A 144,179-nucleotide genomic window follows, 5' to 3' on the forward strand; every position below is an offset into this window, starting at 1 on the left:
AGAATATCATTGAACAGAAATATAGAAACAATCTACAGACAGAAAGACTTCAAAGGTAACACGATGTCAATCAAAACGTATCTATCAATAATCACTCTCAATGTGAATGGCCTAAATGCACCCATAAAATGACACAGGGTTGCAGATTGGATAAAACGACAGGACCCATCCATATGTTGTCTACAAGAGACCCATTTTGAACCTAAGGATACACCCAGACTGAAAGTGAAGGGATGGAGAAGCATCTTTCATGCCAGTGGGCCTCAAAAGAAGGCCGGGGTAGAGATTCTCATATCAGATAAATTAGATTTTAAACTAATACTGTAGTCAGAGATACAGAAGGACAATACATAATTCTTAAAGGGACTATCCACCAAGATGATCTAACAATTGTAAATATCTATGCCCCCAATATGGGAGCAGCCAATTACATAAGAAAATTATTAATCAAGATAAAGAGTCTTATTGATATGAATCCATTAATAGTAGGAGATCTTAATATGCCTCTCTCAGTAATAGGCAGATCATCGAAGCAGAAAATTAATAAAGAAATAAGAGCATTGAATGAAACATTGGACCAGATGGACCTCATCGACATATACAGAACATTCCACCCTAAAACAACAGAATACTCATTCTTCTCAAGTGCACATGGAACCTTCTCCAGAACAGACCACATACCGGGTCACAAAGCAGGACTCAACCGATACCAAAAGACTGACATTATTCCCTGCATATTCTCTGATCACAATGCTTTGAAACTGGAGCTCAATCACAAGGAAAAGTTCAGAAGGAACTCAAACACCTGGAAGCTAAAGACCACCTTGCTTAAGAATGCTTGGATCAACCAGGAGATCAAAGATGAACTTAAACAATTCATGGAAACCAATGAGAATGAAGACACTTCGGTCCAAAACTTATGGGATACAGCAAAGGTGGTTCTAAGGGGGAAATACATAGCCATCCAAGCCTCCCTCAAAAAAACTGAAAATTCCAGAATACACCAGCTGTCTCTACACCTTAAAGAACTGGAGAATCAACAACAAATCAAACCAACTCCACACACAAGAAGGGAAATAATCAAGATTAGAGCAGAGATCAATGAGGTAGAAACCAGAGATACAGTAGAAAGTATCAAAGAAACTAGAAGCTGGTTTTTTGAAAGAATCAATAAGATCGATAAACCATTGGCCACACTAATCCAAAAGAAAAGAGAGAAAGCCCAAATTAATAAAATTATGAATGAAAAGGGAGAGATCACAACTAACACCAAGGAAATAGAAACAATCATCAGAAATTATTACCAACAGTTATATGCCAATAAGCTAAGCAACCTAGATGAAATGGATGCATTCCTGGAAAACTACAAACTCCCAAAATTGAACCAGGAAGAAATTGACAACCTGAATAGACCGATATCTAGTAATGAGATTGAAGCAGTGATCAAAAACCTCCCAAAAAACAAGAGCCCAGGATGTGACGGATTCCCTGGGAATTCTGCCAAACTTTCAAAGAAGAAATAACACCAATTCTCCTGAAGCTGTTCCAAAAAATTGAAGCAGAAGGAAAACTTCCAGACTCTTTATGAAGCCAGCATTACCCTGATCCCCAAACCAGGCAAAGACCCTACCAAAAAGGAGAATTTTAGACCAGTATCAATGATGAATATGGATGCGAAGATTCTCAACAAGATCCTAGCAAACAGGATCCAGTAGCACATTAAAAAGGTTATCCACCATGACCAGGTGGGATTCATCTCTGTGTTACAAGGTTGGATCAATGTTCACAAATCAATCAATGTGATAGAACAAATCAATAAGAAAGGAGAGAAGAACCACATGGTCCTCTCAATTGATTCAGCATTTGACAGAATCCACCATCCATTTTAATCCTGATTAAAACGGTTCAAAGTATAGGGATAGAGGGAACATTCCTGAACTTCATAATATCTATCTATGAAAGACCCACAGCAAATATCATCCTCAATGGGAAAAAGCTTGCAGCCTTCTCATTGAGATCAGGAATATGACAAGGATGCCCACTCTCACCACTCTTGTTCAACATAGGATTAAAAGTCCTAGCAACAGCAATCAGACAACAAAAAGAAATAAAAGGTATCCAAATTGGCAAGGAAGAAATCAAACTCTCTCTCTTCGCAGATGACATGATTCTTTATATGGAAAACCCCAAAGACTCCACCCTGAAACTAATAGAACTCATACAGCAATTCAGTAACGTGGCAGGATACAAAGTCAATGTACAGAAATCAGTGGCTTTCTTATACACTAACAATGAAAATACAGAAAGGGAAATTAGAGAATCGATTCCACTTACTATAGCACCAAGAACCATAAGATACCTGGGAATAAACCTAACCAAAGAGGTAAAGGACCTGTACTCGAGGAACTACAGAAAACTCATGAAAGAAATTGAAGAAGACACAAAAAGATGGAAGACCGTTCCATGCTCTTGGATTTGAAAAATAACCATTGTTAAAATGTCTATACTGCCTAGAGCAATCTATACTTTTAATGCCATTCCGATCAAAATTCCACCGGTATTTTTCAAAGAATTGGAGGAAATAATCCTGAAATTTGTATGGAATTAGAAGAGACTCCGAATTGCTAAGAAAATCTTGAAAAAAAACAAAAACAAAACTGGAGGCATCACTTTACCGATTTCAAGCTTTACTACAAAGCTTTGATCACCAAGACAGCATGGTACTGGCATAAAAACAGACACATGGGGGCACCTGGGTGGCTCAGTGGGTTAAGCCTCTACCTTTGGCTCAGGTCATGATCTCAGGGTCCTGGGATCAAGCCCCGCATCGGGCTCTCTGCTCAGTGGGGAGCCTGCTTCCCCTTCTCTCTCTACTTGCCTCTCTGTCTATTTGTGATCTCTCTATATATATCAAATAAATAAAATCTTAAAAAAAAAAAAGACACATAGACCAGTGGAACAGAGTGGAGAGCCCAGATATGGACCCTCAACTCTATGGTCTAATAATCTTCGACAAAACAGGAAAAAATATACAATAGAAAAAAGACAGTCTCTTCAATAAATGGTGCTGGGAAAACTGGACAGCTATATGTAGAAGAATGAAACTCGACCATTCTCTTACACCGTACACAAAGATAAACTCGAAATGGATAAAAGACCTCAATGTGAGACAGGAATCCATCAGAATCCTAGAGGAGAACATAGGCAGTAACCTCTTCGATATCAGCCACAGCAACTTCTTTCAAGATATGTCTACAAAGGCAAAGGAAAAAAAATGAAAATGAACTTTTGGGACTTCATCAAGATCAAAAGCTTCTGCACAGCAAAGGAAATAGTCAACAAAATAAAAAGGCAACCCACGGGATGGGAGAAGATATTTGCAAATGACAGTACAGACAAAAGGTTGATATCCAGGATCTATAAAGAACTCCTCAAACTCAACACACACAAACAGATAATCATATCAAAAAATGGGCAGAAGATATGAACAGACACTTCTCCAATGAAGACATACAAATGGCTATCAGACACATGAAAAAATGTTCATCATCACTAGCCATCAGGGAGATTCAAATTAAAACCACATTGAGATACCACCTTACACCAGTTAGAATGGCCAAAATTACCAAGACAGGAAACAACGTGTGTTGGAGAGGATGTGGACAAAGGGGAACCCTCTTACACTGTTGGTGGGAATGCAAGTTGGTGCAGCCACTCTGGAGAACAATGTGGAGATTCCTCAAGAAATTAAAAATAGAGCTTCTCTATGACCCTGCAATTTCACTGCTGGGTATTTACCCCAAAGATACAGATGTAGTGAAAAGAAGGGCTATCTGTACCCCAATGTTTATTGCAGCAATGGCTATGGTCGCCAAACTGTGGAAAGAACCAATATGCCCTTCAACGGATGAATGGATAAGGAAGATGTGGTACATATACACAATGGACTATTATGCCTCCATCAGAAAGGATGAATACCCAACTTTTGTAGCAACATGGACGGGACTGGAAGAGATTATGCTGAGCGAAATAAGTCAAGCAGAGAGAGTCAAGTATCATATGGTCTCACTTATTTGTGGAGCATAACATAGAACATGGAGGACATGGGGAGATGGAGAGGAGAAGGGAGTTGAGGGAAATTGGAAGGGGAGGTGAACCATGAGAGACTATGGACTCTGAAAAACAACCAGAGGGTTTTGATGGGGCGGGGGGTGGGAGGTTGGGGAATCAGGTGGTGGGTAATAGGGAGGTCACGTATTGCATGGAGCACTGGGTGTGGTGCAAAAACAATGAATACTGTTATGCTGAAAATAAAAAAAAAAATGCAAATTTAAATGGAAATGTCACAAATTCTAATGTTCCATTAAGAAAATTTCTATATATTTTGAAACTGAATTTAAACAGTTTTATTATGTCCAGTTTTATTATGTCCAATATCCTTGGAAAAGATTAATGGTCAAAACTGATATTAAACTGCATATCTTTCTTTTTCTTTTTTTTTTTTAACTGGGTATCTTTCAAGAAAGAAATCAATTTCACATAAACTGTCCCTTCCTTTAACTATCATTCTTTTTACAATATCTGTAAAAGTTAATAATACCTAAAGGATAATAATTAACTGCCGGGTTTGGTACCATTATTCTTTATCTACCAAAACCTCTTCGATTGGCACTGCCATGGAAACAGGTTTAAGTTCATGACCAGGTAATTGACTGGCACACAGAGATTTGAGAGTGTTTTTCTATGGTAAGCTCATGGGCAAATAATACATGAGTAGCCATTTCAAAAGTTGAAATATGGCTGTAGAATCTTCTTAATGGTTTTAGAAGCCAACCCTGACATTTTTGTACTATCATCTATAAAATGAGAATAATATAATAACTGAAAGATGGAAATAAATGAGTTAATGTATGAAGAATGTTTAGACTGGTAATTGATATATAATAAGTGTTTAATAACTGATAATATTAGTACTATTAGTAAATGGCAATATTTTTCTTACACACAGTACTTGACTTACGTGTACTTTTACTTTCTCTGTAAAATAGAGATATTGTGTTACTCATTTGCAGGTTTGTTATTAGCATTAAGTGAAGCAATGCATATAGAGCATTTAGTACATTGCCTGACATACGTAATCAATAAATGTTAGCTTTACTGCCATTACAATCAGCCCATAAATTCTTCTCTATCATACTGCCTCCCCTCCTCAAGTTATGAGCTGCTTTTTAAGGCTCTGTTTGTGTGTGTGTGTGTGTGTGTGTGTGTGTGTGTGTGTGTGTGTGTGTTTTCTTTTGTGGGAAGAGGTTGGTCTATTCAATCCAAGTTCAGCTGTATAAAAATGATGCGGGAGGGAATCCACTTTGTGATTGATTTGTCCAGCTCTCCAGATCCCTCGGGGTAAAGACCTGTGCATGGGCATTTTCTCACAAAGAGCATATGTTCCTAATTCCCCAGTCTTCTTTTTCACTCACAGTCCTCTCCCAAATGTTGGTACTATTTGGCCCATGTTCAAAATAAACAAACATTGTTATTGATTCAGAAGCCTCCTTCTGATATTTGCAAAGACCAAAAAAAGTGTCTAGATCTTGGTGTGTCAGTTTATTATCTAAAAAAAAAAAAAAAATACTTTGCACCTTGTACCTCCTCATCTATTTGTTTTGAATATTCAATTTCTTTCTTTCTTAGACAATAATTACTCCCCACTCATATACACCATCATTGACAGACAGGATACTGATTTATTCCCCATTACACCTAAGGGTTCTGCTGCTTTATTTTTCTTTCTTTATTTTAAATACAAGAGAATGTCTATGCTTTAATCTTCTTTGAACTAATTGCGTCCTATGCTTATTTCCTTCCATGGAAAGTAATTTGTTCTCTATGTGCCCCTGTTTCCTGGGGTTCTTCACTCTAAGTTTTTTTTTTTTTTTTTTTTGCTTTGTTTTGTTTTCCTTTTGTTGTTATAATTGGGCTGTTTTAACCCTTTTGCGGTGTAGATAATCTTGTTTTGATTCCTTGATTACATACTTCAAGCAAATCCTAAAGTCACCATATTATTTCAAATTCTTGAATTTATTCCTTATTTGTCCCCCTTTTCTTATTCTTAAACCTCAGAAGCATATTTCAGCTCATCCCACACCCACCCTACCACCTTGATGATGCCAATTTGAAACAGAGCTCTGCTCTTTTTTTGCTTCCAAAAGCCTCCATCAAATGCAGATTTACCATGATTTACTAAAGATATGACATTAATTGGGCAGGGACATCACACTGAAATGCACGTGTCTCTCAGTCATCTCGCACACCCACACTTCGTGTTAGTGCTTCAAACCACCCTTTCTCCCACTTGTCAAAAGCCATCATTCCCCAAGTGAAGCTCATCAACTCTACATAGTCACCTAGGATGTCTAATAAATTCTAGTCCATCCCTCAATTTGCTCTACTATAATCTAGAAAGGTCAAATAATCCTCTATCCAGACACAGTGAAAGTTGTATGCTCCACAGTTAAAACTGCCATTAACCAGCAAGCCAGGTAACCAACAAACCTTGAGTGGCACATATATTCACATGATGATCTGTCCTGTGTTATTTGATTGTAAGAACAGACTCTTGTCCCTCTTTAATTACACATTCATGGAAGCACAACCAGCAACTGCAACTTGTTCATCGTTTGTATTTTTCAGGCATTTCCTAGTGAATGCCAAAGAGATCCAGCATAAACACAGGTAGTACGTCTCTATCACCTATCCTGTGTCACTAACTCTCACACCTCACAGTTTCTAGCAGCCTGTCGAGTTTCCTTGCTTCACTCCATCTGTTCATCATACATTCTATACAAACATCCAGCACGGGCTGTTCTTATACCTCCCTCAATTCTTTCAATAGAGAAATCAATAAAAGTCTTCCTTCTCTGATTTTTTCTCTATATTTATCCTCACCTTCCCAGGCTGTCTAAGAATGAGGTTCAACTTACCCATACGCTAAGTAGAAGAAACTCTTTTCCTATCCCAGTCTGAGTCATATCTAATTTCCTGCTTGAGAATGACAGAAAGAATCCTCATTCAAATGACATCTCATCCTCACCACAAGAGTGCATCATGGTCCCCAAGATAGGGGACAATTGTACCTTTAGGAAATCGAGGTTATTCATTGTTAAGTGGCATTGGTGCTGAGATACTTGTGCTGTAGCCCAGGTCGCAACACGAGCCAGAGATTTCATTTACATATTTACGTTCTTTTCTTCAACAGGAAATAGAAAAACCAGACCTGCATCTTTCTAAAACTATCACTATAGTTCTGGAATGTCTTGCAGCAAATGCCTGCATAAGAAAATAAGGATATTTATCTTGTGAAAAATAATGTTTGGATAGAAAAAAGAAGAAAGCTAGATCTAGAAAAAGATTATTTAACTTACATGAGCAAGAAACCAAAATTAACCCATTTTATATTTCTATGTAGAATACCATGTCATAATTAAAACAGCTTATTATGCTGAGTGAAATAAGTCAAGCAGAGAGAGTCAATTATCATATGGTTTCACTTACTTGTGGAGCATAAGGAATAATACAGAGGACATTGGGAGATGAAGAGGAGAAGTGAGTTGGGGGAAATTGGAGGGGGAGACAAACAATGAGAGACTGCGGACTCTGAGAAACAAACTGAGGGCTTTGGAGGGGAGGACAATAGAGGGCTGGGTGGTGGTATTGGGTAGAGGCCTGGTGGTGGATATTATGGAGAGCACGTACTACATGGAGCACTGGGTGTGGTGCATAAACAATGAATTTTGGAATATTGAAAATAAATAAAATAATAAATAAAAAGAAAGAAAAATAATTTTTTTAAAGACAGCTTATTTTAGATTTCTTCATTGTTCTTAGGCAAAAAACAAACAGACAAACAAATGAAAAACCATAGCAGTAAATACTTGCCTTCATTTTCATCTTTGGGTCCTGTTAAAACAATATCCCAAAGAACAACAAAACTGTCAAGAATTATGTCAATTGGTTAGGATACCCTGTGCCTTGAATGTTCAGATGATGCTATGAATTTCATCAGACATCAGTGCTTTTTATTGACTCTTTTATCCAAACAATCTCATTAACAGTTAAGTTCTGACTTCTTCTTCTTTTTTTCTTTTTCTAAATGTATTTATTTATTTTTAGGGGGAGATCGAGTTGGGGAGAGGGAGATGGAGAGAGAATCCCATGTAGACTCCACACTGAGCCCCGAGTCTGATATGGGTCTGGATCTCACCATCCTGAGATCACAGACGGAAATGAAATGAAGAGCTGGACGCCTAACTTACTGAGCCACCAGGGGTCCCAACGTGTCATCTTCGTTACAACCTATTATAAAGCCTTCAGTTATGCTTCAGTTATCTCTTACACCTGATCAGTAACAAAGGAATATCTCTTAGGTTGAATTTCCTTTTAAAATGATTTCTAAAGAGGAAAATTAAAAATGTTTTATATTCACTATTAATAATTTCAATTACGATGGGTACTCCCTAGTGTTGCCTCCAAATTCTAGGGTGGACCCCCCCACCCCTTACAGTAACAACATGAAAAGATGGCATTTCTGCCTCCTTTTCTCCTCACCCAACAACCAGCCAGAAAGCCAAATGTCTTTCCACCCTCTTAATCACAGACCCATGGAGAAGGCAGCCATCCAAACTGCCTGATTCCTTTGTCTAGAATTCTGGGTGCTGGTCCAGCACTTCCCTTTGGCCCATGGCTATCTTTTGTTTTTCTCCATCTGCAGGATTGCTGGCTTATGGTTACACAGATGCCCACAGTGGCACCACAAGTCCAGTCTGAGCTCTTACTATCTCTGAAGCACTGTAATGATTATTGAACCCTCAATGTGTTTCTTCCCTTAAAGGGGCTTCCACAGAAGGAGCCAAAGCTCAGGATGTGAGAAGAAGGCATGCCACTATCTTTTGATACTATCCCAACCTCTATGTTCCTAGACAGCCAGCAGGACACACTCTGGGTATTCTAAGTTACTTAATCATATTTCCCTTGACTTCCTCTAATTTTTGGCAAGGATTCAATTTTATGAAGTCATATAAAAATCAGTAAAAAGAGAATATGGCTGAATGGATTATCTTCATCGAGCGAGATCAGTTATGTATAACAGCTTCTGCTTAACATGGTAGTGACTATTTGCATACACTGGTGTTTTTGAAAGCTGACTTGACTCTTGTAGGCAAATCTCTAGACTAGTTATCAATTCACTGACATATGGCATATTTTAAGGAATAGTTTTGGAAAATAAGGAATTATGTGTGGGTGGAATTAATCCTTATTTTACCAAAAGCATCCACTTGACTGTCTGCAAAGATCATCCAGTAACTAAAAAGCTTTCCTGTCCCTTTTGAATAAAACAGGACTCCACACCAGCAAAATATAAAAGTTCTCATAATCTACTGTCCCTTTCTCCTAGAGTCTCATTTTCCCATAACTGAGTTAAAATTCCGGACCAGGACACAATTTTTCCATAAGGGAGTCTAGTAAGAGAGAGAGTGTTCCCTAACAGCTATGTCTAACTGAAAACTAAATGTGGCTTTATTTAGGAAAAAATGGTCTTTGCAGATGTGATTAAGGTCAGAGCCTTAAGATGAGGTCATACTGGATTATCCCCAAATCCAATAGCAAGTGCCTGTTTTAGAGGTGAGGAATACCCAGAGGACGGGCCATGTGAAAACCAAGGCAGAGGCTAGAGCGATGCATTCACAAACCACTAAACGCATGGCACCACCAAAAGCTGAAAGAGGCAGAGGATGGAATCTGAGAGTCTCTGGAAGTTCCATAGTTCTGACAGAAAGCTTGATTTTGGATTTTCAGCCTCTAGAACAGCAGGAGAATAATTCTGTTCTTTCATGTCACTAAGTTTATGATAATATGTTATGGCAGGGCTAGGAACCTAATAGAAGGTCTAAATTGTACATATTTTAGATTTTATGAGCCTTACAGTCTCTCTAGCAACTATTCAACTCTGCTTCATAATGTGAAAATAGTCATAGACAATATGCAGACAGATGAGCATAACTGTGATCCAATAAAATTTTATCTATGGAAATTGCATTTTCCTATGTCACAACAAATATTCTTTTTGAGCTTTTTTAAATACTAAAAATGTAAAGACTTTTTTGGCTTATGGGCCATGCAAAAAGAGGCAGCAGGCCATGTGAGGCCTGCAGGCTTATTGTTTGTAGACCCCTGTTCTGGAGTGTAGTAGATTAATGGCAGTGTGGGCGGGAGAGCATTGGGAATGCCGATGATACTCACTGCAGAGTCTGGTCTCAATACCTGGTCTTCTTCTTTGGAGATGCCTTGACTCTCCAAACCCAGTTTCTCAGTGGATCATCTCAAGGAACAATATGTGGATCCTGCCAAGAGTCCAAATAATACCCACTAGACAGAACTCAATGTTGGGTTGATAAACCTTGAGCTAAGCTCCCAGTCTCCTTCGAGTCATATCAAATACAGTATCTTTTCCTTTCTAGTATCTTGGAGCAATCATTCTAAGACTTACTTATATGTTAAAACCAAATGTGATTTCACATACTAAGACCAAATATTCTTTAAATATATCTGTGCATGTGTGTACCCAGGTATCATTTCTGAGATTCTTATTTTACTATTCTAGGATGGACCTCAAGCATGTGAAATTTTAAACTCTTTCTACTGAAGAATGGTTAGAACAATCTGATACCAAGAAGCATTTTTTCCCAGAAATCCTAAACCTGGGATCCTAAACTTTAACTACCAGCCTTGGATGTGGAGCTGCAGAGGAATTTACTCTCCTGCCTCTCAGAATTCTTATATGGCCCAGTAATTTATCAAAATAATAGTCTAACACAGTGTCTTTCCAGTGTTCCAGATAAGAAAAGTTACAGCTGCCAGAAGTTTGACAGACTGTTGAAAACATGAAATCAGCTATGGAAATTGGGCATTACAAAATGCCATGGGGAATTTTCTTGTGACAGAAATTGCAAACTTTTTATCAGGGCTGAAATTCAAATAAAGAAAAACTTTAAGTGCCAAATGATGTAGAGATTTATAATACTTCATTCAAGAATCGTCCCCTCCCCCACAGTTAGTCACAGTGGGCTTGCTCCCTCATGCACCCCTCCTACCAACTCACTCACATTTCCTACAAGGAAAGCCTAACAAGAATCAGACAGGAGATTTGACTCCATTAGGAAGGAGACACAGCTTCAGAGACTGTTCTCTTTCATTTTTTTTAACAGATTTTATTTATTTATTTGACAGAGATCACAAGTAGGCAGAGAGGCAGGAGGAGAGAGAGGGGGAAGCAGGCTCCCTGCTGAGCAGAGAGCCCGATGTGGAACTCGATCTCAGGACCCTGAGATCATGACCTGAGCCAAAGGCAGAGGCTTTAACCCACTGAGCCACCCAGTTGCCCCTCTGTTTCATTTTTAATGACCATTTCTTCCTGCTCTCTTCTTTCAGATTCTATCTTTCTCCTGACATATATTGTTAATTTTTGTTAACCTGCTCTTGGGAGCTCTTTTGACAAGCATGGTTTTGAAGAATGTCTTTGAATAAAATATTTATTCTATATCTAATATTGTCTTGGAATATGGGTCTAAGGCCTTCAAGTCCCCTATTTCTCACACATCTATAGGAAGGAAATTAAAATTAAAAATTAAAAATTAAAATTAAAAATAAAGAATCTAGGTAAGGCGTGCCTGGGTGGCTCAGTGGGTTAAAGCCTCTGTCTTTGGCTCAGGTCATAATCTCAGGGTCCTGGGATCGAGCTCCGCATTGGGGTCTCTGCTTAGCAGGGAGCCTGCTTCCTCCTCTCTGCCTGCCTCTCTGCCTACTTGTGATTTCTCTCTATAAAATAAATAAATAAAATCTTTTTAAAAAAAAGAATCTAGGTAAGCCATTGATAATTTATGCAAAGATTTACACAAATGAAAATTAATCATAATCATTTCTTATTATCAGAAGTCTTTCTTGAATCCATACTCTTTGTGCTAGATGTGTATTCTGCCTTCTTCAAATTTATCTAAGAGCTTTTTGCTAAAAAAGCCACCCAAACCTGTATCTGCTGAAAGAACTGCTATTCTAGGAGTGATTTCAAAGGATGTATCTATGGGAACCTGGGTGGTTCTGTCAGTTAAGCCTCTGACTTGGGTCATGATCTCAGGGTCCTGGGAAAGAGACCCACATGGAGCCCTGTATAGGCTCCCCAGTCAGTGGGGAGTCTTCCCTCCCTTTCCCTCTGCCTCTCCCCAACCCTTCCCCCTGCTTGTGATCTTTCTTTCAGTTAAATAAATAAAAATAATCCTTAAAAAAATAAAATGATGTATCAGATAATCACTAATATTGTAGATGTCTTAAGCCAAAATAATAATAATAATATAATAATAAATGCAACAATAAAAAGCATGACTAGATATCTGGTCTCCCTCTCTGTGATTGATTTATAATCACTGGCTTTATTAATGACATGAAATAGCACATATCTAGGAATAATTCTAAACATATCAGTAACATATTTTATCAAACATATCAAATATATTTGTTTATTGATTTCTTTATGACATATGCTAATTTTGGTAATAATGAGTTATTCTTTTCAATAAGCATTGTAAATGTATTCACAATTGATTGATTTTGTATTCACCAAAATTTTTGCCCTAGGAGTAGTCACAAGTATTAAAACAACTTAATAGGTAGGTAATTAACAATATTTCCCATAATATGAAATATGTCATCTGTTTTATATTATGCTAAAAAACAAAGATAATTTTACTTCTTCCCTACCCCCCAGGATTCAGAGCTCAGAACAATAGAGGTTGAATCATCTTAGGAGGCAAAGAAGGGCAGGGGCACATAGGTGGTTCAGTTGGTTAAGTGTTGCCTTTGACTTGGATCTTGGTCTCAGGGTCCCAGGATGGAGCCCCATGTCAGACTCCCTGCTCAATGGGGAGTCTGATTCTCCCTCTCCCTCACTACCCTTCTAAACTTATGTACACCCTTTTTCTCTCAAATAAATAAATAAGTAAATAAAATCTTCAAAAACCTGGTAGCTAATATGATTCTCATTTCTATATGGTGCCCACCTGGGTTTATTAACAGTTATTAGGTTCCTTCCCATTTATTGTACATATTGTTCATTAATCAAGACAAAATGATTGCTCTTCCATAACATGTATTTTGATTCCTTTCAAAAATGGTGAAAAAAAATATATGTCACTGGTCTGAAAAAAGAAAAAAAAAGACCAGAAGATAAAATGAGCATCTAACCAAGAAAGAAAGAGAAGACAAATTACTCATAGCAGAAAGGAGAGAGGACCCACCACTACTTATCCAATAGATATTAAAAAGATAATAAAGAAATATGAAAAACACTATGACTCTAAATTTGATAGCTTAAATAAAGTGAGCCAATTTCATGAAAGATACAATCTACCAAAGCTCATACAAAGAGTAATGGACAATTTGAACAAGGCCACATCTACTAGAAAAATTGAATCAATAGTTGATGAGGTTCTAAAACAGAAAGTACTAGGCCCAACTGCATTCGCTGGTGAATTCTTTAAAACATTTAGGGGAGGGAGGAGTCAAGATGGCAGAGAAGTAGCCGGCTGAGACTACATCAGGTAGCAGATCAGCTCGATAGCTTATCTAAACATTGCAAACACCTACAAATCCAACGGGAGATCGAAGAGAAGAAGAACAGTAATTCTAGAAACAGAAAATCAACCACTCTCTGAAAGGTAAGACTGGCGGAGAAGTGAATCTAAAAAGATGGGAAGATAGACTGCAGGGGGAGGGGCCAGCTCCCAGCAAGTGGCGGAGCAACGGAGCACAAAATCAAGACTTTTAAATGTTTGTTCCACTGAGGTACATTGCTCCAGAGGCTAAACTGAGGTCAAGCCCATGAGGGGTCAGCGTGGCCCCAGGTCCCACAGGGTCACAGAAGGATCAGGGGTGTCAAAATGTCGCAAAGCTCGCAGGTGTTAGAACGGAGAAGCTGGCTACAGAGACAGAGCCGAGGACTGAACTCTCACCTCAGGGTTACCTTGAACTAGTCGCGGGCTGGGTGAGCTCGGAGTGCAGCTAGAGGCTGGGGATACAGGAGTGATTGGGTGCTGTCCTCTGGGGGTGCACTGAGGAGTGGGGCCCCGGTTCTCGGCTCCTCTGGGCCAGAGACTAGGAGGCCACCATTTTCATTCATTTCATTTCATTCCCGTCCTCCAGAACTCTATGGAAAGCGTTCAGGGAACAGAAGCTCCCAAAAGCGAACCCGAGCGGATTACTTAGTCCAGCCCCCTGTAAGGGCGGTGTAATTCCGCCTCGGGCAAAGACACTTGAAAGTCACTACAACAGGCCCCTCCCCCATGTGTAATTCCGCCTCGGGCAAAGACACTTGAAAGTCACTACAACAGGCCCCTCCCCCATTAGATCAACAAAATATCCAGCCAGGATGAAGTTCATCTATCAAGAAAAGCAGGTTCAATACCTACGACAGCAGCGGAATTCCAGAGGAGGAGAAAGCAAAGCACGGAATTCATGGCTTTCTCCCCATGATTCTTTAGTCTTGTGGTTAATTCAATTTTTTGTTCAATTTTTTTTCTTTCTTTTTATTTCTTCTGCTAAATTTTTTAAAACTTTTACCCTTTACTTTTTTAACGTTTTTTGACTAGTTTATCTAAAATATATATTTTTTCTTTCTTTTTTATATTTTTTCTTGATTTGTTTTATTTTTTAAATTTTTTTCTTTTATTTTCTGAACCTCATTTTATCCCCTTTCTCCCCTCCCCCCCCCAATTTGGGGTCTCTTCTGATTTGGTTACAGCACATTTTTCTGGGGTCTTTGACACCCTTTTAGTATTTTATTTGATCCTTCATATCCTCTTATCTGGACAAAATGACAAGGCGGAAAAAATCACCACAAACAAAAGAACAAGAGGCAGTACTGAAGGCTAGGGACCTAATCAACACAGACATTGGTAATATGTCAGATCAAGAGTTCAGAATGATTCTGAACATTCTAGCCAGGCTCGAAAAAGGCATGGAAGATATTAGAGAAACCCTCTCTGGAGATATAAAAGCCCTTTCTGGAGAAATTAAACAACTAAAATCTAACCAAGTTGAAATCAAAAAAGCTATTAATGAGGTGCAATCAAAAATGGAGGCTCTCACTGCTAGGATCAATGAGGCAGAAGAAAGAAATAGTGATATAGAAGACCAAATGACAGAGAATAAAGAAGCTGAACAAAAGAGGGACAAACAGCTACTGGACAATGAGGGGAGAATTCGAGAGAAAAGTGACACCATAAGATGAAACAACATTAGAATAATTGGGATTCCAGAAGAAGAAGAAAGAGAGAGGGGAGCAGAAGGTCTATTGGAGAGAATTATTGGAGAGAATTTTCCTAATATGGCAAAGGGAACAAGCATCAAAATCCGGGAGGTGCAGAGAACCCCTCTCAAAGTCAACAAGAATAGGTCCACACCCAGTCACCTAGTAGTAAAATTTACAAGTCTTAATGACAAAGAGAAAATCCTGAAAGCAGCCCGGGAAAAGAAGTCTGTAACATACAATGGTAAAAATATGAGACTTGCAGCAGACTTATCCACAGAGACCTGGCAGGCCAGAAAGAGCTGGCATGATATATTCAGAGCACTAAACGAGAAAAACATGCAGCCAAGAATACTCTATCCAGCTAGGCTATCGTTGAAAATAGAAGGAGAGATCAAAAGCTTCCAGGACAAACAAAAACTGAAAGAATTTGCAAACACCAAACCAGCTCTACAGGAAATATTGAAAGGGGTCCTCTAAGCAAAGAGAGACCCTAAAAGTAGTAGATCAGAAAGGTACAGAGACAATATACAGTAACAGTCACCTTACAGACTAATAATGGCACTAAATTCATATCTCTCAGTAGTTACCCTGAATGTTAATGGGCTAAATGCCCCAATCAAAAGACACAGGGAATCAGAATGGATGAAAAACAAAACCTATCTGTATGTTGCCTACAAGAAATTCATTTTAGATGCAAAGACACCTCCAGATTTAAAGTAAGGGGGTGGAAAAAAATTTACCATGCTAATGGGCATCAGAAGGAAGCTGGGTGGCAATCCTTATATCAGATCAATTAGATTTTAAGCCAAAGACTATAATAAGAGATGAGGAAGGACACTATATCATACTCAAAGGGTCTGTCCAACAAGAAGATCTAACAATTTTAAATATCTATGCCCCTAACGTGGGAGCAGCCAACTATATAAACCAATTAATAACAAAATCAAAGAAACACATCAATAATAATACAATAATAGTAGGGGACTTGAACACTCCCCTCACTGAAATGGACAGATCATCCAAGCAAAAGATCAAAAAGGAAATAAAGGCCTTAAATGACACACTGGACCTGATGGACATCTCAGATATATTCAGAACATTTCATCCCAAAGCAACAGAATACACATTCTTCTCTAGTGCACATGGAACATTCTCCAGAATAGATCACATCCTGGGTCCTAAATCATGTCTCAACCGCTATCAAAAGATTGGGATCCTTCCCTGCATATTTTCAGACCACAATGCTCTGAAGCTACAACTCAATCACAAGAGGAAAGCTGGAAAGAACCCAAATACATGGAGACTAAACAGCATCTTTCTAAAGAATGAATGGGTCAACCAGGAAATTAAAGAAGAATTGAAAAAATTCATGGAAACAAATGATAATGAAAACACAACGGTTCAAAATCTGTGGGACACAGCAAAGGCCGTCCTGAGAGGAAAATATATAGTGGTACAAGCCTTTCTCAAGAAACAAGAAAGGTCTCAAGTACACAACCTAACCCTACATGTAAAGGGGCTGGAGAAAGAACAAGAAAGAAACCCTAAACCCAGCAGGAGAAGAGAAATCATAAAGATCAGAGTAGAAATCAATGAAATAGAAACCAAAAAAAAAAAAAGAAAAAAATCAATGAAACTAGGAGCTGGTTCTTTGAAAGAATCAATAAGATTGATAAACCCCTGGCCAGACTTATCAAAAAGAAAAGAGAAAGGACCCAAATAAATAAAATCATGAATGAAAGAGGAGAGATCACAACTAACACCAAAGAAATACAGACAAATATAAGAACATACTATAAGCAACTCTACGCCAACAAATTTGACAATCTGGAAGAAATGGATGCATTCCTAATGACATATAAACTACCACAACTGAACCAGAAAGAAATAGAAAACCTGAACAGGCCCATAACCAGTAAGGAGATTGAAACAGTCATCAAAAATCTCCAAACAAGGGGCGCCTGGGTGGCTCAGTGGATTAAGCCGCTGCCTTCGGCTCAGGTCATGATCTCAGGGTCCTGAGATCGAGCCCCGCGTCGGGCTCTCTGCTCCGCAGGGAGCCTGCTTCCTCCTCTCTCTCTGCCTGCCTCTCTGCCTACTTGTGATCTCTCTCTCTGTCAAATAAATAAAATAAAATCCTTAAAAAAAAAAAATCTCCAAACAACATTTTGAGGAACCTCTATGCTGTTTTCCAGAGTGGTTGCACCAGCTTGCATTCCCACCAACAGTGGAGGAGGGTTCCCCTTTCTCCGCATCCTCGCCAGCATCTGTCATTTCCTGACTTGTTAATTTTAGCCATTCTGACTGGTGTGAGGTGATATCTCATTGTGGTTTTGATTTGTATTTCCCTGATGCCGAGTGACGTGGAGCACTTTTTCATGTCTCTGTTGGCCATCTGGATGTCTTCTTTGCAGAAATGTTTGTTCATGTCCTCTGCCCATTTCTTGATTGGGTTGAAAATAGAACTACCCTATGACCCAGCAATTGCACTACTGGGTATTTACCCTAAAGATACAGACGTAGTGATCCAAAGGGGCACGTGTACCCGAATGTTTATAGCAGCAATGTCTACAATAGCCAAACTATGGAAAGAACCTAGATGTCCATCAACAGATGAATGGATAAAGAAGATGTGGTATATATACACAATGGAATACTATGCAGCCATCAAAAGAAATGAAATCTTGCCATTTGCGATGATGTGGATGGAACTAGAGTGTATCATGCTTAGTGAAATAAGTCAATCGGAGAAAGACAACTGTCATATGATCTCCCTGATATGAGGACATGGAGAAGCAACATGGGGGGTTAGGGGGATAGGAGAAGAATAAATGAAACAAGATGGGATTGGGAGGGAGACAAACCATAAATGACTCTTAATCTCACAAAACAAACTGGGGGTTGCTGGGGGGAGGTGGGATTTTGAGAGGGGGATGGGGCTATGGACATTGGGGAGGTGAGGCGAACCATAAGAGACTATGGACTCTGAAAAACAACCTGAGGGTTTTGAAGGGTCAGGGGTGGGAGGTTGGGGGAACAGGTGGTGGGTAATGGGGAGGGCACGTTTTGCATGGAGCACTGGGTGTTGTGCAAAAAGAATGAATACTGTTATGCTGAAAAAAATAAATAAAATGGGAAAAAAAATCTCCAAACAAACAAAAGCCCAGGACCAGATGGCTTCCCAGAGGAATTCTACCAAACATTTAAAGAAGAACTAATTCCTATTCTCCTGAAACTGTTCCAAAAAATAGGAATGGAAGGAAAACTTCCAAACTCATTTAATGAGGCCAGCATCACCTTGATCCTAAAATCAGACAAGGATCCCTCCAAAAAATAGAACTACAGACCAATATCCTTGATGAATACAGATGCAAAAATTCTCACCAAAATACTAGCCAATAGGATTCAACAGTACATTAAAAGGATTATTCACCACGACCAAGTGGGATTTATTCCAGGGCTGCAGGGTTGGTTCAACATCCGCAAATCAATCAATGTGATAGAACACATGAATAAAAGAAAGAACAAGAACCATATGATACTCTCAATAGATGCTGAGAAAGCATTTGACAAAGTACAGCATCCCTTCCTGATCAAAACTCTTCAAAGTGTAGGGATAGAGGGCACATCCTCAATATTATCAAAGCCATCTATGAAAAACCCACCGCAAATATCATTCTCAATGGAGAAAAACTGAAAGCTTTTCCGCTAAGGTCAGGAACACGGCAGGGATGTCCATTATCACCACTGCTATTCAACATAGTACTAGAAGTCCTAACTTCAGCAATCAGACAACAAAAAGAAATTAAAGGCATCCAAATTGGCAAAGAAGAAGTCAAACTATCACTCTTCGCAGATGATATGATATTATATGTGGAAAACCCAAAAGACTCCACTCCAAAACTGTAGAACTTGTACAGGAATTCAGTAAATTGTCAGGATATAAAATCAATGCACAAAAAACAGTTGCATTTCTCTACACCAACAATAAGACAGAAGAAAGAGAAATTAAGGAGTCGATCCCATTTACAATTGAACCCAAAACTTTAAGATACCTAGGAATAAACCTAAACAAAGAGGCAAAGGATCTATATGCACAAAACTATAAAGTACTCATGAAAGAAATTGAGGAAAACACAAAGAAATGGAAAAATGTTCCATGCTCCTGGATTGGAAGAATAAAAATTGTGAAAATGTCTATGCTACCTAAAGCAATCTACACATTTCATGCAATCCCTATCAACATACCATCCATTTTTTCAAAGAAATGGAACAAATAATCCTAAAATTTATATGGAACCAGAAAAGACCTCCAATAGCCAAAGGAATCTTGAAAAAGAAAGCCAAAGTTGGTGGCATCACAATTCTGGACTTCAAGCTCTATTACAAAGCTGTCATCATCAAGACAGCATGGTACTGGCACAAAAACAGAGACATAAATCAATGGAATAGAATAGAGAGCCCAGAAATAGACCCTCAACTCTATGGTCAACTAATCTTCGACAAAGCAGGAAAGAATGTCCAGTGGAAAAAAGACAGCCTCTTCAATAAATGACGCTGGGAAAATTGGACAGCCACATGCAGAAAAATGAAATCGGACCACTTCCTTACACCACACCCGAAAATAGACTCCAAATGGATGAAGGACCTTAATGTGAGAAAGGAATCCATCAAAATCCGTGAGGAGAACGCAGGCAGCAACCTCTTCGACCTCAGCCACAGCAAAATCTTCCTAGGAACATGGGCCAAGGCAAGGGAAGCAAGGGCAAAAATGAACTATTGGGATTTCATCAAGATCAAAAGCTTTTGCAAAGCAAAGGAAACAGTTAACAAAACCAAAAGACAACTGACAGAATGGGAGAAGATATTTGGAAATGACATATCAGATAAAGGGCTAGTGTCCAAAATCTATAAGGAACTTAGCAAACTCAACACCCAAAGGACAAACAATCCAATCAAGAAATGGTCTGATGACATGTACAGACATTTCTGCAAAGAAGACATACAGATGGCCAACAGACACATGAAAATGCTCCACATCACTCGGCATCAGGGAAATACAAATCAAAACCACAATGAGATATCACCTCACACCAGTCAGAATGGCTAAAATTAACAAGTCAGGAAATGTCAGATGCTGGCGAGGATGCAGAGAAAGGGGAACCCTCCTCCACTGTTGGTGGGAATGCAAGCTGGTGCAACCACTCTCGAAAACAGCATGGAGGTTCCTCAAAATGTTAAAAATAGAACTACCCTATGACCCAGCAATTGCACTACTGGGTATTTACCCTAAAGATACAAACATAGTGATCCGAAGGGGCACGTGTACCCGAATGTTTATAGCAGCAATGTCTACAATAGCCAAACTATGGAAAGAACCTAGATGGCCATCAAGAGATGAATGGATAAAGAAGATGTGGTATATATACACAATGGAATACTATGCAGCCATCAAAAGAAATGAAATCTTGCCATTTGCGACGACGTGGATGGAACTAGAGGTTATCATGCTTAGTGAAATAAGTCAATCGGAGAAAGACAACTATCATATGATCTCCCTGATATGAGGACGTGGAGATGCAACATGGGCGGTTAGAGGGATAGGAGAAGAATAAATGAAACAAGATGGGATTGGGAGGGAGACAAACCATAAATGACTCTTAATCTCACAAAACAGACTGGGGGTTGTTGGGGGAAGTGGGGTTGGAAGAGGGTGAGGGGGTTATGGACATTGGGGAGGGTATGTGCTATGGTGAGTTCTGTGAAGTGTGTAAACCTGGTGATTCACAGACCTGTATCCCTGGGGATAAAAATACATTATATGTTTATTAAAAAAAAAAAGAAAGGATGAATACCCATGTTTTGTAGCAACATGGACGGGACTGGAAGTGATTATGCTGAGTGAAATAAGTCAAGCAGAGAGAGTCAAGTATCATATGGTTTCACTTATTTGTGGAGTATCACAAATGACATGGAGGACATTGGGAGATGGAGAGGAGAAGGAAGTTGAGGGAAATTGGAAGGGGAGGTGAACCATAAGAGACTATGGACTCTGAAAAGCAACCTGAGGGTTTTGAAGGGTAGGGGGGTGGGAGGTTGGGGAAACCAGGTGGTGGGTAATAGGGAAAGCATGTATTGCATGGAGTACTGGGTGTTGTGCAAAAACAATGAATACTGTTATGCTGAAAAAATAAATTAATTAATTAAATGGAGCACTGGGTGTTGTACAAAAACAATGAATACTGTTATGCTGAAAAACTAAATTAATTAATTAACAAAAACATTTAGGGGAAAAAATGCTACCAGTTCTCCATAATCTCCTACAGAGAATGGAAGTAGAAGGAATATTTCTTAAACCATACTGTGAGACCAGCATTACCGTAAAATCTGCAGACAGGAAATGTAATTTAGCTCATAAACATAGGTGCAAAAACCCTCCACAAAATTATAACATATCAAATACAACAATGTATAAAAATAATTAATATACCATGGCCATGTGGTATCAAGATAATATACTTTTGGTAAGCTAAGGGAAAAAAAATAGACTAATGAAACAGAATGAGAGCCCAGAAATAAACCCACAAATACAATCAACCAACATTTTCAAAGAAGCAAAGAAAATTCAATGGAGAAAGAGTGGTCTTTTTAACAGATAATGCTGGAACAACTTTTCATTCACATGCAAAGAAAATGAATCTATACACAGACTTCCTTACACCTTTCATAAAAATTAGCTCAAAATAGATCATAAACCTAAGTGTAAAACACAAAACCACAAAACTTCCAGGGGACAAAAGTTTTTACTTTTTAGGAAAAAATCTAGGTAACCTTAGGTTTTGCAGTGATGTTTTAATATAAGACCTAAAATGATCCATAAAAAAAGTACTTGGTAAATTACACTTCAATAAAATTAGAACTTCTACTTTGCAAAATAACATGGTTTAGAGAATGAAAAGACAAGCCAAAAAATGGGAGAAAATACATGGGTAACAATCTCGTATCCAAAATATACAAAGAAATCTTAAAATTGAGGAATAAGAAAACTAACACCTCAGTTAAAAAATGAGTATAAGATCTGAACAGACATGTAGTCAAAGAATATATACAGATGGAAAATAAGAATATTAAAAGATGTTCAACATCATACTTCACTAGGGAATTGCAAACTTGGAAAAAATACAAGAAGTTACCATTATACACCTTTTTGAATGGAAAATCCAAAAATAATCTAACAATGCAAAATCCTAATAAAGATGTGGAATGACAGAAACTCTCATTCCCTGATGTTGGGGATACAAAATGGTAAAGCCATTTGGATGACAGGTTGGCAGTTTCTTATAGAGCTAAACATAGGCTTATACAATCCAGCACTTATGTTCCTAGGTATTTACCTAAATGAGCTGAAGAACTTATCCACACAAAAACCTGCACATGAGTGTTTATAGCAGTTTTAGTCATAGTTTCCAAAAACTGTAAGCAACCAAGAGCTCTTTCAAAAGCGGAAATGAATAAACAAACTGGTATATTCATTCAATGGAATATTATTGAGCAATAAAAAGAAGTCAATTAAAGCCATGAAAAAACAGGGAGGAAACTTAAATGCATATTGCTTAATTAAAAAAAACAGTAAAAACACTACATATTTTGTGATTCCAACTATAGAACATTCAGGAAGAGACAAAAACATAAAGATGATAAAGAGAGCAGTGGTTGTCGGGGTTTAGAGGAGAACAGAGATGAAGAGTTGAAATGCAGAGGGTTTTCACAGCAGTGAAACTATTCTGTATAATACTGTAATGGTAGATATGTGACATGATGCATTTGTCAAGACCCGTAGAACTAGACAACACAAAAATTGAATCCCTATGGACATTCTGGACTTCAGTTAATTCAGTTAATTAATTAATTAAGTTAATTCAATTAATTAGTACTGTATTAGTATCGGTTCATGGGTTATAATAAATGTACCACACTAATGCATGATATTAGTATATGTGCTGCCGAAGCGAGCACCTAATGCATGATATTAATAAGGGAAAACCTGAGAGGGAAGAGAAAGAGTATATGGGAATCCTTTGCACTATCAGTTCCATTTCTGTAAATACAAAACTTCTCTAAAAATTAATACTATTGATTTTTAAAAATAAAACAGAATAAAAACATGGGGTTCAATGGAAAACCCATGTTGTTAGCATATGTTTCATTTCTTCTAAAGAACATGGCTTCCTTATCATGACACCGAAATACCACAGTTAATCAATACTCTAATGCTACACTCATCAGAAAAACATCATTTACCAGGAGACCAATAATTTGAAGTCTATAGAGCATGCAAGGACTCAGACAAAAATAAATAAATAAGAAAGAAAAGAAAATAAATTATAAAATTTTATTTTTTGTGAGATTCCTGCCATGAAAAAATTTTCATTTTAAGAGATTTAAAGTATAATAAGCAAGGAAATAACTTGAAGTCCACTTTAGCTTGAAATCAGTGCAAAATTAGTAGTGCTAATTCATGATTCAAAGGTAATGATTCAAAGGTAAGGATTCAAAGGTAAACTCCTTTCATAGACCCAAAGTGAATCACAACATTGCGCTGGAATTCTTGGAGATCCCACGTGAGAGAGATGCAGTGTACATTTTTAGTTTCTTTTTTCTAATAATCACCAGAACATTCCTATTACTCAATAGAAAATTTATTAGATGAGTAGGATTACAAGATTCAAACAGGTATGTGTGCATATGAAAAATGCACGTGCCTATAGAGACTACTTCCTTTTCGAAGTGACTCAATCTAGGAAACATGTTTCTGGAAAACAGTAGCAATCTGATATGCAATTCATGCACTGCCTTTCATCGTTCCCTATGTCATAAGAACAGTTGTCAGGTTAGAGACCTTGCAACAATGCCCTTAGTGACATTACTGTCTGACATATGTCCATCAGTGATAACAAGTGAGATTCTTTTTTTATTTCATTCCAGAAGAGTTGGATGATGTTATTTAGTAGGCCAGTTGCATATCCTGAGAGAAGAGCCTTCTTAGGTATGGCTCTACATGTGCTCTCAAGACTCACAAATACTGCTATTACCTGTAGAAAAAGGGTGAGACCTAAAATGAAGCTGATTAATTATTTGTTTTTTTTCCTGACCCCTAATTTATAAACTATTATTTGCTTGAAGTTGTCCTAGTTTTTAGAGAGGTAACATTGGTTAAAAATACCATATACACCTAACTTAGTTTAATAGAAATTGTCTGCAACAGTGTTGACATTTGATCTCTTTAGTCTTTAAACTTCTGTAGTCTGTAAACCCAACTACATTTTCCTCAAGAAGAACATAAAATGCACTTTGAGAACTGATAAAGCACACAGGAATAGGAGGCAAATATTTTGGGATTCTGTGTTATGTACACTAAAAATGGAAACTAACAACAACTAAAATTATCTACTTTTTTTTAAAAAGAACAATAAGAAAATATCTAAGATTTAATGTACTCCTACAAGGTATTAGGCACCTTCACATAATTTGCCTATCTAGATCCTCACAAGATTCCTGTGGGAAAGTATTGTCACTATTTTACTGTTGAAGAAACTTAAGTTAAGAGACATTAAATAGCATGGAAAAAGCAAATAAAAAGAAGAAGGAAAAAGGGGAGGAGGAGATGAAGATGGAGAAAAAAGAGAAGAAAGAGAAAAAGAAGACAAGAAGATGAATAAGAAGGAAGAGGAGGGGGGGTGAGGAGAGGGGAAGGGGAGGAAAGTTGGGGGAGGGGGAGAAGAAGGAAAAGAAGAAGAACAACAGCAAGAATAAGAACCATCACCATTGCCACCTAAATATGAAGTCCAGGTATTATTGCTTGAAAACAAACCACACTGCCACTGAATGCCAATGAATTCCCAGTCTTCTATCCTTAATGTTTATTCAAAATCTATTCGTCATTCCTCTTAGCCATTCCCTTTGAATTTATTTTTCAACACCCATTCTTACACCTCTTACTCACCAGGTGAGTGGGGTTAAGCCAGTTAACCTCAATCCATTCATTCTCTTTAGAGAGGTGACAGGTGAGAGGGACAAAAAGAAGGCAGGTGACCAAGTCTAATCTCCTTGTCATCTGGGGATTCAGGTAAATTGACCAATGATATTCACTAGGAAGAAGGGAGTCATGTGGGAAATGCCCTTACTTAGACCTCTCCGGGAATGCCTGGGTGGCTCAGTTGATTAAGCATCCAACTCTTGATTCTGGCTTAGGTCATGATCTCAGCGTCATGAGTTTGAGGCCTCCACTGAGCTCCGCACTGGGGTGGAGTCTGCTTAAGATTCTCTCTTCTTCTTCCTTTGCCCCTCCCTATCTAAAAATAAAACAAAACAAAAAAGAGAATAAACCAGAAACACAAGGATCTCTCTGTCGTAAAGAGGATCCTCTCTCTTCGGTACAGAGGATGCAGGAACTATGAGGCATGGCTTTGAAGAGAATGTTGTATAAGTTCTACAACTCTCTTTAAATTCTTCCTGCTGTCTGAAGAACATCATGAACATGACTTAGAAACCTCATATTTTCTGGGTCTGAAGCACATTTCTGATACAGAAAGGGACTATGTGGGAATCTGCCTTTGAAATTCAAGATTTCTTTCTGCTTTGTGAGACCCTCTTTGTAGCTAATATTCTGGCAGTTTTTAAGTAAAACGTAACATATATTTCAAATTTGTATTTGAGTTGATAATCTGAACCCATGTGTTAGCTTACTCACCAAACTGACTACTGTTTACATATACCAAAGTTGATAAAGAATAATTGGGAAAAAGTTGTGGATTGGGAACTCTTGAGTAGTTGTACAGATTCCATAGTTATGGTTGACTGGTGTGTCTGCATCTCTGTTTCTATGTCATCTCTTGACACGAAGGTTAGGTCTCTGGAAACTCACTTCATAAAATTCTGTGAGGCAGCAACCATTGGATTGCAGGCTGGTAACCTAAGAAATTGGTGGCCTGTCCCTATTAACAGATGGTGGAATAAAATGAACATTGTGGCGTTAAGGCCCAAGAAAATTTCAGTCAGACACCTTAGAGCTGCTCAATTTTATAGTAGTGGGAATTGAATTCTGCCAAATATGATGTGAATAGACTGCTCACTGCATTGCTCACTGTTCTGGGTCAGTCTCAGCCTATCAATAACTAATGTTGTACTTAGATCAGTGTTCTTGGTCTTATTTTGATTGAAAGACACCCTTCAGCACCAACCAGCAGGAAACCTTGAAAAAAATAAAAATATATTAGTTACAAAACCTGAAAATTAGATAGCATACCTGAGGTCACACAGTGAAGTTACTCAGAGAGAGAGAGTGAGAGAGAGAGAGAGAGAGAGAGTACACAGGCCTGCAAGTTACTCTTTTATTGGGGTAGAGAGTGGGGACCTAGAGTTTTGAGGGCTCATTCTTCATTGGTGAATTTAAATTATAAGAGTGGGAATTTAAGATCCAGAAAAGAGAGGAAAACAACAACAAAAGCAAATACAAAACCAGTGGTCCAAATGGTCAGTTATCAAAAATAACCAAGATCTCTAAACCAAAGAATCCTTGGTAGGGACCTGGCTTTCTGCTTAGTTATGTGGCTGGCAATGCATTCATTTGAGATAGCAGTTTTTGAAATGGTATATTTGAGATTCTGTGTTATGTACACTAAAAATGGAAACTAACAACAACAAAAATTATCTACTTTTTTTTAAAAGAACAATAAGAAAATATCTAAGATTTAATGTACTCCTACAAGGTATTAGGCACCTTCACATAATTTGCCTATCTAGATCCTCACAAGAGGATCTTGTGAGGAGGATCTTCTTCCTCTTTGAAAAAGATGCCTCAAAAAAGGAAAAAGACTGGCAGGATTAACACTACACTGACCTCACCTCACCTTCAACAAGTCATTTCCCAAGATTTGGTCTTCACATTTATTGCTGAAAGCTTTCCAATTTCTAGCCACAGAGGGTTTTAATGGCTTTGAAAATCAGAAATAGCCACTACATTATATATAAAGAATGAAACCAGCTTAACTGATAGTTCATTTAGATGTTTATTACATGGTCTGAGTCATTTGGATCCTCTGAGGAGGAGATGCCAAGATGGAATTCGATGGGCAAGATATTTACTGGGGGAGATTTCTGTGGAAGAAGCAGATGTAAACAGGGAGTAGCTTTATTTTTTTTTAAAGATTTTATTTATTTATTTGACAGAGATCACAAGTAGGCATAGAGGCAGACAGAGAGAGAGGGAGGAAGCAGGCTCCTGCTGAGCAGAGAGCTGGATGCAGGGCTCGATCCCAGGACCCTGAGATCATGACCTGAGCCGAAGGCAGAGGCTTTAACCTGCTGAGCCACCCAGGCGCCCCCAGGGAGTACCTTGCGACTGCGACAGAACTCGAACTCCTGAGACGGGAGAAAGGGAAGGAGGGGTCACTGCTGTGACCTGAATAATGTCCCCTTAAAAGTTATGTGGGAGCCCTACTCCGCAATGTGACTGTTTTTGAACGTGGGTCCTTTGGGACCTAGGTTTAGAGAGGTCACGAATGTGTGTCCCCATGATAGGACGAATGTCCTTAGAAGAAGGAGAAGAGACCAGAGCTTCCTCTATCATATGAGGACACATACAGAAAGCAACCATCTGTAAGAGGAAGAGTCTCAGCTGGACACCAAACTGGCTGGCACCTTGACCTTCAATTTCTCAGCCCCCAGAAATATAAGAAATAGATTTCTGTTGTTAAAGCCAACCTGTCTCTGGTATCCTGGTAGAGCAGCATGGTATGACCAGACACGAAGAAATTCAGGCTACAGCAAGTTCTGAGAAAACGTCACTCACTGTGATAGTAAAGCAGCAAGCAAAATATGTCAGTTAGAACTTTTCATTGGGTGGTAATGGACCCAGTGTTGTAACCCTGCTGGGCCCGGTTTGGCTAGGACAAGTATTGGAAAAAGGTGGAAATTATTTCTATTGTTTAATTATAATCATCATTTATAATCTCCTGTCACCACATTTCAAATTTTTAATTATATGTCAGAGATGTGTGTAAGAGAATTGGAGATCCTGCAGTAATATTTTCCATGGAAAAGTGATTCCTGGGGCACCTGGGTGACTCAGTTGGTTAATCGTCTACCTTAGGCTCAGGTCACGATCTCAGGGTCCTAGGATTGAGCCCCACATCAGACTCCCTGTTCAATGGGGAGTCTGCTTCTCCCTCTCCCTTGTGCTCCTGTTCTCTCTCGTTCATGTTCTCTTTTTCAAATAAAACAAATAATTATTTTAAAGGAAAGTGGTTCCTTTGCCTCTGTGAGGCAAATAAGGTGATATGATGGCAAACTTAGCCAATCAGGAATTGAACTTAGCTTGGGTTGTTGCAGTTTTAGTAAGATTCTGTCTACTTAGGTGTTTCCCTATTTCTCAACAATGGCCTTCTGGGTTTTTTAATTATTGAGTGCAATGGTTTTTATCTACTTAGCTGGGAATATTTCCAGATTTGGTTTTGCCTTTTGGAAGTTTACAGTTTAGCTCCTTGGCCTTCACCCACAAGGCTTTAGAATCTAGCACATGTCTTAAGGAGACTTTTGTACTTGATTCAATTCCCCTTGTCTAGTGGGGCTTTGATTCCTAAGCACAAAAGACCATGGGAGATTTTACTTTGTCCATTTAGATGTCTCAGGCCTAGCCTTCCAGCTGTCTACTATACCACAGATCTCAAGAAATCTCTTATGGAAAGAGCCAGATATGAACTTGGGGCTGCTCTAATGATATAATCATTATGCTCTAATCATATGCTGATATGGCAGCTCTCATAACCACCACAGATCCCATCATTTCTCTGTTTCCTAGCAGACTTTCACTACTTAGGTCATGCCTGATCCTTAGTCCCTGCCCAGAACTGACAAATGCCTCCAGTGAAGAAAGTGGTTGTCTGTTGTCATTGACCAAAACAAGTCGAACTTTAATTTATCTAGTCCTTTCCCTAGATGTGTTTTCAAACAGGTTTAAAATATGATTTTGGTGACATACCCATTTTTCTAATTGTTGCAGAAAATCATGATCTCAGTAAATTTATCAATTTATTATGTTATGCTTTCTGGGTGCTGAGACATAATTAGAAATACATCTCTGTCTGTCTCTCTCTCTCTCTGAGATCATAGAGGAATTTCCCCAAGTTTCCTGCTCATATTTAAAAAGATTTATTGTTTTTTGCACTTAGATGTTTAGTCTAATTGGAATTTGTCCTTCTGTGCAATGTGAGACATAGATCAAAATTAGTTTTCAAATGCCTATTTCAGTTGTCAACACTATTTATTGGTTAATTATAGCATTTTCCTACCTGAGTTGAGATGCTGATTTTCCATTACAGTAAATACCTATATATGTTTTGGTCTATATTTGGACTCTCTATACATTTACATTGACTTTTCTGTTTGCTAATAAAAGTACACACTGTGCCTTGATATGCATCAATATCTGGAAGGTGCATTCTCTCCCATTTCTCCTCTACTTCAAAATTTCCAAAGTTTTTCTTATTAGTCTATGTAAAACAGCATTTTATTGTGGTCTCATTAAATTATAAGATAACTTGGAGAAAATTGAAGCCTTTATGATGGTGAATCTTTTCATCTAAAATATTATATTTATTTCCATTTGTTCTATAATTTTTTTCATGTCGTTCAGTAGTTCTTTACAATATTCCACATATGTATCTTTCACTTTTCTTATTTACTGTATTTCTAAGAATTTGATTTTTGTTAGTGCTGTTATGATAACTATTACTTTCATTTTTCCTTCTCAATGATATCTAAACAAGCTATTGATGTTTGTGCTAATTCCATTGTTGAGTAACCATCTTGTTAGGTTTTTAGGTTCTTCTCTTGGATGTTGCACCTGTGTAATTATAGAATCCATTAAAATAGTAACATTTTAATTATTTATGCACCTATTTTTAACTTTTAACTTTATTCTCCTAAGTGCTTTGCGTAGCACCATTAGTAACAGTTTATAAAATTATAGTGTTAGGGTTCTACTTTTCTTGTTTTTTACTTGGGAAATATTTTGCTGTTTTCTCATTAAGTATGCTGGTTTGGCAAGTGAGATAAATATATTTTATAGATTTGGAAGGATTTATCTATTTCTATTTCTTGAAAATTTTATCTTTTTATTATTGAGTATTACAAATATATAAGAAGGTACAAAAACATAAATATATGTGCTGGTAAATGAATTGCCACAAAATAAAACCTATATAACTATCAGCAAGGTCACAGGAAAAGTAACTGCCAACTTTTAAAAGCATTGCCGGCATAGTCTCTCAATCACTACCCCTCTTTTATTACTGAAGTTGAATACTATTCTCACTTCTAACTGTGTGGTTTAGTATTGCTTGTAAGTAATTTTTAGGGTTTACTTCTTTTCCTTGACGTTAAATTTGTAGGATTCATCCATGTGGTTGAGTTCATTTTTATTGCTCTGTAATATTGACTGTATAAATTTACTAGAGTTCGTATACCTCACTTACTGTTGATGGATATTTGGGATGCTTTCAATTCGGGGGTATTATAAAAATGCCACTGTGAATATTCTTATATGCATTGTCTAGGTAGACATTTACGTGTTGAGTATATGTCTGGGAGTAGAATCACCAGATAGTAGGGAATACATACACTCTGGTGTTAGTTGGTCCATTCAAATAGATAGTTTCCTTAGATGGTCATAAATTTTTACTCCCACCAGCAATTTTGAGAATTCCAGCTGCTCATGTCCATAGCAAAACTTGCACTTGTTGAGTTAAGGACATTTTAAAGCTAAACACTGGAGATGAAAAAAGATCATTCAATAATGATGAAAAGAACAAATGGTCAAGATTACATATTTGTTCTATACATGCAGTACCCAACCATGTAGTCTTCTTAATCACATGAAATAAACATTGACAGAATTATTGGAATTAATATAGTGCCACAATAAGGTGATATTTTAACATATTCCTCATAAACTAAGAAGTTCATAGAGCCAAAACATGAGTAGGAGTAGAGAAAATGTTGATAACATGATTAATGAGGTTGTTTCAATAGAAGTATAAAACCCCATTACTAAAATATTGGCATGCACATTTTTCTCAAACCCATTTGGAATATGAACAAGTGAATTTGAGGTATCATATATACATACTTCTAATGTAAATACTAATTAATAGTAATAATGAAGAAAGAAAAACAAATTTTAAGTTCTAAAGTTAAGTTTTAAATATTAAACTATATTAAATATTAAATTATATTAAATATATTATTTAATATATAATATATATTTATAAATTTATATTTATATTTATATATTAAATAATTAAATTAAATTAAATATTTCCTATCTATGAAAATATAAAATGACATGCAAAAGAGTGAAATGTCAGCAGTAAATATTTTCTGAGTCTCAAATTCTGACCCTTCATTGCCACTCCTTGGTGGTTATTAATAGTTCTTACTGTGTTTTTTCAAAAATGCATAATTTTGGATGCTAAGAAATGATGTAGCACACTGTAAGGTTTTTTTTTAATTTATTTACTTTTTTTTATTTTAGAGAGAGTTTGGTGGGGAGGGGCAGAGGGAAAGAATCTCCACTGAGTGTGGAGACCCATGCGGGGCTCAATCTCATAACCCATGAGATCCTGACCTGAGCTGAAACCAAGAGCTAGATGCGCAACCAACTGAGCCACCCAGGAGCCCCAACACATTGCAAGTTCTTAATGGTTTTCTTTGTTTTTACAAAAATGGGTCATATTATACAAATGATTAATCAGCTTTATATTTTTTTACCTAAGAGATATCTACTGTAACTTTGTATGTATGTATTACATGTATACATATATAATTCCTTCATGTACACATGTTGATATTTCAATATATGTTAGATTAAAAAAGATAATTTGCACAATATGTTTGTGTGTGTGTGTGTGTCTGTGAACACACACATTATTGTTTTTATAGCTGAGTAGATTTTCATTACATATGATGCCATAATCATCTACTATACAGTAAAGGGTGGGAGGATCTAAATTAAGCTATTTAGAGAGCAGTACATCCATTTTGTCACTTGAAATATTTCTCCCAAACGTCAGAAAATAAATATAGTAAGGCAGAAAATCAGGGGGGATGTGTTTACAAATGACTTCAGCTTAAGTGCTTAGACAAGCTACTTATCTATGAATATATGTGAAGTAGTATTTATGTGACACATGAGACAGGACAAAACCACTATTTGCTTATTAATCCCCTGCTTAAAATTTCCATTGACTTTCTGACACAACTTGATAAAACACAAACTTCGCATAGATTTTTCAGAATTGCATCTGACATAGCTTTCCATCTGAGTTTGTGTAATTCCACAACCACAGCCCTCCTACACTAGTGCTATTCCCTGGGGCTCAACATTCTCCTCTGTGGCTCCTAGACACCACAGGATTTTTCTCCTCACTGCCTGTAAAGCCTGTGGGAAAACTTTCTTCTTGACACATTCTATAAACCTTTCAAGTGACCCCTGTAATGTCACCTGCATTGATTCTGACGTCTCCTCAAAAAACTTTTATGTTTTTTGATTTGCTCCAATCTGAGACCTCCATTGTTATTTCTCTATGACTTACATGGTTATATCTCATTATTATCATTATTATAATAAAACAATAAATAATAAAAATAAAATAAATAAATATAAAATAAAAAATAAAAAACAAAAAAATAATAAGCTTTGTAAATAATTGCTTCTCCTTCCAATTGACCCTAAATCCTTACAGCATGGGAATTGCCTCTTGTTAGTCTTTGTGTCTGTATTGTCTAGCACAGCACCTCGCTAAAACATTGACAAGACATGTGGAATCGGAATGAATAATTGAACACATTTATAGTTCTGGAGTACTATTTGATGTTCCCCGATATTCTGCTTTTTCCTTATCCAGTATTGATTGGGCCGTCTTATGATCAAAAAAAAAAAAAATCCCATTTCTTAAAAATGCTTCTTAAACTTTATACTTCAATCATATTAGAACCCTAAACACTTCTGCAGTATTTTTTATTCTTAAGAATATCTTCAATAATTTCCTTCACTAAAATGTGAATTGATTTTCACATCCTATAAATCAGAGTTGCTTTTCTCACCTTACCGTCGAAGTTCCTCACTGTGTCTTCTAGAAGAAATACATTCCCAGCCTAAAAGCATTTGCTGCTCCTGAGTGTGCATACTCCCTGCTCCATTATTCCCTGCTGTGTCTGTAGCAGCTGCTGATGGAAGAAGTGCCTTGAGTTTCTCCATTCAGTGAGATTCTTCTTCCTCCACAAAACTTTCTTTATAAATCCAAGTATTCATTGTGCAATACCAATAAACAAAATGCTATGAACAATGTACATCGTTCTGTAGCGTAAAAGAATGAAAACATCATTTTGATTATTTTATACAATGCCACTGCCATTTGGCAATACTTACTAAGAGTCAAAAACAACAATTTAGGGCAAAAATATAGCTCAGGAAACAAACAGGATATATGGATAAAGACGCGTATTTAGATGTTTAGTGCAGTGTTTGTTACAATGGTGAAGAATTTAGATATAGCTCAAGCATCCAGAGTAAGAACCATTAAATACCATTGTGGATGTCTATGTGTTTGTGTATATCATAAAGCCACTAAAAAGCATGTTTGGTAGCCATGCATCATATACCAGACATACACAGTATGATGTGAATTTTGACATATTGATAAATTCTCAGGAATAAAATCAGAAGTGAACAAATCAAAACATTCATTCTTGAAATATTTATTTATAGCTTTTATTTTTTTCCCCTGGCATTTCTTTATTTTTCAAATATCCTGTAGTAAACATGTAATTTTTTATAACCAAAAGAAAATCCAAGTGTAATTTTAAAATAACGTGAGAAAGAAAAATAGGTTTTTAGTAAAAACACACAAAAACAATCTCTTGCATAATCTTTTGGGCTTTAACAGACGCACAATGCTTTTTTATTCATATTACATAAAGCATATTTTCATAGACACATGCATATCATCTGGGCTGTTTTCTGCAGTTATCCACAAATTGTTTCATCTCTCATTTTCATTGTGACTTCTTGGGGTGTGTAGTGCCAGTGACAAAACATCTTTGTAGTGAATTCACTTTGGGGCAAGTGCTGTGATGAGCACTGGGTGTTATATGCAACTAATGAATCATTGAACACTACCTCAAAAACTAATGATGTACTATATGTTGGCTAACTGAGCATAATAATAATAATAATACAAAATTCCGAACAAATCACTATCACCAAAGAGACCAAACAAGCGTTTCCTGGTTTTCTTTCTTTTCTTTACCCTTCAAATATTGTTCAGTTATTTTGCGATGGTCTTTGTCCAATCTTTATTATTTTAGAAGATTCCAAATGTTTAGAGATAATCAATTTGTGGGTTGTCTTTATTTGAAAGTTAAAAAAGCAGCAAAAGAAAGCCCAGTTTGATGTCTAGACATCATTGTTCAACGTTGAAGCCCCACAGTCTTTGAGATTTCAGAAATCTATTCTTGTGACTTTAACAAATCTACTTTAAAAAATGTTAAGTGCCCAACCATAAATGACTCTTAATCTCACAAATAAACTGGGGGTTGCTGGGGGGAGGTGGGATTGGGAGAGGGGGAGCGGGCTATGGACATTGGGGAGGGGAGGCGAACCATAAGAGACTATGTACTCTGAAAAACAACCTGAGGGTTTTGAAGGGTCAGGGGTGGGAGGTTGGGGCAACCTGAGGGTTTTGAAGGGTCAGGGGTGGGAGGTTGGGGGAACAGGTGGTGGGTAATGGGGAGGGCACGTTTTGCATGGAGCACTGGGTGTTGTGCAAAAAGAATGAATAATGTTACACTGAAAAAATAAATAAAATGAAAAAAAAAAATGTTAAGTGCCTATGCAGAGCTTGCCAGCAAGGTATTTCTTTAGCAACTAAAGCTCTTATACTTAGAAATATTACTATTTAGTGATAGCTGAGTGTTAATGGAGGTTAATTAATTATTGAGTTATTATTTACTAAAAAAAAATCCCATGATGCACAATTATAAAAGCATTGATACTTTTTGCATACTTATTAGGAAGGAGGATAATATGTTTCTTGTCATTAAACATAAGCTCATTTGTATTTGTGTACTCTTCTCATTCTAAATAAGTTAACTTCTGCTGATATGTTCCAGCTACGAATTTCTTTGTTAGGATTTTAGTGTTTGCTATAAAATTTTGTAAGATACAGTATCGCCAGGCTGGGATTTGGCCTCCTTGAAGTGGTAGAATCCAGATGGCACATAGAGGAATTGATACTCAATTATTGAGGAGAAATAGAAATTTGGTAGTCACTGAATGTCCTTACAACTAGAGTGGAGCCATGTGATTACTCTTGGCCAACGAACTGTGAGCAGAATTAATGTGTCACTTCTTGGCAGGTGTAGTTAAGAATCTCTTACATCTCTCCTTCTTCCCGGCTGCCATAACCCTGGAGGCGGCATACCTCAGAAGGCAAAGTTAAAAGATGGGGAAAGACTGGCTAACTTATTTGAGATTTTAGAGATTTGTTTGACTCCATAGTAGACCAAACCTGACCTGATACACCCATGCTTTAGGATTAATATGATCTCACTATTACTAAAGTGGTACCGATTAAGGTAATGATGCAATCATTAAATTTAGCTAAGGTATTTGACTAGAAAAGCACATGTTAGGATAAGATGGAGTCATTTCTCAAAATATGATGCAAATATACATATTCCACCAAAAATACTCAGCTATTTTTCTTCATTTTCAATACTTAAGTCTGTAAGAGTCTTGAATGAAGGAAATGCAATATAAGACAGCTGCTGTGATGAGCACTGGGTGTTACACATAACTAATGAATCATTGAACACTACATCAAAAACTAATGATGTACTTAAACAGTGGCCAAATGAACATAATAATAATAATAATAATAATAATAATAATAAAAAGGCAAGCAAGCAGGCAATCCAGTGCACGGATTTGAGTACCAATGGAAATAGAAGAAAACAATAATCTATTACTAATCTGAAGTACAACCAAAGGAAAATACCAAGGAAGGACATGGTCCAACCCAAAGGGAAGAAAAAGCTTTTGCAGAGTAAAGAAACATACACCCCTGCAACGCAGAAACGACTGTTTCCTTTACACAGATGAAGATCTTCAGGATCAGAAGAGTCTAGACATTGGCAAAGATCATACAACTATAAATATATCCGTTTGTCCTACGTGTTTAAGCTAATTATACTCAGTGCAGATAAGGATCTGGTTGAATCAGAGCAACAAAGCTCCCTCCAAATAGTAGGTAAAACCTCTGGCAAAGCAATAATATAAAACTCAGAGGGAGAACAGATGTGCTGTGGGTGAACATGCTGTTTTTACAGGCACTAAAGTTTTTCTTAAAATAAATACCGTCATTTAAAGTCTTTGAGTCATGGCTGGAGAAGCACCACATGGCGGTGCTAGAACAATTAAGGGTCCTGTGGGAAAAGAAAAGAACGGGAGAGATTCTCTGTGGAGCAAATCTTGAATACACAAATTAAATTGTCTGTGAATAGCAGATTGAAACTTCTCTGAAGCTGGTTCCTTGATAATGCCGAGTTTTCTAATATCCAAAGCCCAATCTGTAAGCCTGGAATAAGGAAGAGAAGAGTCCCATTTTCACTCCCACTCAATACCATAAATCTTTCTCAATTTACTGTGAGTGGTTGGTTTATGTCTAACTCTGTGTGGTTAGTTTCATCATTCTGTAGGCAGCCAAATGAGAAAGGTTTTAGTAGTGTAGTTTCAAAAATTATAATAAAAAATAAATTAAATATATTATAAGGGCCAGCCCTTGGATTTGAATCTTAACTCTGTTATCTGTGTCTCTTTGGATAAGCTTCTTAATTTGTAAATGTTCCCTTAACTTTCAAATGGAAAGAGTAATTTCTTACTCATACAGTTCTTATGAAAATCAAAAAGCTGTCACCTTCATAAACTTTCAGCCACAGAGTAGGAGCTCAATGTTAGTTGTCTTTCTTCTCTTATGCAAGAAGGCAGGTTGTATGGTCAAGGTAAAAGGTCCCTGAAGTTAAGCCCTGCATTAATTTTACAAATTTAATACTTAAGTCCTATACATTTCTATACTGGATGGGTTGTAGAGCTCCTAATAAGAAATGCTTTGGAGATTTCAGTTTTCTTAAGATACTTAAGCATTTTATCAAAAATTTAAAACAGTATCTAAAAACAACATTGTTGGCATTACAATGTGAATTTTCTTTCTAATGCAAAGAATGTTGTTTTTAGAGACTACTGCAATTTTTACTTCTTAAGTGGACATATAGCCTTTCAGAACAAAGTCAATACACAGTTTTTGTATCTTCACTTGGATGTCTAATATCTTATATCTTAAATGTCCCTACTACTCAAGTAAAAACATTATAACCCTCAGTCTTTGTAAATGTGAACTTCTACCCTCTAGTTACTAGGAGCAAATTTTACTTTTCTTTTTATCTCATATTCCAAAATCAAACCAAAAGCTTATTCTTTAATAATTGCCTTCAAAATATGTGGAATCTTACTACTTTCACCAAATCTTCTGCCCCCACTGAAGTATAAGTCATCACTGATGTTTGCAATTGTCTGCTGAGTGGTCTTGCTCCCACTTAGAGTCCCCCTATGGTCTATTTTCAAAAGACAAATCAGGGAGATAGTTAAAAACATGTCAGATTACATCAGGTCACTGCACTGCACAGAAGACTTCTTAGCCTCCTACTTTGTTCTGAATAAAAACTGTAGACATTGCAAAGGCCTGTGGGACCTCCACGGATCTGGCTCGTCATTAACTCCAGACCTCATCTACCAAACTCTTTTCCTCACTCAGTCCAGCCATCTGGCCTTTCTTATGAAGCTCAAAAAGAACAATCTCTTCATCTATAAGTTCCAGAATGCGCTTTCCCTGGTTTTCCTACAGTTCACCCTCTTACACTTCAACTCAAATATTGTTGTCTCAGTGAAGACTTCCCATCTACACTTTACAAAAAAGCAGCAGAAATAACCTATCCCTATAGACCCTATTTTATTTTTCTCCATAGCATTTATTACTATTTATAATTTATAATTCTAATTGCTCACTGCCTGATTCCCCTATATCACTGCCCATCTATTTTGTGTCTTACTGTATCTTCAGTGTAGAACAGTATTGAGTACATATATTTTCAAAATTGTTGGTTAAAAGAAGGAAGGAAGAAAGGAAGGGAAGGAAGGAGGGAGGAAGGAAAGAAAAAAAAGATTTTGTTGATTTTATGAGTCTTTGGATTTCAAAAGAGAAACATGCTTTGGAGGTCATGATCTCTTTCTAACATAGTCTTTCTAAGATTTCTCGGGTCTTGCAAAAAGAATACATTCACTGTTCTAATGAAGCATCAGGATGTTTTTCCCCAAAACATTTAGAGCAAACTGAGCCTTGAAAGAATAATGTAATCTTAACAGTTTTCCAAGTTATTTTCTGATTATACAAAGCACAACCCCTCCCATGAAGGGGACACTGAAGGTTGTAAGTCTGGATTACCTCATTGGGCAATAAATAACATGCTGGGTACACTAGGCATCTTGTGTCTCTAGAAACATGCGGACCAGTAGTTATTTTCTGTCCTGCAGAAATTTTACAGAATCCTAAGGGACTTATTTATCTTGCCAACAATAATCAATATTTGTAGCAAATTAGTGGATACACAAATATAGATGTGATATTCAGCAAAACAATATTGGGAAGAAGGAGCATTGAAAAGTAGCTAGGAAGTATCTGTCTTCCATGGCCTAAGAGGAGAACTAGCATTGTTGAGAGCCTGCGGTAGTATAGACAATTTGCAAATATTAATTTTACAAAGACCCTACGAGGTAAGTCCTAGCTGTCCTACTTAACAAGTAAGGAAAGAAACTGGATAAAGCACAGTGTTTGATCCATGAGTGTACATAAAGTGTGCATTAGAGCTGGGAATCAGTCCAGCATCAATCTGTGTTCACAGCCCGTGAATGCTCTTGAACATGCTCTCTTATTTGGGAAGTCTTGCCTGTAGCATCCCTTTAAACCCAATGAAATAATTGGCCTAACTTTGCAGGAGTCATTCTGAAAGTGTATTAGAAAATACATTGTTATGTTGGTAAAATGAGGGATCATTCCACTGGCATAAAACAAAATAATCCAGAATAAGATTTCCCTATGTGGCAAATAAGTTTCAAAAGAATTCAATCTGCTGTCAAAGTGATATTTTAACCATCACTTCCATCACTCCTGAAATGTAAGATTATGTAAATAAGCTAGGAATTACCTCTCATTTTATAGAATGAGGTTCTGCAGAGTTCACGCTGAATCAGAGAAGGAACTCTACGTCGCACTCATTAATTTCAAGGGTGATTGCAATCATTAGTTTCTGTCAATTCACAATTGCTTTAAGTGAGTCTAAGGTATTTGAGTTTTTCAGGTGGTGTTACATTTACATTTGTCTTAAAAATGTAGAGCTTTATCATTCTACCTAGCATTTACTTGGCTTTGCCGGCACACAGCCTTTGACAGTTGCATGGGTTAGTAAGATTTTTCTTTCAAAACAGTCGATTAGCTCCTGATCTTTTCAGTAGGATACTTTTTTCCCTGTGGAAACTTAAGAAACCTTTTATAACCAACATGGTTAAAAATTGTAATAGATAACAGGTTGTGATTTGCTCAGAGTCACATTGCGAACCGGCAGAACTCGTCTTTCAGTTCCAAGGCTCTAAACTTGAATTCGCTGTCCTTCACTCTGTTCTTTCTGTGGCTCAGTTTTATTTTGTATCCATCCAAAGAAAAATCATGTTTGTTTCCTTTAATACACAAAACGGTAGCGAGGCTCCAGTAAAAGGAAACGGACCTCTACATGTTTTTGTTTATTTGTGTTTTACAAATAAAAGATGCTTTCAGTCACATGGAAACCCAGCAGATTAAAGGAGGAAGCACCAAACTGATCAGGCAGCTTATAGGACTGCGTGAAACGGAGAGGAAAGTCTGTCTGCCCCCGTGCAAAACATTTCATAGCGAAAACTGTATGATTGTGCGGCAGTGTCTTCACAGAGCATGCCCGTGGGAGTCCACATTTGGCAAATGAAACTCCAAGTCAAAAGCCTTACTTTTTCTGAGAACAAACTCCCATTACATAATAATGCTCCCAGAGCAGGCCCCTTCCCCAAACTTACTAAATCCTGCCTTTTTTCAAATTACCATTTTTATGGCTTTCACATACATAGCAGAAGGAAGGCTTCAGGTGATGGGATTTGGTCTGATCCTTGTGGCTCTGAATGGTAATTGCATGTTGTCAGTGAATATCCATTACTAGCATATTGCTACTTCATTTCCCCAGTGAAGTGGGGAAGCTAAACCCGGGCAGAGTCACATATTGGAAGCTGCGGAAATAAATTTCTTAGCGTAGCAGAAGTGTTGAGAGAAAATAACTTGACTAGTGCGCATTCATGCTTCTCACCTGAGCTAGTCATAATTTGAGGCCAAAGATGAGGAAGTTCTGTGGATAATGTATTGTGTCTTTCTAGTGTCGAGACTGGGTAAAGGCATGGAAAGAAGAGTAAAAGTGCAAGAGATAGAAACCCTCCACAAGGAAGTATCAAGGAAAACAAAATTCTGAGGGAACTTCAATGAGGTATGATTTCTAAGCAGTGTGCTTCTTTCATTTAAAGGGCACAGTTTAGCGCGCCCGGGTGGCTCAGTTGGTTGAGCTACTGCTTTCAGCTCCAGTCATGGTCCCAGAGTCCCAGGATGGAGTCCCACACAGGGCTCCAGCTCCAAGAGGAGTCTGCTTCTCCCTCTGACCTTCTCACTCATGCTCTCTCCCACTGTCTCTCTCTCAAATAAATCTAAAAATCATAAAAAAAAATAAAGGGCACAGCTTAGTGAGTTCTAGGAGATCTGTTTACTCATGGAACTATCAAGACATATAATAGTTTAAATTATCCCAAAAGTTTCCTCACACCCCTTTGCAGTCCGTATGTCCTTCTGCTTTCCATTTATTTATTTGATTCCATTTATTTATTTGAGAGAGAGAGAAAGAGAAAGAGAGAGAATGAGCATGTGAGGAGCAGAAGGGGAAGGATGAGCAGACTCCCTACTGAGCTGGACCCCTGATGTGGGGCTCAATCCCAGGACCCTGAGATCGGGACCTGAGCTGAAGTCAGATGGTGGTGTTACATTTAATTACATTTAATTACATTTAATTCTCCCACTGAGAGACCCAGGTGTCCCTTTTATTGAACTCCTAATAGATATTCACCTTTTGATTAATTATTTCCAGTTTTTAGCTATCCTGAGGGAAGCTTCAAAGCATATGAGTATATGTTTTAATTCATTGGGGAAAATGCCTACATACTGAAAAGTTTTCAGTTATAAGAGACTGCCAGTTAATTTTCAAATGCTCCTGACAGTCTTAAATCTTGAATGAGAATTCCAGTTGTTCTATATCTATATCACTACTTGGTAAACTCAGTGTTTATGATTTTAGCCATTCTAGTGACTTTATGGTGGTGTCTCACTGTGTTTTAATTTTATTTTTAAAACATTTTATTGTTGTGTAACATGCACATAGAATATGTAAAAATGATAAGTGCACATCTGGATGAATTTTCATAAAGTGAACACATAGTATACTCCTGGCCAGGTGGAAAAAAAAAAAATGGAGGGGAGAATGTTAAGTCACATATAAGATAATTTGTTGAAGTGACAAGTGATGTAAAATAAAAGAGAGTAAAAATTTGGAGATTATATGGGATGTTATTTTAATTCAGATATGGAAAGTCTCCCTAAGGAAATGATGATAGAACAAAGAATACCTGCAAGGAGGAATGGAACAATTCATGCTTATATCTGGGAAAGAAGGTAAGAGAGTTCCCAAGCAGGGGGAATGGCAAGTGCAAAGGCCCAGAGGCTGGAGTGCACTTGGCATATTCCATGAACAGCAAAAATAACGATCCTCTGTTTTCATCCGATTTCAGGATGGGAGTAGATCATGCAGTTACCATTTCTTGCACTCGTCCTTCCTTTATGTATGCCTATTGTTCTATGTAGTAACATTTTTCTTCTGTCTGAAGGACTTCCTTTAATAGTTTTTGTTGTGTGACTCTGGAAAAGATTATGGAGGTTCCTCAAGAAGTTGGAAATAGAGCTACTCTATGGCTCAGAAAGTTGCACTACTAGGTATTTACCCTAAAGATGCAAATTCAAAGGGGCACCTGTACCCCTATGTGAATAGCAGCAATGTCTATAATAGCCAAACTATGGAAAGAGCTCAGATGTCCACTGATAGATGAACAGATAAAGAAAATGTGGTATATATATACAATGAACTATTACTCAGCCATCAAAAAATGAAATCTTGTCATTTGCATGAGGTAGATGGAACTAGAAGGCATTATGCCAAGCAAAATAAGTTAGTCAGAGAAAGTCAATTATATGATTTCCCTTGTATGTGGAATGTAAGAAACAAAACAGAGGAGCATGGGGAAAGGGAGGGAAAAGTAAAATAAGATGAAATCAGAGATGTAACCATAAGAGACTCTTAATCATAGGAAACAAACTGAGGGTTGCTGGCGGGGAAGGGGGTATACCGGAGGATAGGGTAACTGGGTGACGACCATTAAGGAAGGTATGTGATATAATGAGCACTGTCTGTTATATAAGACTGATGAATCACTGAACTCTATCTCTGAAACTAATAATATACTATACATTAGTTTAAAAAATAAAAACAAACTAAAACAAACAAACAAAAATAGTTTTTCTTATATGAGTCTGTTGCTGATGAATGAATTCTTTTAACTTTTATCTTTAGAAGTGTTCTTACTTTTATTTTTTAAATATATTTTTGCTGGAAAAAAATAAATAAATATATTTTTGTTGGGTTAGGAATTACAGGTTGATAATTTTCATTTGTTGATGCCTTTAAGATCTTCCTCAATGCTTTCTACTTGCATGGTTTGCTACAAGAAATCTGATGTCATACTAAATTTTCTGTAACTAATGAGTTTATTTCGTTTGTTTTTTTGTTGTTATTGTTATTGCCAATACTATTCTTTTTTTTAAATTAATTAATTTATTTTTTATTATTTATAAACATATAATGTATTTATATCCCCAGGGATACAGGTCTGTGAATCGCCAGGTTTACACACTTCACAGCACTCACCATAGCACATACCCTCCCTAATGTCCATAACCCCCTTCCCCTCTCCCAACCCTACCTCCCCCCAGCAGCCCCCAGTTTGTTTTGTGAGATTAAGAGTCACTTATGGTTTGTCTCCCTCCTGATCCCATCTTGTCTCATTTATTCTTCTCCTACCTCCCTAATCCCCCATGTTGCATCTCCACTTCTTCATATAAGGGAGATTAAATAATAGTTGTCTTTCTCTGATTGACTTATTTCACTAAACATGATACCCTCTAGTTCCATCCACGTTGTCGCAAATGGCAAGATTTCATTTCTTTTGGTGGCTGCCTAGTATTACATTGTGTATATATACCACTTCTTCTTTATCCATTCATCTGTTGATGGACATCTAGGTTCTCTCCATAGTTTGGATATTGTGGACATTGCTGCTATAAACATTCGGGTGCATGTGCCCTTCGGATCACTACATTTATATCTTTGGGGTAAATACCCAGAAGTGCTATTGCTGTGTCATAGGGTAGTTCTATTTTCAGCTTTTTGAGGAACCTCCATGCTGTTTTCCAGAGTGGTTGCACCAGCTTGCATTCCCACCAGCAATGTAGGAAGGATCCCCTTTCTCCGCATCCTCACCAGCATCTCTCATTTCCTGACTTGTTAATTTTAGCCATTCTGACTGGTATGAGGTGATATCTCATTGTGGTTTTGATTTGTATTTCCCTGATGCCGAGTGATGTGGAGCACTTTTTCATGTGTCTGTTAGCCATCTGGATGTCTTCTTTGCAGAAATGTCTGTTCATGTCATCTGCCCATTTCTTGATTGGATTGTTTGTCCTTTGGGTGTTGAGTTTGCTAAGTTCCTTATAGATTTTGGACACTAGCCCTTTATCTGATATGTCGTTTGCAAATATCTTCCCTCATTCTGTCAGTTGTCTTTTGGTTTTGTTAACTGTTTCCTTTGCTGTGCAAAAGCTTTTGATCTTGATGAAATCCCAATAGTTCATTTTTGCCCTTGCTTCCCTTGCCTTTGCTGATGTTCCTAGGAAGATGTTGATGCGGCTGAGGTCAAAGAGGTTGCTGCCTGTGTCTCCTCAAGGATTTTGATGAATTCCTTTCTCACATTGAGGTCCTTAATCCATTTTGAGTCTATTTTTGTGTGTGGTGTAAGGAAATGATCCAATTTCATTTTTTTGCATGTGGCCGTCCAATTTTCCCAGTACCATTTATTGAAGAGGCTGTCTTTTTTCCATTGGACATTCTTTCCTGCTTTGTTGAAGATTAGTTGACTATAGAGTTAAGGGTCGATTTCTGGGCTCTCAATTCTGTTCCATTGATCTATGTGTCTGTTTTTGTGACAGTACCATGCTGTCTTGATGATGACAGCTTTGTAATAGAGCTTGAAGTCTGGAATTGTGATGCCACCAACTTTGGCTTTCTTTTTCAATATTCCTTTGGCTATTGGAGGTCTTTTCTGGTTCCATATAAATTTTAGGATTATTTGTTCCATTTCTTTGAAAAAAATGGGTGATATTTTGATAGGGATTGCATGAAATGTGTAGATTGCTTTAGGTAGCATAGACATTTTCACAATATTTGTTCTTCCAATACAGGAGCATGGAACATTTTTCCATTTCTTTGTGTTTTCCTCAATTTCTTTCATGAGTACTTTATAGTTTTCTGCATATAGATTCTTAGCCTCTTTGGTTAGGTTTATTCCTAGGTATCTTATAGTTTTGGGTGCAATTGTAAATGGGATTGACTCCTTAATTTCTCTTTCTTCTGTCTTGTTGTTGGTGTAGAGAAATGCAACTGTTTTTTGTGCATTGATTTTATATCCTGACACTTTACTGAATTCCTGGACAAGTTCTAGCAGTTTTGGAGTGGAGTCTTTTGGGTTTTCCACATATAGTATCATATCATCTGTGAAGAGTGAGAGTTTGACTTCTTCTTTACCAGTTTGGATGCCTTTAATTTCCTTTTGTTGTCTGATTGCTGAGGTTAGGACTTCTAGTACTATGTTAAATAGCAGTGGTGATAATGGACATCACTGCTGGGTTCCTGACCCTAACGGAAAAGCTTTCAGTTTTTCTCCATTGAGAATGATATTTGCGGTGGGTTTTTCATAGATGGCTTTGATAATATTGAGTTATGTGCCCTCTATCCCTACACTTTGAAGAGTTTTGATCAGGAAGGGATGCTGTACTTTGTCAAATGCTTTTTCAGCATCTACTCAGAGTATCATATGGTTCTTGTTCTTTCTTTTATCAATGTGTTCTATCACATTGATTGATTTGCGGATGTTGAACCAAACTTGCAGCCCTGGAATAAATCTCACTTGGTCGTGGTGAATAATCCTTTTAATGTACTGTTGAATCCTATTGGCGAGTATTTTGGTGAGTTTTTTCGCATCTGTGTTCATCAAGGATATTGGTCTATAATTCTCTTTTTTGATGGGATCCTTGACTAGTTTTAGGATCAAGGTGATGCTGGCCTCATTAAATGAGTTTGGAAGTTTTCCTTCCATTTCTATTTTTTTGGAACAGTTTCAGGAGAATAGGAATTAGTTCTTCTTTAAATGTTTGGTAGAATTCCCCTGGGAAGCTGCTGGTCCTGGGCTTTTGTTTGTTTGGAGATTTTTGATGACTATTTCAATCTTCTTAGTAGTTATGGGTCTGTTCAGGTTTTCTGTTTCTTCCAGGTTCAGTTGTGGTAGTTTATATGTCTCTAGGAATGTATCCATTTCTTCCAGATTATCAAATTTGTTGGTGTAGAGTTGTTCATAGTATGTTCTTATAATTGTTTGTATTTCTTTGGTGTTAGTTGTGATCTCTCCTCTTTCATTCATGATTTTATTTATTTGGGTGCTTTCTCTTTTCTTTTTGATAAGTCTGGCCAGGGATTTATCAATCCTATTAAATCTTTCAAAGAACCAGCTCCTAGTTTTGTTGATTTGTTCTATTGTTTTTTTTTTGTTTGTTTGTTTTGTTTTATTTTTTTGGTTTCTATTGCATTGATTTCTGCTCAGATCTTTATGATTTCTCTTCTCCTGCTGGGTTTAGGCTTTTTTTGTTGTTCTTTTTTCAGCTCCTTTAGGTGTAGGGTTAGGTTTTGTATTTGAGACCTTTCTTGTTTCTTGAGAAAGGCTTGTACCGCTATATATTTTCCTCTCAGGACTGCCTTTGCTGTGTCCCACAGATTTTGAACCGTTGTGTTTTCATTATCATTTGTTTCCATGAATTTTTTCAATTCTTCTTTAATTTCCTGGTTGACCCATTCATTCTTTAAAAGGATGCTGTTTAGTCTCCATGTATATGTGTTCTTTCCAAATTTCCTCTTGGGATTGAGTTCTAGCTTCAGAGCATTGTGGTCTGAAAATACGCAGGGAATGATCCCAATCATCTGATACCGGTTGAGACGTGATTTAGGACCCAGGATGTGATCTATTCTGGAGAAGGTTCCATGTGCACTAGAGAAGAATGTGTATTCTGTTGCTTTGGGATGAAATGTTCTGAATATATTTGTGATGTCCATCTGGCCCAGTGTCATTTAAGGCCTTTATTTCCTTGTTGATCTTTTGCTTGGATGATCTGTCCATTTCAGTGAGGGGAGTGTTAAAGTCCCCTACTATTATTGTATTATTGTTGATGTGTTTCTTTGATTTTGTTATTAATTGGTTTGTATAGTTGGCTGCTCCCACGTTAGGGGCATAGATATTTAAAATTGTTAGATCTTCTTGTTGGACAGACCCTTTGAGTAGGATATAGTGTCCTTCCTCATCTCTTGTTATAGTCTTTGGCTTAAAATCTAATTGATCTGATATAAGGATTGCTACCCCAGCTTTCTTCTGATGTCCATTATCATGGTAAATTGTTTTCCACCCCTCACTTTAAATCTCAAGGTGTCTTCAGGTCTAAAGTGAGTTTCTTGTAGGCAACATATTGATGTGGTTTTTTGTTTTGTTTTGTTTTGTTTTGTTTTTGATGCGTTTGTGTTTTTTTTGTTGTTTTTTTTTTTTTTTTTTTTTTTTTTTTTTTTTTTTTTTTTTTCCATTCTGATACCCTGTGTCTTTTGATTGGGGCATTTAGCCCATTAACATTCAGGGTAACTATTGAGAGATACGAATTTAGTGCCATTATTAGCCTCTAAGGTGACTGTTACTGTATATTGTCTTTGTTGCTTTCTGATCTACTACTTTTAGGCTCTCTCTGCTTAGAGGACCCCTTTCAATATTTCCTGTAGAGCTGGTTTGGTGTTTGCAAATTCTTTCAGTTTTTGTTTGTCCTGGAAGCTTTTTAATCTCTCCTTCTATTTTCAATGATAGCCTAGCTGGATAGAGTATTCTTGGCTGCATGTTTTTCTCGTTTAGTGCTCTGAATATATCATGCCAGTTCTTTCTGGCCTGCCAGGTCTCTGTGGATAAGTCTGCTGCAAGTCTCATATTTTTACCATTGTATGTTACAGACTTCTTTTCCCGGACTGCTTTCAGGATTTTCTCTTTGGCACTAAGACTTGTAAATTTCACTATTAGGTGATGGGGTGTGGACCTATTCTTGTTGATTTTGAGGGGGGTTCTCTGTACCTCCTGAATTTTGATGCTTGTTCCCTTTGCCATATTAGGCAAATTCTCTCCAATAATTCTCTCCAATATACCTTCTGCTCCCTTCTCTCTTTCTTCTTCTGGAATCCCAATTATTCTAATGTTGTTTGGTCTTATGGTGTCACTTATCTCTTGAATTCTCCCCTTGTCGTCCACTAGCTGTTTGTCCCTCTTTTGCTCAGTTTCTTTATTCTCTGGTTTTTTTGGTCTTCTATACCACTAATTCATTCTTCTGCCTCATCTATCCTAGCAGTAAGAGCCTCCATTTTTTATTGCACCTCATTAATATCTTTTTTGGTTTCAACTTGGTTAGATTTTAGTTCTTTTATTTCTCCAGAAAGGGCTTTTATCTCTCCAGAGAGGGTTTCTCTAATATCTTCCATGCCTTTTTTAAGCCTGGCTAGAACCTTGAGAATCATCATTCTGAATTCTAGATTTGACATATTACCAATGTCTGTATTGATTAGGTCTCTAGTCTTTGGTACTGCCTTTTGTTCTTTTTTTTTGTGGTGAGTTTTTTTGCCTTGTCATTTTGTCCAGATAAGAGTATATGAAGGAGCAAATAAAATACTAAAAGGGTGGCAAAGACCCCAGGAAAATTCACTTTAACCAAATCAGAAGAGACCCCAAAACGTTGGGGGGAGAAAGGGGATAAAAATAAGTTCAGGAAAAAAAAAATTAAAAAAGGAAAACAAATAAATAAAAATATAAAAAAGAAATATATATATATTAGATAAATTAGTTAAAAATTTTTATAAATAAAAGGGCAAAAGTTACAAAATATTTAGCAGAAGAAAAAAAATTAAATTAAAAACAAATTAAATTAACTACAAGACTAAAGAATCATGGGGAGAAAGCCATGAGTTCTGTGCTTCGCTTTTTCCTCCTCTGAAATTCCGCTGCTCTCCTTGGTAGGGGCACTTGGTCTTGGCTGGATTTCTTGTTGATCTTTTGGGGGAGGGTCCTGTTGTAGTGATTCTCAAGTGTCTTTGCCCGAGGTGGAATTACACCACCTTTACCAGGGGCCAGGCTAAGTAATCCACTCAGGTTTGCTTTCAGGAGCTTTTGTTCTTTGAATGCTTTCCATAGAGTTCTGGAGGACGGGAATGAAAATGGTGGCCTCCCAGTCTCCGACCCGGAGGAGCCGAGAGCTCAGGGCTCCACTCCTCAGTGCACCCTCAGAGAAAAGAGCCCAATCACTCCCGTCTCCCTGGTCTCCATCCGCGCTCCGAGTTCACCCAGCCTGCAACCGGTTCAAGGTACCCCCGAACTGAGAGCTCACTCCTCGGCTCTGTCTCTGTAGCAGCTTCCCTGCTCTAATACCTGCTAGCTCTGTGACACTCAGACACCCCAGATCCTTCTGTGACCCTGTGGGACCTGGGGCCATGCTGACCCCCTTGGGTTTCAACTCATAACATGTAACACACTGACATCGTATATTGTATTAAATAAAATTTAAAAATAGTTATATGGAGTAAAATTTATTTTCTAATATACTTTAAAATAACTCTAAACATTTACTAATCTTTAATATACAAGTTTTCTTTTAGTAATTTGGAGCCCTTTTTTTTTTTTACTCTAAATAGTTTTAAGCCTTTGGAGGCATTTAGGTCCTACCTATATGATTAGTGGATAAAATAGACTTATCGTGTGATATATGAGTTTAACTCACTATTCTTAAGCAAAAAAACATACCAGTAGAATACAAGACATAATATAATACAGTACCTAAGTAACTGGTAGAGAATATAAATCAGGTATAAGTTGGGGATTGCAGACTAATGGGGTCATTTTATACTAACGTGGCTTCAAAAGAAAAGAAAAACATTGAGTAGAGTTTTTATAGAAAGTTATGAATGGTAAATTTAAAAGATAGTTAGAAGAAGGAGGTTTTTGTATGGGTTGTTGTAAGAACGATTGGGGTTGTGGTGATGGGGTAGATTGGACATAATAATAGGAAAACACTGGATAAATAAATAAATAAATAAAATGAGTGAATGCTTATCCTATATTAATATATTACATAACATAAAAATACTGTTATAAATAAATAATGCCCTTGGTAGTGTGGTCTAAATGATTTAACAACCTAAGAAGACAAGATAGCACAGGATAGCTAGAGATAAAGACACATAGAAATTTGGATTCTTTTTTTTTTTTTTTTTGGGGGGGGAGTCATTTGGTTCAACTTCACATTCAGTGCAAAATTCCCCACATCACCACCCCAGGAAATGGGTCAGCATTATTCTTTGTCCAATGGTAGGGTGTTTACTACCTCAGATAGACTGTTCATGTCTCTGCATGTCCCATTCCTTACAAAATTCATTAACATAGAGACCCATCCTTGTAGCCTCTCTCTGTTGGTTCTATATCTGACCACTTACTATGGGATGTTTCTTCTCTCTCATTGTCCCTCTGTTTTTGTTTGTTTGTTTTTTAACAACTATCATAACTCTAAATGTCTTCTACTTGTCAGATAACTAGTCATATAGCTGGTTTCAAACCTTGATGTTAACAGTCTACATTTTTATGCCTCTCTTAACATGTAACACAGACCTTACACATAACTCTAGGTAGAGCCAGATCACTGCAGAGCACAATGGAATAATCGCCTCCATTAATCTAGTCACTAAATGCCTATTAATGTAGCAGAAGCCAGCAATAATTTTTATGATGATCACATTCTGCAGTTGATCTTTATTTTGAGATAGCATAATACAGTGGTAAGGCCATAAACGTTGGAATTATGCAAACCTATTTCATTGTTCTGCTATGCACAAGCTATGGGGCAAGTATTTTAACTGAATTTCATTTCCTTCCCAGCAAAATGGGGATAATACCCCATACCTTGTAGAGCTGTTGTAAAAATAAATTTAGATAAGGTATTTGTTATGACAATCCTATGCTGAATAAATTTTAGTGAGTTTCTCTTCTGCATTAATGTGCTACAAACAGCTGCAGTGAGAACTCAAGCAGATATTGATGAATAGGTTGAACAAAACAAGGCCAAGCACAGAGCATTGGAACATGGCACTCGATGGTTTCCACCTGTCTGACACTGATCTATAAATCATCACCCTGGGTATAGACAAAGAAGCAGGCTCACGTCCGTCCAATGCACTATCAGCTGGCCCACATTGCTCTGGCTTGTCCTCAAAGACAGCTGAGAAAGTTGTCAAATGGTTTTCTAAAATCCAGATGCATCATGCCTAGGGCATTTTTTCTCATCTAGCAGTCTGGTAGCTGTATCAAAAAAGAAAATAAATTCAGTTTGTCATGTTTCATTTACTGAGATCATGCTGAGCCCAAATGTTAAGTTCTTCCTTTTGCAAGTGTTCACATACCATCTGTTTTGTAATCTGGACTAGACATTTTGGGGAGTTTACATTAGGTGCCATAATTTTGGCCATCCTTAGTGTTTACCTTTTTAGAAACCAAGGAATCCATCCATCTGTAGTTTCCTGGTTTTCTTCTCTTATTTTCTTTCTAGGGACTTCAGACATTCTTCTTTATATAACTTCTGCAGTTAGTAGGAACTTTGAGATTAAAGGTTATTTTCCTTGCAAAGGAAAATGAGAGCAAAAGAGCATCTCCATCCCTCTGGTTGATATCTGTGGGCTATTAACCTTATACTTCAAGCTCTGGATTTATTCCCTTCTTGTTCATTTTACTCTAAACACAGCCTCCTAAACCTTTTTATTGTTCTTAGTGTTTTGTCTTAGTCCACTCTGGGATTTGGAACTCTCTTTGCCTAGTTTTATGGCTCTATAACACGATTTTGTATTTTTTTTCCCTAGCTGTTTGATATCCCTTCCTTTTGAAGTCAAATCTCACTGGAATTCTTTTTTTTTTTTTTTTAATTTTATGACCAAAATGATTCCCTGAAGCTCTACCTCTTCATACCGTGATCAGTAGTGATTACGGCACCTGCTTTTTATTTTTTCTCCCCTAGAGTGCAATACATTTCCCTTGAGTCGTAGTCCCTTATAAAGCCTCTACCCAGAGGATTACGCCTTCCTTTTCTTCAAGAATCTTGACATTTGTTTTTCTAAATTCACAGATACTGCCCCTGAATAGGAGTAGTATTCTCTGCGTTGGATGTTAAAAATTCTCAAATAGCACTGTTTTTCTAAAACCAAGGTTACCTTGAGTGCATTTGTTCAAGGGATCCATGTATCCATTTTACACCTGAAAATAATATAACATAACTCCTTATTTTGCCTCTTCTCCAGTCTGTAATTTTGGAAAATTTTGCCCATATTCTTTTCCCACCTTACTCTGTGTATGTGTGTGACACCTTTTTCTAAGTCTTATCATATACAAAAAAATGTACATTACATTTTCATCCACGTATCACTTTGGTTCTAGTTGTCTGACATAAGTTGTCTTATGTAGATAATCATATAACTTGTTTCCAAATTTGGTTCTAGATAGCTCCTGTCTGATATGCATCCCACTGAGTTTTATGATGCTTAATGTAGCAGAAGAAAATATCTTTAACTATTGCTTTAGAAAATTAAAAAAAAGTTGTTCTCATATTTTCCCACATCTCCTCCTAGATAGTTATACATGGATGACATCTTTATTAAATTTTTAAATCATCCTGGTCAATTAAATTTATATTATTATACAGTGACCACATTATCTCTAGTATTGCTTCTGTTTTAATATATTTTTTGTCTGATATTAATATAGCTAATACAACTTTATTTTGGTATATATTTTCCTATTTATAGTCTCAATATTTTATGTATGTTTCTTAAATATAATATACAGAAGAATTTTGCAAAGTCACCCTCAGTTCACCACACTTTTGCAGAATTCTCCTGTATACTGTGTTTAAGAGATATATATAAAAGACTAAAAATATAAATAGGAAAATATGTACCAAAACAAAGTTTGTATAGTTATACTAGTAACAGACATTAAAACATTTTAAAGAAATTTTAGATTTCTAAAAGAGTTACAAAATATTATAGATAAGTCCTATATGCTCTTTAAGAATCTCCTAACGGTGGGGCACCTGGGTGGCTCAGTGGGTTAAAGCCTATGCCTTCGGCTCAGTTCATGATCCCAGGGGCCTGGGATCGAGTCCCGCATCGGGCTCTCTGCTCCTCAGGGAGTCTGCTTTCTCCTCTCTCTCTGCCTGCCTCTCTGCCTTGTTGTGATCTCTGTCTGTCAACTAAATAAAATGTTAAAAAAAAAAAAAAGAATCTCCTAACGGAAATCTTCTATAAACATAGTATAATTAGATCATTATCAAAAGGATGACATTAACATTAAAATAATAATAGTTAAAATAGTCTGACAACTTCTCAATCTCTCCTTATGTTTCCTGACTTTATCCTTTGGAGAGCAGTAGGCAGGCATTTTGTAAAATGTTCTTCAATATGGGTTTCTCTCTTTCTGTCTCATGATTAAATTCAAGTTTTGTATTTCTGGGACAAAGACCAGGAAGGTGAAAACCATACTACCTCAGAGTGTCATGCCTGGAGGTATATGATTTCATTATGTCTTATCACTGATGATGTTCACCTTGATCACTTAGAGTGACATCTGCCTGTTTTTTTCACTCTAAATATACTTATTTCATGGTTGCATTGCTACTAAAATTCCTTTGTGCTGCCCCTTTGGGGTCAAATCCTACTCTCACCTCTAGTCAAATTCTTAGCAATCACAGATCTTTTCCTTTCCCTATAATTATACCTTTTCCAGAATGTCACACATATATAATTATTGGTCATTCTCTCTCTAGATTTCTTTTCCTTTTTTTTTTTTTTTTTTTAGATTTTATTTATTTATTTAACAGAGAGCTAGAGAGCACAAGTAGGCAGAGCAGCAGGCAGAGGGAGAGGAAGAAGCAGGCTTTCCAATGAGCAGGGAGTCTGATGTGGGACTCAATTCCAAGACGCTGGGATCATGACCCCAAGATCATGACCCCAGCGGTAGGCAGCTGCTTAACCCACTGAGCCACCCAGGTGCCCTCTCTCTGTCTTCCTTTCTTTCTTTTTTCTTCTTCTTTCTTTCTTTGCCGTTGTTCACATTTGTTAATGTGTTCATGTTTCTTTAGTTTCTGAGCTTCTGCTTATTTATCTGTGAAAAGATTTTGGACTGATTTTAGGAATAATATTTTGTGTTTGGAAATCTGGCTTTAGCAATGATATGACTCTAAACCATGAAGTGCAGAACATTTTGACAATATCATTATAATAAAAAGTTTGTTCCTTTATTCAACTATTTAATGAATGTATAGTGAATATTAAACTTCTCCTTTTTAGCAGATAATATTCTTGGCAAAGAGAATTCAGAAGTGACAAAGACAGGCAATCCCACTGGACTGATAGAGCTTCCATTTCAATTACACAGAATGATTAAAGAAAACAGCAAATTGAGGGACACCTGGGTAGCTCAGTCAGTTAAGTGTCTGCCTTTGGCTCAGGTTGTGATCTCAGGGTCCTGGGATTGAACCCTGCTTCAGGCTTCCTGTTCAGTGGGGAATCTACTTCTCCCTCTCTCTCTTTCCCTCCCCACCCCTCTTGTGCATGCTCTCTCTCTCTTTCTCTCTCAAATAAATAAATAAGATCTTAAAGAAAAAGAAAAAAGCAAATACATACGACTTTAAAAAAAGGTTTAGCATAATTAACAAAAAAATTGTGTAATAATTAATCTAGGGGATTACTATTTGAATTAGTCACAGGAGGACTCTTGGATAAAATATTTGGCTATAGATGGGTATATATATATATATATATATACACTAACAAGTTATAGACCATGACTGATCAGTAAATGGCTTGAAATAAGGGAATGCTTTCTCCATTTCTGCTCTAAGTCATTTAAAACTATTCAAGACAATCATTCACCTTAATTCTGGAACATATTATAAACTAGTGTGATCTATAGGATGCTCTTTTAACTTCACATAATTTTAATATGATTTCCATAGAGTAAGATAAATTAGACTCAAATTCGTGCAGTTAAAAAACACAGAAGATGTTCCAATCAATCAAAGCACTTGATCGCTCATACTACAAGAGGAGAAAGAGATGTAACTTCATGGTCCATTGCTAATGGGTTGTTCCACTGTTGTGGTTAATAGCATGAGTTTCTTCTACATCTAATTTAAGGTTTTTGAATTAAATAGATTAAAAGATTAGTGGGAGCTCAATGATGTATTAGTGTGTGTGCAACCAATTATATCTCTTTTTAGCTTCATTTTATCACAATCTGAGTTTGTATTAAAAAAACTTTTTGACTTGGCTTAGGAAGGTCAATCTTCAATCACATTGCCCACAGCACAACAAAATTATTTCATGAGATAAGTGTCCTCTGGCACCTTTGATTTTCTGCATTGGCTGTCAAGGGTAGTAAAGATTACTTAAGACAAATAAAAATACACATGGACAGACATTATTTGTGGGGATTGGAGTTTTAAATTCTAGTCCCATATATATTCCTAATGAAGTAAGTGTCTCTAGTCACATTATTGGATATTTCCTACTTAATTTCAACAATACTTATTAAAACTACCAGGACTCATTACCCCAGGAGCCTAGTATAATTTAAAAGATTCTAGGGTTGTAAGGCCTTTTGGTAATCAAACACTGGGGGAATTTGTCTGCCACATGGAAGACCATAGGTCTTGGGTGATAGGTAATATCCTTGTCCATTCCTGACTACACAAATTTTTATAAATTTCCAATTTATATTAAAGTCTTATTGTTTTTTTTCCCCATCTTACCACAATAATTAGAACAACATAAACGTGGGTGGGTGGTATAAGATATTAGTAGGCAACTTGCTTCTAGAAACTTTTCCTGGGAAATTTGGCATTCCAAAGAGGCATGGTCAGATTCCTTGGCACCCTAGCCCATAAACATCCATTTTTAATCTTTCTCAATTCATAGCCAATTAGCTCTAAGTGCAAGTAACACAGAAAGGCCATTATGCAGGTCTATCCATTAAGAGTCATCTTTCTTTAAAGGCCAGTATGCAGTATGCATATGTATTGGGGGGTGGAATGGTTCAAAATGTCTGTTCAAATCACCTGATCTTACAGTTATGTTTATAATTAATGTCAGAACTCTCATTTTTATTCATATTATAACTTGAGATCTCAGGATCTGAGATTCTGTGCTAGTTATGGTTCTATCTTTACCATGATCTTTACAGAGCAACTATTATATGCAACCCCCCCACGTTTACAGAACTTGTACTTGCAATACTGAAATCAAACAGTAATCCTGGGATATAATGTTTATTATCCAAATACTTAGGAAAGATATCCAGAGGTTTAACAGTCCTGAGGCAGTTGCTTATTTTGCAAACTTCTTTGCGTCTCAGAAATTTTAGGCAATTTTAGCTGAAATAGTTTAGTTTAAAATAATCTCAATATGTCTTTCAACTCAGGAATTTAGGAAATCCCAATAAAAAAGGATTATTTGTGAAGATAAAACATTTTTAAGAAACATGACATATAAACTTACTTAATTGATAACTTGTCTCATACTCATATTAATTGATGGCACAAACCTGAAAAATAGGTTTGATTGGTTTAGTTAACAGGTCTGCCTTTCAAAATACTAGCTATTCTTCAACCATGAGTTCATAGAATTAGGTACTTGGTTAACCTAGATCATGAACTACTATTTTCCTATGACTTTTATTTTTCTCTTTTGAGTTTATTGTTATTCTCTGAGATTCTCAACTTCTTTTGAAAGCTGTCCCTTCTCTACCATCTGCAAAACTAAATATTTTACCAGTGTTCTTTTCTCTCACTTGGTATTCCTCTTGAGAAAGTCATCCACTCTAGTGTTTTAACTATCATATATGTGTTATTGACAGACCATATATGTTAATTGCTCTCAAACCTGTATCTTCAAACAAGACTTCTTTTTTGTGATCCAAGTCCTTAGTACTTTCTGCATTATCCTTAAAGGAATATCCCACAAACCTCTCAAAAATGACTATGCACGAAACTATACACATCATCTTTCCCCAAACCTTTTCTCCTCTATTTCTTATCTTGGTGAATTCCTCCCAACAGCCATCCTCAACTATTACACTTCACATCCACTCATTGCCCGGGACTTAAAAATAGATTTCCTTAGGCACTTCTATATTTCAACTGTTACTCTGTTTTGAGACCCTCATTTACTCTTTTTTGGACCATTGGAATAATCACCTAATTGATCTTTATACTCTTAATGGTTCAAGATACCACAATGCTGTTAAGTTGATCTTTACAAAATAAAACCCATCTCATTATTCAACTACTTTAAATCCTTCAATGGTTTCCCATTTCCTCTTGGATAAATTCCAAACTGTTCTTACACTACCATGGCTTATTAAATTATTTTTAATAAAGCAGGCATTTACTATGTTTACGTACTGTCCTAGATTCCAGGGACATAGAAGTGAACAAAACATGAATATGACCTCTATTTACACCTCTGGACTTCCTGTCCCTGAGGCCTTCACTCCAGCCATGCTGAAATCTCTGATATCCCTAGAAAGCAACAGGATCCGCAAAATGGTCTTTTGTCACCTGCTTCTTCCTCATGTCATATTTTTCTCATTCATAGATACATCTATCTACTCAAGCTCTAATTATATTCTAAGATTTTTCTTAACTAATGTCTCCTCCAGAACGTCAAAAAGGCTGATAACTTGGGGAAAAAAACGGTGGAAGAATCATGGGTCTCTCAGGTTAGAAGAATGTGCCCTTGCCCGTCTCTACTGCAATGTCATTTTGGTCTTCAGATTCCTGATCCCGACTAGGTTTCTGTACTTGTGGTTGACCTTGAGAGGCTTCATTGCTTCATCTGTACTCCATACTCCTTGATTTTATTTGTTCACATACGAACCTCTCTTCAATACTTTTTTGAAGGATTTTTAAATTTATTTTAGAGAGAAAGAACACGAGAGGCAGAGAGAGAGGGAAAGAGAATCTGAAGCAGACTTCCTGCTGAGTACAGAGGGCAATAGGGGGCTTGACCTCACAACCCTGAGATCACAACCCAAGCCGAAACCAAGAGTTAACCAACTGTGAGAACTAGGTGCCCCTATCTTCTACTCTTAAACTGTTCACTCTTTTTAGGCAGAGACAATGTCTTGTTTGTTTATGTGATTATGACACTTAGCAAAAGGCTAAAAAAAAATGAAGCTTGATATTATTATACAGTATTATTATATGTTGAATAAATGACTGAAATCATCTGTGAATATTTATTGAGCACTTATTATATGCCAGTCTCTGTATTAGGTGCTAGGGATGTAACAGTAGAGAACAACAAAGTTCTTGCCCTCTTGGGTCTTAAAACTCTAGTGATTAAAGAATATAAAGGCAAGGTTTCAGGTTTGCACAACAGAAGCTTTGCTACTGTTACCATTTCAGTATCTTGTGGCCTGCCTATGACCATCCTTTGAAAAATTTATATTTTTATTACTTTAATCTGGGATTGTTTTTGCTTATTTACATTCTACTCCATTTGTGATCTTCCTAAATTCACATTTTCTCATTAAGAATCCAGGTGCCTGGGTGTCTCAGTAGATTAAGGATCTGCCTTTAGTCATGATCCCAGGGTCCTGGGATGGAGTCCCAGGTGGGGGAAAAAATCCCTGCTCAGTAGGAAGTCTGCTTCTTGCTCTGCCCCTCCCCCAACCCGCTTGTGCACTCTCAAATAAATAAATAAAACCTTAAAAAAAAGAAAAAGAAGAAGATTCTTGGTTCTTCATAAATAGGGCCACTGCTTAGAGCTGTGTTCATTTTGCACTTTGCATTCACAAAAACTGTGTTGTGATTGGTACTCCTGCGGTTGTTCAGATCAACAATCAAGCTCACTGACTTGGCAGATTATCAGAATCACTGGGTGAACTTCAAATTACAGATCTCCTGACCCTGTCTCTCAAGAATCTGATTTGGGATTGTCTGGAATATGACCTGATATGTGATGTATTTTAAAGCCATACCTCCTCCCCTGTATCCCTTCAATCCCTCCATCCCTCAATTCATGATTTGGATGATCCATTATGTCTGGAAACCACTACTTTAAGCAGCTGATGGTCGACTTTATGGGGACTCCCTCGAAGACCCCTGTAACAATTCTGGCTATAGTGTGTAATGCTCACTCTATTTCAAGCCTAAAATGCCTTTAGTATGAATTTAAATTAGCTTTACTCTCCATACATCTACCCAAGACAGACTACTAAAAATCAACTTTAACACATTTTTATGGCCCAGTCTCTATATTTAGTCATGAAGTCATTGATTTGGCCACCATCATGAATTTCAAATTTCTCCTTTTATCTCATTTCTCATAGCCCCTGCCCTAGTTAATTCTGAATTGTGTCTTTCCAGAATGCTTCCAATTATCTCATAACAGTTCCCTCTGCTCTACTCCCAGAGCCTCTCTAATCCAGTTTCATATTTCCTCATGAGTGATTTGTCTAAAAAGCAAACCTCACTGCCACTCCCAAGCCTAAAAATATTAATTGGCTCCCCATTGTCCATAGCATTAAGTCTAAACTCTCTGACATGAGTTTAAGGTCAGTCTCAATTGAGTTGAATCTATTTTTCTGTTATGTCACTAAATATTGTATTTACCCTGTATTTTGTCTATTGCAAGCTACTAGCTTATCCCTAAACACATTATGCATTCTCCTCATTCTTTGTTTATGTTATTTCCTCAGCCTGAATGCCACCTTCTGTTTTACATTTTTCCCCCATCCATCAAGGGACAATTAAAATGTTACTTTTACTTCTCAGCTACAATGTGCCTTTTCTTAGTTTTTTTTTTTTTTTTTTTTTTTTTTGTAGATTTGTGTTGAACTTGATAGTATGGGCAAATGCTCATAATTTAAGTGTTAAAATAATGACATATATAAAGCTATAATTACCATGGTAATCTAATTTTATGATAGTTTTACACACAGAGACACAAATATAGATACCCAGTATGGTGGACTGAGCTGTGACAATCTGATTAATCTGGGAATATGTGGTTCTAGTTTAGTATCTGACAAAAGACAATCTTAAGCAAATTTGGAAAGCAGAAATGAAGTAGCAATCACTCTGCTCTGAAATTCCTTTTGAGGTCACGTGCAGTGATGGGCAGGCACAGATTGCTTGGCAGTTTCCAGTTTGGCCTCATTCTTCTCTGCTTTTCATCTAGCTCTTCTGACAGCAGACATTTATTTGTGAAGTTACTACCAACAGGTAATGAATTTATTACCTTCTATTCTAGACCTTTAATCCCATAACTTCATCTCTGTCCTATTCCACTTATATTGACTCTGTTCCAAAACTGATCCTAACACATAGGAGAGAGAGAAAGAAGGAGTGAGGGAGAGGGTAGGAGATAACAGTGGGTTATCTACCACCCAAGGGTAGGTGGGAACAGTGATAAGAATGGATATACAAAAATACTAAATGTACATCTCTCAGAGAAAGGCAACAGAGGCATTAGTTCAAAAGTGGTTGTGTGACCCAGGTTGATCTAATCTTGTAATTCACAGGGCTTCTGTTTCCTATTAGGCAGTCTATATGTGACTCTTTGCTTTTTATTACCTAAAGGAGAACACTTTCACCAGAGGACCACTGATGACTGCACTTAATTGGAAGTTCAGTTGGCTTTTGGCCAGTTTGGGATCTTCCAGAGACAGCATAAATAGGCACAAAGGATATTACTGTGGGTTGAGTTGATTGTGATCATCAAAAAACTGTACAGTGAGAGCAGAGAGAAGTGAGACGTGATCCAAGGTGACCTTCAATGTGCTTTCTTGTGCCACGCTCACCTTACACAGTCAAGATTGTTCAGTGTCTGCAACCCTCATCAATTAAAGTCTGAGCCACTCACCAAGAAGAGACCCCAACCTACTGAGATGCTGAAGAAAAGGGAACAGATAATGGAAAAGGATGCTGTGGAGTCAAGATATAAACAGATCCTCAAGACCAGTTGTGGAAGTAACAACTTTAGTTACTACTCATTTTCATTTTATTTTCAATGCATTCCCCCCCCCTTTTTTTTTCCCAGTCTTATATCAGGGGTATTGATTAATGACTTCAATGCAGCTAGCTGGTAAGTTGCAAAATTTGAGATAGTATCACAAGATCAAAAGAGAAATGGGTATCTGTTCAGAGCTTCTGAGCACTGAGTTGTACAGATGACCTGATTAGATTTCAGGTTTTGTCTCCTGGAGATATGAAATATTAAACATTTAGAGGCTCCCATCAGAGTAAGACTGTTTCCCCAAATTAACTGTTTATAATTATAATAGGAAAAAAGGCATTTCATGGAATAAGAAAGAAACGCTTCAACTTGAAAAAAACAACATCGCATTATGAAATTACAGTTCCATTTAGGTTTCTTTTAATACAGTCTTTGAAGAATACTTTTCTATCCTTCTAGGATTTGTGACTGTTAACAAAACTGTCATTCTCAACTCTCTCCCTTACCACATAAGTATTGTCTCGGGATTTTAAATTATTTTTCCAGTCTACTGATATTCAAAACTTTCTCCCCTCGTTGGCAGCAGATCCTGGCTTTAAATTCTTCAGGTTGCAAAACTACTTTTATTTCTCACTCCCCCCTGTGCAGAAGACTCTAAGAGTCTTGTTGCAGAAATGGTCAGGGATGTTTTTGTGGCTTCATTCCTGGGGTAGATGACACATCTTTAAGCTGAGAGGCCAAGCCCTGGGCCCCTGTGAAGGAAGGGACCAGCAGATGTATAAACCGGGATGAAATCTTTTGAAGACTGCTTTGCTCAGCAAAGAATTGTTTTGAAGGAGCTAGCAGTTGAAAACCCTTGAGATAGATTAGGATCCTATCTAATGTAGAGAGGAAGAAGGTGAGGCCCACCAGGAAAAGGAAGACCACAGACTCAAAAATAAATCTGACAATGTCTTTTACTTCTTAGAATGTAAACATCATTAATATGTAATAAATCATAAGAATGTGTGTGCTGCAAGGTGATGAGATCCTCCCTATGCTTTTGTAACACCTGCATTTCACAGTCCCAACAGAAAGCACTGCTCTGACTTTGAAGTCTGGGACTTAGAAAATATGCAGTCGTTTGATACTACCAGCTTTTCTGGATCTGCCAAGCCATTTTCTCCCTAAAGGTAAGTGCATCATATACATGGAAACAGTTTTTTTGTTTGTTTGTTTTTTAAGTGAATTAGGACAAGAGTCAATTAGAGGTTTCTGCTTTTGATTTTCATTTCAAATGCTTATTCCTATTTCTGACCCCGTTTTGTTTTTTGGTTTTTTTTTTTTACCTTCTGGTTTTTTTTTTTTTTATTATTTGTTTATTTACAGCATAACAGTGTTCAATGTTTTGGCATCACACCCAGTGCTCCATGCAGTACGTGCCCTCCCTATTACCCACCACCTTGTTCCTCAACCTCCCACCCCCCCCGCCCTTTCAAAACCCTCTGGTTGTTTGACCCTGTTCTTTACTTTTTCCTCAGCCTTAGGGAAAACGAGCTTGAGATCTAATATTGAAATTGCACTAGTAAAGTCACTGGGATCCTCGAGCTTCACAGGGATATTGGCATTTAGTGACATTGGCTTTGGACTTACCTGTGTTCCTTTTTGTTCATTTTTGGAAGAGCTCAATCTTTTTTGAGGCTTTGCCTTGAAGAATTCTTTCCTGCCTCTTCTATCCTCGTATCCCATCCTCAAGTATAATCACACAACTTCACCATATTAGACCTATCCTGGGCCATGAAAATTACTTTTGGGACATTTTGCCAATCCTAAGTATTAACTGAGGTGTGCTTGAACCCTGGGAAGCGGCATTGGCTGTGACTGCTCTCAGGCAAAGTTCTGATTATTTTCAGCCATTTAAAAAAAAAAAATTCCACTAGACAAGGGCAGATTCTCTTTCAAATCCTACCTGCTGTGCAAGCATGACAAAAGATTGAACGGATGAGAATGCACTGAAGCAGTCCAAATTCATCCTTTGACCTCTGAGCTCAACTGGCTGTCATGCACAAATTTGATTTTTGCTAGAAAGATCCATTTTTCTATCCCTCAAAGGAGAAAACTAATGAGACTGAATAAATTGAAGAATTATTTCTTGAAAAACTTTCCACAAGTGATGTATAGCAAATCTACAAGTTTTCTTTTCAATATATATTTTTGTTGGGCAATTTGGGAATGGAGGACAAATCAGAGAACTTTCCTGCTTTAAACAATAAAATACATGTTATAGAATCCAACCATCTGGGCACCATGGTATAGTGGAAAGCATCTTGAACTCTAGAGTTGGAAGATGTAGGCTAAAATCCTAGAGTGTCACCTGTTCCACTTCATTCATCTTTCTCTGTTTCTCTTTTTACCCTAAGCGGGTATAAGCATCTATCTATCCTGCCCAATCTCTCTCCACATAGAAATTTTCCTGAATATGGAAGTGATTTATTCAGCCACGAAGGATTAAGCACAAACAAGCAAGGCTCTTGCTTTATTCTAATGAACTTTAAATTGAGTTAAACATTGACAACATGCACATATGAAATTTGTTGAAGTTGTTGCACAATATTTGCCTAAATTCCATAATGAGAGTATTTATTTGCAAGGTAGAACTGTAGGGAAGGGACAAGTTTGGGCTCAATAAATGGCGGAAGACCTGGAAGTCCTAAAGGAACAAGACTTGGTCTGTGCTTTGAGTTCTTGGCAGAATTTTCTGAAGTGAGAGAAGAGGTCATTGTGATATGTTGAAAATTACACTGAAATTGAGGCAAAAACTGGTTTGAAACCAGCCCTGCCATTTGTTAGCTATGTAAAAAAAAAGTCATTTAGAACTTTCTGATAGTCATTTTCCTCGTTTATTAAGAGAGGTAAGGACAACTACCTCACAAAATAATTGAAAGTATTCAACAAGACGATGCATATGAAAGAGACTAGTGCTGTGCCTGGCACATATCAGGTACTCACTTAATGCTTGTTTCAGTTCAAATGGAGACAGTACATAGAAGCAAAAACATGGCAGTCAAAACAAGCATATCATGCTCAGAGAATAGTAGAGAAACCAGACTGGCAAAGAAGAAGAACCATCATTTTAGACAGTGAGCTGTAGTGAGGAGAAGCCATTTTTCCCTTGTGTCTTAGAAATCTAATATGACCTGCCTAACCTGATGCTCACATCCTAGTAGAGTTGCTAATGGAATTTGGGTTTCTAGATTTTCCACTTAATTTTGATTCCTTAGTTTCTTATTTGTCAGATTCACTTTAGTTTGTTGTGGTGATGCTGGCACAATGCCAGACCAACAGATCAGTCCAGCCAAAAAATTGATAAAGACAGAAACAAAATACAAATGGCAATTGATGGGGCACCTGGGTGGCTCAGTCAGTTAAGCATTTACCTTCGGCTCAGGTCATGATCCCAGGGTTCTTGGATTAAGTCCCAAGTTGGGCTCCCCACTCTGAGGGGAGCCTGCTTCACCCTCTCCTCTGCTCTCTTACCCACTCCCACTCTCTGTCTCTATTTCTATCTCTCTCTCTCAAATCAATAAAATATTTAAAAAAACAAAAATGAAACAAAACAAAACAACAAAGAAAACAAATGACAATTGATTATGGGTTGTTGAATGAGTAGATGGGTGAGTTCAGTAAGAATACTTGAAATAGTAAAGGCATATGTTGGTTCAGTATACATTTATTTTTATTCTGAGATTACATATTAGTTAGCTTCTGCTAAATCATGCTATGGTGATGAATGGCCCCTAAATCTCTGGATTTAGAATAGTATTTATTTCCCTCTCACATCTACCCACTGCAGCTTGATTCTAGTTTACTTTACTTGTGTTCTAATTCTAGGACCCAAGTTGAAAAATCAGTGTCTGGTGGCAGAGGGCAAAGAGGTAAGGCCATTCAATACAACTGCTCTTAATGTTCTGCTAGCAGGGATGGGTTTTGGCAACTCTGCTTACATTGCACAGGCCAAAGAAAGTCATACAGAGCAGGGACCTATACTCCTGCCACAAGGAGACACTTCAAGTCAATGGAGCGTGAAGAATCATCCTCCTCCAAAGGAGGAAATGAACAATCAGGAGAAAAAATATAATCTGGACAGATCACAAATTTCTGAATTAAAGTTCTCTAAGAATTAATATATGATTATTTTGCCCCCATTGTCTAATGGGAAACCTAGCCAAAGGTTAACAGGTTATTTTCACTTCACTCAGGCCACCTTTCTTTCACAGATGTACAAAATTGCAATTACCTTTCTTACCTGCTTGCTCCTCTATGAGGGCACTTCAGAGGTTAATATCCATCCCTAGTCCATCTCTCAATCAGACAAGGGGGCAGGTATGTGCTTTTTCCTTGATATCAGACTCATGGATATGCATATTATTGTTCAGAAAGTTGAGAATCCAGATTTATTAGTTAAATTCTAGATACTCCATCTGATATTTGTTAAAAGACCTGTGGCATGCATTGTAGTGGCCTTGCATTTAAAGAATTGGCTCACATAAGATGCAAAATGTGTAATGGATAAGTATCCAGGGTCTTTGGAAAGTGTGACTCTTCATTGCTGCCTGAGCAATGAGTGAGCTGGGTTTGCTTTTATTTTCACATATCCTTCCAAGCAGTCTCCATCTATAGCTAATGTTATAAAGCCGGTGTCTGAGACATCTTTGTTTTTATTGTGGCAATATATCTAAGCCTTCTCTTTATCTTAAGTAATCCAGTACCCCTGAAAGATGATGCTGGGACTCAGAAAGAAAAAAAAATCTGATAAGATAACAGCTTACAGTGACATTTATATAATTGCCCCAGTCAGAACTCATTTCCAGCTGCCTGCGTGGGAGCTTACTTCAGTATTGTAGCTAGGAAGCAGAAAAAGCAAATACTGCTTCCCTTTGGCTCCCACCTTCTGAACTATTCATGCTTAAAGGGAAGCTTTTCATCCAGGAATACTGTGCTTTAAGCCATACATAGATTTGCTTCTTAAGATCCCAATTTTCTTTGAAACATAATTAGAGGGACTTGCCATTGGAGACTAAATTTTCTCTATTTAGACCAACAAGAAAACTTCCTTGAAACCAACAAAATCTCCCATACATTTTCCCCTCCAATCTATGTATCATAGAGGTCCTGGAACACTATTTTGACTTCATTTTTTATTTCAAGTCAGTTGGGTTCACTCTAAAATGGTAGCTGGCATGTCCTTCACTAGAGCTATCATTTTCTATCATTAGTAGGACTTGTCTAGAAGAGGTTGCCCTGAATCCCCAACTGTAGATTTAAGGCAGCCTTTCCTTTTCCCATTCTCAAATCCATGCTCTCTTTGTTCATAGCCTGAGGACTTTAGACTCTATAGAAAATTGAGAGTCTGTCTCAGTGCTGTACCTTTGAGATAGAAAGATCTATCTATGCATTATATGAGAGATGACCAGTAAAGAGGAAAAGGATCTGCCTAAAACGGTTTCTGATATTTTACCTAGTTTATTCTGATTTCATACAACATAAAGCTTAACTTTATCCTAAAGTTTTGTTTATCTTTTTATACTCTCAATATTGTTCGTTTCCATGGCTCTTCCTGGAATCAAAGTCTACTTACCTCCTGCTTCCTGTTCCTAGAAGCCTTGGGGATGAGTGTCATACTTATCCTAGACTATGAGATATAAATTCTATCACCAGTCCACATGGCATTTGACCAGTAGCCTAGTTAGGTCAACTGAGAGCAAGGCTGGACAATGTCTCCCTTTAAAAACTTAGAGTCTTGGGGGGGGGGGGGGGATGTGGAGTCTTGAGGAAAAAAACTTCACTTGCTTTCATTCATTTGATCTTCACCCTGTCACATTAAGGTCAGCCAAGTGGTAAATTACTCAGGACAATCTTGCAACCTCTCTGAGTGACTTAGACTAACTTAGCTTTAAGAACTTTGCACTGCACTTTGGACAAATACAATATTTAGGTGACCATCTAACATGGGCAGACAACGAATGCAAATTGGTGACTTAGTACCCCCATGAAACATTCTTTACTGTGATGAGATCCCAGAAAACAAAGACTCTGTCTTATGCAATTTTATATTCAAAATCTATACAACACATTCTGGACAAGGCAAGTACTCAATAAATACCTGTGATATTAATAATGGATAAATGAATAAAGGCAAAAAGAATATACTATTATACATTACTATAATACTCTGAATATTTATCATGTATTATTTACTAAGTTAACAAACTGTGAAAATGGTACAAGAAGCCTAAAATCCATTATTCCTCCTTGTATTGAAAATTTTCAACCACTCTACAAGATGAGAACTATTTTACCTTCATTTTATCATTGATAAAAATTGAGGCTATGAGAGTTTTGGTTTGCTTGAGTAAAACTTAATATAGGGTCTCTCATACTGTTGGAATTCTGTGAAACGAATATTTCTAGATGGAAAAAAAGAGAGAAGCAAGGAAACAGGGGAAAAATGAAGGAAGGAAGTAGTAAATAGCAGGACCAGTGTATGAACCAGATTTGTATGTTTCCAAAGCCTTTTCTTTTTTTTTTCCCCTAAAGATGCACACTGACCCAATAAAGAACTTTATATGTATATTATTTGGAAATAATCTAAGAACTAGGATTGTAATGGTATAGAAAACAGAGCCTCTGCCCTCAAGGAACTGTCAATATGCTAGGAAAGACTATCTATGGACAAGAAAAATAGAATAAATTCAAAATATATTCTTGTATTGAAATAAAAGGAAAAGCAGACGTTTCAAGATCATACAATATGGCCTTTTGTATGAATAAGTGTACATTAACCCTCAAGCTGTAAAATCAGAAGTCAGGGATAACTATCTTAGTGTCCATCAACTTGTCTTCCTGTCTTTTTCCCCCCTTCAAGGCAGGTATATCTTCAACCACTTCTCTCTGCCTTCTTCAAAATCCCCTCTTAAAGAGGGATATATTATTAGTATTACACACAATGTGAATTTAAGTCATTGTTCTAATTCTTCGTGGTGTGTAGGTATTTAAGCCCAATCTCCATCTGTGGATTTCAAAGCATCAGCAAGAAGGTGGATTGGATTTCTGTGCAGTGACCACCTTTCTGTTTTTGAAGATATCATAAGACACGGAGTCATGGGGGGGAGTCAAGATGGCGGGGAAGTAGGAGGAGGCACCGTTTCAACCTGTACCCTAAAGTGAGCTGATTACCTACCAAAGAACTCTGACCACCCATGAAATCAGCCTGAGATCAGAATTATACACGTCTGGATCTCTACAGGAGCAGAAGACGCCAGTGGCAGGTGCTCATAGGCACTAGCCTGGAGCTCTGGCATCCGGAAAAACCAGACGTTCCCAGCCCGGGACAGCAGGAAAATCTCAGTGTGCGATCTCTGCTCGGAACCTCTCTGGCGGTCTGGAGCTGTCTAGACAGCCACCACTGCCCTGGTTTTGGGTACAACGAGGAGCTCCTGCATCCCCAGGGACAGTGACTCAGAACAGACTCTGCCAGCAGCTTTTGCAAAACATTCTGAGGCTTCTCTCTGAGAGGGAGGTCGGGGTGCAGTTTGCTGTCCTCTAAACCTCCAAAAACCATCAAAAGCTGTCAAAGCAAGAGAAAGCAGATGAAAGAACATAAAAACCCCCAGATAACAAAAGGCTGAAAAAAACAGTTTCCTCAGAGCTCACCCCCTTGAGGGGAGCAGGAGGACCTAACTCAGGGAACATCATTGTCTGAAAACCCACGTGGCAGGCCCCTCCCCCAGACAACCAACCAGGAAGGAAGAAAAAAAAAAAAAAAGACTACAAGAGAACAACCACCACTACTTCATAAATACAACTTTTATTTTTAACTCTTTACCAATATTCTGGTTCTTTTTTTTTATATATATACAGATAATTTTTTAACCTATTTACCACCACACTGAGATGTCCAGTACATCAAATTCTTTAATAACCTTCTAACCTGAACTTTTTGATACATACACCTGTGTTTTTCTTTTGCTTTTCTATTTTTTTAATTCTTTTTTAATTTTAACTTAGTTTAGTCTAGCTTATTCTTGTTTAATTTTTATTTTCTACTATACATATAGAGTTAAACTTCAAGGTAATCAATCCCCTTTCCCCAATCAATGCTACCCCTATAGGCAAACCAGTTTCTAATCCCCCTGTAACTTAGGAAAGTTGAGTCCCTTAACAAAAACATCAAGATACCTTCAGGAAGAATCAAAATAACCTTCCTCACCTACATTGAGAATTTATAACCACTCTCCCAATTTTTCCTTCTGTCAGTGTTTCTGTGAATTTGTGTTTGTCCTGATAATATATAAATCTTATACTTGGGGTTCTTTCTGATGAGGTTCTTCCCTTTTTTTTTTTGCTTATATATATATTTTTTCTCTTGTCATATACTTTTATCAGTCTTTTTGTTTGTCTGTTTTTGTTTGTATACTTCACAAATCTTACCTTGTGGCCCATTTGGGCTGAGCCTTCTCTTTTATCTTCCCTTTTTTTCCTATCTCTCTCTCTCTTTTTTTCCTTTTTTATTTTCCCTTTTTTTTCTTTCTTCTTCTCTACTTCTTTTTCTTTTCTTTTTTCTCTCATTTGGGTGGAGAATCCTGATTGCACAGAAGCGTTCTAGGGTGCACATTGACTGCACCACAATCGATAAGTCCAGCTGCATCTGTCCAGTCATCTCTTACCAAAATGACTAGGAGGAGGAATACCCAACAGAAGAAAAATACAGAGGATGGGCCTTCTGCAACAGAGCTAATGGCTATCGACATAGACAATATGTCAGAAAAGGAATTCAGACTAACAATTATCCAGGCAATAGCTAGGTTGGAGAAAGCCATGGATGACCAAAAAGAATTGATTAGGGCAGAACCGAAAGCCACCAGGGATGATGTTCACAATGTTAGGGCAGCACTGAAAGCCACCAGGGATGATGTTCAAAATGCTCTCAATGAGTTCCAATCTAATCTAAATTCTCTAAAAGCTATGGTAACTGAGACAGAAGATAGAATTAGTGATCTGGAGGACAAACAGATAGAGAGAAAGGATCAGGAGGAAGCCTGGAACAAACAGCTCAGAAGCCATGAAAACAGAATCAGGGAAATAAACGATGCCATGAAACGTTCCAATGTCAGAATTATTGGAATCCCTGAAGGGGAGGAAAAAGAAAGAAGTCTAGAAGATATAGTGGAAGAAGTTGTCTATGAAAATTTTCCCAATCTCACGAATGGAAACAACGTTCGTGTACTAGAGGCAGAAAGATTTCCTCCCAAGATTTTAGATTCTCGAAAGTCCTCACGACACCTTATAGTTAGAATGAGGAATTATGTTTCAGGAGAGACTCTCTTAAAAGCAGCTAGGACAAAGAAGCTCCTTACATACAGAGGAAAGCCCATTAGAATAATGTCAGACCTTTCCACAGAGACCTGGCAAGCCAGGAAGGGCTGGCAAAATATATTCAGAGTACTAAAGGAGAAGAACATGCAACCAAGAATACTCTATCCAGCAAGACTGACATTTAAAATGGATGGAGAGATAAAGAGTTTCCAAGACTGGCAAGGCTTAAAAGACTATGCAACCACCAAGCCGACACTGCAGGAAATATTAAGGGGGGGGTCCTATAAAAGAGAAAAAAATCCTAAGAATATCATTGAACAGAAATATAGAAACAATCTACAGACAGAAAGACTTCAAAGGCAACACGATGTCAATAAAAACCTATCTCTCAATAATCACTCTCAATGTGAATGGCCTAAATGCGCCCGTAAAATGACACAGGGTTGCAGATTGGATAAAATGACAGGACCCATCCATATGTTGTCTACAAGAGACCCATTTTGAACCTAAGGATACACCCAGACTGAAAGTGAAGGGATAGAGAAGCATCTTTCTTGCCAATGGGCCTCAAAAGAAGGCCGGGGTAGCAATTCTCATATCAGATAAATTAGATTTTAAACTAAAGACTGTAGTCAGAGATACAGAAGGACACTACATAATTCTTAAAGGGACTATCCGCCAAGATGATCTAACAATTGTGAATATCTATGCTCCAATATGGGAACACCCAATTACATAAGAAAACTATTAATCAAGATAAAGAGTCATATTGATATGAATACAATAATAGTAGGAGATCTTAATACGCCTCTCTCAGAAATAGACAGATCATCGAAGCAGAAAATTAATAAAGAAATAAGAGCATTGAATGAAACATTGGACCAGATGGACCTCATCGACATATACAGAACATTCCACCCTAAAACAACAGAATACTCATTCTTCTCAAGTGCACATGGAACCTTCTCCAGAACAGACCACATACCGGGTCACAAAGCAGGACTCAACCGATACCAAAAGACTGACATTATTCCCTGCATATTCTCAGATCACAATGCTTTGAAACTGGAACTCAATCACAAGGAAAAGTTCAGAAGGAACTCAAACACCTGGAAGCTAAAGACAACCTTGCTTAAGAATGTTTGGATCAACCAGGAGATCAAAGATGAACTTAAACAATTCATGGAAACCAATGAGAATGAAGACACTTCGGTCCAAAACTTATGGGATACAGCAAAGGCGGTTCTAAGGGGGAAATACATAGCCATCCAAGCCTCCCTCAAAAAAACTGAAAATTCCAGAATACACCAGCTGTCTCTACACCTTAAAGAACTGGAGAATCAACAACAAATCAAACCAACTCCACACACAAGAAGGGAAATAATCAAGATTAGAGCAGAGATCAATGAGGTAGAAACCAGAGATACAGTAGAAAGTATCAAAGAAACTAGAAGCTGGTTTTTTGAAAGAATCAATAAGATCAATAAACCATTGGCCACACTAATCCAAAAGAAAAGAGAGAAAGTCCAAATTAATAAAATTATGAATGAAAAGGGAGAGATCACAACTAACACCAAGGAAATAGAAACAATCATCAGAAATTATTACCAACAGTTATATGCCAATAAGCTAAGCAACCTAGATGAAATGGATGCATTCCTGGAAAACTACAAACTCCCAAAATTGAACCAGGAAGAAATTGACAACCTGAATAGACCGATATCTAGTAATGAGATTGAAGCAGTGATCAAAAACCTCCCAAAAAACAAGAGCCCAGGATGTGACGGATTCCCTGGGAATTCTACCAAACTTTCAAAGAAGAAATAACACCAATTCTCCTGAAGCTGTTCCAAAAAATTGAAGCAGAAGGAAAACTTCCAGACTCTTTATGAAGCCAGCATTACCCTGATCCCCAAACCAGGGAAAGACCCTACCAAAAAGGAGAATTTCAGACCAATATCACTGATGAATAAGGATGCAAGGATTCTCAACAAGATCCTAGCAAACAGGATCCAGCAGCACATTAAAAAGATTATCCACCATGACCAGGTGGGATTCATCCCTGGGTTGCAAGGTTGGTTCAACATTTGCAAATCAATCAATGTGATAGAACAAATCAATAAGAGAAGAGAGAAGAAACTCATGGTCCTCTCAATTGATGCAGAAAAAGCATTTGACAAAATCCAGCATCCATTACTGATGAAAACGCTTCAAAGTATAGGGATAGAGGGAACATTCCTGAACTTCATAAAATCTATCTATGAAAGACCCACAGCAAAAATCATCCTCAATGGGAAAAAGCTTGCAGCCTTCCCGTTGAGATCAGGAACATGACAAGGATGCCCACTCTCACCACTCTTGTTCAACATAGTATTAGAAGTTCTAGCAATGGCAATCAGACAACAAAGAGAAATAAAAGGTATCCAAATTGGCAAGGAAGAAGTCAAACTCTCTCTCTTCGCAGATGACATGATTCTTTATATGGAAAACCCCAAAGACTCCACCCCCAAACGACTAGAACTCATACAGCAATTCAGTAACGTGGCAGGATACAAAGTCAGTGTACAGAAGTCAGTGGCTTTCTTATACACTAACAATGAAAATACAGAAAGGGAAATTAGAGAATTGATTCCATTTACTATAGCACCAAGAACCATAAGATACCTGGGAATAAACCTAACCAAAGAGGTAAAGGACCTATACTCGAGGAACTACAAAACACTCATGAAAGAAATTGAAGAAGACACAAAAAGATGGAAGATTGTTCCATGCTCTTGGATTGGAAGAATAAACATTGTTAAAATGTCTATACTGCCTAGAGCAATCTATACTTTTTATGCCATTCCGATCAAAATTCCACCGGTATTTTTCAAAGAGCTGGAGCAAATAATCCTAAAATTTGTATGGAATCAGAAGAGACCCTGAATTGCTAAGGAAATGTTGAAAAACAAAAACAAAACTGGCGGCATCACGTTACCCAATTTCAAGCTTTACTACAAAGCTGTGATCACCAAGACAGCGTGGTACTGGCATAAAAACAGACACATAGACCAATGGAACAGAGTGGAGAGCCCAGATATGGACCCTCAACTCTATGGTGAAATAATCTTTGACAAAACAGGAAAAAATATACAATGGAAAAAAGACAGTCTCTTCAATAAATGGTGCTGGGAACACTGGACAGCGATATGTAGAAGAATGAAACTCAACCATTCTCTTACACTGTACACAAAGATAAACTCAAAATGGATAAAGGACCTCAACGTGAGACAGGAATTTATCAGAATCCTAGAGGAGAACATAGGCAGTAACCTCTTCGATATCAGCCACAGCAACTTCTTTCAAGATATGTCTCCAAAGGCCAAGGAAACAAAAGCAAAAATGAACTTTTGGGACTTCATCAAGATCAAAGGCTTCTGCACAGCAAAGGAAACAGTCAATAAAACAAAAAGGCAACCCACGGAATGGGAGAAGATATTTGCAAATGATAGTACAGACAAAAGGTTGATATCCAGGATCTATAAAGAACTTCTCAAACTCAACACACACAAAACAGATAATCATATCGAAAAATGGGCAGAAGATATGAACAGACCCTTCTCCAATGAAGACATACAAATGGCTATCAGACACATGAAAAAATGTTCATCATCACTAGCCATCAGGAAGATTCAAATTAAAACCACATTGAGATACCACCTGACACCAGTTAGAATGGCCAAAATTACCAAGACAGGAAACAACGTGTGTTGGAGAGGATGTGGACAAAGGGGAACCCTCTTACACTTTTGGTGAGAATGCAAGTTAGTGCAACCACTTTGGAGAACAGTGTGGAGATTCCTGAAGAAATTAAGAGTAGAGCTTCCCTATGACCCTGCAATTGCACTGCTGGGTATTTACCCCAAAGATACAGATGAAGTGAAAAGAAGGGCCATCTGTACCCCAATGTTTATTGCAGCAATGGCTACGGTCGCCAAACTGTGGAAAGAACCAAGATGCCCTTCAACGGATGAATGGATAAGGAAGATGTGGTACGTATACATAATGGAGTATTATGCCTCCATCAGAAAGGATGAATACCCAACTTTTGTAGCAACATGGACGAGACTGGAAGAGATTATGCTGAGCGAAATAAGTCAAGCAGAGAGAGTCAAGTATCAAGGTCTCACTTATTTGTGGAGCATAACAAATAACATGGAGGACATGGGGAGATGGGGAGGAGAGGGAGTTGAGGGAAACTGGAAGGGGAGATGAACCATGAGAGACTATGGACTCTGAAAAACAACCAGAGGGTTTTGAAGGGGCGGGGATTTGGGAGGTTGAGGAACCAGGTGATTGGTAATAGGGAGGGCACGTACTGCATGGAGCACTGGGTGTGATGCCAAAACAATGAACACTGTTATGCTGTAAATAAACAAACAAACAAAAAAAAAACAGAACAGAGGGAATAAAATTTGAAGGAACTGTTACTTGGAAAAAAAAAAAAAAGACACGGAGTCATATTCTCTGCTAACATGTAAACCTAAACAGCTGAGACAAAGCTATCAATAACAGAGAATCCTGGGCCAAAAGTTGATTTATTTAGCTGATATTTATTCCTCAAATCCTGCTTTTAGTCTGAAAAAACTCAACCACCTTAGCATATGCTAGATAGAAAACACCTCATCCACTGGAAGTAACTACTATTTAGGTATAAACTTCCCTTCAAATTTGTATATGTCCATAAAAGTGTGTAATAACATTATGGTTATAATAAAGACAAAAATATTTAATTTTAACACCATTTTTTATGGATATAAATATTTGATAACATGAGTATATGTTAATTTATTTAACTGGTCCTCAATTGATGTTCTCTTAAATCATTCACACAATTGTGCTCATAAATAACACGAAAATGAACATCTTTATTTATAAATCCATGCACATGTGCCTAATCATTTCTTTGACATACATACCTAGAAGCAATTCTCTATACTCTTTATGCAACACTTAGGTTAAAACTAAAATTATTTCAAAATAAGAAGTCTAAAAAGTTATGTCAAATTACATCTATGTGCACATGTATCTATCTATGCACACACATATAATTAGGTGTTTTCTTACACTTTTCTGATTCTTTCTTTCAATAAATGTCCTTAAAAAATAAATGTACCTAATATCTTACAAGAATACTCCTTAAATAAATAAATGAATAATGTTGTATTTGGCATATAGGCCATATTCAGAAATATTTGAAGAATAATGAATGAATTGATACACAGATGAAAGATTTTTGTTCACAATAACATGGTCAGAAATTCATAACATCTTGTATTTCTTATTTTTATCTCCTTCTACATCCACCTGTATTGATGCAACCTCTTTTTTTCCCCACCTGAATAGCGTATAAGGTCAGTAACCTGAGGTATGTTTTCCTTCTTCTTGCAACCCAGCTCCCTGCATGGTCCCACTAATGGAAAATTAGTGGCACAAAATTCCTTCTTCTGAAGCAATACATTGAAGCTGTTTGACTCCTCTGTTATGACAAAATCCTGTGTCATGGGTTAGATTTGCTCTGTTCTGCCTTGAGTTCTTATCTGAGAATTTCTTATGTTCATTTTATGTTAAAGAAGATTTAAAGTAGAACCTCTGGCCTATTCCACAAGAAAAAAATAACGTATTATCACAACCTCTATGATACTTCCCAGACTTCTTTGGGACTCCAACATGTGAGTAGCCTGCAAAACACTTAGAAATCTTTCTGACAGTGTCAGGTGAAAAAAAAAAATAAAAAATAAAAACCCAAGTAGTGGCTCTAGAAATCAAAGGACAAGCCCCATGATTTCAAAATCTGTCTCACTGGCTCTTGAATGGAAGCCCTCGAACTCTGAGAATTATTTCATTTTTCCTCCTTGTTCCTCTCTGAATCTAAGCTGTTGAACCTGCAGTCACTAACTGTCTTTCCTTCTTTCTTTTTCCCTTTTGTTGTTAAAGGCCCAGTTACTTTTCATGGGAAGGAGGTTCAAAGAAATGTGACTCCTTCTACGGAAAAGAATAGGCCATATACACATTCCTTCCTCCTCTTGCCTTTCTTGATGTGAGTCAGAATTTCAAATGCTCTGCAAGCCAGATATAAGCCATTGGCTTATTTAATTCCTCCTGTGAAGAAACTGTTGTTGTAGGATCAAAGCAACTTCCTTCATTTCTGATGACTATCAGGCAGCAGCACAAATCCAAACAATAGGGGCACCTGGGTGGCACAGTTGGTTAAGCCTCTGACTCTTGATATCGTTCCGGTCTTGATCTCAGTGTCCTGGGATCAAGCCCTGTGTCGGCTCAGCATGGAGTCTGCTTGTCTCTCTCCCTCTGTTCCTCCCTCCCAGTGATATGCTGTGATATATTTGAAGGGATTTTCTCCCTAGATCCCATTTTTTTTTTAATATAAGCACTTTTTTTTTCCTCCTTCTCCAAAAATCCAAAGAGCAAAAAGCTACCCTCTTCTTTGTGAGATTAATAGTCCCAGAGTGGATACTGTGTAAGAAACCTGGCTGAAATAATTAACTATTTTTTCCTTTCTGACATATCATTGCCTTCTCATGTTTAAGAGCAGATTTATTTACTAAGTTGATGTCCTGAGTTCTAGTCCCAGTTGATATGTAATTCAGTTAATATTACCTAGGAAAAAACACTTAATTCTCTCAACCTTGATTTTCAATCTTGAAGGTACCATTATCAAACTTTAAGGTTTATATCTATTTTGTTGTAGTTTAATTTGATGTAATAGTACCTTTAATAGATTTTTTTTTTCCTGCCCAGAATTCTTCCACTCTTCTGATCACCATATTCAATTTTCCTCTGGAGAACAACTCCTTTCCCTTAGTTTACACTTACCTTACCTAGTTTACACTTACAGAACTTATGTTCTGTTAGGGCAGTTCACTCTACCCTTTGCTTCAGAGGCAGCCATTTGTCTATCTGAGCAACATATTTTCCTATTTGCAGCGATTGTACAGTGATTGTGTGGTAGTAAGCACAAGATGCAATCAGAGTAAATGAGACACAATGAGGTATTGCCTAGGAATTCTGGACAATGTCCCATGATATTGTCTTTTCCATGAGACTTGAGACTAGGAACTTACAAAATCAATAGCAATCTACTGAGTTTCCAGGGTCTACCACTCATGAAACCAGAAAATGAACCCAAATGAGTAAAAGATTCAGCAGAGACAAGATAAATCCTAATGTAATCATGTGAGTTCCTATACCCAGTCATGCCTGAAGACAGAATACTTTGGAAAATCTCTGTTGTGTAAGCCAACAATTTCTTTTTTATGCTGAAGCCAAGGTATCAGTTGGGATGTTTTGGATGGGAATAAAAAATGTCAGTACAAATGGCTTAAATAACACATTCAACCTATTGACTTATGTATCTTAAAAATACAAAGGTAGGAAGAGCTTTTGGTTTATTTCACTTTGGTGGTCAATGGTGTCACTAAGACACACTTATTCTTTATTTCTTTTATCTACTTTCTACAATAACAGCTTCATATAAAGACTGTCTTTCTTATAGTAATAAGATGGCCAGTGAGATATGATTTATAGGTTTCTTTGTCCAAGGCAAAAGTGACCTGCCTTTCTAGTAAATCTGTCAGAGAAACATTTTTTTTTTAAATAAAAACCCACCTTTGTGTCCTTTTGACCAAGTACTCATTCTCAGGTAATCCCTATGGCCAAAGGAATACCAAAGCTGGTATGCTTAGAAATAGATTTCCTAAAGTGTTAACTGGTTTTGTGGTTTAAACAAATCTAAACTCACCATCCCAGATGCTGGAGTGGATCAATGTACTGTCATTACCTGGATATACATAATAAGGTGGGAAGGAGGTAAAAAGTCTTAGAAAGACAACCACAGTGCTCACCACAGCCAGGTGAGTGTGAGTTTTCTGTCAGTTTCCAGAATAGCTTTTTGAAAGCTGTAGATCAAATCTAAGGGACAAAATTGACACTTGATCTATATTCTTATTCTCCTTCCTTTGACAAAAAGCTTCAGGGAACTCAGATAATTTAGAAGAAACAAAGGGGGCTGAAGGAGGAAGCTTTCTGGATAGTGGACCGGAAGCCAAGCAGGACAGAAAAAGTTCATGGAATTCGAAAGCTGAGGTTAATGCTGGAATCTACTCTTTACCCTGTCCCTTGATCAGGCTAACCTGATAGATCTTGAAGCTTCCTGAGGTTTCAGGAAGTTTCAGTCCTGGTAAGATTTGAAAGTGAGCTCTTTAATAGAGATAGTAACTTTTGTCTTCAGACAAAAAAGACCATAAATCATTTCCTATAGCACTGCTGTTCAGATGTGGATGCCCATCAGGAGCCAGATTGTACAAATTGACCTTAACTTCCCTGAACAGAATAGGCCAGCACACGAATACTTTCTCCAGCTAACAAGAATTGGAACTAAGAGAAAAAGGTGTTCTTATTCGATGCTGTTAGAAACCAGATTTATAAGTTATACCAAGTAGAGAGCTAAAGGAGCTAAAGTCATGGAACAATAGAAATTACAACCCACATGGAAGAAATTTATCTACCAGGAAAACAGGGAAGACGAGACACATAGAAAAGTAAGGCGAAGGGATCTTGCTATTTTGGAAGGAAAGGGTAGAGAAAGGGCCAGACATGTAGTTGTACTAAGGTCTCTAAATTCTGAAAATACCTCCACCCTCACTCTACACATGTTTGCTGAAGCTCTTAAGCTAAATTGGATGATATTTTCTTTTAATAATGAATAATCTGAATCTAGACAAACCTCCTGATGACAAATTCCAAAAGCAAATATACAGGAGATTGATGTCTCCTGGTGACAGCTCTTGGACAATCCTGAAGAAAAAAATAACACTGACAGAATCATAAAAGCCTTAGCTGGGGAGAAAGTTGCAAAGCCATATAATTGATGGTCTGAAATGAATGCAAAAACTAGTATTTTCTTTGCTTATAAATTTCATATGACCTTATCTTATCCTTGTAACAACCATATGACATATATATCATTATCTTTCTTTTTACAGATGAAAAACTAGATTCAAGAGGCCTAATGACATGCACAGAGAAAAGTGGTGAAAAAAATTCTCTATAGGAGGGGCCTGACTCTGTGCCATTTCTCTTTCTCTTTCTGCCTTTCAGAATAAAGAGTAGGCATCTTCTTAATTCTTGATTCTTCTTAATTCTAAGACTGTCAAACCAGATATGTTTTATGATTTTATGATTCATACAAAAAGGGTGAAGCATTCCAGGCAGAGGGAATAACAATGGAAAGGCATATTGGTTTGCGATGGCCAAACGTTTGAGAGAACTATGTAAAATTCAATTTCTAGAATACACAGTTCAAAGAATGAGTGGTTGTAGATGAAGCTGAAGACGTGGGGAGGAGGTTCAGTTCATGGGTCCCTTTTATGGGATTCTGATGTTCTTAACTTTGTCTATAGATGAGATAAACCTACTCAAAGGTTTAAGAAAGGAGTTGTTCTGGAAACCACCATTAAAATCACATATGTTGTTTTTGAGCTATAATTTCACACACACAAAACATACATATGTATGGGGAGATAGACAAGCAAACACGTGCCATGGAATTTTGAAGTAAGACAAAGGACAGTGAAAATGATACAACACTATTTCTATGTACTGAACTTTATTTCAATACACAGATTTTAAGGTATAGGCCCATACACGTGGGACAACACTGTGATCTTCACAAGTGAATCCAAGCCTAATGTTTGTTTGTTTTTTATTTTTTTTGATAAATTCTTTGTATAATTCCAATAAATTTCCCAGTAATTTCACAAAATGAAGTTGCTTACAGAGCAAGCATTCATTTGATGAACACGTGTGAAAATATCTTGTTCCCCAGACCCAAGTAACCTGGGCATTCAATTCCCATTTAGTCTGCAAGCTGGCTCCTTGGGCTGTGTCTCTCTAGACACTTGCCTGTATGTAGATGGATGGCATTAATTTCAGATGGGGAAATCCAGTAATGTTGTCCTGAACCCTGAAAACAAGGTCAGACATCTGTAAGAGCTGTAGCCCTCCAGGAAAACATGTGCCTCTTTCTTCTGTCTGGGGTGTTCTCCTTTTGTATTCTGCCCAGAGATTTTTTGAAATAAATTTTGTATGTCTCAGAAAATATTGTAAATATTCCCATGTCTAAATTTTCTATGATTCTCACCAACTGGAAAAGCAGAAAGCTCTTGGTTTGATTAGAGAGCAGATTTCATTAGGCTAGAAATTGTCAGCTGTCTGCAGTAGAACTGAAAATCCATGTGCTTTCAGGACAATTGGTCAGAGTGGCCTGTGGGATCTTTAAGATGATCTCATTCTAATAAAAAATTGCGAAGTGGATGACACATCTTTGAACACCTCCTAATTTCTTTTTGCTCCTCCATACCCTTGTGATGCTTCTCTCACTCCTGTTTTTATTCTCTTACAGAGCTGAAGGATGTCTGCTCTCACACTATCATCATCTAATCAAAATCAACCAGTATTTCTTAAGCAGCAGTTATGTGCAAAACTGTTCTGGATAAAAAGGGTTGCTTCCCTTAGAGAACTGTCCTTTTAGATGAGGAGACAAGATATATACAAAAGAAAAGTGTAGAGCAACAGAAGATATAACATGACTATGACGTAGTGGTGTGGCAGCTTGGTTCTTGCCCAGGGTGGGGATGAAGTCCAGTGAGAAATGACAATGTAAAACAATCAAAATTTAGAGGTGGCATTATATCTCCTAATCCCACTCTCACCAACATGGAAACAGAGACAAGATTTGGAAATGACCCCAGGGTATTGGGCTTGGATGAGAGTCAATTATCGCATTCTTCACAAAGATAGGAAGCAAATAAGGGAAAATGAATTTCTTAAAAACAAAACAAAACAAAACTTTGTTAGTACTGTGTTTCTCATTCATCTATTCAAAATATGCCTGTGACTTCTGCTGCCTGCTTATTGAAGTTAGTAGGGCAGAACTATTACCTGTGTCGGCCATCATGCTCAGGAATGGAGACATAAGATTTAATAAATCATTTTCAGACCTTGAACTCAGTGTAAGTAGAGAAAAGTCAGGAGAGCAGATGAGTTCCTTGAGGAAAAAAAAAAAAAACCTTATAGATCAGGCAAACATGAATTATCAGGAAGCAAGCACAGAAAAATTCTGGAACAGCATCAATGGAGAAAACTCACTTAAATGAGAGTAGAAGCAGGTGTGTAGACCTCTGTGGCTTTTTGCATTCTGCAACAGCATGCAGAAGTCTGACCAGGCTGGGCATTAGACTCTTGGAGTGGGACCTGGCTGTTGGTCTAGAGGGTTTCTAAACTCTTGGACTGGGAGGTGCCAGCATTACTGGGGCATGATCAGGAACTGAGGTTCAACCACTATGTGATATGGTGGAACCTTAGCACCTAGCCTGATCTAGTATCTGAGTACTCATGCTGAAAAAAATACCCGAGCTCCCTTCCTCTGGGGTAATCACGAAAGAGAGGTCTGAGCCTTGGCAATAGAGTTGTAAGGCCAATAAAATTCTGTTCTATCATTCCAGTATTCGTGTTTATGGGGATTTTAGCCCTAGCCACTAGTATGATCAGGAACCGAAGTTCAAGCCAGTGAGCATGTATGCGGTCACAGCTCTTCACCTCCGCAGAACCAGTGCCCTGAACTTACCTTGCTGCCCTCTTCCAGGATTGGTTGCCTGTAAGACTTCAGTGTAGCCAGTTTCTGTGACGCTCCCAGCAGCCAGTCTAGAGAGAGTCCATCGGTTAAAGGTTAACCTTAACTTTCAAATTTTAAGAGGACAGAAATCTGGTTCAGGAAATATTAAGTTTAGGGGTCAGGAGAAGACAAAACCACCCAAAGAGACAGAAAGATGATCCAGAAAAGTAGGAGAATGGCAATGTTGAGAGCCACAGAGGCAAAAAGAGAGATTAATCTCAAGTAAAGAGGGATATTGAAAATGCTAAGTGCTACAGAGCCTTTAGGAAGAATGAAATATAAATAGAGGATGGGGGATATTAGTGACCATATTTCAATAGAATTGTACAATCAGAAACCAGATTAAAAGTTTAAGAAATGAAAACATAATTAGAAGAGCAGAAAAAAGCAGAGGAATGAGGGGCACCTGGGTGGCTCAATTGGTTAAACACCTTTGGCTCAGGTCCTGACCCCAGGGTCCTGGGATCAAGCCCCAAGTGGAGCTCCTGTTCAGTCAGGAGCCTGCTTCTCCCTCAACAACCCCCTCCCTGCTTGTGCTCTTGCGCTCTCTCTGAAATAAATAAAATATTTTTTGAAAAAAAAAAAAAAAAGCAGAGGAATGAGAGGATAATAGCTTGAGTTATGAAGAGATTGCAGCAAAGACTTTTCCTAACACAGAGATATCCTGAGTCTATGAAAAGAGCTTCTGAGGATGGAGAAAGTTAAGATGGTTAGAAAGAGTTCGCGTTCTCTGCTAAATGATTTCTAGTTCTTATCAGTTATTATATATTGACGTTCAAGGATATCAGTAGGCACTTGTATCATCAGGTGATTGTTTTTATTTGATGAAGGCTAATTTTACGATTCTGTCCTCTAACTTGTGGGGATATCTCCAGTGGTGGCTTTTTGGTCAGCAAGCCAAGCTATGAGAGATGCATGCTGGCAAAGTCACTTCTCCATTCCCCGTTCACATTTCCACTTCCTCTCCTTACATATTAGACAGTTCTGTCTTTCCAAAACAGTACTTGCATGCATCTTCCCTTTTCCCCAAAGCCCCAGCCAGAATATTTGTGGCCAAAATTAGTGCTGAATAAACCAGGTGGGGATTTCCCTCTCTTCCCAGAAAATTATAGATCTAACTTCTATTAGTTATAAAGGGAAGAACTAGGAAAAAAATTTTTCCAAGTTCTTTTTTTTTTTCCTTGCTAAAGGATCAGCACAATACAAATCTATTTTGCCTTAATGATACTTCTTGAAGTGTGACAGTCAGGTAGCAAATGAGGAAACCGAAGTACAGAAAACACAAGAATATTTTAAAGCTCTCGAGAAAGGTGAGTGACTATACCAGCATGAAAGAGCCAGATGTGGCTGATTTTTTTTTTCTTTTTTAGAATTTTAAACCTCTCTGTTGATATCATGCAGCTGAAAATGGCTCATTTTCAGAATGCAAAACCATGTTGTCCCAAATGTTCGGATATGCTATCTTGGGTGGATTTGTTTTTTCTATTCTGTGTATTTCTAATTTGAGACTGGATGGCCATCTTTCAGATATGTCTAGGCAATGCCCTAAATGACTAGTCAGCCCAGATAACTGTGTGCCATTGTCAGTCCAGATACTAACCTTGCATCATGCAGAGACATTAACCAGTTGCACGATTGTGTTTTCCTTCCTTTACTTTTCAACTCATCCAGAAGCACACATGCACCCTCACAGATCATTTCACACGTAAGATATTTATTTACCTGCATCATATTGACCAGAGAGAGAGTTAAGGCTGTTTCCTGCTTCCTGATTCAGATCCTTGGTTACACTGTTGGGAAGATTCTCAGTGCATGCTGAGGCTGTGGATCTTCATTAGTTTGTATCTAGGACTAGGCGAAATTAGCTAGAGCCAGTAATAACTGCATTCAGAGAACAGGCATATGGTCTAATTCACACCATCACTTTTTTTCCCTCAAGATTGAAAAATGCCGGGTTTTTAAAATACATGACCATTCATCCTATAGTGGTCTACCTTGCCAGTTTGAAGGTAACAGGCTCCTAACATGCTAAAGTTGGAACTCATGAATGCATTGAGGGACATTCTTTTGGTGGTAGAGATGAGGGTGCTGGGGCCAGATGAGCCTTTATTCATCATGAAACACAGGACTAGGAAAACCATCCATTCTCTCTTTCCCATCCTATTACTCTAAGAAGCTCTTCCTTGTTAACATTAAAGTTAGTGCTAAAAATAAAGAACTGTCCTGAAGAGCCCATTTGAAGAGTTTTTTTTTTTTCTTTTCAAAGAAAAATGTTCATATTGCAAGGAAAATTATGATTTGAAAAATTCAAACATCTGTCCTCTTCAAATGCTTACTGTATCCTTCGGATTCTACCTCAAAAATGTCTTTTCAGTTGGATTGCTTGTATAGACCATCAACACTTCCTGCATGGGTTTTTGTGATGGTGAGCTCCTTGTTCCTTCCCAGTCTTGCCTCTGCACATGTATTTACGAAGTGGGCACCGTGCTCAGGGCAGACAAACCTCTTTCTTGGGCTCAGATTTTGCATAGATTAACTTGTTCATTTTCCCTTTTTTCTTTTTTTTGAAATTTTTTAAAGATTTTTTTTTATTTATTTGACTAAGAGAGAGAGAGAAAGGTCACAAGAGACAGAGAGAGGGAAGCAGGCTCCCTGCTGAGCAGGGAGCCAAATGTGGGGCTCTATCCCAGGACCCTGGGATCATGACCTGAGCCGAAGACAGAGGATTAAGCCACTGAGTCACCCAGGTGCCCCCCCCCATTTTCCCTTTTCAACTGAGAACTTTTCTATCAATTCTTAGGAATCAGCTCAAATACGGGAAGAGAGTTTATAAGATTTTATCTATAGGGGCAGATTTATTACCAACTCCATTTTAGTGTTTGGCCCCAGAGAATGATTTTTTTCTTATTTTATTTTGTGAATATGGTCACTATTCAGATAATGTAATATAAACTAATTCCTGGATCTAGAGAAAATAGCTCTAATACTATGTTCTTATCAAATGATTGCATACATTCATCTCTGCTTTAGGCACATAGAAAACCACATTCTTTAATGATACAATGTTGGATAATGCCATTCCCTCCTCTTGTACACCCAGTAAAACTACTCCTGGAGCTATTGTCTGAGAGCCTGGGCAGTCACATAGGGTATTTTTTTTTCATTCCATAATTATAAAAAAAAAAATCCTTTGAATTTTTGTTCATAAGCAGGAAAACAGGGCTACATAATGGTTAAAAGTATGAACTTTGGAGTCACACTGTCAATGTTCAAATTTGGCATATTAATTTCTCTGCATTCATTTCCTTATGTGTAAAATGGAATAGCAATAACAATTATACCAGACCATGTTGTTAGGATTAAATTAAATAATATATAAAACTAGCCATTCTTGAAAATGAAGAATAGGATTGGAGGACTTAGACTACCTGATTCCAAAACTTACGAGAAAGCTACATTATGATATTCACATAATGATAGACATCAAAACCAATGGAGCAAAATGGAATGGGCAGAAATAGACTTACACTTCTCACAGTTAACATAGTCAAACATGTTTTGACAAAGGTGACAAGGTAATATGATGGGGAATGTATATTTATTTCAATAAATGGTGCTGCAATAGCCAAGTATATATAAGGAAAAAAAAAGGAGGAAAAAAAACTTTGACCCATACCTCAAACCATACCTCAAACTATACATGAAATTGATCATAGACCTAAAGAAAAGAGCTAAAACCATTATACACTAGAAGAAAGCATATAAGAAAATCCTTGTGGTATTAAATTGGGAAAAAATATTAAATAGGACACACACAGTACAAAACATAAAGGGAAAATGATAAAATGGTATTAATGGTATCTATCCAGATTAAAAACCATGAAAGACCTAGTTTAAAAAAAATGAAAAAGCAAGGCACAGACTTGGAAACAATGTGTACACAATATAAAAGTAAGTAATGGGCCTGTATCCAAATATATAAAGAATATTTACGGGGCGCCTGGGTGGCTCAGTGGGTAGAAGCCTCTGCCTTTGGCTCAGGTCATGATCCCAGGGTCCTGGGATCGAGCCCCACATAGGGCTCTCTGCTCCGCAGGGAGCCTGCTTCCTCCTCTCTCTCTGCCTGCCTCTCTGCCTAGTCATGATTTCTCTCTGTCAAATAAATAAAATATATAAAAAAAAAAAGAATATTTACAATGAAATGTTAAAAAAAATAACTGAGTAAAATAAAACAAAAGGCAAAAGATGAACAGGTACTTCACAAAGAAGATATATGAATAATAGATGATATTAAAAAAAAACTACTTAATTAAACCACAGTAAAAAGGATCACACATCCATTATAAGGGTTAAATTGAATAATACCAAGTATCCTTAAAGCTGCATGGGAACTGAAATTCTTGGTACAGCTGGAAGGAAAGCAAAGTGGTATAGTCTCTTTAGAAACCAGGAATGTCAATATCTTATATAGTTAAACATATACCCATTATAGGAGTTCGCAACTACTTAGGTATTTTCCCAACAAAATTGACAATGTGTATTCACCCAAAGATTTGTTTCCTGAAAGAACTGCAGGCAAATGCTGCTATATCATGATGCTTAATATTCCGAAACTGTAAACTCTCCAGATGTCCACAGGCTAGCAAATATATAAACAAATTGTTTTATATCCATACTATGTAATGCTACTCAACTACAAGAAGAACAAAATATTAATACACACAATCTGGATAAATTTTAAACTCATTATGCTAAGTGGATAAAGTCAAACACACTGCACAATATACCATATGATTAAGTTTGTATGAAGTTCTAGAAAAGCCAAAATTACAGTGGCAGAAAGAATAGTGGTCATCTAGTGCTTGTGTTGGGAGAGAGGAATGAAAGCAAATATGCCCAAGGGAACCTTTTCATAGTGATGAAATTATTCCATATCTTGATTTTGGCAGTAAAGACAACCAAATTGTATGCTTAAATTTTAAATTGTACACTGGAACTTCACTTAATATAAATTAAACCTCAATAATGCTTTGGGGGGGGGAATGAAATGTACATAACCATGCCCGGTACCTAATAGACATTCAGAATGAGTTATAATTACTGGGGCGGTATGCTAGTTCAGAAGCAAAAGTCACAATTTGTATATCTCTAGTGCCAATAAATTCAATGATTTACCAACAGTTTTGAAAAGAGAGTTGAGCAGTTTATTATGGTCACACAACCACAAACACACACAGTAAGAAATATACACATACATTTACTTTTAAAACTGAAGTCCAAATGTTGGTAGAATGGCTCCTTCCTTAAATAGTAATTTAAAAGTATTAAGTATTAGTGTTTTTTTTAATCAAGTCAACAAATTGATCTTTTTTTTGTAGTTGAAAATTTTTGAGATTAAAAAAAATTAAATCTTAGCTTCTTGTGTAGGGAGCACACATGGGGAAGAACAGCCATTCTTAATTAAGGAACTATCATGTCACAACCAGAGCTGAGCCCTTTGAAATATTCTTTTACATGCCAGCATAATGTAAAACCATCACTAAATTTTCTGCATTCTGCATAATGTGCTGATGATTAACCTTATAAACTTATTTTCTGAGTAACTCTCATAGTTGATAAATGCAGTTAAGGGCAAAATCCAGCAAGGTTATTGAATAACAATCAGTGCATCCAGAATGAAAAATAACCCACCTTCTTCTGAAATAAGATATGAATAGACTTTATTCTTATAATTAATGTTCCTGCATTTTGCATGGAGATGGGGTATTTTTCATTTAAAGCCCATGTGTTAATTTTCCTTCACAGATAAGCCAAAAACCTTGACTCTGTCATCAGACCTTTGGCATCTCCTTCTGTTTCAGTTTTGGGCCTTTGCCAATGCACAGCTATTCTGTATCTGGACTTCCATGCTGGGGTTGAGGGGTAGATATTCAGACACATTCATTTTGTTTTCAATCAGATCCAGATTGTAGAAAGCCATATAAAAAACAAATGCTACTCCTATTAACAAAACATATGCCAAATATTTATCTGAAAGACAAGAACCCTAAAAGCCTGCATTAATGAAACTTAAACGTAAGAGCTGTTATAGGAGAACGATGGTTGGGAAGCAGTTAGTACCAAGTGTTGGTGTTTTGCAAAACATTTTCTAAATCATAGTGATTTTGAATCTCCAAATAACTCTATGGACAATTAATTGGGGAACCTGTGTTCTAGTCCAGATCTGTATCTGGTCAGTGGTTAAGACCTTAAAAATTTCATTTAGCTTTGAAGAATTAATTTCTTCATCTGCACAAAGTGGACATTGGCCTTGAAAATCCCTAAGGATTTCCAAAACTAAAACTTATATGTCTTTGGGAAGATTCAGTTGTTTTCTTTTTCTCTTTTGGAAATATAAATTAAATAACGTGTTTTTTAAGTGTGGATGAGGTGTGTGCTTGTGTAACTGGTTTTACCTCCGTTTCTGGCTTTAACTATTTCTCAGTGGCTTGCCATTATCCACATGATGATAGTATTAGCACGGGTCACAAGATCCTGTAGAATCAGATCATGTCTACATTCCAGACTCATCTTCCCCTCCTACTCTAAATTTGCATTTTGCATTGCAGGTTATTGTACAACATAGGGTTTCCTGAAAGACTAATCTAGTTTTCTCTTTTGTCAACACCTGTTTTTCACCACCCCCATTTACCTGAATATTTTCTACTTAATAATCAAAAGCCCACTTTAAGCAAGACTTCTGCAAAAGCTGTCTGCTCTCAAGAACAGTTAATCAGGGGCACCTGAGTGGCTCAGTGGTTTAAGTCTCTGCCTTCGGCTCAGGTCATGATCTCAGGGTCCTGGGATCGAGCCCCGCATTGGGCTCTCTGCTCAGTGGGGAGCCTGTTTCTCCCTCTCTCTCTGCCTGCCTCTCTGCCTACTTGTGACCTCTCTCTCTGTCAAATAAATAAATAAAATATTAAAAAAAAGAACAGTTAATCACTCCATCTGTACTCTTTGTCTCATACCTCTTTTTTGTCATTTGTATTTATCATAGTTATCATATTTGATTCTCCATGAAAAAAGGCTTATGATATGTTCTTATTTATATCACCTAATATCATGCCCTATACATAGAAAATATTCAGTAAGAAAATATTCAGTAAGTGAATTGAATGAAATTTAAATCCTTGGGCTTTGTGGCTTTTTTTAATGGCCACACTTTAAACGTACTAGTTTTTGTTCTATTTAACTTAATAAACTAGTTTAAGAATATGCATACGATTTGGTTTGTGTCAGTGTAGTAAAAAATTTTATTAAACAATCAATTACTGTTTGACTGTTAAGTACCAGCCATTAGAGTCACAATTGCAGCACTGGTAAGTACATTTCTGTACTGTAATCAGATGACACAATATATTTTCTCAGTAATCTTAAAGTAAATAAACATCCAAAATTCTCAATGCATGGCCAAAATTTTACAAATTTTATAATGGGACAATTAAAGCAAATTTTGTAAGCTACTCATATGTATCAAGTCAGTAGTTTTAGTTTCCTTGTGTTTTATCCCATAATCACTGAGCACAAATGTCATATCTCAAGAAAACAAATATAGTTCCTTCATGTTTTGAGATGGAGAGAAGTGAGTTGGGAGAAATCAGAGGGGGAGACAAGCCATGAGAGACTGTGGACTCTGAGAAACAGAGGGTTTTGGAGGAGAGGGGAGTGGGATTTCTATTTTTTTCATTCTTGCATTATAATAGTGGTGGTGGGTATTATGGAGGGCACGTATTGCATGGAGCACTGGGTGTGGTGCATAAAAAATGAATTCTGGAACACTGAAAAGAAATAAAATAGAGGGGCGCCTGGGTTTCTCAGTTGGTTAAGTGTCTGCCTTCGGCTCCGGTCATGATCCCAGGGTCCTGGGATGGAGCCCCACATCGGGCTGTCTGCTCAGCAGGGAGCCTGCTTCCCTCTCCCTCTCTGCCTGCCTCTCTGCTACTTGTCCTCTTTCTCTCTGTCAAATAAATAAATAAAATCTTAAAAAAATAAATAAATAAATTAGAATAAAATGAAATAAATAAGCTTTCTTGATGGATGGAGAGTTATAAATGGGTAGATAAGTAGATACAGAGATAAATAGATCTATATGATGTATTTATACACATATGTATGTTTTAAAGATTAATACTCAATAGTTAAACATAGATGCACATTTTTTGGTGAAAGTACTATGAAACAGGGGGCGCCTGGGTGGCTCAGTGGGTTAAAGCCTCTGCCTTCAGCTCAGGTCATGATCCAAGGTCCTGGGATCGAGCCCCACATCGGGCTCTCTGTTCCGCGGGGGGCCTGCTTCCTCCCCTCTCTCTGCCTGCCTCTCTGCCTAGTTGTGATTTCTCTCTGTCAAATAAATAAAATATTTTAAAAAAGTACTATGAAACAGTTTAAGAGCTTTTCTCTATTTACATGATAAACTACAGTTGTTTCTATTTTGACATCAAAGAGTATAAGCCAATAAAATTTTATGCTTATAATGATTGTGTCTTCCAATAATTTAAAATGTAACATGAGAAGTTCAAAGTCTTATAAATAATAACCTGCAAAATATTCTTAAAAAAGTGTCAAGTTCACACCCATCAATGCATTATTTTTAGTCACAAAATTCAGTGACTGAAAGTGTGCCTTGTACACCATTGGTGTTCAACATATGCTTCTCAAATGAAGAACTGCATTGGTATACTGTACAACTTTTGGAATTTTAGTTATTTTTTTCATTAAATTTTACTTGTGTACATATTTTCCTATTTTAAAAGTATGTCCAGGATCAATTCATACCCTCTTATAACCACAGGCGTAATTTCAGAAAGAGTGAAAGGAAGTAATTATTTTGAAAAATTTATAAATATTTGTTTCCCTTTTTTTTTTTTTTTTGTACTACCAGGTAAACTAAGTGGAATTGATCATCCTCCCTTGGTGATTCTACTAAATGCCACATTTTTCTATATTTGCTCTTATAACACATGATTATGCTTACATGTTTTAAGAATCTGTCTTCCCCATAAAGAAGGCTAGTAGGATGTAATTATTTGTCTCTTATTACTACTAACAAACACAGAGGTAGATATAGGGAAGAGAAGTGCTGGTTTTCAGTGAATAGATAAGTGGGTGAATGGATGGATGGATAGATGTATTATTAAATTTATAATGGGAGAAATAAATGGCTGCTTAGATAATTAAGGCAAAGGAGTCAATTAGGGGTGGCTGACTAGGAGGTAATATGTATCTCATCTCAAAGTCTATGTGTTCATAGTATTTCAAGTTTCAATTCTAAGTTTTTCAATCTTTCCCAGATGGTCTCATATCAGTCAAGCTCACAAAAACTGAGGCAAAACTGAATGTTAATTTAATAACTCACAAAAAAGAAATATAATGCTAAGCAGACAAGATTTATGGTTTCCTTGACCAACTTACTTTCTTTGCAAGAAATCACACAGGAAGCCAAAATATAAAGACAAGCTTACTTTTTAAATATAAAGAATTAGTACAAAGAGTATAAGGTGAATGATTATAATGTCAAATTATATCATGTTCAGAGTTGGCACTGCCAGATTTGCTTTCTGTTAACAACTCATTTCTAGACTAACTAATATTATTCTGATCAACTGCCTTCCCATGTTTTCAGTATCAAATGTCACTTAAGCACTCATATTCTTTCATCTGTTGTTCAGATATTTTTTTTTGTCAAAAAGATTGCATGATATCACGAGAAACATTTTAAAAATGTGATAGTTTATTTGAATGTTAGAAAACAACAAAATATATGCATACCCAAGGTAGGATCTATATTCAAAATTTCGGAAGAAATACCCAGTTTAATCAGTGGAAAAGAAGATCAATAAAATTAATTATTTGATATCACCAAAATTGAGATATTGATTTCATCAGTGCTTTGGGGAGAAGAGTCTATAATAATAAGGATGATAAGTTCTTGCTAATTTTTACTTTCTAGACTCATGAAAGAAAATCATGAAAATTACATTTGAAGTAATAATTGAAAATTTATCTTTGAAACTGTTATTTAGAATTGTTCTGGCAATATGACATCTTCAATGTTATTAAAATATGCACTATTAAACATCTAAAAATGCGGAATAAATTTTGACAAACATATCTTTAAATGTGTAAGAGCTCTCAATAGTTTTAAGATTTAGGGAATTTTGGTGAAGAAGAAGTGGAATTCTCTTTTCCATTTGTATAAGTAATCCCAAGGTCTGAAATTATTAACAACAACACCAACAACAAAAGTCAGATCTTAGAGAACCTAGTAGAAGAAAAAAGAAAACCACCAAGAACATTGGCTTACGCCTCTAGCCCAGACTTCTCAGAATAATGTTGCCTTAATACAATGAAAGCATGAACTAAAATATTTTAGAAGTCCAAAATAGATTGGGTCTCTAAGTCAGACCCCCTCAAAGATATAAAATATATGAATTATCAGATATACCACAAAGTGGACTCTTAAATATTTTAAATTCAAGAATGGAAACTTCCATTGCTGCCTAATGTAGAATAAAAAGGAGTGGATTTACCCTCCCATTTAAAACAACTGGAAAAGCAAGACAAATCTATGAAACAATGATTTTCTTAGCATCAGATATCTGGAATGAAGAACAGTGATTCCTAACTGACAAGAAACAAGCCAAGTGATCTCATGATTGCCCCAGTTTGCTGCCCAGAAAGAATGTTTAGTTCACCATGTAGGGAGAGATAATAGTGAAGTTCAGCAATCTCCCTGAGTGAGTTGAGAGAGAAGTTAAAATGTAAAGAGTTCAAAGGGAAAAAATAAGAGTTTTTGAATTAGAGAGCTCCAGAAATACAAAGATTCTTCCACTCAGGTCTCCCAATAACCACTGATCAGTGCATGAGTCAAGATAGAAGGATTAGGAGGAATAATTGTTGGAATTCAGATGTAGTCAGAGAAGTTCCTTTTTTCAACAGATAGAGTGGAAAGTTTAACAATTTGTTGGGCATTAGGCAGAGTACCCAAAAAGACATTGACTCTGTAGTAAGAGAAAAATAAGTCCTGATGTATCATCTTAGTCTCACCTAACAAAGCTTAGGAGTAAAACTTGAAGGAAAAAAAATAAATAAATAAACACCTACTTCCAAGTAAGGTATTTATAAGAATAGAAAAAATGTGCAGTACCCAATGAGGTGAAATTCACAATCATGGGAACCAAATTAAAATATCAAGGGGGCATTTACTGTATGGAGCACTGGGTGTGGTACATAAACAATGAATCTTGGAAGACTGAAAAACAAAATTAAGATGTTAAAAAAGAAATACAGGCATGTAAGACAGCAAGAAAATAAGACCTATAATGAGAAAACAACACAGATGGTAAAATTAGTACATCAGAACATTAAAACAGCTATAATAAAGTTATTCCATATATTCCCGAATCAGAGGGAAAATTGAACATTGTAAGTAGAGATACAGAAGAGATAGCAAGCAAGAAGGAAGGAAAGGTCAGAGTTGCTATGAACTGTGGAAAAAGTTCAAGCAGCCACATATACGTGTAATTGGAGTACACAAGTGGAGGAGCTGTTGAAGTACAAAACATATTTCTAAAAATGACAGAAAATTTTCCAAATCCAATAAAAATTAGGAACTTTCATATCCAAGGAGCTCAACAACCTCCCCCTCAAAACAAGGAATGATGTAAAGTTACAACATAATTGAATTGTTTGAAAATGGTGATATAAAGAAAGTCTTAAAAACAGCTGGAGTAGAAGACCTATTATATAGAGAAGACAAAGATAAGAATGGAAACTGTGAGAGAAAACAAAGCCAGGAAATGGTGGAACAATATTTTTAAAATTCAAGGGAAGTTGTGTGTTGCAGAAATCCCTATTAACCTAAAATTCTATACCCAATGAAAAGATCTTTCAAAAAACCAAGATGAAGTAAACCTTTAACAGAAATATGAAACATTTTATTTTATTTTATTTATTAATGGATTAAATAATTCATTACCAGTCGACTTTCGCAAAAAGATAATATTAAAGAAAATAATTCAGAGAGAAAGAAAATGGCATTGGAAATCTGGATCTATAAAAAGAACTTAAGTGAACTGTCACTGGTAGTTATGTGAATAAATATAAAAAAAAAATCCTTTTTCTTTTTGATACATAAAAGCCTTTAAAAGAACTGGCAATTTATTTACTTATTTTTTAAAGATTTATTATTTATTTATTTGAGAGAGAGCGAGTGCACCCATAAGTAGGGATAGGGGCAGAGAGAGAGAGAGAATCTTTAAGCAGACTTCCCACTGAGCACGGAGCCCAGTGTTGGGCTAGATCTCATGACCTGAGCTGAAACCAAAAGTTGAATACTTAATCAACTGAGCTAACCAGGTGCCCCAAAATTGATAATTAAATAAAATTTATATCAATATAAATCAGGACTTATAAGATTAAGAGTCATTTATGGTTTGTCTCCCTCCCAATCCCATCTTGTTTCATTTACTCTTCTCCTATCCCCCTAACCCCCCATGTTGCTTCTCCATGTCCTCATATCAGGGAGATCATATGATAGTTGTCTTTCTCCGATTGACTTATTTCACTAAGCATGATACGCTCTAGTTCCATCTATGTCATCGCAAATGGCGAGATTTCATTTCTTTTGATGGCTGCATAGTATTCCATTGTGTATATATACCACATCTTCTTGATCCATTCATCTGTTGATGGACATCTAGGTTCTTTCCATAGTTTGGCTATTGTAGACATTGCTGCTATAAACATTCAGGTACACGTGCCCCTTCGGATCACTATGTTTGTATCTTTAGGATAAATACCCAGTAGTGCAATTGCTGGGTCATAGGGTAGTTCTATTTTCAACATTTTGAGGCACCTCCATGCTGTTTTCCAGAGTGGTTGCACCAGCTTGCATTCCCACCAACAGTGGAGGAGGGTTCCCCTTTCTCCGCATCCTCGCCAGCATCTGTCATTTCCTGACTTGTTAATTTTAGCCATTCTGACTGGTGTGAGATGATATCTCATTGTGGTTTTGATTTGTATTTCCCTGATGCCGAGTGACGTGGGGGTTGCTGGGGGGAGGTGGGATTGGGAGAGGGGGAGGGGGCTATGGACATTGGGGAGGATATGTGCTATCGTGAGTGCTGTGAAGTGTGTAAACCTGGCGATTCACAGACTTGTACCCCTGGGGATAAAAATACATTATATGTTTATTAAAAAAAAAAAATTGGAAGGGGAGGCGAACCATAAGAGACTATGGACTCTGAAAAGCAACCTGAGGGTTTTGAAGGGTCAGGGGTGGGAGGTTGGGGGAACAGGTGGTGGGTAATGGGGAGGGCACGTTTTGCATGGAGCACTGGGTGTTGTGCAAAAACAATGAATACTGTTACGCTGAAAAAATAAATAAAATGGAAAAAAAAATCAGGACTTATAACATAGCAGAAATAAATTATGGCAAAACAATATATCCACCTACAATAATCAAAAATGAAATTTGTTCCATAACATGAACCACATAAAAAAATAACTTAAAGTGGATTATATAACTAAATTTTATTTTTAATTTTTTTAAGATTTTATTTATTTATTTGACAGAGAGAGACACAGAGAAGGAACACAAGCAGGGGGAGTGGGAGAGGGAGAAGCAGGCTTCCCGCCCAGCAGGGAACCTGATGTGGATGGAAATCAGTCCCAGGACCCTGGGATCATGACCTGAGCCGAAGGCAGATGCTTAATGACTGAGCCACCCAGGCACCCCTAGGACTAAATTTTAAACCTAAAATAATAAAAATCCTGGGTGGAAATACCTAAGAAAATTTTTAACCTTGGGTTAGGCAAATATATTTTTTTAATTATCACACCAAAACCATGACCCACAAAAGCAAAAAATGGTTAAATAGACTTCATTAAAATTAAGAACTTATAATCATCAAAAGTTACTTTTATGATAATGAAAATACAACCACTGACTGAAAAAAAGGCAACAACAAGAACAACAATAGCAGCAAGGAGCTGCAAACAACATTTTCACAAAGTATTTGTATCAAGCATACATTAAAAATTCCCCCAAATCTCTGTACTAGCCAAAAACTTGAAAGACTTGAAGTCAATCAAGAGGTGAATGGATAAATACATTTTGGCATATTCATATAGTCATAAAAAATAAAAAGGAACAAGCAAATAGCATGCATAACAAATTGGGTGGATCTCAGTGTCATTACACTAGGTGAAATATTTTAGACAAAAATCAGTACATATTGTGTGATTTTATTTCTTTTTTTTTTTTAAGATTTTATTTATTTATTTGACAGACAGAGAGATCACAAGTAGGCAGAGAGGCAGGCAGAGAGAGAGGAGGAAGCAGGCTCCCTGCAGAGCAGAGAGCCCGATGCGGGACTCGATCCCAGAACCCTGAGATTATGACCTGAGCCGAAGGCAGCGGCTTAATCCACTGAGCCACCCAGGCGCCCCTGTGATTTTATTTCTATAAAATTTGATAAAATGGAAAATAATCTATAGTGATAAAAAGTAAATCATTTGTTGCCTGAGGACAGGACAAAGGAGACAGGGATGGGCAGGAAGAAGGCAGTGCAAGAATATATAAGGAAACTTTTGAGAGTGATGGATATACTTATTATTTTAATTGTCATATTAGTTTCATGAATGTATCTGTATGTCAAAAATTATCGAATTGTGCATTTAAAATATATGCAGTTTGGGGCGCCTGGGTGGCTCAGTGGGTTAAAGGCTCTGCCTTTGGCTCAGGTCATGATCCTAGGGTCCTGGGATTGAACCCCACATTGGGCTCTCTACTCAGAAGGGAGCCTGCTTCCTCCTACTGAGAAGTAGGCCTCTCTGCCTACTTGTGATCTCTGTCAAATAAATAAATAAAATCTTCAAAAAATGTATATGCAGTTTGTTATATGTCCCATATAACTCGATAAAAGTGTTAAAAATGGAATATAAAACATGAGACAGAAACAGGATCCTATTTCTATAAAATTTTAAGATATATTCTAGTGGTGTTCCTATAAATAAAAATAAAGATATCAAGATTAAAAATTTATAAGAGTCCAGGTGGCTCTGTGACTTGATTTAGTCAATAGAATATAACTGAAACAACTCTGTGCTAATGTCAAATCTAGGTTTCAAAAGGTGTTACAACTCTTCAGCTCATACTCTTGGAATTCTGCCTCCAAAACATATATAAACCCAGGCTAAGATGCTGGACAATGAGAAAGAATAAATGAGGAGAAGGCCCAGTTATGCTAGTTGTTCTAGCTATAGCTATCATGAAATGGCTGGCGCAAATTGACCCTTCAATTGATTGTAGACACATAACAAGCGTAGCCATGATCAGCTGAGCCCACCCGATATGAGAAACACCAACCAGCTGAGCCCAGACCAAATTGCTAAGGTACAGAAACTTAAGCTGAATACATTATTATTCCAAGATCAGGCTATTTTGATCAATAGTAAAAAATAATAATAATAACTAATACATATATGAACAAATTACAAAGTATAGTACAGAAAGATATGAAAAACATAAGGAGAATATGAGTTCAATTTTGAGACTTCAGAGACAGTGTGAAATGATCTTGCACTCATTTAACTGAAATTCCAGAGAAAAAGGATAGAATAATAAAGAAATAATATTTGAAGAGATCATACTTGTACTGAATTGAATATGCCCCATCCCCAAAGATAAGTACGCTTAGAATCTCAATGTGACTTTCTTTGGAATGGGATCTTTGCAGGTGTCATAAAGATAAGGATCTTGAGAGAAGATCATTTTAGATTAGGACAAGTCCAATGATGGCTGTCATTATAAGAGACAGAAAACAAGAAGCCAGAAAACAGAAAACAGAAGGGAAGGACATATGAAGAGAGAAACAGAAACCAGAGTGATGTGTGTACAAGACACAGAACATCCAAACTTCCTGGGTTATACCAGAAACTAGGAGAGACATTCAGCAGATTTTCCCTCAGAGACTCCAAAAGAAACCAATCTGTTGATATGTTGATTTTAGACTTCCAGCTTCCAGAACGGTGAGAGAATATATTTCTGTCATTTTAAACCACCTGGTTTATGGTAATTTGTTATGGCAGCCCTAAGAAAGTAGTACAACAGTTAAGTTTTCAAAATCAATGCAAGCTATGAATTCTCAGATTTCAAAAGCATAACAAATACTGAACAGTGAAAGGAGAAAGAAAACTATATGTAGACAATCTAGACAAAGTAGACTGTCTGTATCTAGACATACAGAATGGTTAAACTCATTACCCAAAATAATAGTACACAACAAAGAGTGGGTCTCCTAGCCACCCACCTCTCCTCCTAGAGACAACTACTTTTATTAGGCTGTGTACTTGAATGCATCCTTTCAGAGATTTTGTACTTTGTATTATTATTTTTTTTAAGACGCATTTGGTACTAATAATTCAACTTTGAAAAATGTTAATTTCCAATTGGCTAAAAACAGTTTTTGTTCTTAGGAAATACTCATCTCTTCTTGCCTCTTATGTAGTGTAAAAAAGGGGTATCTAGGCATTCTGTACCTGGTTAATTTGGTTCAACTGTCTTCTGTCAATCTAAATTTCCATAATTAGTTCATTAGTCACTGTAGGGGGTGACAAAGTAACAACCCTCAGGCAACATTCAACTAAGAGATGAACTTGGTTTGGCTGGCATTGTGATTTTTGTTTCTGTTTTAATTTTAAAGTTAAAATCCATTAAACTAGGCTTGTGTTCTCTGTTTCACAGGTCCCTACTGACATTCTAAGATTTAAGCTACCTGATTGGCCCCTCCTGGGCATTTAAATTTCTCTCTCTTATTGTAACAATTAAAACTTATTATTAATTCACAAACAGGTTAACAAAACACTGTTACAAGTGATAGTTAAGTGTGCTTTTGTGATATGAAAACATGTTCTTGACATATGGTTTAGTGTGGAAAAAAATAGTCTTTCCTGATCTTATAAAAATATGTATTTAATTAATAATATGCAATTTAAAAATCTGGGAGAAACCTTACTGAATGATAATATTAGTTATCTGTAGGAAAGGAATATTAATACCCTAATTCTTTTTTAACTTATGTAAATTTTCTAATTTTTATATAATTAAAGTGTATTACTAATATAATTAACTATTGGAAGAGTTATAGGAAAACAGAGATAGCCATCTTTACTTTCTCCAATGAACTCTGAAATGTATTTGTTTTTATTTAATTACTTTCCATTTGCTATTAGGGATGACACATTGATAATTAAAATAACCAATTTAAAAAGAACTGCAAACTGAAATATGATACAACTTGGGTTTTAAAAGACAGATACATTGACTAGCTCAAGTTTTCATGTCTGATTTATACCAAATGAAAATCTGAGTCTTATAAGATCTTTTATTTCCCTAAATTTTTAAAAATAAATTATAATTCTGTGTGATAGATGAAGTCAGTTCTTAAATGATCCCAATAACGTAAGTATATATTGCATCGTTCATTTATTTATACATTTTCATATTCCCAAAGGATGGAGACCATGTTTCTCTTTTTTCTACTCTCCCACACACTTTACACATATTAGCATATGGGTAATTTTTATCATACAATAAATATTCTACTAATATGGCATGTAGGTATCTCTGCAGGGTAAGACCTGGAGAATTTCCTTCTCCTTTTAGTCTTTGGATATATAAGATTTATATTCCCAATAAAGCAAACACTTTTAACCATGTGAACATTTTTTCATCTTTTTCCTAGCTTTATCTGCCTGGGCTTTTCTTCTCTTCTTCAGTTTAAAAATCTCACTTCTTGGGCAGTGGGTGGCTCAGTCGATAAAGCCTCTGACTCTTGGATTCAGCACAGGTCATAATCTCATGGGTTGTGAGACTGAACCCCACATCATACTCCGTGCTTACTGGAAAGTCAGCTCCAGATTCTCTCTCCCTTTCTCTTTCTCGCTCAAATAAATAAATAAAATCTTTTAAAAAATAAATAAAACATAAAAACCTCATATTCATTGCAAGGCATCAATATTTTGAGTCATGCTCAAAGAAAAATCAAGAAGTTCATTTTCATTTAATATGTATAATCTGATTATTGGAATTCATAAGTATCCATTCATTAGTGATTAAATTGAATTATCTCTGTGACACAAATAAGTGTTTAGTCTCTGTCCCTGGTTCCTGGCACAGAACTCCTAAAATCCTTAGAATTTCCTGAGTGATAGGGGTAAGAAGAATATCTTTTCTTGTTCAAATGAGCCCCTTTCAACCACACCTGGGTTTATAGGAGGGAGGTGACTATTGGAGAATGGAGACCCATTTCCCAAGGAACCAACCATGTGATAAGAGGGTCAGAACTTTCAGCCCCATTCCCTGACCTCTGAGAGTTGGGGAGGAAGAAGGGCTGAGATTGAGTTAATCACTGATGGCCAAAGATTTACTCAAGTATGCTTCTATAGTGGAACCTCCATAAAACCCCTGAACAAGGGAGGTTGGAGAACTTCAGGGTCAGTGAGCACATCTAAGTGCTGGGAGGACAGCTGCCTGGAGAAGGCAGAAAAGGGCCACTTTTTTCCCCAACGCCTTGCCCTATGCATCTGTTCCATTCAGCTCTGAGTTTTTTCTTTTTTTAATAAATCGGTCATATTAAGCACTTTCCTGAGTTCTGTGAGACACTCCAGCAAACTGTTGAATCTTAGTAAAGTGGGAACCCCTTATTTGTAACCAATCAATCAGAAGTGTAGGATGCCTTGAGATTAGCATCTGAAATACCGGCAGTCCTGTGGGATTAAAGCCTTTAACCTGTGGTGTCTGTGCTAACTCTGGTAGTTAGTATCAGACATGTGAACACAGGAAAACATTTTCCTTTTAGTCCCTCACAGCTGGAAAGAAAGAACTGTGCTAATATATATATATAGTACTTAAATGTTCACCTACTCTTCTATACTAATTTGATTCATGCTGTGCTTGACCTTCTATGATTTGTTCATAGCTTGGGCATTTTATTGTACAAAGGCCTAAGCTATAAATTCCTATTATATGCTTGACAAATTCATCATTTGATGAAGGCAAAGATGCCTTAAACAAAACCCTTGAAATAATTGATATCCTACAAAGTTTTCTATTCAATCTCTACCCTACTAGCTAAAGTACCAGAACCAAGAGAAGAACCATCAATGTGTTTTCTCAAATAAATGAAACTACATAATAGTTTTAATGGTACCACAAAGAGTAATTGAGATTTAGTAGCACATTATGGTTTTAACTTTTATTGACTTTCCCCCAACATAAACTGGCAGAGATATTTCTTCATAATGCTCATATGTGCTGCTTTTTTTTTTTTTTTTTCAGTTTTAGTCCAGGTACTGATTTTGGTATATAGACAACAAGTTGGTATTACTCAAATTATTTTAGCTTTAATAAATAAATTTGTAATCTGTCACTGTTTCTACATAAACCCTGAAAGACTCCCATTCCTTTTATTTGAAAATCTTATCAGCCTTATGTCTTATTTATACAGTATTGACAGAGGTCATTCCCTTCCTGGAACCATGGACATCTATAAATTATAGTAAGCACAGGGCGTGCAATGAGTTATGTGGAGAATGGGACGTTTAATAGGAAACTGAGAAGAGTTTGCTGAGAAAAATAAGGTTGAGCATTTATATTAAAAGAAACAATAAATGCTTTCTTAAAACTATAAATGTATTTATACTTTCTCTTGAATTCTCACTTTCACTGCTTTATTTTATTCCATTTTGTATTTGTAATTGAATGTTGAATTGCAAGATCCTAATGAGGACATTTCAGCAACTTCTTTTTCCTTTTGGTTCAAAAGGTTTATTATATATGCAAACATTCAAGGCCAGAACTTAGCAATCTCCTTTTGAATCCTTCCTAAAGCATATACTTGTAGTGTGATTTTGCCAAAATTCCCTATTTCTTTTTTTTTTTTAAGATTTTATTTATTTATTTGACAGACAGAGATCTCAAGTAGGCAGAGAGGCAGGCAGAGAGAGAGGAGGAAGTAGGCTCCCTGCTGAGCAGAGAGCCCAATGTAGGGCTCGATCCCAGGACCATGGGACCATGACCTGAGCCGAAGGCAGAGGATTTAATCCACTGAGCCACCCAGGTGCCCCCAGAATTCCCTATTTCTTTTTTTTTAAGATTTTATTTTTATTTATTTATTTGACAGACAAAGATCACAAGCAGGCAGAGAGGCAGGCAGAGAGAGAGGAGGAAGCAGGCTCCCTGACAAGCAGAAAGCCTGATGTGGGGCTCGATCCCAGGACCCTGAGATCATGACCTGAGCCGAAGGCAGAGGCTTTAACCCACTGAGCCACCCAGGTGCCCCAGAATTCCCTATTTCTTAACTTAGCTTCTTCATCTGCAAAATAAAGTGTATAGTCACTTGCAGAAAATGTTAAAAAGATAGTGTGGAGAAAATGTCAGGCATATTGTAGATACTCACTATGACTCAAATGTTCAACTGACTTTCCTTTGGGTTGATTTATTTCGGGTCAATTAGGTTTTGTTGAGGACATGGAAAAGATTGATTTCCAATTATGTCAATCAATAGTCCATTTGGACTAGTCATTTGAACATCTGACTCCTATCCATCCTTCCTTGCCTGACTTAGCTGAGCCAATCTTTTAGCTCAACCAGAGTATAAGGTTTGGCCTTTATTTTTTTTTTAAAGATTTTATTTATTTATTTGACAGAGATCACAAGTAGGCAGAGAGGCACGCAGAGAGAGAGGAGGAAGCAGGCTCCCTGCAGAGCAGAGAGCCCGATGCGGGGCTCGATCCCAGGACCCTGAGATCATGACCTGAGCCGAAGGCAGCGGCTTAATCCACTGAGCCACCCAGGTGCCCCAAGGTTTGCCCTTTAAATGATGACGTCTGTGAGGCTAGCAATTGTGCCCTTATTTATTCACTGTTGCTACTCTGAGATCTCTCAGTAGTGCCTAACACACAGCTGGAACTCTTTATTCAATTCTTTATTCTTTCTCTAGTTCTCTTTCCTCTCTCTGTCTCTCACATTCACTCTGCACCCCCTTCTCTTTCCAAATTAGGGATTTGGGCAAAGGATAAATACTTTGATAGCACTAAGACTTCAATGGAACAATGCCATGTCTCTATCAGATTATAATCTTAGAGCAGCAATTGAACTTTTGTGGTATTGCTGTGTTGAGCCCACTTGCACTGTCGAGCACATGGTAGACATCCAAAACATAGCTACTGAGTTAATAAAGAAGTAATTTAAAGAATGATCTATTCATTAGTAGGAAATCAGAATTCAAGGAAGCTCAGGCACTAAAGAAAACATGTAACCAGTTTGACAATAAACTAGACATGAGGAAATGATTGTTCTTGCCATCCATCCATCCATCCATTCATCCATACATCCTTCCAACCATCAGGCAGTTAGCAGTTATTGAGAATCTGTTCATGACATTAGCACTGGCTCTGGAAGATACAAATGAAGACTATGAAATACATGAGAAGTAGTTCCTTACAGCAAATTGTTCATAATACAAATATAAATAACATTGCATCACTTATCTGGACTTTTGAGGATTGCAGACCATTTTCTTTGTATTCTTTTTTTTTTAATTTTTTAATTTTTTTTAATTTATTTATTTTTTTCTTTTTTTTTCCATTTTATTTTATTTTTTCAGCATAACAGTATTCATTGTTTTTGCACAACACCCAGTGCTCCATGCAATACGTGCCCTCCCTATTACCCACCACCTGTTCCCCCAACCTCCCACCCCCAACCCTTCAAAACCCTCAGGTTGTTTTTCAGAGTCCATAGTCTCTTATGGTTCGCCTCCCCTTCCAATTTTTTTTTTTTTATAAACATATAATGTATTTTTATCCCCAGGGGTACAGGTCTGTGAATCACCAGGTTTACACACTTCACAGCACTCACCATAGCACATACCCTCCCCAATGTCCATAACCCCCTCCCCCTCTCCCAACCCCACCTCCCCCCAGCAACCCCCAGTTTGTTTTGTGAGATTAAGAGTCATTTATGGTTTGTCTCCCTCCCAATCCCATCTTGTTTCATTTATTCTTCCTCCTATCCCCCTAACCCCCCGTGTTTTTATTCTTAAATATTAAGAAGTCACATCAGATTTGTGCTTCAGCCCTTGGGTTTCACTCCTGATGCTCCTGATTATAGTTATTTGAAGTAATAACAGAACTGTCCATAAACCAAGAAGAGTTTTAACATCAATGAGCATTCCAGTACTCATTGCTTATAAAAATATAACATATTTAGGAATAAATAATATAAGTCCATATGATCTGAGATAAATAATTTACTAAGTTTACTATTTAATAAATAATTGCTACCCATTTCCTTCAGAGATACCATCCCTCAGAAATGTGCCAAGTCAGTTCTGACTCCAATTCCAAATGTCATTCTGCTGTCGGAATATGACGGTGACTAGTGTTAGATGTTCCTTCCAAGAACAAATTATTTCCGGCAATAAAAGCCCATCTGTTTATCTAATTTGTGGATGTGCTCTGCCTACATTATCATTTGCCCAACCAGCCTTGAAATGATCCCTCTCATACGACAAAGCGTTACAGGCACCGCATGACACCATTTCTCTACATAGCCATTGGACGACACCAATATCTTCAGCTTAGAGAATGAATGAGTTTTTGAGACTAACAATTTACTCTACAAATATTAGGTGTTGACTTTGTCTGAAATAGTATGCTCAGTAACCGGGGGGATTTCAAAGGTGAAAAATACAGTCTGAGCCCTTACAAAGAAGAAAGTTTACTAAATAGTAAGAACACTAATAATAAGTAAAGCTTTCCAGGAAATCAATTCTAAGGAAATGGTCCTATGGGGATTAAGAAAATGCTAAATATAGCAAAGATTTATGTACATCATACATAATTATAAAAAACTGGAAATATACTACTAAATGGCAATAGTGATAAATCCACAAAATGGAACCTTTTGAACTCATGTCTATGAAGGCTAAAGTAAGACAGACAAATGTTTCCTTTGTTTATAATACAAACTAATATATACACACTAATCTATTATCTATCTTCTACCTATCCATATATCTATTTCTGAAAAATTCAAAATATAGCAAAAAGGGAGATTTAAAAAATAATTGCCTTTAAGTGGTAAGTCTACAGATCAATGAATTATTTTTTAACTTCTTCTATCTTCTCCAAACTTTTAAAAGGAGTCCAATATAATAAAAAATCAGAATATTATGCCTCGCATGACTTTAAGCTTGACCAGTCTTCATTGACTTTTACATAATCTGAGACCAAATGTCTCCAGACTAGTGGAAACGTATGAAAACAAAATAATTTATATAGTTATAGATGGAAATTTTCTTGCAGGAATCCTCAAATAAAAGAATAGTATCCTAGAGTGCTTCATGTTGTACCACACACTTTCAAAAATATTACATCATTTTTTTTTACACAACCTTCCTGGACAATGGGACTTATCCTTGTTTTACAATAAGGGAATTATGACTCAGAGAGTTTAAACCACTTGCCCCAAACCCAAACTTTAGTAAATGTCAGATTTGAGCCTCAAATCTCCACTTTATAACTCAGGGTCTAAGATGTTTTTTCTGCACATATTGTCTTGCACTACAAGAATAGCCTCTGACTTCACTTGAATGTTGAGACAAGTTTTGTGGGAAAAAGAATTAATATTAGTTAGCAAGCATGTTTTTCATCACCAGTTGTATGCAAAAAAATTTACTTTCCTTTAAAGAAATAAAATTTTCTTCATTTAAAATGATGCATCACAAAATATAATATGAATGTTATAGAGAGGCTGAAAAACAAAAAGTAAAGGTGAGTAAATGTTTTCATAACTGACAAAGTCCTGTCTTATATAAGGCATATATAATAACTATACCCACTCACCTCCAAGCTAAAACAGAAATCACCTTCTAACGATTTCATAGAAAGCGTGTATTTTAGGTCCTGCTAATTAATTACTTCTGTATCTACAACACCTTATGTTTAGGCCACAGAGGATAAAAATAACCAATTAATTTCACATGATCTAAATGGTACAGCTTTAAATAAAAGAAGTTGCTCAGTGACCAATATACACTGACTTTGATTTTCCAGAGCTCTCTCTGGGCCAATGATCAGCAAACTTGACCAGACAAAAGACCTGAGTGTCACATATAGCTATAGAAACAAGAAATTAAAAGCATTAATAGGATCACTTTTTCAAGTGATAATAAAATATTAATGATGCTGAGTAACAATAGTAGCGATTGTACAAAAGCGGACTGGCACCACTGAATGTTTCTGATCGCCATCCAGTGTGTGTCTTCCAGGCCATAGTCCAGCCTTTTTTTTTTTTTTTTTTTTTCCATTTTATTTATTTTTTCAGCGTAACAGTATTCATTCTTTTTGCACAACACCCAGTGCTCCATGCAAAACGTGCCCTCCCCATTACCCACCACCTGTTCCCCCAACCTCCCACCCCTGACCCTTCAAAACCCTCAGGTTGTTTTTCAGAGTCCATAGTCTCTTATGGTTCACCTCCCCTTCCAAATTTTTTTTTTTTTTTGTCTTTGGTCAGTTTTCTCTAGTATCTCTTCATCACTGTTCCTAACTTCTTTCTACCTATGTATCTCATCCTTCTACACAGCAGAGAGAAAACGGAGTCAAAGATACCATATTTCTCAAATACGAAGCCTCTCACAGATAGTTGTCTATATTTTTTCTTTTTGGAACAATTTTCTCCATTCCCAGATGTTATTCCCCTCCCATTCAAAGGCAGTTTACCCTTCTCTAGGGTAGAGCATCTGACTCCAATTCCTAGTTCTCGCTTTAGATCATTCTCTCTCATTCCAATTTGTAAACATCCTATACAACTGTCCTTTCTGGAATGCCTGGGTGGCTCAGTTAGTTAAGCATCTGACTCTTGGTTGTGGCTATGTTCATGATCTCAGGGTCATGGGATTGAACCTGGCAGCAGGTTCCATGATCTGCATAGAGTCTGCTTGAGACTGTCTGCTTATCCCGCTGCCCTTTCCTTCCTCCCCCTCTCTCTCAAATAAGTGAATAAATCTTTAAGGAAAAATTCATCCTTCCCTGAGCCAAAGTCCTCGACCCTAGTCTCAATAATCGGTTTTAATTTCAATATTGCCGCTAGCCCTGTGGTAAATATTTAAACCTTTTGTACTATTTTCTAGATTTATAAGTAAAACTAATGCTATTCATGATAATGTAGATAATTGATAATAAAATGAAATGTCAAGGAGGAGGCACTAGACTTGGTAGAGACTGGTAATTGGGCTAATTTCTAATTTTAATCATTTTAAAGGACTAAAGCATGTTCTGCCTCTCCCTGGAAGCTACTTTCTTCTATTTATTTCCAGATAGCTTACTGACTATGCAACCCATTTATTAAATATTAACTTAGTGTATTAATAGTCTTCAAATCTGTGTAGGTCTTATTTTTTTAAACTAGATTTTAACTTCCTTGGGAATAGAGCAATATTTTATTCTTATTAGTATTTCTCAGGTTGCTTTTTTTAAAAATTAGATGTTCAAGATTATTTTCTTACTACTTTATTATATAATTGATTTATTAAAATATAGTATTTTAGATTTCCACCTCAGTATTGCATTTTTTTTTTTTTTTGGCCTGAAGAAAATGGCTGCCTAATTATTCTTTCTAGGATGTGGAGATAGAGGAAATAACTGTATTTTAAAAAAGGAGAAGACTTCTTACATAAAGCAATGTAAATAAGAAGACATGTCTTAAGCCACAGAAACTAATGTATTTTTAAATACCCTGGAGAACGATCATTCAGATAGAACTGTTTGGGAAAGAAAAGTGTGTGTGGATAGGTTTGCATGAGTTTTCTATTGCTATGTAACAAATTATTCCAGACTTACTGGTTTACCCAAAAACTTAATACCATTTATTATCTCAGTTTCTTTTCATCAGGAATCTGGTTCAGGATCTCTGGATTTGTGTCTCCTATCAATTAAGCAAGGCATCAGCAGAGGCTACAGTCGTCTTAAGGCTCACCTGGGACTGAGTTCGCTTCCAAGCTAGTCAAGTGACTATTGGCTGGGTTTAAATCTTCACAGTTTATTTGGCTGAAGGCTCTGTTTCTCATGAGACATTAGTCCAAAGAGTCCCTCAGCTCCTTATTCTTTGGGATATTCCATATAGAAACTCTAAAAATGGTGACTGATTTCATCAGAATGAGCAAGGTAGAAGAAAGAGGAGAGTAGGACAAAATGAACAAATTGTATTGAATTGTACCCTCATCTAGAAGTGACATCTCTGTTGAATTATTAAATTGTGCACTGAGATTACTATTATACTGCATGTTAACTAACTGGAATTTAAATAAAAACTTTTAAAAATGTGACATCTCATAACTTTGTCATATTCAATGCATTGGACCCAGTCGCTAGTTCCTGCCTACATTAAAGAGGAGGAAAGGATTACACTGGGGAGTGAATACCATAAGGTGGAAATCATTAAAATCCATCTTAGAAATGTACCTGCCACAGAGTTATTTCTTTATTTCCTTCTAATACATGGTATGAGAGAGACATCATTTGGGATGATGGAGCAGAGAAGAGATAAATTGGAAGAGACTCTTCCCTTATGTGGAAAATTGAAATGGAGAGATAAAGAAAAAGAAAAAAATACTTAAAATACAGAATAATAGGAATAATAACCACCACTTAATAAGTAATGATTATATTCAGGCTTTGTGCTAGAATTTATATATGTTGCTTCTAACCCTCTAAAATTCTTTGAAAGTTAGCATAATTCATATTTTACAGATGAAGAAATAGTAGGAAAGAAAATGGCTTCTTAAAGCCTCGTATCTATTAAGTGGCAGTGGCAAAATATTAGAATAATACCGAAGCATTTTTCTGGCCTTCAAAATTCACAAATTCGAAACCAATAGGATGTTTAGAAAACAATTTAGACTTAAAGTGTTCCATTTTTTATGAAATGTGAAAAGTCCCATTCTCCAAAGATGAGTTGCATCTTCTTTGTTCTTTTTTTTATTATAATTCAGATTCTTTTAAAAAAATGAGATTCTTCTGGAAAACTCATTAATCTGCTATTCAGTTCTCATTACTCTACTTTGAATTTTAAATCCTATCTTAAAAGTCAAGTTTATTTTGCAGAGACTACTGAGATGCTGCCTAGGATGTATCTGCCTGCTGGTGGTGTGTGTGAGTTTGTGCGTGTATGTGTCCACAATGGGAATAGGCAGTAGAAAAATGGAATTCATAGTCCAAAGTCACTCACTTCACTATAATTCTGGCACTTTGATATCTTTGGGCAGGGAAAATATATATCCATGCATCTATATCTATCTACCTATCTTTACATCATCTATCTGTCTGTATATCAAGCCACACCTCACATTCAAATGTTGCCTAAATACCTGCTGCATTTTAATCTCAACTGTAATAGAATATTGACCCTAAGCTCAGTAAAATATATTCTTTTCTAGGCTCACTTTTATTTCCAGAAAGGGAGTAAATTTGCATAGCATACTATTACTTGTGAACATAATTAGATGTCTAAAACAGTCTATTGTGCAAGCTATTGCATTCATAATTGCCTAATCGTGCTTGCATGGATCCAATTATCAGCATGATTGGCCATTTACCCTATCAACAGCAAAAGTGCCTAGCTGCATGTACAATTGCCTATATGCTTAATTCAAAATGCTCAGTTGCTCCTTCATTTAGGATTCTTGAAGCTGTAACTTTAAATGAAGAGGCAGAGTACACTGCTAGAAAGAGATTAATAGCAAGAACATAAAAATAAGTCAGGAATTTAGTCGTTTTATTGGTTTTGGACATAGTGTAATTAATTTAGCTTACTCTTATAATTTGTATTATATTAACAATATCCATTGTATAACAGATTCTTTAAATCAGTCTTCCTCATATCATCTCATGAAAAATTAATGAGGGAAGTTTATGCATGCAAAAATATATTTTTATTGGTAACCAATGATAAGTAATAAGTTATTGTGTATCTAGCATGTGATATGTGGTTTATGGTATGATTTCAGAAATCCTAATGAACAGAGTAGAAACAGCCTAAGAAGTACAATAGACTAAAAAAATTGAAGATGTAAATAAGTAAATCTACACTTAACACTTCAACTGGGGTAGACACAGGTAGGACAGTTATAATTACAGGAAGAATTTTATATCTGTAGTATATTCAAGCACTGGACTAATGAAAATAGTTGGAGTGTTTGGAAGGTAATTAGAATTTGACAAGAACCCCAAGAACAATGATTTTTATCTATATAGTGAGGTAATCAGAAAGGTTGAGAGGTCAATAATAGAAGTGTATTGGATTCTGAAGTGGAGGTTGGTTAAGTAAAGTGGCCTGTCTCTCAGAATGAAAACATCAATTACCACTTTTTTAAAAGAACTGAGTGCCAGACAGCAGGTACGAACAGAAAACTCATGTTATCATTATTATTATTATTATACATTTTGATTGTTTGCCTCACTTTTTATTTTGTATAGGTTTTAAAATGTAAATGCAGAAAAATAATTATAAGTTTATCTTAATGATTACACAATTTGTAAAACATAATTTGTGAAATAGTTACATAAAGTAGGCATGATTGTGTTGTAAGAGTACAGTTTTGTATCCATTTGAAGTTAACTTGGTATCAATTTATGAGAGATTGTCATAATTTTGGATATGATAAGTAATCACTATGGTAATCACAAAGAAAATATCTATAGAATATACACAAAAGAAATGAGAAGTTAATCAAAGCATCTCACTACAAAAAAAAAAAAATCACCTAAACACACAAAAAAGCAGTAATGGAAGAAATAAGCAAAAAAAAAAGTACTAAGATACTAAAAAAAAAAAAAATTTAACAAAGTAAATGCTTCCCTGTCACAAATTTCTCTACACATAAATGGATTAAAATCCCACTCCAAATGCATAGATTGGCAAAATGAATATAAAAATAAAGGAGTTAATCGTACAATGTTTGTAAGAAACTCAACTGAGATCAAAGGACACACATAGATTGAGAGAATAGAAAAATATATTATTCCATGAGAAACTAACCAAAAGAGAACTGAGTGGATATCCTAGTTTCTCACATAATATACTATTAGTCAAAAATTAAGAGACATGAGGCGCCTAGGTGGCTCAGTGGGTTAAATTCTCTGCCTTTGGCTCAGGTCATGATCCCAGGGTCCTGGGATCGAGCCCTGCATCAGGATCCCCACTCAATGGGGAGCTTGCTTCCTCCTCTCTCTCTGCCTGCCTCTCTGCCTACTTGTGATCTCTGTCTGTCAAATAAATAAATAAAATCCTTAAAAAAAATTAAGAGACGTGCAATGGAATATTATCCCACCTTAGAAAGAAACATCTGACACATACTACAACATGGATAAATCTTGAAGACATTATGTTAAATGAAATAAGTCAGCCCAAAAGAACAGATACTGTTGATTCCACTTAAGTAAGTACCTAGAGTAGTAAAGTTCATAGAGTCAGAAAGTAAACCAGTGGTTTCCCAGAGTTGGGAGAAAGGATTGCAAAATTAATGTTTAATTGGTACAGTATCAGTTCAGGAAAGTGAAAAAGTTCTGGAGATGATGTTCATGATGGCTGTACAACAATGTGAATGTACCTCAGGTGCTACAGAACTATATACTTAAAATTGGTTAAAATGGGAAATTTTAGGTTGTGTATAATTAATCTCAATTTAAAAATATTAACAAAAAAGCTATGTCTGCCCAAAAAAAGGGCAAAATTATTAAAAAAGAAAAGAGCTGTTAGGAAAGAGGATGATGATATGGTGAAAAGGGGTGGAAAACCTTGGGATGTAGATTAAGAAGTTTAGAGGGTAAATAAGGAATCACTGTATCCAGGTCTTTGGATTATAGTGGAGACTTAGTAGCAGATCAATTTTCTCATCAGGAACAGTTGCAAAAAAACAGAATTAAATAGTTATGTAGGGGTGCCTGGGTGGCTCAGTGAGTTAAGCCTCTACCTTCAGCTCGGGTCATGATCTCAGGGTCAAGGGATCGAGCCCCGCCTGGGGCTCTCTGCTCAGCGGGGAGCCTGCTTCCTCCTGCCTCTCTGCCTACTTGTGATCTCTCTCTCTCTCTCTGTCAAATAAATAAATAAATAATCTTTTAAAAAAAATAGATATGTAAATAAAGTTTGAAGGCATACGTGAGTTGACAAAGCCACCAGAGCTAGAAAAATCAAGATCCCAGAGAGAGAAGAAGCAGAGAGAAGTGAATCAATATTTTGTCAGTCACTTTCTCTTCAGGGGCCTTTGATGTTTCTTGGAGATGATGTTAAAAATAAGAGCCCCGGTAGAAGCAAGGGAAACAGCTCTTTTGCCAATCTCGTGGCATTTTTTTGAAGTCAAAAATTAAAGATTATGTCTGTCATGGAAGCCAAAAAATGAGAAGCAGAAACACTGGTGAGAAAGGAAGAAAAAGAATGAATCCGACATTTGGTGGGTTTTTTCCCTGTGGTATCTGCTGGCAGAGAAATGAGCTAAGAAGTTAAATGGAAAATTGTTAAAATAGAATAGTTTTCTCTTTATTCTTATGAAGGAGAAAAAAGTGGAATTCAGGATCTACAAAAAAAGAAGGGAGGGTTCTAGTAACACAGTAAGCTGTCTGTGGGACCCTTGAAAAGTTACATTTTAAGAACAGAAAAAGCCAGTGGTAAGTTGGAGACATACAGAAACTACAATTTAATTTGAAGAATTTTAGATTTGTTTTAATAATAGAAAAGTAAGCAGTATGATTTATGCCAGTAAACGATTAAAGCAAAAAATCACATGATCATCTTAGTAAGTAAACAATATTCTTTGAAAAATTTAAATTCCAAATAATGATAAATATATTTATCAAGTTAAATTAAAAAGAAAATTACTTTATCTGTTTAACAGGACTTATGAAAAATCCACAGCAAACTTCAAACTTAAAGATGAGCTATCAAGAACTCTTTTATGAAATGGAGAAAAAGTCCAGAACACCTGTTACCAGCATGTCTCTTCACCTTGAATTTGAGATCTTAGGCCTATACAGTAAATAAAGATTAAAAAAATAGAAAGTGAAACAAAGAATTGGAATGCAAAATAAAATTTGTAATTGTTTATAAGTGATATAATAATGCATATTGCAATCCAAATAAAATTGTTTGGGAATACTGCAATGTCACTAGACACAATCTTAAAATAGAGAATTAATTATATTGCTATATATCAGTCACAAAAAGGAAATTTAATTTTAAATACCATTTATAATGTCAAAATAGATGAAACAATTAATTTTCCAGTGAAAAGTGTGTACCACTTACGCTGAAACAAATTAACAATAAAAACAACAAAAAAGCAGCCAAAAATGCAACTAAGATTAATTGACGTAAACCTTAATAACATGAAGGGAAGTGCCAAGTCACAGGTTGGAAGTCTCAATATTGTAAAGATGCCAATATTCCACAGATTTATTTATAAATGCAATACAGTCAATCAAAATCCCTACATCATTTTCTTGGAAATTGACAAGCTTAATTTAAAACATATGTGATCATATAAAGAACTGGAAACAGCCACAAAAAATTGAAAAGGAACAAAGCTATAGTACGTATGCTACCAGAAGTCAAAATGTATCATAAAGCTACATTAATTAAGGTTATAGCATTAGAACATAAAAAATCAGTAGACCAAAGAATGAGGGGGATGAGAACTAACCCAGACCCACATAGATAAGATTGTTTGTTTTATTACAAAGTCACTTGCATTAGAAGCTTGTATTTCATAAAGATGAGGATGATCTTTCAACAAAGGATTCCCCTATGGAAAAACAAAAATGTAAATCCTTACCCCTATCACACACCATATTTGAAAATCAGTTTTAGTTTGGGGCTTCTGGGTTGGTTCAGTCAGTTAAGCTCTGACTCTTGATTTTGGCTCAGGTCATGATCTCAGGGTTGTGAGATCGAGGCCCGCTTCAGGCTCTGTGCTGGGTGTGGAGCCTGCTTTAAATTCTTTCTCCTTCACTTCCTGCCCCTCCTCCCTAAAAAAGATTTAAAAAAAAAAAAAAAGGAATACCAGTTCTAGCTGAACTGTAGTTCTAAATATAAGTGGTAAACAATGAGCTATTTAGATAGAAACAGGGTAATACCATCCTGTGTCTGAGGGAAGTAAAAATATCTTAAATGGCACACAAAGAATACTAACTATATTGGAAAAAATTTTTTTTAAGATTTTATTTATTTATTTGACAGATCACAAGTAGGCAGAGAAGCAGACAGAGAGAGGGAAGGGAAGAAGCATGAGACCTGCTGAGCAGAGAGCCCGATGTGGGGCTCGATCCCAGGACCGTGGGATCATGAACCCACTGAGCCACCTGGGCGCCCCATATATTGGAAATATTAAGTGAACTTTACTAAAACTAAGAGCTTATGTTCATAAAAGACAACATTGAGACAATGAAAGTGTAAGCCAAAGTGACAATGGATACTTTATATATATATATATATATGTCACAGTGGATTCATATCCAGTGAATTTAAAAAAAAAAAAATTAAACGGGGCGCCTGGGTGGCTCAGTGGGTTAAAGCCTCTGCCTTCAGCTCAGATCATGATCCCAGAGTCCTGGGATCGAGCCCCACATCAGGCTCTCTGCTCAGCAGGGAGCCTGCTTCCTCCTCTCTCTCTCTCTCTGCCTGCCTCTCAGCCTACTTGTGATCTCTATCTATCAAATAAATAAATAAAATCTTTAAAAAAAATTAAACATCTATAGGGAAAGGAGAGACTGTCAAAAGAAAAACTGGCAAAAACTTTAACAGACACTTTTCAATGGAAGATATTTACATGACTTTTAAGTGTATGAAAATGCACAGCCTTCGACATCAGAGAAATATAAATTAACAGTAGAGGGCAATACCTAACAGAATTGCTAAACGTCACAGAGACAGGCATAATGAAGTGTTGTTGAGCCTGTGGATAAACTGAAATTCCCACACACCGATGGAGGGGATGTAATTTGTTAGTTCAGCATCTTTGGAAACTGCAGTATTCTCTCATAAAGATCATAGACACGTTATAAAGTGACCTTCCCACTCCTAAGAATATATTCAACAGAAAAAGGCATGCATATGTTCATTAAAAAATACATAATGTTTATTAACAGCACTCATTATAATAATTACCCATTGTTTGTTAACAATAAAACTTCTTGAAACTTAATTCTTACAATGCTATATATCAGTGAGGAAAAAACAAACTATTGCTAGAGCCAACAATGGATACATCTTACAAATGTAATAGTGAGAAAAAAAGTGAATATAAAGAAACATAATCTAGGATTGCATTTATGAAAGTTCCAAAAGCAGGCAAAATTAATTTATGTTGTTAAAATACAGAATAATAGCTACCATCCAGGGGGAATGAAGGTAGGAAAGGGCAAGAGGGGGAATTCTAGAATGTTGGTAGTATTCCATATCTTAATCTGGGTGTTCATTACAAGGTGTCTTTCCTTTGTGTGAATTTATTAAGCTGTATTTTCTGATGTGAGCATGTTTACCTACTATGTGTATTTTAATAAACTAAAAATTAAAAAGAGAGAAGTTATGTGTCTAATCTCCCCCTCTTTCTCCTTCCTGGAATTGACTTGGAATGTGGATAACGATGGTTGGAACACAAACAACTATTTTAAGCCAGCAGGCATGAGACAGCATTCTGAGGGGGTCAGAGCAGGAATAAAGGAGTCTGTGTCCCAGATGACAGGGAACAGCTTCACCAGCCCTAAAGCACAAGTTTGGGGCTTCTCTTCCATGAGAAATGTATGGTATCTTCTTACAGAATAAGAAATGGTTATTTCCTGAGTACTGAACAGTATGATGAAATTAGTGTTCATACTGCCAGAGAGTTTAGGCTCGAGATTTCATCTTTTCTTCACGACAGAAACAAATAACGGGAATTTAAAAGTTTTTGAATGTCTCCACCATTTCCCTTAGAGATAAAAGCTCCTAAACAGATTGGTGGGAAATATATAGATTTAATTCTTTTCTCATGCATATTAACAAAAGCGGGATAGTGTGTTTTATTTATTGGGCTGTTCTATACCATCACAGTTCTTTGGAAGACTTTTCCTCATCAGCATTCTTTGCCTGAGAAGAGTGATGACTTTTCTGCTAAAGTCAAGGTAATTCCACAGCTCAGCTTTAGTGAACACCCCTTAGCACATTAATGAATAATATTTGTGCATTAGCAAACATGCTCCAGAGACAAAATCAAATCAAATGGGCTTGGATGTTCATAAATTCTGACACTTCTAAGCTCTCAGTGAGAAACTGCTTTATAATGAATTGCATGGGTTACATGCATTCCACGGGGAGACTTAGGCTCTACTTTGCTTGAATAGAGCAAAATTTAGTTAAGGATAAAACAGCAACAATAATTAAGAATTTTCACGAATCCATGAGGATTCTAATTAAAATCTGACTTTCTAATCATCAGCTGTGTACACTCGGTGCTGATCTGAACTACCTAAACTTGGGCGATGTTCTAGGTACTGTGGTATATACATTAATCACACCGTTTTAAAAACCTTCTACTTGCTCCCAGTTATTTGAATGCCCTTTGGGGGCTGGGATGATGGTAGAAGTCTCCACAGGGTGGCTTTGAGATTCAGTGGATCTCGCAATGAGTAGTTTGCCCTGGTTATTCTTAAAGGGAACAGATGGGATTTAATTTTTTTTTTAAAGCATATAGCAGAATACAAGTCTTAGCACACCTGTGATCTTGATTTCTTTTTGTAAATCTTCTCTCCCACTGATGATTTTCAAAGCCTTCTGTTAACACCCTTTCCTGTTCCTTTCTTAACTTCTTCCCTGTCCGTCCAAACATCTCCAGGAGATGCTGGTATTTGCTATCCACTTTTTCCACACTTACCATTTATATCTCAATTGCAGTTGACTGGAATTTACTACCCTACCACCTGCTGAAAACTAAGCTTGCTAGAGGGTTCCATACCTTCTTGTTACTAAGCGTGAGAGACACATTTCAATCCAACATTTGATACTATGAATACTCTTTTTAATAGAAACTATTGTCTCTTCGCCTCCTTATGGTCTTGGCTTGTCACCATTTCAGTGAATCACATTTCCTTGGCTCTGTGTCAGTTCTTCCTCTTGTGGCCTCTAACATTTTGCTACTTAAGTTTCCCTACTAAGCTCTTTTATGGTGGAACTCTATAAGGCACTTGGGAGAAGCCCATCCACTTTCATGGCTTAACCAGTTTTCATGCCACTAATTCCAAATTTAGGTTCCCCATTTACTTTCTTCTGTATGCTACACCCCTAAATACAACTCTCTAGAGACACTAGATGACACTTAACCTGGACTCTGAAAAACAACCTGAGGGTTTTGAAGGGTCAGGGGTGGGAGGTTGGGGGAACAGGTGGTGGGTGATGGGGAGGGCACGTTTTGCATGGAGCACTGGGTGTCGTGCAAAAAGAATGAATACTGTTACGCTGAAAAAAAAATAAATAAATAAAAATAAAAAAAATAAAATAATAAAAGGCATCCTGTTAAAAAAAAATAATAAAAATAAAAAAAAAGAAATTAATGAAAATCTGACTTTCTAATCTTCCTCTGAGTACATTTGGTATTGATTTCAATAACCTAACCTCTGGCTATGTTCTTTTTTCTTAAATATGTTAATCTTGTTTTCCTTATTTGAGCAAAACAAACAAACAAACAAACAAACCTATATCAGACTGGAATTCTAGCCATAAATCACGAGTAAGCTTTAATTTTCCTTTTTCCTCACCACAACATCCCACCATGTCAATTCCAAATTCTTTTATCTTTTAAATAGCTCTTGAACGTATCTACTTTTTTTTCTATCTGTTGATCTACTCCAGTCCAACTTACCATTTTTTCATTTCTAAATTATTATAGAAACTTATTATGATATGTACCAATTAAAAAATATTCTAGAGTATCCTGTCTACTTCCTAGAGGAGATCCTGTTCAATTCATGAATCACTTAATAAAGCCAATTATATCTTCAAATTAAATATATATATATATACATATACATATGTACATATATGTATCTATATAATTTTCTAGTAGCCATATAGGATATGGTCTTTGTTCCTCCAGGGATGCGTCATTTCACTTCTTTCCTTACTCTGCAACAGGGTGATTTATTTTATTTATTTTATTTCAGAGAGAGAGAGAGGGAAAGCAAGGAAGGAAGAATTGCAGAGGGGCAGGGAAAAGGAGAAGCCTACTCCCTGCTTAGTGGGAAGCCTGACCCGTGGCTCATCCCAGGACCATGAGATCATGACCTGAGCTGAAACCAGGAGTCAGATGACCTGACTTAGCTAACCAGGCATCACTAGGGTGATTCTTTTAAAACTATCTGACCACGTCACTACCCTACTGAAGTTGTTTATTAAATTATTTTTTCCTTTTCAACAGTTAGGACTTTAAGCGTCCATTCACTCTGCAGACACATTTCATTTGGCATCCTTTGGCTTTTTCAGAACATTGGATTTGAGCGTGTTCCATCAGTGGCCTCACTCGCCCAGCTCTGGATGGGCAGCATGGTTTCCATTCCTCTCTGATTTTACCCCTACTTACTCCTAGACCTAACTATTGCTGTACTTCTTGTGTACTTTATAGTCCAGCCAAAATTGCATTTCCCTTCAAAAGTATACACTGGTTCATAATGCTATGCTTTTACGCATGCTGATTCCTCTGTTTTGAATGTATTCTGACTCCCTTTCATACTTTTTTTCAAAGATTTTATTTATTTATTTGACAGACAGAGATCACAAGTAGGCAGAGAGACAAGCACAGAGAGAGGAAGGGAAACAGGCTCCCTGCTGAGCAGATAGCCCTATGCAGGGCTCGATCCCAGGACCCTGAGACCATGACCTGAGCTGAAGGCAAGAGGCTTAACCCACTGAGCCACGCAGGCGCCCCTTCCTTTCATATTTAATGAACATCTACTCATTTTAATACTCAGCTCACATTACAGCCTTCCAGAAATATTTTTTCCACTTGAGATAAACATGACCACTTCCTCCTTCGTGCCACTATCTTACCATTAGCACAATTTTAATTTAGTTCCAGCAACATCATTATGATGTTTAAAAATATATCTATCCGGGGTGCCTGGGTGGCTCAGTGGGTTAAGCCGCTGCCTTCGGCTCAGGTCATGATCTCAGGGTCCTGGGATCGAGTCCCGCATCGGGGTCTCTGCTCAGCAGTGAGCCTGCTTCCTCTCTCTCTCTCTGCCTGACTCTCTGTCTACTTGTGATCTCTCTCTCTGTCAAATAAATAAATAAATAAAATCTTTAAAAAAAAAAAAAAATATATATATATATATATATCCACATCCATACAACCATAAGTTTCTTGAATTTCTTATATTCCCATCTCCTAGCATAATACCAGGCACACAGTGGGTGCTCAATAAGAGTTCTCAATTAAATAATATAGAAATGGATCATTTTACAACCTTCTTTCCTAAAATCTTATTATCCCAAACCCCAACTTCTGGTCACTTCCTCAAGTTATAGGCATGAATCCTTGGAGCTTCAGAGAAATTATTAAGACTTATCTTCACAGAATCAATTTATAATGGATTTATCACAACCACAAAGCTCTTTGTAAGAACTCGGAATGCAAGGATGAATGCCACAAAATTAAATAACTCAAACGTCTCTAAAAACCAAGTTTCTCCAGCAAGAATGAGTAATTACTTAAAACTCTCCAAAAGTGGGCCATAGACTAATTTAGTAAGTTAGGATTTTACAACTTAATTGGACTCAGTGCTAGAAAGAAAGTCTTAGACCCTTTCCTGACAGCTGTTAGCTAATGGAGGAGTCATATGGATATCATTTGCATTGTGAAAATGGTGTCTCTTACAGCATCAAATGGTATCCAACTTTACGACTTCCAGACACTTCTTTTATTGTTTTCCCCACAGGAAACATTATCCATATCAAAATAAATACTCTGCCTTCCACATCTGACTGTTAACCAGGAAAAGCGTAGATTTACAATAATTGTCTAAATAATCGTTTCTTAATTAGTTACCTGTTTTGTGTGATTTAGTGTGAGCTTATGTTTTCCTTGAGCAATAAGGTTTTATGCAGTCTCTTCTCGGCTTTGTAAAAAAGCTGCAGTCTAGGTAAATTCGAAAAAAAAATGTTCTGTAGGTGATGGGTTTCACTTGACTGTGAACATTTCCTGGTGCTTCTTAGATATATAAGACACAGGATTCAGTTTGGCCAATAAAAATAAATATTGTCCTTCTCCCTAAATACATCTGGAATCTACTTGCTTTCCTGTCTCTACTGGCATCTACTCTGCCCAGGCCAATTTAACTTCCTGCTTGGACACCTGCTGGAGCATGCTAACCAGGCTCACCAATTCCTGTTTTTGTTTTTTTTGGTGTTTGGGTTTTTTGGGTTTTTTTTTTTTTTTTTTGCAATCCTTTATCTAATAATCAGAGTCTTCCTTCTGACATTTAAATGATTCTTAAAATAAAGAGCATTATTCTCCACCTGAACTCTGAACCCTAGCAGTATCTGGCCCCTGCCTGCTTCTCTCCCCTCCTTGTGATGCCCCCTAGCTGCTCCCTCTGTCCAAAGGTCTGCCACATCAGCCTTTTTTTACATTGGATCCAAGTCCTTTCCCACTTCAGAGCTTAAATCTTTGCTCTTCTTTTTGCTTAGAACCTTCTTCTCACCGCTACCAATTTGGTAATTCCTAGTTATACAGACATTCAGGAAGCCCTTCCCAAGCCCTTCCCAATTTAAACGCTTATTATTAAAGCAAATGCTCTATGACTAGAAAAAACTTAGTTAAGAAAGTGACATGGATTTAAACATTAATATGATAGTTATCCAATATGAAAGCTCTTTCTAAAATTAGCAGCCTTTGAAAATTAATCAAAAATACACATAAGCAAACATTTTTAAACCCTTGAAACGTACTGATTTACATGATAGAAAATTTTATCCTCATACTTTGGGATGGAGTGTTTTCCAAACTAAATTATACTGACATGTCTTTTAAATAAGTCATATTGAATAAAATTAATTGCTTCTGTAACCTGGTGCTACAATATGAACCATTATAGAATCATACTAGTAATTGGTACAATCTCTTAAGGATCCTCCTCGAGTTAGCATCCTTCTTCCTTGACAACATCCTAAAAATCTTAATAAGAAAGCAGAGACATGAAAAAAAGTTTAAAATATCAACCTTATGACTCATCTTTACGGAGGTGTCTGATGTCATTTTGTGTGGGACCCAGTTGGACCTGCCCCCTGAATCCCAGAATCAGACATGCTTACTAATTCTCTCAACTAGGGTTTCCTCTGGAACTTCAATGCTCCCAATGGAAAAGACACTGAGGAAAAAGATAGAGCTGAACTCAACATGGTACATTATTCTTCCCTAATTTACTAATAGGTAACTACCGGGAAATAATTCTCCATGGGTTTTTCATGCGCCTGCATAGATAGGGCCTTCTCAGCAAAAACATGTTTGAAGAGCTAACAGTTGTGAAAGTCAGATGTCCATCCAGAGTCACTTAAAGACAGAAACATCCCAGGATAATAATTATAATCCCCCCTCACCTTCCCCTTTCCAGAGACATTTGCTTTCATTCCAGGGTGATGAGTATTCTCTCCCAAGAGTGGAGAAGGGTCGATGTCCCGGCAGCTCCATGCAAGCTCAGCTTCCTAACGTCGTTTCCTCTCCTGGCAGGCAGCCCCTGCATGCACAGGCAACCCCCGGCCTTCTCACATCGTCCTTTGGGAACTAGGGTGTGTGGAGCCAATGCAAGATACTGCCCTGGATGTTCTTCTGTCTGACATCAATGGTCTGTCTCTCTGGTTCAGGGATTTTGTATCCTTTTGTCATAGTTTCTGACCTAACAATAAATTTTCCTGATTCTCCAAAGGTGGAGAGACTACAAAGATCAGAGAGACATATAGTGTACTCTGGAACAACTCCTCTTTCTAGAAATTAAGAACAGGGAAAAGGTATTTCTCCTCCTCTAGCAGTGATGATGTTGGTGATCCAGATATCAGTAAGAAGAATAGCAACAGCATAGTACTTACCTTTGGTTAAAGGCTTTCTTTGATCCTTGTATGGGGAACTTGACAGTTGTTATCTCTTTTTAGCAATTTCTTGGGAGAAGTACTTTCATTATACCCATTTTATAGAGGAAGAAATTAAAGCTTAGAAAGCTTAAGGAACTTGCCCCAAGTCATAATAATATGTGCAGGAAACAGAATGAGAGTCAAAGAGTGCATGCTCTTTTTTACTAAATAATAAGGAAAATACCATTAGGATACAGTGTGTCAGTCTTGCTTACCACTAAAATTCCAATGTCTACCACACTGCCAGACACTGGAAGTATATTGGGGAGAATATATGTATGTATGTATGTATATTATATATATACATATATATGTATATGTATATATGTACATGTATATGTATATATATACATGTATATATGTGTGTATATATACATACATATATATAATTTTAAGCTGTAATATATTAACGATTTCAATGTGTCTCTGCCTACCAGCTCGATAGCACTCAAATGTGGAAAAAATCAATGGTGAACTATTTTAATCATTTTGAAATAAGTGTAAACAGACTTTAAATGAGACTATGAGGAATTTGTTGATCCTCGGCTTTATTTTGAAACATTAAGAGTGACAAATAAATGAGATGAGGTTAAGTAAGGGATTATGTATTTATCACTTCTTCAGAAATTTCCTGCAAAGAGCAACTGCATCTTAAATACAAGAAATTGTCCAAACCAAACCACTCTCACTTTGTAGTACTTCTTAGGAAATAGCAATTCTCACTCATTTCTGTCTTCCAAACACAAGAAGCTTACAGCTAGTGAAATTTGAAAGACGCTCTATATTGAAGTGGCTAGATATTTCTGTGTTAGAATATCCAGTGAAATGTACTGTTGACACAAAGTTATATCCTTTCTTTCTCATTACTTCCAATAAAAGTTTTTTTAAAAATGAGAGTAGGAAGATGATTTTACTTTTTCCTTCTTTAGGGTTGGTCTAGATGGACCACATGGCACAAGCATATGAGTGCCAAACAGAATTCATCCTTGGCCTGAGTTTATGAAACTGAGGTCCTGTATTAATGATAACATTTTTATCTCACAGAGTCTCTGTATGTAAGGGATCTTGTGGCTTAGCTGGTAAGGGGCTCTCACAAGGCGGCTGCTACAGTCCACATGACTATCCTGGGGAGGAGTTGCTTCCAGCCTCACTCATGTGCTGATTGGCAGGAGGCAGATCTTCATGGGCTCCTGGATTGAGGACCTCAGGTCCGTGGGAGCTGTTATCTAAGACTGTGCTCAGTTCCTGGTCGTGTGAGCCTCTCCATAGGACCACTTGTAACTTGGCAGCTTGTTGTCCTCAGAGTGAATGAATGAGAAGTGAGAGAGGACACCCCAGAGAGAGTCACAGTCTTGCCAGTCTGTTTGGGCTGCTATAAAGAAATACCATAAAATAGGTGATTTATGTAAACAAACATTCATTTGTCACAGTGCAGGAGGCTGAGAAGTCCAAGGTCAGGGCACGAGCAAATTTAGATTTTTGTGACAGTTCTCTCCCTGGTTTGTAGACAGCCATCTTCTTGATGTGTCCTCACAGGGCAGAAGGGCTGAGAGTGCTCTCTTAGGTCTCTTTTGTAAGGGCTGATGTCCACATGAACAAATCATCTTCCAAAGGCCCCATTTCCAAATACCACCACATTGGGGATTTTAGGGGGACACAAATACCTAGTTTATAATATAACCGAATCTTGGAAGTGAATCTCATCATTTTTGCTGAATTCTAATTGGCAGAAGAAAGTCCCTAGATATAGCTAAGGGAAGGGATAGATTACACAGAAAATGGATAGAAGGAGACAGGGATGGTTGGGAGCCATTTCAGAAGCTATCTAACACAGGTCCTAAGAACCTACCTACCCCTCACTGAGAGGATACCTGGCTCCAGCTGCAAAGCATAAGGCATCATACTCCCAGCTTAGTCTTCTGGGCTGTGCTGGAGAGAGGCTGAGGCACTCATCACATCTGGGCACTTCTCCATTCTCCCACTTTTATAATGGACTCAGAAGTCCCCACTTTTACCACCCTGATTCTTCTTTCCCCTTGTATTTTTCTTGGCTCCCTGAACAATAATTTCTAAGGAGAAAAAAATTAAAAAGAGTTCACAAAAATCCTTGTTTTCATTTCAGCTAAATTATGCCCCCACTTGACAAATATTTCAGAGTCATTTCTCAAAAAGCCTAAGGATCTTCAATGACTTATCAGTAGTGCTTGCTGCAAGGCATAATATTTTTATTTTTTCAGTTGAAGGCAATTGGTCCACAAAAAAGCTACATATATTGTTACTGAGTGCATGTGTCTGTACATGCATTTGTGTATAATAAATATGTGACAATGATCTAAATGAAATTACACCATAAATTTTTCCTAGTTGAAGATTTCTAACTGTTCCTCTATCCTAAAATAGAAGTTTCAGTTTACTTTCTTCAAACATTTCAGTTTTTAGAATAATGAATGTTGATATATACGTATGTATGTATTTAAGTAATCTCTACCCTCGACGTGAGGTTTGAACTCCTGGCCCTGAGGTCAAGAGCTGCATGCTCCATCAACTGACGCAGCCAAGTCTCCCAAATGTTGATATATATTTAAAACAAGTTCATGATTTGATTTTATTTTTATTTTTATTTTTTTATACCCAGTTATGAAGCTGCCCCTTACCCAACAGGAACAATGAAAGTGCCACAAAATAAAAAAATAAATAAAAAGTACTTTCAGTGGGAGAACAGTATTTTGGTTTTGTTGTTCAAATTTGCTTTTTAATTTGGTTGCTTGCTTTTAAATGAAAGCATATCTTATGTAACCAGAAAATGGATAACTCTGGGAATCCATTTATTTTGGTTTTAAATAAATCACTGAGAGCTAGAGGTGCACAATACAAACATGAAGTTTGGAGGAGAAGATCTAAATTAACAAGAGCCTCTGGTCTTTGTTCAATAAAGGGAAATCTATCAATCAGTCCGAGTCCTGGGCAAAATTTATCAGCAGAAAAGAGGCTGGGATATGGTCACTGAAGTCAAACTGTCAGTCATCCTCTTTTCAAAGGAAAAGTTTCTTAAAAGTGGCTATTTGTCTTTCTTTTCCCAATGCCAAATATAATAGGTTTATAGAAAGTAGTTAGCTTGTATAGAATTAGTACTTTCAAAAAATTATGTTCTTGCTTATTTTAAGGTTTTCAGGATATTATCTGAATTATCAGGTGAATTTATGATAATAAAAGCAATTAAAATGGCTTTGAAATCTCATTTCCTATTAAAGTAATTGACATTAGGAGGAGAGACAGTTGCTTGGTTAATTAAATTTTAAATACTTAAAATTTAAGTATTCTGTGTCTAAAAAATAGCCAGAAATCATTGAAAAATAATTGTTATACAGCCATTTACATGCCCCAAACTTACTGCATAAGAAACCTCATAATCCAAGGGAGGCAAGAAATGCAGACATATAACTCTCTGGCAAGCAAATGTCTATTCTTCTGAAAAAAGCCATAGAGATACGCTGAAAAAATAAATAAAATGGGAAAAAAAAAAAAGCCATAGAGAAAGTTTTTGTTTCCATCAGTTTCAAATTCAGACCTGTGAAGAACAAACAGGTCTTAGAAATACTTTTGGTCTTAAGCAATTTTTCCATTAGAATTTTGTGATTCTGAAAATTTTAAATTCTAATGTATCACACTTGTTAATGTGCTTTTCCAAATCGTTCTTCTTGGAATCAACAGGGCTCAGGGGATATTTCCAAGGACCACCAAATGGAATGAGATAAGGTAATCTGGAAAGAAACAGCAGAGGTTTGGGTAGGGATCTTATCAGTCTTATCCAGATGGTGGTTGGACAACTAGGATCTGTTGTCTAAATCCAGCCAACTATAAGTTCTTGTAAATAGACTTTTATTGGAACACAGCCATACCCATTTATTTACATACTGTCTGTGGCTACCTATGGTTCAACAGTACGTTTGAAAAGTTGCAACTAAGGCCATTTGCAACAGAAATCAATGATACGCAGATCCTAAAATAGTTACAATCCAGCTTTGCCCAGAAAAACATCACCCACCTGTGATCTATACTCAATTTCATTCATATTTGGTGATTTTATCTGTTTTATATATTGGATTTAAGTATGTAAGTACAGGAAAAATATAGGAAAAGAAAACATGATACATTTGCTTCCATAATCAAGAGGAATTGTAATAATTGTCTTAGATGTAGAGGGTTCTTATTTTAGAAAATATCCTAATAAGCTATTTTGGTTGATAAAATAAAGGTCATTGGACCTGATCTAAATGAAAGTTTTATACCAAATATGCAAATTACAGTGCATTATAATACAAGAAGCATTCGGTTTCCTCCTGGGATGCCTGTGAAACAGAATGTGGCTCATATGTGGGAGGAATGACTCTGGAGTACACAAAGAGAAAAAGGGATTAATGGACAGGTAGACATTTATTCTACGACATGGTATCAGAATCTCAGAAATTGACCACTTAATTTGTTTGTTGTAGAAACGGTCAATTATTTTTAAAACTCCTTGGGTTTTTTTTAATCCATTTATCCTATTTTTGCTAAAATTTTCCCAACATCACCACCATAATCTGCAAAACTAGCTTGATACTAACCATCAAGTTTATGTTAGAGGGGAAAAGAAGTATCAACTGATTTAATTTGGGTCAAACAGAGGGGTGGAGAGGATGTTTCAGAGATGCTGAGACAGTGTTATGAGCTGGGCAATCTCAGGAAAGTAGATTGAAGACATTTAGGAGGTAAACTTCAGGCAAGTCCACTTTTCCCCCAGGATAATGAGGAAGGAAATTGGTGAGAATCGAGGTAGGGAATAGATGTTACTATTATATGTGGTGAAACTTAAGCCTTTCCTTCCTTTCTTTTTCTTCTCTCTTCTTGCTGTTTTCTTTTAGGTGAGAGGATTTTGGATTCTAAATGTGAGAGACCAAACATACAAAGGGAAAATGGCCAGATTATATATAAAAATAGAACTCAGACCCACAACCTGTAGGAACTTGTACAGGAAGCCAACTTCCATGTCTACAATAAATGACTCAGGAAGCCATTCTGCTATAAGTTAGAATTACAGGAATCCAAATTGCTATCTCTAATGACACTCCAAGAAGCTAAATCATGACTTCTGTAACAATTGGTCCAAATTGCCAGAACTTGGCTAATAACTAACCGCTTCCCTAATTTTTGCCTCTGTAGCTAACTTAGGATCAACCTGTACCCTGAGCCAATCACATAGGATGCTCTGGTTCTAGTGAGCCCACCCATAGCTTCTCCAGAACAATAACCCCCAGTTAGGATGCATCTGATGCCTTCCCCTTTTCCATTCTGAACTTTTCCCACTCCTCTGCCTGCTTTTCAATCTCTACCAAAATTCAAGTGAAGGTGTCTGACTCCCTTGCTATACAACAAGCTCAGAATACATAGAATAGCCTTTGGTTTTCCCATTTGATGGTCTTTGTTTATTTTCATAATTATAAAATTTTATTTGAAGAATAAGTGGAGATTTGTGACCCTCTCCTCCCAAATACTGAAAACCATTATGTGAAACAATATTTTTGTTATAGAGATGGGAAACAGGATGTTGAAGAGTATAATTAATGTGCCTCGGACCAGTGATTCTCAACCTCCTGAACATTAGAGTCACCTGGGGATTTTGAAAACATCTGATGCCTAGTCGGTATCCTTAGAGAGAATGAGATGAAGCCAAGCATAAAGCTGCATTTCAAAGCCTCCTAGATAATTCTGAGGGGCCACCAGGAGTAGACTCTCTGCCTCAGAAGGTGGTAAAAATCAGATGTGAATGCAGGAAATGGAACTTCTCCCCCGTTTTCCACTATCTCGTGGTACTGAAAACCTTTCATCTCAACGTGAAATCAGAAAGGCAATCCAAGGAAATATAGTAACATCCCTCCTGGCTAGAATTCAGATACCGAGCAGCTTCACCTGTCTAACAAATATGACAAAGAAAAGCAAAAATGACCTCTGTGTAGGCAAAATAGTGTCGCTTAGTCATAGAGAATTCCCTCAAGCTTTCGCTCAGAAAATAGGTATTCCTATTTTACACACACTTCTGACAGGTTTGGAAACCTGGTTTTCAGATTTACAATCTCTGTGAAAGAGGTGATGTTTTATACAGGTTGTTTGATTGCCATGAGAAATGACACCCAAGAGCAAATGAGGAATTGGGAAACCTACAAAAGCCACAAACCCAGGACCTGCATCACTGCTTCTGCTACAGATTACAGTAGGTCCTGGAGTACAAAACCACCAGATGTCTTACTTCTGGGGAAAAAAAATCCCAACTTTAATAATTGAAATACATATCACTAGAGGTTGGCTAAAGGTATCAATTCCTAATTATTCAGAAAACTGGGTATTTCAAAAGGCACATTCCTTCAGATTTTTGCCTGGAGGAGCTTTCAAATTTTACCAATACAATATTGCATTTAGACTAAAAGAAATGAAGAAAACTGTCCTAGTTTTTGATCCAAAGAATGCTCACCCACTGAGATATATTTTGCAAAGACCAATATATCAGGGAAAACTATGAACTTTGCTCCTTCTTAATGCAGCGTCATTAGCAAATGCCAATTTTTAAAAGCGTTTTTCCCTGAAAGTTTTTCTACAGTGAGTTCTGGGGATCTACAGCAAGTAAAAAGCCCTTGGTTATGAAATTCTCATTCCCCCTGTTTGAATAAAACCCTCAGCTAAACCAAAACTGCAGTCAACACTCTGTACAGAGAAAATGTCCTTTACTGAGACTCGGGTTTCTGTCAGTTCTAATCTTTACGGTTTGTAGCCTAAACTAATAAGCCATTGCCCTTGACTATCGTCCTCGGATGCTGTTCATCTGAATGATACAAAGGCAGATGCAGACAATACGTATGTTATTTACTATTTAATGTTCCTTCCTCCCTATTCTTTAGACAACAATTAGCGTACTGCCTATCATGATGCTTGAAATGAGGTGGCAGCTTCAGAAATAATGAATGTAAAAATACATGTTTTCATGGAGATCAAAATAAATTGGAAACATTATAAGCAGTATTTACAAAATTCCTCAAATCCAAATACAGAGAACATTTGTGTTAGGTGTCTCTCTTCATTCAAATGTTTCCTATCAAAAGACACCTCAGAATAGACTCCGCAATTTGTAGCTTTGCAAAATAAGCAGCAAGTGTCACCTTTCTTAGCCCATAAATTACTCTCAGTCTAAGCCAGAAGGAAAAAAAATTAAAAGGTATTAATTATTTACATTACTTACTGTAAGTGACTTGCAATGGGATAGTTTAAAGTAGTTTGAAAGGCATCTACTATTTGAGGAGTCCTGGTCCTGGCTAAACCCTATCTGTGATTTTTCAGGCCTGATAAAAGGCGACTACAAAGGCTTTACTTCACAGGCCTCCTGGGGAGAGCTACCCTCCTTACACAGTTTTTGCACATGGTCAGATGGCCAGTGCTTTGCAGTCTCTCAATGGAAATACAATAAAAAGCAGAGGATCCCTTAGCCAGTCATGCTCTCACACCTACGACGACTCTTGAACATTGGGCATTGGGTCACCAACTTCTACACAGTCAGAAGTCCATGTACGACTCTTGACTCCCCCAAGAATTAACTACTAATAGCCTATTGTTGACTGGAAGCCTTGCCAATAATATAAAAAAGTAGATTAACACATGCTCTGTATATGCATTATATGCTGTAGTCTTACAATTAAGTAGAGAAAACAAAATGTTATTAAGAAAATTATATGAAAGAGAAAATGGATTTACAGTACTGCAGTGTGTTTGCAAACAACAACTACTATAACTGGAATTGTGTAGCTCAAACTTTGTTGTTCAAAAACCAATTGTATTTGCATTTCTAGTCTTGAAGACTTTATCCCTAGGTTTCTTTATCTGAAGCCTTGAACAGGAATCTTGTTTGGATGCCTCTGCTGACATCTCATGAGAGAGAGAGAGAGACTTGGAGGGGGGGGGGCAAAAGGAGAGGGAGAGGGGGAATCTCAAGCAGACACCCTGCTGAGTACAGAGCCTGACACAGGGCTCAGTCCCAGGACCGTGAGATCATGACCTAAACCCAAATCAAGAATCAGAAGCTCAACCGACTGAGCCACCCAGGTGCCCCTCTGGTGCCATCTCCTTATGGAAATGTGGGAGAGAGGAGAAAATCTTGAAGACACTTGCTGCACTCGGACCATTACCTGCATTTTTCCATTTCTAGCCCTACTCCCTCTACTTCTTAGCTCAGGTTCCATAAAACTACCAGAGTCTCTGTTTGGAGGTCCCTCTTCGGTGAGAGGACCCCACATCTGTGCTGATTCATTTGACCCTGACCTGATACTTGATTCCATAGGAGAAAAGGAGAACCCAGAGTTTTCTCTGGTTTTAGGCCTTTCTTCCAACTTTATGGTAAGTGATTAAGGTGATCAACTCTTTCATTTCGGACTTGTTTTTTTAACCAGCTACTCTGACACCTGACAGCTCAGCTGAGATCCTGACACTAACCCATATTAGTTTCTGTCCGTATTGTTATCCAGTCCCCAGAGGAGGCTCATGACAAAACATAAATTCCACATTATGATAAGCTTTGAGAATTTAGTGTCAGTGTACTGACTTTCCGCTATTTTAAGGGAGCATATCCTATTAAAGCCCATAATGTTTGAAGAGTGACTAACTGAAGGTCTGAAATTTGGGACTTCCTCTCTCACTGAAAGGCTCTGTTTTTCCCTTTTATTAATCCTTCACATACAGAGTAGGCTAGTGTCATTCTTGAGCAAACCAAGACCCTCCACTCTCATGCTTTACCATCTTTGGCATTACCCAAACCTGATCTCTGATCAAGTGTAATTTCTGAGTAAAACTTCCCTCTTTGATCTGTGCTCTTCTCTCACTACCTACTCATTTTTGTGACAGCTTAATCCTACTGAGCCACATGGAACGGACTGGTGGAGCGCTTTATTTCAGTAGCTTTTCAGCAATGTTTCATCCATTTCTGTAGGCAAATACTCGTCGTCTTTCTATAATTCCTATAATTGGATCCATATCTTCCTGGGAAAGCCTCCAGCATGATTTATATATAATGACTATTCCAGATTGACAGAAACCTGTTGGATGTCAGGGAACTCATTCCCAGGGCTCTGAGTCTATAACAGAGAGACTACTCCACACAATTGGGAATCAGAAACTGATTATACGGAAAAATAAAATAAAATACTGAGATGTTGATGGTGATGGTGTTGGTGTTAGGGAGTGTTGGTGTTAGATGCTAAGACCTGACAATGAGTATTTTGTATAAACAGGGAGTTTCCGCTGATAGATTTATTTGTAAAGCACAAAAATAGATTCACAAAGCTCTTATAATGAAAGAAAACGTCTTCAAACTATAAAGAAACAGCTGACTTGCTTAAGCAGAGATTTTCCCGGGACAGGAGATGATAGAGAAAAGGCTCTGAGGCTTCCTCGTCCCTGAGACATGTCCTCAGTGGTCTTCCTCAGTCCCCAAGAATTCATCTGGGAGGGGCATTATCATGTCAGGATGGAGAGTTTTTCTTGGGGTGAGTGAGCCAAGAAACAGATGTAGTATAGCAGGATATTTTGAAAAAAGTAACCACTGCTTGTCCCTAACACTCCACCCACTGGCATTTATTGACTCAAGTGGGAATGTAGATCAGCTTAGAGCAGAGAGGACATTGTAATTTTTAAGCAGAATTTTTTTTTGATTGCACAGAAAGTAAAAAATAAAATCCACAGTACTTTTTATTAGCAAGAGCTTAGTGTTAGTAAAGGATTTTTGGAATTCTCAAAATGTGGCTTTGCGTATTACAAAGAAATTCAAAGGGAGTTAGAGTTTTGAACTGATGCCATATACTGTTGAGTGAAGAAATTGTGATGAAAGAAAAGCAGTTTTCCCAACCTCAAGTGAGGAAATGAGTCTTTAAAATTCTCTTCAGGATTCTGAATGGAGGGGTGACTTGATACGATTGGAAGACAAAAGGTGAGAATTTACAAACAAATTAGGGAGCTATTGCAATACCCAACATGTTCTCTGCACTCGAAACTTTGTTGAAAATTTAATAAAAAAGCAAAGTGGAAATAGGAAGACAAAATTATCTGCCATTGGAGTAAATGGTGCCTTAAATGTTAGTCTGAATTTAATTATAATGACATAAAGCAAGTTCCAAAAATACACCTGACTCTGTGACTTTATACCTATTTATATTTATAAATTTTATAACATTTTATATATTTATATTAAATATCGAACATAAATGCATTTAATGTAAATATATAAAATATTAGTAAATATATAAAACATTAGACATACAACTATATAAAATAAATTTATAAATAAAATAATACATAAAATATAAGTATATATTATTCTATAATATAAATTTATATGTATTTAACTCCCCATTAGATATTATGCTTTTATTTTGGGTGACAGAAACAAAAGAACAATGCAGCAGAATTTGTGTCTAACACCTGGAGGATATATTCTGTGAAAGTTACCCAAATGAGTAAGGGACAGGCGAGGCTAGGTAGGGGGCTATGTGCCTAGGCTCATTCATGGGACTACTAACCCAGCTCACAGAAATCCCAGATGTGAAGAAATGTTACAGATCAGATATTAACCACGGAGTAGGGAAGCTAACAAATCCACCCCTGTGTGTTCTAAATATAAATAGGATAGTCTCCTGATATTTACAAATCCACCATATTTGTCTTACACATTACTGACAAGATATTTACCAAGTTCCTTGGTAAATATCTAAAATCTAAATAAATATCTAAAATATCTAAATATCTAAAAAAAAAAATGGATCGTAAGAGCCCTCAGCGGGCAACCCATTTGATACCCCTCTCACTTTAGAGAGCTTTTCTTTCTGTTCTCACCTTTCCTTAATAAACTTTCACCTCACTTCAGCCTTTTGACTGCAAGATTCGTTCTTTGACTGAGACAAGAACCCAGCAACCCTGTGACACAAAGATAGCTATACGTATTGACTTTCTATTGCTGCCATAATAAATGACCATAAACTTTTGAGTCTTAAAACAACACATTTATTTAGCATGTCAGAAGTTCTAAATTCAAGGTGTCAGCAGGGCCTCATTCCTTCTGGAGGCTTCAGTGGGAAATCCAGTTCCTTACCTTTTCTGTCTCTTAGAGGATGTCTGAATTCCTTGGCTACTGGTTCTTTTCACCTTCAAGGCCCCCAACTTAGCATCTTCACGTCCTCTGTCACTCTGTGACCTCTGCTTCCATTGTCCTATCTCCATCTCTGATTCTGATCCTTCGGCCTCCCTCTTATAAGGACCCTTGGGGGCTCATCCACATAACCCATGCTTATTTTTCTATCACCTGTGATTATTTTTCTATCTCAATATTTTTAAAGTCTGAAAAACACTTTTTCTCATATAAATTAACATAATCACAGTTGTGACAATTCTGGGGATTGGAGCAAAGACAATTTTGGTGACCCATTCTTTTGTCTACTGCGGTACACGTCAAAGAACAATAAATAACTTTTATTAGATCAGGATCAAAGATGTAGATCTGGCCTTTTACAGCATAGGCTAATGTCCACTTAGAGTACATGAAGTTTTTGGAACCCTAATTAATTATTTCTGATTTAACTCCTCTATCAATTTCTGGTTTTATTCTTTCAAACAGGCATAGAAGGAAAATTAGCTAACATCGTTAATCATTGGAAAACAAAAACCTTTTCCTCAGCAGATTTAATTAATGTGAGAAGAATTTTGAAGTACAGAGCTAGTTTATGACGGACTCATGCCATTGATACACTGCATTCGAAAGCAAAAATGTGAAAGAAAAAACGATCTCTAAATTTCATTAAATAAGTAGTTTTCACTTAAATCATACTTCATAAGTTTACATTTTTATACAAAAGATTATTTTAAAATGTATTACAGATATTTATATGACAAGTGATTAGATAGAATGATTTATGCTTTTACAAACTTATTAAAAGTTCTGATGGCCAATCTTTTTCCAAGAAAGTTAGAGTAGACCATATGTTGAAGTTAGCACATGATAGTCCTAACCATTAACAGTATCACCTCTAACATTCAGAATGGTTTGTTGATAGACTATATAGTCACCCCACGATTAATTCTTCCTTCATCAAAACACAAATATGAGATGGTTTAATTCATCACGTTCCTTCTTTACATTAGTATATGTAGAGGATAAAAGGAGAAAATGTGCAAATGCCTATGGATAAAAGGGGGTGTCTTGGAGTAGCAGGTGTTATTAAAGACCCATGAGAAACTGCAGGCAAATGGGATCTGACACAGGAAGAGAATGACAGTCTCGGACTTACTGATAACAGGTGAGGTTTGGTACTGAAGGATTTCTTTACTCTAAACATTAATGTAGAAAAGAGCTATCAGACATCCAAGAAACAGGGCGCCTGGTTGGCTCAGTTGGTTAAGCGTTTCTCTTTGGCTCCAGTCATGATCTCAGGGTCTTGGAATCAAGCCCAATATCAGGCTCCCAGCTCAGCAGGGAGTCTGCATCTTGCTCTCCCTCTGCCTCCCCACCCCCCGCGTGTGCTCTCTCTCTCTCTCAAATAAATAAATAAAATCTTAAAAAAAAAAAAAAAGACATCTGAGAAACTCCAGTGCCCAAAGAAAAAGAAATTAAAAACAGACAGAGACATTATGTCCAAGGAAACATGACTGAGCACCCAGAACAGCGGTCAAACTAAATAAAACTAATGATTTCGGAAAGATGAGTGGAGGTAGCTAATCAATGGAACTTTAGCAGGAAGTGTTAGCAATAAGTGAGTAAATGAATAGACAAACTTCCAGAGATCTTAAACAAGAAAAATATAACATTTAAAAAAAAATTTTTTTAAGTAATATCTACACCCAGTGTGAGGCTCGAACTCATGACCTCAAGGTCAAGAGTCACATGTTCTTCTGAATGAGCCAGTGAGAGACCGAAAGAAAACTCTAACATTTTATTTAAAAATGTTATAGTCCATAGTTGTGCCAAACAGCAGATAGAGTTAAATTTGGATTCAGGTATTATTTTTCAGTGTATCAGGAAGGAATTGTGAGATGAAAAGTATTATGTAAAAACTAGAAGAAGGAAAAGAAGTGTAATTTGAAGACAGAAAAGAAACACTGTAATAGGAATTGCTGATGCAATCACTACTGCTTTTACTATATCAATCTTGTATTCATATGTCCTGTTCAACTTTTTTAAGAAGTATTTTTATTTATTTAAATTTAACCATTTATTCTTTTGAATTTTCTATATAGATGATAATAGCATCTGGAAATAACAACAAAGTATCTTCACCCTTAATTACTTCACATTGGCTTTCATATGAATATAAAAAGATATTAAAAATAATTCATAATAGCAAAAAAATAGTCTCTATTCCATTAGTGAAGGTGTATATTGATAAATGTATGATAAAATTCAATATAGCAGTTAAAAATAATAAACTGACTTGTAAATAGCAACATGCTTGGATTTTTTTAAAATAAAATATTGAGGAAAAAATTGCCAAAAGCAATGTGTGCTGGTATACATTTTAATATAGCATCTTATAACAAAAATAAATACTTTTATTCATGGTTTGTGGTTTTCACACATAAAAATAACAGCAAGAGAATGGATCAGAAACATTCACCTTAGATATATTATAATGGATCTTTGTTGGAAAAGGGAAAAAGAACTGGAAATGGGAGATAGAGTGCATAAAAATCAAAACTTTAAAGTGGGGCATTATTTGGACCAGCGCAGATGTGATGCTATCAACTAAGGAATATTGATTAAAATGGTGAAATATTTCCCACCTAAAGCTTGGTACGTCAAGACAAAACAAACCAAACCCAAGCTAACAAAATATTAAATTTGTTTATTAAATAAACATCAATAAATATTAAATTATTAAATAAATATTAATTAGCTAACTAAATAAAAATAACTTGAACAAATAAATTAAACAAATATTAAATAAATCTAATTAATTAATTAAAATAAATAACTTTATTAGATTAATAATTGTAATTAACAACAAAATAAGTAATTACAAATATAAAAATAAATAGGCAAACTCATAAAAAAAAGAAAACCAATAATATCGTATTGACCCTGCTGTTTATGGAAGACACTGGCAAAGAAAGCAAGATATGTGATTTTCCTAAATTTTATAATTAGAAAAGTGGTTACAATGGTTCCTCCTCAGAGTAAACTCTAAGAAATGTCTTCGCATATTATGCAGTATTGTACTGTGGGGCTAGATGGACAGTTTCTCATTAGCACCTTCAAAACTTAAAGAAATGGAATTTAAAATTAATACAAACTTTAGATAGCAATGTGATTGTAAATAAGTCTGAATTTGTAAGATAGATGATATTAAATTCTGGTTCTTATAGTGCTGTTTGATAATAATCGGAGTCTTGACAGTGAAACATTATTCAGTGATGGCCATTATGTGAGCAACAGCCCTAAAGATGCCAAACTGACTCATTCCCAAAAATCGTGCCCTGTTGAAGATGACCCGTATTCAGCAACTTGAAAATAACGATATGAAAATAATATTTATGAATTCAGAGGTAAAGGGACCCAAATCTCATAGAATTACCTGAAACTAACAAAAGTAGACTTTGTAGAGTCACTGAAACATACATGTAACTCACTTAAATTAAGGTTTTTACTGAAGAATTGGAAGGACGACTTTCTAAATGTGAAGTTCTGCTTAGAATAAACTATTTCAGTTCTAAGATACATGACTTTTAGAATAGGAACTTTATTCTATCTATAGTTTAGACCTCTTCATCTTCTGACTCTGGGGAGGGGAGATATATATATATATGATAAGGAAGGTCTGAACACACTACTCCTAATACTCAGTTATTAGGAGTACTGATATCCTACAAGCGTAGAGTTGTTTGTTCCCAATTTAACTTCTGTCTTTCAAATAGTGTTTGTATTCATTGGCTCATCTGATGATTTCTGGGGATTTAGATGCCAGGCTTGATTAAGTCACTGCCAAAGCTTTACTCATAGACAATCTGGACTGGGACTATTGTTTCCCCAAGGGCTTCTCCTCAGTGTTAGATATGTGAATCCAAGAGGAAAACAACAGGTCTTGTTGATCAATAGATAGAATCAAATACAGCTGAATGGCAGCCTCTGGGACAAATCCAGGCGACACTTTGCTTAGATAACTAACTAGCTGCCTCTTTTTTACAAACTCCACTTGTCAAAATCTCTGCCCTAGATAAAATCTCCGTGATGCTCAGAAGTAGGGAAGGAAGATTGAAAAACTCTCTCTAGTGTTACAGGCTGTTTTTCTTAAAGTTCACTCTGTGATCCACCTACTTCAGATTCATGAGAATGTTTAATAAATACTCAGATTTCTGGGCCTTAAGGCTGACTAAATTCTCTGAAGTAAACACCCAAAACACACATTTTAACAAGTTCCTCACACTAACTTAGAGGATTTTATTTTTAATTCAGTTATTTTGATAATTTTTTATCATTTCTTGTTAGGTGAAATTCTGCAAGATGAGTCAAAAGCCATTGATTGTTTATAATAATGCAGTATGGGTTCTAAAATTATAGTAATTTTTAGTGAATAGTGATCTATCTTTGAATCATTGCCCCACTGAGCAGCCATCTGTTTTCATGTATTAAAGAACAATGAGTAATTTCAAAGGGTAGACACTGTATTTCAAATCCCATGTCTCTTTGTAAATGACTAAAGGTTGTAATAAGTGAGAATTCAGAGACTTTTTAATAAATCTCATAAGGTGATCTTTTGGTTGAGCCTACTATTAGCTCAGAAAGAATTTTGGTCAGGGTACACGACTGCATTGTCAATCTTAATTAGGAGTTAATGGTTTAGCTTTGGAGGACTAGGAGACTAGGAGCATCCTAAAAGAATAATTGAAGGAAGGAAAAATAGACCAGACTTGTTCAAGACATGTTTTAGCTCTTAGAGCTGAATTGGACATACCCAGATGTTCTACTTACCTTATGATCTAAAAAAAAAGCAATATCAATAAGAAAAAGAAATTTAAATAGACTAAAAAAAGAGCGTGAGTTAAAACAAACTTCATAGCTATAAAAAATTAATTAGCTAAGCTAATCTTGTAATGCTAGAAAAATAATGTAAAAAAATCTGAAAGGGAGAAGAATAAAAGAGATGAATAAGATAAAAATGATAAAACCATTAACAATTGCTTAAAATAAATTGAAATATTTTTTTAAAGGGCTAGAAATCTAAAGAATAAAATAAGGTAAATATGTAAGAACACAAGAATCACTTATAATGATACGGACTAAAAGAAAACCTTGTTTGTTGATCTCTTATGGTTTAGGACTCTCCAGGAATATTCCCCTACATTCCAGACTTGAATAGCAGAGAAAGAATTATTGGCAACTTTACTCCCAAAATTTTATCTCAAGTTAGGGAACAGAATGGGTAGATATTATGTTCTCCATCCTCTGACACTCCATCATGAGTCTTTCCCACCCTTCTCTGTCTCTGGGATCCTTATATTCACGAAAACAAAACAAAACAAAAACAAAAAACAAAAAGCACCCTTCTACCTCATTTAACCGTCTACCTATAAAAATGAACCCACAATGAGGGGCGCCTGGGTAGCTCAGTGGGTTAAAGCCTCTGCCTTCGGCCCAGGTCATGATCCCAGGTCCTGGGATCGAGCCCCGCATCGGGCTCTCTGCTCCGCAGGGAGCCTGCTTCCTCCTCCTCTCTCTCTCTCTCTGTCTACTTGTGATCTCTCTCTGTCAAATGAATAAATAAAATCTTTAAAAAAAAAATAAAATAAAAAAAAAAGATTCCCTCTCCCTATCCTCCTCTCCAAAAAAAAAAAAAAAAAAAAAAAAAAAAAAAAAAAAAATGAACCCACAATGAAAACATTTGAAGAGACTTTTGCCGTTGATATTAGCATCAGAATTACTTGGCATATTATTTACTTTCATTTCTTACTGAACTATAGCTAAATATGAAGCAAATATATAACCAAAATTCTCTGGCACAGTCACCATTTCAAATATTGTACCATTTGTGAGATATTAGTAAGACCATGAGCCTCAATTTGGGGTTATAAAATATGATTATCATAACAAATACTAAAAATGACAGTTTAAAAAATCAGTATCTATTATGGTCCATTTACTTACTTATTTACTTATTCATTTTTGAAGGATACTGAAGATAAAATATTTTATTACTTTAAGGTATACAACATAATAGTTTAACTTTTATATTTAAATACACTAAGACTAAACCTTGAAATAACTCTATAAGGTACATGTAATTATTTCCACTGAATATGTGAGGAAATGAACATATAAAAAGTTTAACCAACATGCTAAGGCGACACACCTAGAAAACACTGGCATTCAACCTGATTTTAGGTTTCTATGAGTGCAAACCCATGCTTTCTCCTCGATGGCGAATACTTCCATGTGAATTCCAGGCTTGTAAACACAGGCAGCCTGAGCCAAGCATTGCCAATTTCATTCTCTGTACAGCATTTCTTAAATCCTCTTCCTTCTGTACTACATAAGGCATGTGATCTGGTATAATGCAGAATAACAAATATAGGAATACAAATGAAATGTAATTTTATCAAAAACAGAAGTTACATTAGGGTATTTTCCTATTGTACAAAACTGACATTGCCTTATATAAAAACTTTGAAAGTCATACTTTATGCAAAATGGGTTTTACAGCATGTCAATAATAACATTGAATTTTAAAATAAAATGTATTTTGCTTTATCAAAACTTCATGAGTATAATACAGAAGTGTTAAACAATAAAGAAATCCCCATAGTCCTTTTTTTTTTAAAGCCTTAAACATATGTGGGGCTTGTTTTATGTTCTACAATGTTACATGGTTGGTTTATTAAAGCATTGCTTAAATATTACAATTATTATCAAAATTTTAGCTAATTTTAGATTACTTTATCTACTTTTGATAAGCTTCATTTACATTGGTACATATGACATTATTGCCACATTTTCAGATAAAATTACAGGCAATCTTTCAGCTTGTTCACTGGTGCCCAATATATGAAGTGTTTCTTTGCTTGTTTTGTATTTTGGAGTGTTTATTTTTATTTTTATATTTTTTGCTTCTGAGAAAAAGTCATATTGCTCTGCCTTTCTGCACTGGCACTTTTATTGTATATTTTAAGAATACTAGTAGTAAGCCACATTGGCAAGTTAATTAATCAAGCTCTGTACAGTAAAACATAAGGCCACATTTTTGGATGTTTACTAGTTACAAAAAAATGTTAATGGTACATAATTGCATTTCGCCTTATGGCACATTTCAGGCTCTTAAATAAGGAAAGATCACTCTAAGAGCATTCTATACTCCAGAGGAGACATTTCTTCTTAAAAGGAAGTTTGATGCACAAGTTTTTCTTCCAGAAGGATTTCACCAGGAAATATAGTATACTGAGATGGGCAAAATACGGCTTTTTGCTCTCTCTCTATACATCATTAATGTCAGCTGTTTAAAAATGGATGTCTCTGAGCCAGTTTGCTGCGTGTTTTATGGCTGCAAAACTGTTTAGTGTGGATATAAGTCAGAATATGATTTGCTCCTGACACCAGATGCTGCCTGTGACGTTTTGCAGGGAGAGAATAATGAAGGGAAGCTGCTGCATAGATTCTGTTCATTAGGTTTTTCGTTTTAATCAGGTCACAGTTCAGAATGTTCTGACAAGACAGGGCCGTTGCTGTACTGATCCAAGGATGATCATGTCTGATGGACACTGGGTGCGCTTGGGCTGCTGGCTTTGGTTTGCATTTTGCTAATGCAGCAATTGTTTTTCTATTAGAGTCTGAGAAGGGTGGATGAGTTCATCGAGTAATCTGCTTTGGGAGATTAATTCACTACAAGGAGTACTCTTAGAAAGTTTTCCTGTCACTTGTCAACTCCTCTATTAACCAGAAGGGAGAAGCAGTTGACACATTTGAAAGTGAATACATTCAGCTTCTTAAGTCAGAAGACTTCTATTTAAACAACTAAGAAAAGATTTCTGATTTGAAAGCTAGAGATACGATGAAAGAGGAAGAAGTGAGATCAACCTGGAAAACTAGTGGGGATTAAGGACAGCAATCACTCACAGCCAGAAATCTGCATACAGATAAGAAGCAGTTACTTCTTTTTAATACACTGCAGTCCAATCTGAACATTCTGTTTAACACTTTAAGACTTATCTGCTCTTTGAGGGGGGTCAGTCCTAATTACCTGGAAGAACTGATCATTCCTCTCAGCTCCACTCTCCCTGAATAGGAAAATCCAACCATCCTAATCAGTTTGAGACTTTCTCCATTCAGTGCTAAGCTTTATGTTGTCCTCTTTCATCGGATCCATCTAAGTAGCTTGCCAAAGTGTAAATTATTATGTGTGTGTCCATGCTTCCTTTATTTTTTCTGTTTATTTCTGTTATTTCTGTTGTTGTCTGTTAGACCAAAGTTAGGTCACAAACCTATTCCTCACTTTCTTAGATCCTTTCTTGGTGAATTTGATTTAAAAAGGCACTAGCCACAAAAAGTATATCAAAGGAATAGTGAATGTAAATATAAGAACTAAAACTATAAAACTCTCAGAAGAAAATATATGAGTAAATCTTTATTACTTTATGTTAGGCAATCATTTCTTTGATATGACACTAAAAACAAAAATGACAAAAAAAGATAAACGATGTTATTACCATTAAAAACTGTTGTGCTGCAATTGATACCATTAAAAAAGTGAAAAGGCAATCCAAAGAATGGGAGAAAAACACTCATAAATCATTTGCTGAGGGACTTGTATTCAGAATATGCAAATAGTTCTTTAACTTAGTGATAAAAAGACAAATGACCCCTTTAATAAAGCAGGTTAGGTATCTGAATAGCTATTTCTCCAAGGATGTACAAATGGCCAATAAGCACATGAAAATATGTGAAAACATGTTTAGCACCATTAGTCAAAATTGCCAGTCAAAACCACAATGTTTTACAACTCTATAAGGATGACTGTGCTAAAGGAGACAGATAAGAATAAGTGTTGGCAAAATGGTGGAGAAGCTGGAATATTCACACATTGTTGATAAGAATGTAAAAGGTGCAGCCACATTGGAAAACAGTGCGACAGTTACTCAAACACAAAATTATTATATGGCCTAGACATTTCACTTCAAAGCATATACTCAGGAGAAAAAAAAAAAAAACATGTTCACACACAACATGTATGTGATGCACATAATTGTTCATAGCAGAGTAACTTATAATAACCCCACACTGAAAACAATCCCACTGTCCACCAACTAGTGAGTGCATAAACAAAGTGTGGTATATAGCTGCAACAAAATACTACTTAGGAATGAAAAAGAGTGAAGCACTGGTGCTGGCTATGACGTTGTTAAACCTTGAAAACATTATTCAACATGAAAAAAAAATCATCCACAAAAGACTCCATATTATTTAATTTCAATTATATGAAACATCAAGAAGAGACCAAATTATAGAGCCAGAAACTAAATTAGTGGTTATCCAGGCTTGGCACAAGTAAAAGTGTTTGCATAGAGAATGACTCTTAATGAATAAATGGTCTCTTTGGGGGATGATGAAAACTTTATAAAGCTAAATTGTGGTGATGGTTGCACAAGTTGGGGATTATGCTAAAAATGACTGCATTACACATTTTAAATGAGTGAATTTTGTGGAATATGAATTATATTTCAACAATGCTGTTTTAAAAAATGGTGCTAGCAACAACAGCGTATATTGACTTGAATGGCTTATAAATAACTGGAAGTATATGAATCAATCTACATCATTTGGTTGAAATACATTGTTGGGTCACAACTTCAGTTTAGTAACTCTACTAGCATCTTTTAAAACATAAAACAGCATAGAATAAATGGAATGGAATGGAATGGAACAGACTAGGGAAGGGAAGGGAAGGGAAAGAAACAAGCAGAATAGATTAGTGGCCTTATATATAGCAAATTATATTTTACTGTGACTGGTGGTCAAAAAATGTGTGAAAAACACTGACTTATATATTCAGTACTAATTTACTGCCACTTCCCCTCCCTGCCTAGTCAAGCAGATGAAATTATTTCATCTTCACAGAAACTATCAGACTGAGTTTAAATGACCATTTACTCTTCACACTTACTCTTTGTCATCAGTGAATGGGATTCCATCTTTCTAAAGTACTAGAGGATTCTTGGGAAGAAAATACTATACAGGATTGTTCCCAGAGAAAATAACCTGGATTTCAGCCCATGTTTAAATAAGTGGCAACAATACTTAAGACAATACCTCTGACGGGAAAATTAATTGTCCTTATTTGGGTTTGTCTGTTTTTTGTTTTGTTTTGTTTTGTTTTGTTTGGCTTTGGTGTTCCTTCAAGTGTGAAACCTTTTTAACCAAAATGATACAGATTTATATTTGGCTATGTCATTATTGACTACTGCATAGCACGTGTGAAGCTGTTAAACAGCAGTCCACTATATCTGACCAGTGATTTATTCCAGTATCTTCTATCAAAAGTAGTATAAAATGATCTCTTTGCATTGGTATTCCAGGGAGAACGTAGCCAGCAAAGGAAACAAAAATTAAATCAAAGAACTTACTCCAGTTAGACGTATCCAGCCTCACAGCCCTA

Source organism: Meles meles, chromosome 9 (genome assembly GCF_922984935.1).
Source record: "Meles meles chromosome 9, mMelMel3.1 paternal haplotype, whole genome shotgun sequence".
Classification (NCBI taxonomy): domain Eukaryota; kingdom Metazoa; phylum Chordata; class Mammalia; order Carnivora; family Mustelidae; genus Meles; species Meles meles.